Here is a 144179-nt window from a genome sequence, read left to right as displayed (position 1 = left end):
CCAAAATATTTTTATTGTTAAAAACTTGTTATTAAAATAAGCTGATTACCACTCAACTGAAAAAAATATATGATTTAATATAATATCATAATTAACATAATAATCATAAGTATCACTGAACGACGTCGGTTAATGATATTAATGATGATCTGTCGCGGGGTGATTGCGTAATCGGTGGATTAGAAACTGCAAATTCGTCGAAAAAATGACACCTACGTATTATGTACCAGCCAAAGCACTTCCTTCAAACACCAGGGTAATGTTTAAAATTTGTCCCGATTTAATTTGCAAAAATCTGTTCGTCCATAGGATGAATGGTAATTGCCGAGACAAACTATCATTAACTAACGTAGCATTGGGAGAATAGGACGTGTCATACTTATAGTTATTATGTATTAATATAAAATTGCAATTATAATTATAAACTAAAATTATGTTATGTTTTTTTAAGGCTAATATAATTCTCAATAATAATATGGTAAATAACTATACTATACGTTCTAAAGTATTACTCGTTATGTTAAAATGTAGCTTTTTTCGCTCGACTTTTTCATAATTTAGGTTGCCATTTAAAACAAGTTGGCAAGCCAAAATATACCTCTCCTCGGAAGAATTGTCCCTAGTGGTATTAATTTCTCGAGATAGCCCTTAAAGATATATCTCCGCAATTTAGAGTTATTTGTTAAAAATATTAACCCATTTCTATCCCGCCCGGTATAAAATTTTAATTATAATTAAAATAATTGAGACGAAACGACCAATTTTAATTTATTCAGAATATCATAAGTTAAGTAGTTACAACAGTAAGTTAGACGTACTATAACAATGCACAATTGAATTAAACCCTTTTACAGAACAAGTTTATCAGTTAAATATAATACGAAGCAAATTTTAATGAAAGAAATATCTACAGAGGCTTTTTGGAATTACTCGCTTACGAAATACTTGCCGCATCTTTAACGCTCATTTTATTTCAACACTCGCCCTTGATGAAGATACCGTAGATATCTGGTAGTGGACGACTCGTTCACTTCCTGTTGACGTTGTGACGCATACCACATGAAAAAGACCAATGCCGTCCAATTTCCAATATCATATAATGACTCGCACACCCAAGAAATCATTGACTGCGTTAGAAATCGTAGATATCCAAATATCCACACCAAATGTATTTACAAGAAGCAAAAACCTTACCATCAACAAAGCACAGAGAGCCACTTGACTAACCGCCAGCTCTTAAAGCAATTAACGTTAAATTATCTTTGAATTAACAGAACTATTTATAGGTCGTTAAGAAAGTGGACCACCCACAGGGTCTACCCTTTAACCCTCTAATCTCGGCTGACTGCGCTAAAACAAGATTTAACCTTTAAAAAAAACCAGATTAGGCCTTCATAAATTCATTAATAAAAAAAGACTTTATTACCTATTATGCTTACGATGCCTGTCTTAATTTCAGTGAATCTAAGCAGCTATCGGTGGTTCTGTGGTAGAGCGCTCGACTGCCAAGCCGAATGGTCTGGGTTCGAAACCTGGGTGGCGCATTTGTTTTTAATCAATAGAGAAACGCTAAATTAGAATTTCTTCGATGCAATAATTTAAATTTCAATTCTATTTCAGTTAAACCAAAATTTCGTACTCTATTAAATACGCTTCCGATAAAGCTGAAGGTCTAATTTTCAATAAGGCGTAACAAGTGTCGGTGGTTCTGTGGTAGAACGTCCGCCTGTCAATCAGGAGGTCTCGGGTTCAAATCCCGCCCGATGCGATCGCAAATTGATACTAAGACGAATACTGTGTACAACTGGTGGAAACCCTGCCATTGGACGTTGAGAGGTAGCATTACACTCAGCACTCGGTCCGTCCCAAAGTCATTAAGAAGAAGTTGGAGAGAAAACGCCCATATAAACACAACAGACTCAACATGCACAACCATCAGAACACAAACACAACAAATTCAACACTCACAACCTACGCATAAACATTACAAAAACGTAATACACCAAACCGTCACGACGGTGAGCGAAAAAACACCATCCAAACCAAACCGCAAATGCATCCGTTAACGCTCACCGTCACACGGTGGTTTTGCCAACCCTTTGAGAAACTGCGTACGCAGTGATTACACTTTGCACCGAAAATGCGAACGCGTTCGCAGTCCTGACAGACCCACAGACCCACAGACAGACCCACCCACAGACCCACCCACAGACCCACAGACAGACACGGTCGTTGTATAACCCCTCCTAGGGGACTTTGTCCCCTCGGAGAGGTAAAAAGATGGCCGAACGTCGTTGAGAAAATACGAGCATTCAGGCAAAACGGGTTTAGTTTCTAGTCAAAATTAAAGATAATTCATAAATAATACAAAATCTAGTTGCAAATTGAGTTTGTGCAATAAAATAATTAGCGATTTGACCTGTATGTAATTGTAATTCGGTTATTTCTGGCTATTTCGTTGTCAATTTATCGCTAAGACTTCGATGCTTTTACATTTATACATATTTTTCTTTTTGGCCATTGCATTCAGCGAAGAGGCCGGTGTAATTGTTAAAGACGCGCTCTGTCAATCTACCGGGCGTCAGTTCAAATCTCGCTTCCGCATATATTTTAGATAAATATTTTTCTGTTAATTTTATTTTCAGTTTGAACATTTTATCTGCTTTTTATATCAAATAATTTATATTACTGAAATTCCTCGAATTAATTATCTTGTCATTTTAATTCATTTTGGGCTCCCAACGCCATCTCGTTACAAATAAAAATAACCAAGAATTTTGCTGTATTTTTCAATTATAATTATTTATAATAGTATTTAATTTCAGTAGTATTTCCAAAAATATTACAAATATTAAATTACACTCTTTAAACTAAAATAAAAACTAACAATAAACAATCTGAGAAAACACACGGGTACACGATTCATATTACAAAAATATATTTTTGTTTCCTTGTTTATAACTTTGGTCGTCATTTTCCAAAGTGGCGAATTTTTTCCTCTTCTTTAAACGTGTGATTGAAGAGCGCTTCGTACTATTAGTAATAGATTTATTCACTTTAAGCACTTAAACAAAGTTACATAGAATGTTTATGGTGAACCGAAATAAAATAAAATAAATTAGCACAAGGTTGCCAGGTAATCGGCAAGCGCAGCACCAGGGGGAACGAGTTAAGAACTGATGCTGCCCAGTAAAAATCTCTAGTAACCTTGATGCTGCGTTCCCTCTTTGAACCGCAATAGCAATTCTTTGCGTGAGAAATTCCACCGATCGCGGCTCTCCGGTAACCTCACGAATTCGACGCCCGATTTAAACATCGCAATTTTACAAAATCTTTAATTGTAATATGTGGAAACAATATCGATTTACCCGGTTTCAATGCATGTTTGACAGCTTCCGGTTTGCTGTATTACGCAAAGACGCAAAGGGGCGGACTTAGAGTTCCTGGGTCCCACGTCAATACGCTAGTTCAAAAAAACATTAAGCTTATTTAATTTGAATAACAGTTTTACCCCATGATTTTTCAAAATGAAAACAATCAATAACTTTGAAACTATATTGATTCTATTTTTAATATTTATAGTATAAACGAAATATGAAATACTCTTTCGAAAAACACTAAAAAACGAATTCGAGTAAGTCGAAATACGGTACCGCGTAGCCTCTATTTCGTTTTACGGTGATCTAGAGGTAAAACCGTACCAAAACGACTACCTTGTAACCTTACATAACCAATCTCTTATCCACTCTGTGACTACGTGTCAGGCCGCTCAGCAGAGAGGTAGTAGCCCCACCCTTTTCCCATCATTAAACAAATTTGAATAGTCGAACTATAATTTGGATAATCATGGTCCAGTTGTTTCTTCCTTTAAGTGGGTGCTATGGCATTTTTTGTTTTGTTTTAGTTACGTTGTGACTTGTCACGTATGGAAGTCAGGAACGTATGTAATTAAGTGCTTCGTCTTAGACGAGGGGTAAGACACTCTGCGAACTCGGTGTACACTGCCGTACCTTTGACAGTGCTAAATGGAACTCGCGAACTCTTGAAAATATGTACCTTTAACAGTGCTAAATGCACGAACTCGGTGTACAGATTATATGAGACTGTCTTACCCCTCGGTCTTAGAGGGGTAGGGTGAAAAGTTAGGTTTTTGCCTAGTCAAATAGAAAAAGGTTGGTTTTTGGGCTCAAACAGAGTTCAAATAGAGAGGAGCATGCAGTGGTATAGCCAGATGGGTGGGCCAAGGGGCAAGTCCACCTCCCCCGAAACGTATGGCTTTTTTTTAAAGTACCCTTTTTTCGAATAAGAAAGAATTTTCCCAAATATGCTTCGCAATACCATTTGTCAAATCACAGTTCTTTATACAAATTTTATGTTCTTTAATTCTATCGGTAATTGAACGTTTGGTTTCTCCAATGTATACATTAGAACACGAGTAGGGAATTTCATAAATTACACCTCGTAAATTTTCTTCGGAAATTTTTGGTTTTAATTTTGAAAGTTGTTTTCCTAATGTGATAGTGGTTTTCAAAACTAGGTTTATACCAAATGGTTTTAAAATACGTTTTAATTTTTCCGTCGTGTTCTTCATGTATGGGAGAACCAATGTTTTTAATTTTTCTGAATCAACTGGTTTTAAATTTTGAACTATATTTTGGTTCAGAATAGAAGTCACCAAATTTTTAGGATAGTCCGAGCTTGTTCATTGATTAGTTATAATTTGTTTATCTAAAATGGGATTATCAGATATTTTCTCAATGTGGCTTTTTAGACCCTTTATCACTGATGTTTTCACCTGGTGAGGATGATTGGAATTGAAATTTAGAAACGTTTTTGAATGAGTTGGTTTTTGGTACATCGTGAAACATAAGCCATTTTGTTTTTTTCTCAATATTAATATCTAAAAACGATAATCAACCAGAGTTTTCTAATTCTAAAGTAAATTTAATTTTCGAATTAATATTATTAATAGATTGGTGAAAAGCGTCTAAATTTTGTCAATTGCCTGACCACACAAAGAAAATATCGTCCATAAAACGTCTTCCAAATTCTCAACAAATAAATTGGCAATGATCGGGGATGATTATCGGGGTGATTATTAGATTGAGATATTAAATAAGTTGATATGGGACACAGGGCCGTGCAGACGGGGGGAAAGTGGGAGGGGGGGAATCCGCATTGTCCCGTTGAAAAGGGCCCATGAGGGACTGTTAGGGGGCCCGCAAGCTGAAGGTGCCCACGGGAAAAGTTCAAGGGGGTGGGGGTGCAAATCGAAGCCCCACGAAAGCTCGGCACGGCCCTGATGTGACAAGATTTAATCTTAAATTACAAATAATCATTAATAATAATTTTCAAGTATAGGTAATTTATCAATTGAACTCGGGTGATGTTATTTCACCAGTACATATTTACATAAGTTTATAATATTTTACATAAGGCTGTCACTTCCTATGTTTTACATGCAAAACTTTTACTGAGAGCTAGATACGAGAGACTTTATAATGGACTTCGGTGACGTTTTGCGTCTGCTCGTTATCGTGTCTAGCGGGGCGATTTTCGTACCATGATGACGTCACTCTGAGATTAGCTCTTACGAGACGTTAGTGAAATATTTTCCAAAGTGATATACTTATTGAAAAATATTATAGACGTATGATATTTATAATACCTGAGTTTCAAATATATAACTAGATATAGCCATAGGTGCCATAACTACAATGAGTAGGACACTTTCTATTGCTTTAATTCTAATACCCTTACAGAACCTTTTTGCGACAAAGATACTCTCTTGAAGTTACCGTCCTTGGTGAATAATTTTCTTTAAGAATATAATAAAAAAAAACGGAGAGCCCGTTCTGGAGTCGTGAGGAACTTTGCCTTTGTTTTGAAGCCCGCGTGCCAAAAAACATATTTCATTTGGGCTCGTGCCGCCGAATTTTATTTTTTATTTTATCAATTAAGTGTAATATTCCGCCGATCTATCGGAAACCAGATAGTTTGGCTTAGGCGGAAGTCTCGCGTGTTTTAGACACTAGGGGGCTCTGTGCTGATAAAACATCTGGATTGCGCAATAGCTATGAAGATCAGTTCCGTTGTAAATCTCGTTAATTGTCATACTCACTGTTATTATGTTACTTATGATATGGCCTATTGAATCTTTCCATTATTTCCGTTAATTATAGTCCTTTTTTCATCATTTATTTGAAATCAACACGCTTTCTCCTATTCACTTCCGCAAGAGAGCTTTACAACGAAAACAAACTTCACCATTGAGTTGAGAATAATAATTAGCATTTCCGTACCCAAAAAACTACTATTCGAAGTTATGGGATTTCGAAGTTATGGGAATTCGATGTTATGGGAATTCGATGTTATGGGAATTCAAAGTTATGGGAATTCGAAGTTATGGGAATTCGAAGTTATGGGAATTCAAAGTTAAGGGAATTCGAAGTTATGGGAATTCGAAGTTATGGGAATTCAAAGTTATGGGAATTCGAAGTTATGGGAATGCGAAGTTATGGGAATTTTGTATTCGGGGTTTTGGTTCGAAGATATGAGAATTCTACGTAATGGGAATTCGGAGTTATGGGTATTCGGAGAAATGGGAATTCGGCGATATGGGAATTTTTGGGAATTTTGTATTCGGGGTTGTGATTTTCGTAATTATGAGTCGTTCCCTCAATAGACGACAGTAATTCTTCGAAAAAGTGTTGGCACCGCTTTCTTTACATTTTGTGGGTAGTAAGAGGTTTTATACTGGTATATGACGTTTTTGGTTCAACTATATATTTTTCTCTATTTTGGGACCGGTATAAGCAACAAATAACTTAAAAATTTGGATATGAATTAAATTGTCACCGCTATATTAAATTATTTGGTCCGGAATTTTTGGTGACTGTTAATATATACAAACAAGAATGTAACTATATTATAAGGGAGAGATTTTCCTTCGTTCGTAGTCTTCATTGGACGAACGTTTTTCGTCATTTTCGATTCGTCGCCTTGGACATTGCGCAACCCTCACGCGCATCCTACCTTATGTTATTGGTCTGAATGTCCGTATTCAATGCTCTTTAGTAAGTTACAACTTATTTGTTTGGTCATCTACTGCATACTGTTTTTAAAATTTTAACAGGATATTTTTCATGTGTAAAGCTTAGGTAGCTTAGGGCAAATTAAATTGCTGATTTAACTTTTAATTATAATGGTTATTATATATATTCATAGTTTGCATTTATCATATTTCATTTTAGGTTTAGGGAATGTTAAAAAGGAAACGTTTTTCATATAAGGTTCTTTGTAAAACCTACTGATATTTTTAAAACCCGTGTAACAACATTTTGTGTAGTTTACCATTGTAGATAATTATTCATAAGCTAAACTTAAAACTATTTAAAAAATGTAAATAAATTACGCCTCTGCGCCTTGTGAAGCTCAACACAAACACGGAAAAAACTCTTTTTCACGGTCTTTTCGCCCCCCCCCCCCCTTTTGGCCGCCCGCTAGTCGGCCACTATCTGAAACAACCGGTGGAGAATGGGGGTTAAGGGGGGTAAACTCCACATGAACGCGCCCAGCAAAATTCCCCAAAAAAGACGGTAATATTTACAGCTGACTAAACTCCGCCTCGTGACGTGTTGCGCGTCGAATAATGCGCATTAAAGACGAGTGCCCTAACCAAAAGGGGGTTGAAATGAGGGACGACAACAACATTTTCGGTACAGGCCTGGACCAATAAATATTGTTTTTTTTTAACGATTTTTTTAATTAAATAACTAAAAGGGTCATTTCAAATTTGAGACGGCTAAGTTGGAGAACGGGTATCGTAAATTTGATATACCAAAATCAAATCTACTATATCAAGTCTCCAATGTCCAAGGCGACGAATCGAAAATGACGAAAAACGTTCGTCCAATGAAGACTACGAACGAAGGAAAATCTCTCCCTTATAATATAGTTACATTCTTGTTTGTATATATTAACAGTCACCAAAAATTCCGGACCAAATAATTTAATATAGCGGTGACAATTTAATTCATATCCAAATTTTGAAGTTATTTGTTGCTTATACCGGTCCCAAAATAGAGAAAAATATATAGTTGAACCAAAAACGTCATATACCAGTATAAAACTCTTACTACCCACAAAATGTAAAGAAAGCGGTGCCAACACTTTTTCGAAGAATTACTGTCGTCTATTGACGGTGAAAATTGACCGGAGTGGAGCTAATACCCCCCCCCCCCCCCCTACCACGCTATCCTCCGCCACGGGCCAAACAATAAAGTTCGTCCGATTCAGTCTGGCAACGGGTCACCTTGAAGCGATATTCTAGGTAACGTTCGATACGTCGTACAATCTTCTTCCTTACACCTTTTCACGCCTTACCAGGTGAGCAGCAACAAGACCTCGCTCCATAGAATTTTTTTAGGGGGAAAACGGTTCCCACAACCATTCTATTTCGTTATATAAAATGCTACTAAACGTTTAAAAATATTGCAATAATAAAACGAAATAATTATTTTATTATTAAGTTAATATATTTTATAAATACGGATCTCACGAAGAATTCATGAATTCTGTAATTTTTTTCTACATTTTGCTAGCTTCAATATAATTATTTTGTAGATGGCGCTGTAAGATTGGAAGTACCTGCGAAAAGTGCAACGGTCAGCGCCATCTGCTGATTTATTTTGCTACTAATAGTTCAAAATGCTTCCCCTTAAATTAAGGAACTGTATGTAGATTTTTAGGCGAAATTATAAAAACATGAAAATTGAGGTCCCATAAATTACCCTGAAAACTATACTTAAATTTAATATTTACTGATATAACCGAAGTTGTAGGTCCGCTGAATCCTAACCTATCCAATAAATGTTTTTTTTTTAACGTTATCGGACTTAATTTTAATGAAAATATCTACCACATAAAGCGAAATCACCGAAAATAGTAAATTGGGCAAATGCCCAACTTCTTGGGCTCCAATTTGAAAACTTTATGAAAGGCTATCAATGGCAATGTATGTACATTCGAACGAGATATCATTGACTCTTCTAGTTATAACCGTTGAAGAGGTATGCGCGACACGGCGCCATCGGCATCGGCGGCAACGGCTACACTGTACGTGAGACTAATACAAGAAATCCTTAGGATTGTGTGTAAAAATTACTTCCATATTACTCCCCACGCCCGTGTCCCTAAGCCAGGGAACAGTTAAGTGTTCCCTGGCTTCTTTGGTGTTCTAATTAGAAAGCTCTCCAAAATGTCGGGCTACAACTGCTATAAGACCTTTGCTAGAAAATTATTTTGATATTAATATTCAAACGTTTAACTATTGACATTGTGATATCACAATTTTTTTATTCAGAAATAAAATTTGTTCTTCATATACTACATTTTCAAAAAGTATAAAGGTATAAACTGTTGAAAAACAATTATTTACAGGGTGTTAACTAAAAAACGATACAGAGCCAATTACTCGAAATGTGTTTTATGTAAGAATTTTAAATTTGCAGGTTACATAGAGGGTGCATACCGTTGAATTTCTGGCTATTTTATTTAATTTAATTTAGTTTTTCACTCGAAGATCTATTTGGTCCGATATTCGCGTCTTTTTGTTTGTTCGAAGACCTATCGGTACGAGCAGGAGACATGACTAGGAATTCCCAACGCGCGCTGTCAACGAAACACGCGTCTTTCCCTTCTCTAACTTTTACCCCCAAACCATGGTATCTCCAGTCTCGGAGACGGACCCGAGATGAAATATTTTAGTGACGCTCTCTAGCGAGGATTGTGGGAACTACCGCTGAAGAAAAAACCAGTTCTGACGGGGTTGTAGAGCCACCTCAGCGTGAGCAATGTTGATAGTATAGTATCTCACGCGACGGCCGAGAATAAAAGAAAACGCGAGAGAAAATTCGAGGGGTGGGTAGAAAGCGGGAATTATTGCGAAAAACGGGATTTGTGTTCACGACGCCGGCGCCCATTCACCGCGGCAGCCGCTGTCAACTCCTAGTCATGTCTCCTGGTACGAGCTATTAGCATAGACAGTATATATCCCTAAGGGGACGAGAAATCGCCTACCTTCCACTGCATTAACGTCGCTGTTTCTCTCACTGACGCTCTGTTATTGAAAGAGGGGGGGAAACACGTAAGCTTCTAAGCGCTTCAAATGACCTTGAAAGTTCCCGTTTTTAAAGTACGGCCGTCTTTATTCGGTTGGGGCCCTAGCATCGACACGAACTCTTGCAGCTGGCCGCAAAGCGACTGTGGTGGGGTCTAAAAATCAGAGCGTATTCTCGTCCCCTTAGGGATATATACTGTCTATGCTATTAGTAAGTTTTTAAATTTCTTCAAATTTGTGTAGGGTTTAGCTTTATTATCCCTTTTCATAATGAACTTATCTACTTACTCGCTAATTCTATCATCCTTTACAATGCAGTCTATAGGTGGTTCCTTTTAACGTAATTTGGAACAGACAGATTCAATTGTGACAATAGGTTAGGACAAGGAATAATATTATATTATTATTAACTAATTTGTTGCAAGTTCCACTAACTATGAAACCTCAAGTTACCTTATTGTACTTTATGCTTTATATCTTTTAATCGTAATAAACAGTTATCCATTTTAAATACGCCTAGTAATTTACTCAAGGTGATACAGGAACTTAATGATTTAAAAAGAAATGGGAACACAAACGGTTCTCGCCACGCGGACGAAGATTGAGCATTTTTACGAAAGCGGGCAACGAATATACCATCATCAACGCTTTACCTAACGGAACCTAAACACGAGTCAACTGGTCCAATTGTAAGATTATACCCTTTGGTCAAAGGGTATAATCTTAAGCTTGACCGAGATATCCCTAAAACCCTGATACCTTGCAGCAGAGAGTTGGCGCCTACAAGACACGACTCTTGTTGGCACAGAGGTTTTCACATCTAAATGGCGGCCGTAAAAGGCTTCGCGGGCCATACACGATGCGATTTTTCGAACGACCACGACTCGCGGTCGTTTGTCCTTGAAAAAATCGTACCGTGTGTACCGTTGTTGGGAGACCAAAGACAGCGATTGCGACCGTCGCTGGTCTTCCGACCAGGGCGGGAAATTTCAGCGATTTTCCCAAGTCGCAAACAAAAATCTTCTCGTGTATGGGCTAGTCGGCAGACCAGCTAACGAAAATTTCTAATTTTCTTTAAATATCTATTATTTATTTATTTTATTTATTTTATGTATTTATTTATTAATTAATCTAAGTAATATAAAATTATGTTTATATAAATAATAAATAATTATTTATGTAAAATATAAATAATTATTTATGTAAAATATAAATAATTATTTATGTAAAATATAAATAATTATTTATGTAAAATATAAATAATTATTTATGTAAAATATAAATAATTATTTATGTAAAATATAAATAATTATTTATGTAAAATATAAATAATTATTTATGTAAAATATAAATAATTATTTATGTAAAATATAAATATATTTAAATAATATGTATTAAATATATGTATATATAATTTAATGTAGAAAATCTAATTAAGATTTGATTAATCTAATCAAGATTTGATTAATCTAATCAAGATTTGATTAATCTAATCAAGATTTGATTAATCTAATCAAGATTTGATTAATCTAATCAAGATTTGATTAATATAATCACGATTTAAACGAGATTTAATCATTCTAATCATGATCTAATCGTTCTAATCATGATCTAATAATTCTAATCATGATCTAATCTTTTTAATCAGGATTTAATCATTTTAAACAGATTTAATAATTTTAATCAGATTTAATCAATATAATCAGTCGAATCGAGATTTTATAATTAAAATCATCCGCTTGTTCTAATCACGCACAATTATAATCATTCCAATCACCAATATAATCATTGTGATTCTCGTTCTAATTTCTAATCGCGATTTAATCATACTAATCACGATTTAATCGTTTCAATCAGGATTTAATCATTTTAATCAGATTTAACCATTTAATAATGATTAAATCATATTTAAACATTCGAATCACGATTAAACGTCATTTAATCAACATAATCGTGATTAAATTGAATTTAATCAAAATAATCATGATTAAATCAGATTTAATCTTTCGAGGGGTGCGTCGTTAATCAAGGAAGTGACCTACCCCTCGGTTTGGTCAAATCTTTCCAGTTTCGAAACATCGGGGTTTTCGCGTGTGTGGCAAAAACCGACGAGCGATCGCGATCTCCCGGATCGTAGCGACAAGTCGCCCCCCAAAAAATCGCATGGTGTACGAGTAGTCGCCTAACACCATTTATATATGGGATTGTACCATTATGAACAAAAATTACCAGCACTTGAATTTTCAATAGAGTTTAACAAACAAATTTCTGGCCGTTGACGTACGCGTAAACGCCTAGAAATTAGAATGCTAAAACTGTCTGCATATTATCATAAGTAACATAACGGAAGTATGACAACGAATGTTTTTTATAATAGTCCGTTTTATCAATGGACAGTGGTCGATTGACCATATAAATCATTACGTGGCTAAGAATAAGCTGGAGTACCTAAATTCTTCTGAGGGACGCAAAATTAAGGTAAATATGGGCGCAAAATAATGAAAAGAGAGTGTAAAATCCATCGTAATAAAACTTTAAAATATGCTTGAATTTTTTTGTACAATAGCGACAAGGCACATGATGCCATTTTGAGGGAGAAAAACGTCACCGCCCACTGCAGGGCCTGGGGTGCGCTAAATAATCAGTTAACCCCACCTGACGAAAAAGTTAAATCGAGTACATTCATTTCGATTCTGACGGTGGTTATTTTAGAATTTAAGGTCGTAACGCGTTTTACTTGCATATATAGGGAGCTAGCACTCCGTAGCTTTGCCATGGCCGCCATATTGGTGGGTAAGACGTCACAAGCATGGCCGTATCTAGACAGGTACGAGTGGGGTATCCGCTCTGGGCGTCACTGGCCTGAGTAACCATTAGGAGCACCAAAATATCGGTTTCAAACATTTTTTGCTTTTTTTAGGGGGCGCCAAATTTTAACCCCCGGGCGCAATTTTTGCTGGCTACGACCCTGAGTAAAGCGTCATCCACGGCCCCTTTTTTCTTATGGGGCTGGCTATCAACCTTTCTATAAAATACCGTGGTCTTCTCGAGGGCCTTCTTAATTGAAACATTTGAAAGTATCTCTTACGTTACTTTTAACCTCTCTTACTTTTTACGACAGGGACCACAAGATGTTACAATTTTAAATATTAAGTAACTAAATAATTCCAAACGTAACAAAACGCTCCCAGACAATAGTTATCACTAAGAACTATTGTCTGGGAGCCTGTGAACTTCTCAGAAATATTTATTAATACTAGAATTAACATTCCAAATTATACGTCGAATTAAACAATTTATTCAACTTTTATAGGGTTAAACTATCGAAATATTCGATTAAAAGTTTAAGAGTCTTAGGCCGCGTTCACACTGGAGACTTTGGAAACGCTTTGAAACGGTTTCAAAAAGTCCAATTGTAAAATTTTGGTATCAGCTGGATTAACAAACCAACGATAAATTCTCTTGACATAAATTTTTTAAAAATTTAGCTTTCGAAACCTTTCCAAAACTTTTCCAAAGACTCTAGTGTGAACGCGGCTACAGTATAATTATCAAAACAATCTGACAACGCTTTAGAGCTCTGGTAGAGAGCCCAATATGAAATAACGCAAATGAAGAAAGGCTAAGCGGAGGGGAGAGTAGATTTGATGGACAAGCGTAGCTAATCGCGATCCGCCAAAGAAGGGGTCGTAGTTTTCAGGGGGAGGAAAGAAGTGTGTCCGTTTTTCTACTCTACTACCTTTACTACCAAAAACCCCCGTGAGGCTTCTATAGTAGTACCATTCTCTATTTAAAAAAACAAATCCCTCTTCGAAAACCTTCAAGCTGTCATCTACACATTTTTTTTTCTTTATTTCTCGTTAGTTTGGAAAACAACCTCTAGGTAGCCCCCGCGTGCAGATCCGAGTATAGGAAAACTTATCAAATTCTAATATTTTTAGATAATGTGTTTAGTTACCAAAATATAATAGTTTTTTTTTGAATTTTTTTTTCTATTCAATAAAGTAAGGTTAAATTTACGAAGCGTATGAAACTAAAAGATTTTCGTAGTACTGAAGTATATTAAAAATGATGACGAAATATGTTAAATATTGCTTAATTTTGTCATCATATAAAAAATTTACCAAGTCTTCGATTAAAATTCGCCTCGAACAAATTTAAAAACTAAACTTCCAGATGAACTTAAAACCTTTCCCAAAGCTCTAGTGTGAACGGTTTTCTAGAATACCAGGCGCGAAGTTGATATGTATCAGCATTATTGTTCAAGTTTAATGCTCATTATTTAAATATCTATTTAAGATAATTGAATAATTACTTTTACACATGAAAGAATACATGTTTCGTAAAATGTAAGTTATATTCAGCCATTTACGAGATAAACGGTGTTTTGTGAGAGCTTGTAAGCGCATTTCATCCAAATTTAAGTACAATTATTTAAATAACCATTAGCGATATCTAAATTCGGTTCGAAGGTTATTTAGAACCAGACCTCGTGATTACAAAACCGAAGAGTTCTTAATAATCCGAGCTATAGAACTCTAGATTAACAAGCGCAAACACGTCACGTTTTTTAAACTTTCACAATGCTTCCCCTTAAGTCCGATTTTCATGAAAGTTATATTTTTGAATAGCTGTGGTTTACATATAACCTAGAATTGCCAAAACGTTCCTTAAATTTAATTCTAAGTAAGGTTTTTTGGGCAGCGTATACGGACCCCCGCAATTTCCAACATTGTAAGTGTAACAAATAAGTGTGATCCGAAGTAACAAATAAATATGATCAGAAGTAACAAATAAGTGTGTTCAGAAGTAATAAATAAGTGTGATCAGAAGTAAAAAATAAGTATGAAACTGATCGAACTAGTCTTTGTCGTATAACGGCTGACTAGTAGTAACAAATTATTGTTATCAGAAGTAAAAAATAAGAGTTACACTGATCGAAGGAATCTTCGATGCTTTCAAAGTATGACTAGAAGTAACAAATAAGTGTAGATTTGTATATATGTGTGACCGTGGATATATTTTGGTTGTGATACCGGCGTTGCAGGCTGCTGTGAATAGCTCAAACAAACTTAACACATTAGAAGGATTGTGAGTATTCTGACCGTCGTACGTTTTGTTTTCTCTTTCGAGTGAAGCCCCCCCCCCCCCTAGTTTTTGGAAAGGAGGATATATTTTCTCGCCAAAAGTGAATTTGAACGGCCACGTTTAAGATTTTTTAAAATAATAACTAAAATGGTGATTTAAAATCTGAGACGGTCAAGTTGGTAGCTTCACAAATAATGCTATAGTTTCACATTTTTTAATATCTTTATCAGTTTTGTTATAAAGTTTTGGCCCCAAATAAAGTACATGTCTCTGTCCAAACCTTATACGCATTTTCTCTATTGCTACATTACAGTTTCCAATATTTATAATATTTTATCTTACGTTAGATGGAGGGATAGTATTACGTATTTTAATCATGATTAAGTTATTAAATCGTGATAAAAATATTAGATCACGATTAAGCCGATTAAATCGCGATTAAAAATATTAGATCATTATTAAGCCGATTAAATCAATATTAAAATATTTTCTTGATTAAATTAGGATTAAAAATTTCAATCGTGATTAAATCGCATCAAAAATTTAATCATGATTAACTCGATTTAATACATTTAATCGAATTTAATCCGATTAATTATGCTATTTCATAACATTATCTATAATTATTTACCACTTTCCCCATTTTATATCATGTTATTTACCATCTGACAAATAGGCTTTCACTTGGCGGTATTTGGTTGAATTATTTGGTCCATAGGAAAAAAATTATCGAAAACGTCACCTTTTTTTAATTTTTATTGAGTTGGTTGGGGTTTTAAATTGTTTAAATAATTAATATTTAAACTAATTAGAAAAATTATAATACGGTTAAATTAACTAAAAATAAAAAAATTTCTGTATAGATAATAAAAAAAATGGTTAACGGTCAGATAATGCCGACCTGTAGGTGGGACGAATAGTTTTTTACCTTAATTCTGCTATGTGAAATGATTAAAAATAAAGTAACTCGAAGCGCGAAACAGACTCGAAGCGCGTGAAACAGACTCGAAGCGCGTGAAACAGACTCGAAGCGCGTGAAACAGACTCGAAGCGCGCGAAATACACTCGAAGCGCGCGAAACAGACTCGAAGCGCGCGAAATACACTCGAAGCGCGCGAAACAGACTTGAAGCGCGCGAAATACACTCGAAGCGCGCGAAACAGACTCGAAGCGCCCGAAATACACTCGAAGCGCGCAAAACAGACTCAACACCCGCGAAATACACTCGAAGCGCGCGAAACAGACTCGAAGCGCGAAAGAGAAAATTGAAGCACGCAAATAAATCGACGCGCAAAAGAGAAAAACGAAGCACGCAAATAAATCGATGCGCAAAAGAGAAAATCGAAGCGCGCAAAACGAAATTCGATTTTGTCCGGTTTGGCGTTCCATACGACGCTGCTACCGTCAATGTACAATCCAATGCTTGATAAATCAAAATGTTGAAAGTTGTACGGTGATTTTTTCAAATCTCCTAGAAACGCTTTTTGTTCCACAAACCCGATAACAACTTTCTTAAGTGCTTGTCCGGTAAATAAATGATCTTGCACACTAGTCATAAGACCGGCAGGTATAGAAAATGAGGTGCACTCCGAACGAGTTACAGGATATTTAGCGGTTCCATATTGTAGTGCCTTGGCTTGAGCGAGCGATAGTTCCGGTATCACTTTTACTTTCCTCGGATAAAGGGAAGCTGATAAAATCTCCACTTTACATTTTACGTCGGAGTGAACGCAAAAAGCTGCTCTAATTTTATCGAATTTAAATTTCAATTCAACCATATTTAATAAAAAAACGTGGTTGTTGACATAAATCAGTATGGACTACGCCTAACAAGTCAATCGCCCCTTTTTGCGCTAAACTCGTTTAGAGAAACCGTCGTGATCGAAAAATGAATCGAACTTTCCAGGTGTATCCCGATAGAAAAGTGAACTTGTTAAATAACTTTTTTTCGCAGAATCTCCGAACGTTAATAGAGTTTGTATCATACTTTTATAAGCATAATTTTGACTGGAAGGTGTTACTGATCTTTCATTAAGAAATACGTGGACGTCGCTAAAAACTGCGAATGAAGAAACAAATTCTCGGGGGCGATATTGTCGGCTGGAGTTCCGGCTGCCCCACCCGCAACACCTGGAACCGCAGGTTGCGGTAGTTGACCATTACCTTTAGTTACCTTAACTCGAACGTGCAACAAAGTTCAGAGTTACCGTTGATAGAAAATGTAATTGATGCGTTATCAACTATATTTGATATTGGATTATACTCAACCCATTCACCACCAATAATCGAAGATTGTGTCATAGGCACTTGAAACAAATCTAGCTCGGAATTTATACATTCAACCAAGTGCGGGTGTAAAAGAGACATTATGAGAATATATCGGAACGTTTAGGGAACCGTCCTTTCGCTATCCTGCCTGCTGTTGAAATGCCGCTTTTCGACTGAGTTCGTTTCCTTTTATTTCCGGAACCTGTGATTCTTTTAATATGATCCGTAGCTGAAGATGTTAGTCTCGTGGCTTCATCAGCTGCTGAAGCTAAAGTTTCCCTTCCAGCGTTAATAGAATGCGATTTAAGCGCTGTTTTAATTGGGACTCCGCTTACAACATCGGTCGCTACTTTCGCTCCGGTACTTAAAAGTTTTTTTCCCAAGTAAGAAGCGCCTTTCTTCAGTAAAGGTACCGCGAATCTAAACGCTGAAGATAATATATTTCCTAGACCATGTCCTCTTTGCACAGATAAACCCCTATATACAGGTATTCCACCGAAACCAACCTGGTTTAAATAGTAACTTTCATAATCAGTTCTTGAAGGTGAATATTCAGACCTCATGTTCGCTCTCTTAAGCTAGAATGAGGGTGTGTCCTGAATGATTAAAGGTTTATAGTGAAGTCCACATTTTACGAGGAACTGTATTGGCTCACCTAAATCATCTGTAATATTAATCTCTAGAGTCTTAATATTATTACACACGACTGGGGAAAATATTTTTGTAGCTGTTTTCCCATTAGACTCAGCTTTCTCTTCGACGATTATGATTCTTAATAGAGGTGCTAAACTATCTCCGACAACGCTATTTTCAACCAGATCAGAATAAACGAATAAGGAATGTAACCCAGCGTTCATATCAACTGGGTAGGGGGTTATCATTGAATTTAAAATGGCGAAATCATTATCTCTTCTATCCTTAAAACCTAATAAAATCGATAGATCGGGGCCAATTATAACTCGGATTTTCGGTTGCAATTTAACTTTAATTCGATTAGAATAATTTAAATAAGCGAATGTAACTTGATCGTCTTGGTTGTGGACGTTCATAATATGTAATAGTTCTTCCGGAGTTTTATAAAAACCCGCGGGAACTTCAATTGTTTTATCATATTCGAGAGGGTCTTTAACTGGAGGGTTATCGGTCATTTTATCATATTCGAGAGGGTCTTTAATGACCAATAGATTAGGTTTTCGAACGTTATGCCATGTCCGAGGGTAGATTATTTCCGCTAACCCAACTTCGTACGGTTCCTCAAATCTTAACGGTTCAGCTAAATACGTTCGAAATTTACCAACGCTATTATCTTTGTAATATAATGATGAGGAATCTGAAGGTAGCGGTACGTAAAAACTCATTTTAAATCCACTTCTTGTATCCAAGAATTAAATGTGGGGTCGTAATCTTGCCACTTCACATACAGTTCTACGCTGCCGTCCGATTTTTTCCTCTTTTTTATTACTTTTTCGATTATGGAGTAACAGTCTTTTAAATCTCGACCTACAATCTGAACCTCCTCGCGATAGAATACTCCTAAAATGGGGTTATAATTTAAATCCATCAGCTTATATACCCCTTCGCTGTAATTCACTCTGCACTTCTTGACAGACAAATTCGTTTCCATGATCACTTAGAATTCTTTTCGGTTGACGACCTTTTTCAAAAACGTTACGTAACGCTTCTAAAATTGTTGCACCTTTCTTATTTTTAGCTGCTACAGCCATAGCGTATTTGCTAAATAAGTCGATAATACATAATACATAGCGAGATTCTGAATTATATTTAGACAGCTTCTGAAAATCTGCCAAGTCCGCTTGTCACTGTTCATCAATTCCATAAACAATAGTTCGATTTCATTTGAATCGTCTTCTACCAGGTTTATGCAGCGTATATGCATCCTGCTTTATTAGAAATTGTTTTACTTTTTCCAATGAAACCTTTAAACCTTTATGTCGAGCTGAATTATAGAGCGTTCGAACTCCAGCGAATGACCCTGGGTCTGCAGGATTAGTATAGATTTTCTCAAGTTCTTTCTCCATATCGGGTAATATTTTGATGTAATGGCATGTAACGCCAAAAAAGGAAATTAAATAATTCGAATATTATAATAACTATGATAATTAACACAGCTGTGATAATTTTCGGTGATTTTGAAAATGATTGTGATAAATAGGCTAAAAGTCCTAAAGAGACCGTTTCTGTACAACCTACCATTGTAGGCTTATACTATTAAATGAGAACAAAATTATCAGGTTAATATATTTTATTTAGTATGTATCCAAGGTCTTAGAGGACTAGGTGAAGATGATGATAACGTTGAACTACTTGGTGGTGTATGAAATACAGCGAATGTTTTTAACAGTGTCAATCTTACAGGATTTTTAATTAAACGTTTTGAAATATTTAACTTATGAATACCCTCGTAAAACTCTGTAACTCCTATAGGATCAATCGCTGTTCCAGTCGTTTTTCTCACAGCATCATACAAGAGATCGATTATATTAGATCCTCCAATCACTTGTCCTCGAATAGAAAGCTCTCCTGAGTTAGACCATATAATATATCTCGGATCGCTCGGTATAGTGCAATTGCATCGCTAACATAAGTTGCAGGTAGAGAATAAGATATTTGCGCAAACCACGTTTTAGGCCGTCCAGAGTTTTCAATAACGGGAGCGATTTGTTCTTTACGTATGTAAGTTAACCGTCGTTGGAGAGTTTGATTGTATAATGCTAATTTCTCTGATTCGTTTAAATCTGGATTATCAAGAATAGATTTCATTTCATCATCGAGTGTCTTCTCTTTTTGAAGTACAGGTGTTTCTTCTGTTTTGGAAGGTGTAGTGTTTTTTAATCTCTCCATTACATCTTCAGGTACTAGAAGCATTTTTCGAGCCCTCATCGGTTTATAGCTCGGTTTATTGCACTTCCGGCGACTGAGCTAACGATAGATAGCAGTGGCGCTAATAAAAAGGGAAGAAAACCACCCTTTTGTACCAGAATCTTTCGTCGTTTTGATATAGGGTTCTTCTTCGACACGTTTCGTATAACCGCGCTATGTTTCTTTAACCGTTTACGATGATGTTCTGACAGTTCAATTGTTGAAGAAAATTGGAAGCGATAAAGATATGCGATGTGTAAACAAAAAAATCTTTTTATTGTGTAAATATATTTTTTAAAGCATATTCTATTTGTCGCACCGATAAAGTTTTATTCTTCCATGTTTTTTAATGGTTACATTTTCAGTATAAAAACCGCCATGCAAAATGTAACCTTGCTTCAGTTCGTATTATGTTTCATCTTAAATAAACTTGATTTATCGTTTTAAAATGTTGACTCCGTCTTAATTCATTTTCATCTTGTGTGGAAGCTGCTATTATCATTGAAGCGTAAAAACTTCAATACGTGCAATACATTTATACAATATTCAACGAGAGCCAATATAGCTTACTTGCTAGCGTATTTGATTTAGATTACAGGATGTCAGAAACGTAGAAAGTCTATGTTTTCCTTTACTCGTTTTGAGACATCCATTTAGAGATTTTCTTAGCCTTTCTTAAAGCGCAATGAACAGTTTCGGAATGAAACGGACAGTTTAATTCGACGTCTTCTAATTCTGATAATTTAGGACAACGGTATCTTCAATGTTAGTTACTGAAACACCGAGGAGTGTCGATAATACTGCAGCTTTTTCTAAAACTTTGGTGAAAAACGAAGTTGCGTTTTCCGCTATCTGATCGCGAATGTCACGTCTCGTTCTGTAAGGACGTTCGCCGTCATCCCATCGAAGATGACAAATGTTATGTGGTATCCATCTACATTGTCTTTTATCTTCATTTGAAAGCTCTTTGAAAGGGTATGGAGATTTGAAAGTAAACACTTCCGATTCTTCAGTTTCTACGTAAGCTAATTCTTTAACCATCCACTCTCGATTAACCCTAAAGAAATTCTCTTCTATAATACACTTCATTTTGGAATAAAGACCGCCGATTCTTCACCCGGTATTAAACCTGTTCATAGTAAATACTGATCTGGAGTGTGAGGTTTCAAGTCAACTAATAAATACCCAAATTTGTTGAACCGCATCAATTACGTATTTGCTATTGGTTGGAGATATCTGCCTCGCGAGATGATAAATTGTTGATTTATCTCGTGGTGATTTAAAAATAAATAGATAATGAGCATTTAAATTTAAAGTTCTTATTTCTTTTCCGGGATAATAAAGGTTTTGCATTAAAATTAGTACAGAGGTGTTTCTGTGATGAGATCCACGAATAAATAAATTAGTTACATCTCGCATAATAAATCGTCTAAAATAACTTAATTCCTAACTTGCGGGTTTAATATATTAACATCGAGTAACCCTTCGTGAAACTCGACTGAAGGTGTGTGTTCTAATATTGATTGAAATATTTTCGGCTGACACTCGGTATAACACCATATTATCCTCTCCGGAGGAGGGGATATGCAGGTCTTCTTATGTTGAATCAACCGTCCCACTAGGAATGACTTTCCGCATTGGGTGGATGTTGTAAGCTTAAATCCATAATGGTTAATGAGAATCGGAACATTAGTGTAATCAATTTTATTAGTTTTTTAACAAGTTTTTAGCATTGCATATTATTAGTGACATTATATTATTTAAAATTTCTTTTGACAATCCACAGCGAATAGTAAACATTTCAATTATATTTTCACAATCTACCGACATAATTATTTCATAAAAATGTAAATCTACACGCTTAGAAAAATCCATCGTGATACAATCATGCTGGAGTTGAGATGGATGATCAATTTGACAGCCATTGCACGCTTTCTTAAGAGCTTCATGTAATTGTTTAATTACAACGTTGGTCATCACCTCCTTTATTTCCTTGATTTGCTTTAAACACTTCCGAATAGACTCGTACTGGTCGAGGAAATTCAACCAAGAAGATTGAGCGAAAGCTACCCCCTCTTTAGTCGGTAACAGTTTTCCATAGTTTACCCCATAACCATGATACATTTGTCTAACATCTAAAACCTTTTGTTCGGCAAATCTATGAACCGAAAACCATTTGGTTTCAGAACCTGTGAAAACCCATGAAGTTTCAGCTTCGTTATTGAAATAAGCTTCAATAGCATCTTTCTTTGCCCATAGCTCTCGCAGTTCCGCTTCTGTTAGTTTTATGCCCTTTGTTAAATCCAATAGACCGCAGTAGATGGTTTCATCTGCATAAACGATTAACCCTTTGTCGGATGGGGTGCATTTGGCCGACTCCTCATTTGACCGACTTTTCATTTGGCCGACTGCTCGTTTGGCCGACTGCTCAATTGGCCGACTACTCGTTTGGCCGACTACTCAATTGACCGACTGCTCGTTTGACCGACTACTCGTTTGGCCGACTACTCGTTTGGCCAACTACTCATTTGACCGACTGCTCATTTAACCGACTGCTCATTTGGCCGACTGCTCATTTGACCGACTGCTCATTATCTATGTCTTTAGTGTTAGGCTGACTTATAGAACGGGCAATGTATTCTAAGTATTGGCGCCTAACGGCGCCACGCACTCACTTCGCTCGAGCGCTGGGGGGCCGGACCGGTGCCCCCCCCCGCCCCATTCTTTATAACCAAGCTGGGCCTTCTAAAACGTGACCTAGAGGACAGTACCTAGCCAAACGCACCTAGTATCGTCCAAATGCCAAATGAGCAGTCGGCCAAACGAGCAGTTGGCCAAATGAGCAGTCGGTCAAATGAGTAGTCGGAAAAATGAGCAGTCGGTCTAATGCACTGTCCATTTGGCCGACTGCCCATTTGGCCGACTTCTCGCAAAAAAATGTTGCGGATAAATCAACAACTAGAACTGTGGTACCGAAATTCCAATTTAAACAACACTGTTTAATTTTGGGCAAAGCCATGCAAATTAGTGAAAAAATGGTCTAAAAACCCTCACATGTGTACGACTTGTCGGAACCATTGAAATAAAAGATTCGATATGAAAGTGTCACGAGCGAGAGGACGGTACGGGAGGCGATATTCTTCGATGAATCGGGTCATGCATCGATTTGGTTGCTGAAGAAGCACGATATCATACGACTTGTCATGCCGCGTTTACAAAAACACCGAAATCAATGGAAACGTCAGGACGGCCTAAAATTGGAGCTTTAGAAGATTCCTTTGAAAAACTTTGCCAATTTCTAGTGGATAACAATGAACAGTGTCAGTATTCTATACCCGAGTTGGGAGAACAAATGGAGATTTATCTCCCGGAAGGTTATTTTAAGTGATTTTTCTTAGTAAATAAATGCGTAACGAATTGGAATATTTAGGGGTCAAAGACTGGACGGAAAAACATTTTAAAAGACGTTTAATTGATCACTTTGGGGAAAAGGTTATAATTTCTGATATTCCTTCAAAGTCTAGCCTGCTTTGCTTTCATAACATTGCTCAAAAAGTACAAAACAACGAATGGTACAATAGTAGGAAAAAAGACCCTAATGAAGAAAAAAAGAGAATTCTCAAGACAAGCGCGGCTATCTTAGTTCGGGAAGTTAAATTGAAATATTTCGATTGCGACATTTACCCTTCCGCGAAAGATATAATTTCAGGGTGCGAAAAAGATATCCCATATTCTTTACAAATATTTTTAGAAGCTTTGCTAGGTGGTAAAAATGACACGTTAATTAATTACACTGGTGGTATGATAAATAGCCACGCTGGTGGTTATTTATCATTCCACCAGCGTGGTTATTTATCGTACCACCAGCGTGGCTATTTATCGTACCACCAGCGTGGCTATTTATCATACCACCAGTGTAATTAATTAACGTACCACCAGTGTGGTTATTTATCGTACCACAAGCGTGGTTATTTAACATACCACCAGTGTGGTTATTTATCATACCACCAGTGTGGTTATTTATCGTACCACCAGCGTGGCTATTTATCGTAACACCAGCGTGGCTATTTATCGTACCACCAGCGTGGCTATTTATTGTACCACCAAATGTTTTTTTATCTTACAGCGAGCGTAGTCAATTTCCATATCATAACCATGGTAAAGTTTTATGTCGTTATACCGTAACTACTACTAAATTAGGCAGATACTAAAAAACATTATATTTTCAATAGGGAATGTATCATATGTACATGTACAGGGATGTCATTCGGGTGGGGCAAGGGGGCATTGGTACCTTTGATTTTTACCAGTTAAAAAAGTTAATAAATATTTAACTGCATTAGAAACGTCTCGTTTCTAGTGCGAAAGGAAGATTAAATTAAACATTAACTTACATAGTAAGTGTTGGTAGTATTTCAAATACCTTTTCAGTGTTTTGTATTTTATTTCAAATACTTTAAAGAAATGTATTTATTATTATATTTTAAATACATTTTTTTATATTTTGAACAAAATTCTTATTTTTATTAGCAAAATACTTTATCCATCAAATAGTCGCCACACAAAACCATCAAGCGAAAGAAATACGCCTAATTCATACTCACGCACAAACTCGTGAAAAGTTCCGCTTATCGCACGTGATGGCGTTGGAGTAGCGAGGACTCGAGACTTAAGAGACAATCTGCCTTTTATAGATCGCGCAAAAAAGTGGAATATTTTCAATCTTTCGAACTGTCTTTAATTTTTTCCGCTTTTCAAGAAATCACAGTATTTTGAGTATTTTAGTATTATAAAATACTAAAATAAAGTATTTTATTTATTTTAAATACTTTATGCCGTGGGTATTTAGTAGAACTGTTTCTTGTGTTTCGTATTCCCAAGAAAATCCGTTTGGCTTTGTGAAACCGCAAGCCTATCCTGTACAACAACATCTACCACTGATTTGGTTCTTCTAATGTGTTCTTGCGCTTTTGTTGAGGGAACTGATTCGTCTTAACCATCAAATACGACAGTTACCTCGACACTGGTGGTATGATAAATATCCACGCTGGTGGTTTGATAAATAACCACGCTGTTGGTACGATAAATAACCACACTGGTGATATGATAAATAACCACACTGGTGGTACGATATATAACCACATTGGTGGTACGTTAATTAATTATACTGGTGGTATGATAAATAGCCACGCTGGTGGTACGATAAAGAAAACATACAAAAAAATTAACCTCCACCCCTTAAAAAAAGGAAACTGACTTTAGAAAATCAATTATCAATTGAGTGTGGTCAATGTCCTATAACTAAAGCTAATAAAAGTGTTACAGAAGCCCGGGATTTAGAGATGACTTTACATAATAAGAGAAATTCAGATGAATCTTTGGGTTTTTTAGATATTTCCTATAAAAGAAAAAAAATTGTCATTGAGAGTTCAGCAAACTTTGTTGGTAGAAAAAATGCTAAAACACGAATTTGAAGATGGATCAGGTAGATTTATTTCTAAATGTAACCCCAAATATATTGAATTAAAAATTATTTACCAATTATTGTTTAGGAAAGCTTTAAATTATAAAGCGATAATACAGAAAAGATTTGATACATTATGTAAAACACTACCTATTAAATGTAAGGAAGTTGTTGATCGTTTTCCTGCAACTGTAAGGGGCTGTTCACAAATTACGTAACGCAGAAAAACCACTTAACAAAGAGTAACAAATGGAAAGACCCCTCTTCTTAAATTACGTAACAAATATCGAACCCCCCCCTTAAATTATTATAGTACGTAACAACTAATATGCTGGTAATAAAGTACTATAAGATCAGGTACTAAATTTTGTTGTTTGTAATTTACATTTGAAATTACAACTGTATTTTTATGTAAACCAATGAAAATGCTTATGTTTTTAATAATTGCGACTGTTTCTGAAAGTGATGAAAATTTTATTCTACGATATTAAAAAAAAGATGTGTTACGTAACATTTTTGACTTGAAATATTTGGCACTATTGACTATTGACAAGTAAGTGTGCTGGTTCTAACCAAGTTAGAATGGGTCACCCACTCTACTGCCTTGATTCTAAGAAATGTACGAGTTAATTGAGAACTCTGAGGGAATTAGCTCCACATTTTAGTGCGCTTCGTATTCTTCTAAAAGATATTTACAAGGTTAAAGCTTGGTCTGACCCAGGGCTGGCGCTAGGATTTTCGGGCCCCAGGTAATTTTTACTCCAAAATTTGGTTTTTTTTTGGAAATAGTCAGATAGTTTTAGTTAGGCACCCGTTCCGGCGGGCCCCTTTCGGAGGCCCGGGCCCGGGGTACTTTTGCCCCACTTACCCCCCCCCTAACGCCGGCCCTGGACTCTGACCTTTATCAGAAACTGGGCCTGGCTATTAAAATAGGTAATTTTGATAAGCTACAAGCTGCTACAGTGTCTAATAAAGTACATTGCGGCGTTCAAGATAGTTTTACGGAAAGCGAATATTGAATCTGACTCTGACGTAGTGCAAACTTCATTAGACGAGTCTGATCTGCTATCTAAGTATGGCAAGCAGCTAGTAAGTGGCTATAAAGAGATGTTTCATGATTCGCCTTGCGATAGTTGTGAACAGCTTTTTAAGAAAAGCAAGCTCAAATCTGTGGGAAATTGTTTTGACACATATAGTTTAGATAGCAACGAAGGTTTAATGCTTTTAATTGCTGCCTCAAATTACAGTGGCAGATATTTTATAGGTTAATATTGCAGATGATGTCATGGCACAATCGGAAGGTAACGTTGGAGTTCGTTTTATGTTTGACCAGAAATACATGAACCGAAATTATCAACGACCTCCTTTTTATTGGGGGCAATTTCCCCGTGCGACAGGGGAGGGTTAAATAGCGAGGCCTTGTTAATTTTCCGCCTCCCGCGTCTACAGGGAAAATTTCGAATGCACCACGGGTAACTAGACCGCCATATAGTGAGGTTAAGATAAATTATTTCATCGAAGAAAATCGTGAGAAACGTGGTCTGCAAACCTAGGCTTAGTCGTGTTTTGTTTTTGATAGAGGTCAGTGGAACTGTGGAAGGCGGTAGCTGGAGCAGCTGGCCAAAATGGAAAAAAGTAGATGAATTAAAAACCTTTTTAGCTAATCTTACCATACCATTTATGTATGCAAGAACAGAGAAATACTTTACACTTTTATTTGAATAAGAAAATATACAAATTACTTAATGGAGCTACTTAAGATATATGAAACCCAGATAAAAATATTTAGGCTTGCAGTAGCAAAGAATATGGGAAGACCAAAGAAACAGAAGGCTACGGAAGAAGAAGAAACTGAAATAAACAACGAGAAAATAACTAATAGAAATAAGAAATAAAAATGATGATTTCGTTTACGAGTAAGGCTACCGTTACGTTGCTATTTAGTTTTATATTTCAAATAAAACAAGTACAATTATTTTAACAAAATAATACAAATATTTATTGTGTATAATTCTTAACGTAGTCAAGTTAGTCTAGTTTTTATTAGTCGTTAACTGGGCTTCTTTAATTAATAGCATTGAACATTTCTTCTAATAGTCACAGCTTTTCTTACATTGACACAGCCCCGGACTGACCATAGGGCAGATCGGGCAAATGCCCGATGGGCCGGTGTGGTCAAAGGGCCGTGAGGCCATCTAGCCAGCATAACAATGTAGTGTTTTTGTGGGAAGTAGGGGCCGACGTTTCTAAAATGCCCGGGCCGGTTTTAGGTCCCAGTCCGGACCTGCATTGACACATGACGCACTTCTAATTTTTCCCCAGCATCATATTTTATTTATTTATTTTTCGAGAAAGTTTCGCTCGGCCGTCGCCAGGTAGCGTATTCAAACCTTCGCCGCGGGAGTGAGGAGGTTCTCTTTTCGAGAAGGGGAAATAACATCCGGCCACTAAGGTGGGGGAAAACGGGGAACTTTTCCCGTGTTAGAGGAATATAACGCTGATAATTTCGGTTCATGTATTTCTGGTTTGACGAAAAGCGATTATGCATGTTATGTACGCAATATCTTAAATCTGGTAAAATACCGCCGCAATGTTTTCTTAATGGCCTTCAAAAAGATCCCGTGCCAAATTATATTTCTAAATTAAATTTTATTGAGAAAATGCTAATACAGAAAGTAAAAGTGTTTAACTATTATTCGCCTACATACACTATTGGGGAAAAATATTGTTAACCATTCTGGATTAACGAGAGCCGTTAGAAGTTGTGCAGTTCATTTGCCTCTTCCCTTAACTGAAAATGTGGAAATGATTCCTAAACATTTACCTATAGTGATCATCAATTATTTATTATAGTGAATGGGCTGCCTACCAAGAATAAAACTGTTTGGCCATCAGTGGTGGATATAAATTTAGTTAGGAATGCTTTACTAAAATTGAAGAAAGTGGCATGAGCATTTAGGAAAAAAATCTGAATTTAATGTGCTTTCCGGACTTATTTGTAACTGGTAATTATTGTACTCTGAAAGACCGTTTGCTAAGCTGTCTGAATCAGATTTTCGTCTTCAAAGAATTTTAAACAAGGATAGAAGGTTCTTTAAAATTGAGCAATACCTCTTTCATCTTCTTTATGACAGGGAAATCAAAGGTTGGTCGAATAGTATCGAGAATTTGTCACGTATGAGTGCAAACAAAATCTTTCAGTTAGTTCGGTAGTTAATCAAATGGAAAGCAATGATAAAGAGTTGGAAGCTAGTTTGACAGCTTACATGCAAAATGTGCGAGGCACTCAAGAATATTGGTATAAGTGATGCGTTGAAGTGAAAACAATGTGTTTTTATTATCGCCCACCTACGTGGTTTATAACTCTAAATCCGGCAGTATACGATTGGATTGAGCTACATGATCATTTGCGATCTTTTTACCCATCAAGTGAAAAAGGTTCTAAAATTCCAGTTGGTGAACTTTGCAGTAATGACCCAATTGCCGTAACACGACAATTTCATAACAGGTTTCAAGCTGTTTGGAAAAAACTCATTATGAGTAAAGAAAACCCAGTTTGGGGGAAGTTGAAAATTTTTTGGAGGGTAGAATATCGAAGTCGAGGTGCTCCTCATATTTATTTTATGGATAACGCACCGAAAATTGGCGAAACGCCTTATAAGGTCGTTATGGACTTTAAAACAAAACTAAAAGCCCAACGTTGTACGATTTAGTATCCAAGTATCAATGGCACAAATGCAATCGAACTTGTTTGCGGAGGAAAACAACTGGTGATAAGTTTATAACGCATTGTCGTTTCATTTTTCCCACAGAAGTTACTAGTATAGGCATAAGTAACATAATACCCCTAAGTATGACATTAGGAAAATGTTCTACTACATCCTTTCTTCACCGTGACGTCAAATATTTTTGGAAATAGCGCCACTTGGTAGCGGCGGCATGAACTAATCTAACACAACTTCCGGGAACGTGATTCCCGCGGTTTTGAAAAAAGTAATTTTTAGGCTTAAGGGGAAGCATTGTGAAAGTTTAAAAAACGTGACGTGTTTGCGCTTGTTAATCTAGAGTTCTATAGCTCGGATTATTAAGAACTCTTCGGTTTTGTAATCACGAGGTCTGGTTCTAAATAACCTTCGAACCGAATTTAGATATCGCTAATGGTTATTTAAATAATTGTACTTAAATTTGGATGAAATGCGCTTACAAGCTCTCACAAAACACCGTTTATCTCGTAAATGGCTGAATATAACTTCACGTGATCTTTTGTATCGTGATCAGCACAGTTCAAACTATTAATTGTTCGAAGGCAATTGGATTCCATCGTTTAGTTAATTATATATTTAACTTGAAAAAGTACCTAAAATTAAATATATTTGGCTGAATTGTTTAAATACTTTGAAAGTCGATATTACTCTCAAATTTATAGTACATTTTACGAAACATGTATTCTTTCATGTGTAAAAGTAATTATTCAATTATCTTAAATAGATATTTAAATAATGAGCATTAAACTTGAACAATAATGCTGATACATATCAACTTCGCGCCTGGTATTCTAGAAAACCGTTCACACTAGAGCTTTGGGAAAGGTTTTAAGTTCATCTGGAAGTTTAGTTTTTAAATTTGTTCGAGGCGAATTTTAATCGAAGACTTGGTAAATTTTTTATATGATGACAAAATTAAGCAATATTTAACATATTTCGTCATCATTTTTAATATACTTCAGTACTACGAAAATCTTTTAGTTTCATACGCTTCGTAAATTTAACCTTACTTTATTGAATAGAAAAAAAAATTCAAAAAAAAACTATTATATTTTGGTAACTAAACACATTATCTAAAAATATTAGAATTTGATAAGTTTTCCTATACTCGGATCTGCACGCGGGGGCTACCTAGAGGTTGTTTTCCAAACTAACGAGAAATAAAGAAAAAAAAATGTGTAGATGACAGCTTGAAGGTTTTCGAAGAGGGATTTGTTTTTTTAAATAGAGAATGGTACTACTATAGAAGCCTCACGGGGGTTTTTGGTAGTAAAGGTAGTAGAGTAGAAAAACGGACACACTTCTTTCCTCCCCCTGAAAACTACGACCCCTTCTTTGGCGGATCGCGATTAGCTACGCTTGTCCATCAAATCTACTCTCCCCTCCGCTTAGCCTTTCTTCATTTGCGTTATTTCATATTGGGCTCTCTACCAGAGCTCTAAAGCGTTGTCAGATTGTTTTGATAATTATACTGTAGCCGCGTTCACACTAGAGTCTTTGGAAAAGTTTTGGAAAGGTTTCGAAAGCTAAATTTTTAAAAAATTTATGTCAAGAGAATTTATCGTTGGTTTGTTAATCCAGCTGATACCAAAATTTTACAATTGGACTTTTTGAAACCGTTTCAAAGCGTTTCCAAAGTCTCCAGTGTGAACGCGGCCTAAGACTCTTAAACTTTTAATCGAATATTTCGATAGTTTAACCCTATAAAAGTTGAATAAATTGTTTAATTCGACGTATAATTTGGAATGTTAATTCTAGTATTAATAAATATTTCTGAGAAGTTCACAGGCTCCCAGACAATAGTTCTTAGTGAGAACTATTGTCTGGGAGCGTTTTGTTACGTTTGGAATTATTTAGTTACTTAATATTTAAAATTGTAACATCTTGTGGTCCCTGTCGTAAAAAGTAAGAGAGGTTAAAAGTAACGGAAGAGATACTTTCAAATGTTTCAATTAAGAAGGCCCTCGAGAAGACCACGGTATTTTATAGAAAGGTTGATAGCCAGCCCCATAAGAAAAAAGGGGCCGTGGATGACGCTTTACTCAGGGTCGTAGCCAGCAAAAATTGCGCCCGGGGGTTAAAATTTGGCGCCCCCTAAAAAAAGCAAAAAATGTTTGAAACCGATATTTTGGTGCTCCTAATGGTTACTCAGGCCAGTGACGCCCGGAGCGGATACCCCACTCGTACCTGTCTAGATACGGCCATGCTTGTGACGTCTTACCCACCAATATGGCGGCCATGGCAAAGCTACGGAGTGCTAGCTCCCTATATATGCAAGTAAAACGCGTTACGACCTTAAATTCTAAAATAACCACCGTCAGAATCGAAATGAATGTACTCGATTTAACTTTTTCGTCAGGTGGGGTTAACTGATTATTTAGCGCACCCCAGGCCCTGCAGTGGGCGGTGACGTTTTTCTCCCTCAAAATGGCATCATGTGCCTTGTCGCTATTGTACAAAAAAATTCAAGCATATTTTAAAGTTTTATTACGATGGATTTTACACTCTCTTTTCATTATTTTGCGCCCATATTTACCTTAATTTTGCGTCCCTCAGAAGAATTTAGGTACTCCAGCTTATTCTTAGCCACGTAATGATTTATATGGTCAATCGACCACTGTCCATTGATAAAACGGACTATTATAAAAAACATTCGTTGTCATACTTCCGTTATGTTACTTATGATAATATGCAGACAGTTTTAGCATTCTAATTTCTAGGCGTTTACGCGTACGTCAACGCCCAGAAATTTGTTTGTTAAACTCTATTGAAAATTCAAGTGCTGGTAATTTTTGTTCATAATGGTACAATCCCATATATAAATGGTGTTAGGCGACTACTCGTACACCATGCGATTTTTTGGGGGGCGACTTGTCGCTACGATCCGGGAGATCGCGATCGCTCGTCGGTTTTTGCCACACACGCGAAAACCCCGATGTTTCGAAACTGGAAAGATTTGACCAAACCGAGGGGTAGGTCACTTCCTTGATTAACGACGCACCCCTCGAAAGATTAAATCCGATTTAATCATGATTATTTTGATTAAATTCAATTTAATCACGATTATGTTGATTAAATGACGTTTAATCGTGATTCGAATGTTTAAATATGATTTAATCATTATTAAATGGTTAAATCTGATTAAAATGATTAAATCCTGATTGAAACGATTAAATCGTGATTAGTATGATTAAATCGCGATTAGAAATTAGAACGAGAATCACAATGATTATATTGGTGATTGGAATGATTATAATTGTGCGTGATTAGAACAAGCGGATGATTTTAATTATAAAATCTCGATTCGACTGATTATATTGATTAAATCTGATTAAAATTATTAAATCTGTTTAAAATGATTAAATCCGGATTAAAAAGATTAGATCATGATTAGAATTATTAGATCATGATTAGAATTATTAGATCATGATTAGAATGATTAGATCATGATTAGAACGATTAGATCATGATTAGAATGATTAAATCTCGTTTAAATCGTGATTAGATTAATCAAATCTTGATTAGATTAATCAAATCTTGATTAGATTAATCAAATCTTGATTAGATTAATCAAATCTTGATTAGATTAATCAAATCTTGATTAGATTAATCAAATCTTGATTAGATTAATCAAATCTTGATTAGATTAATCAAATCTTGATTAGATTAATCAAATCTTGATTAGATTAATCAAATCTTGATTAGATTAATCAAATCTTGATTAGATTAATCAAATCTTGATTAGATTAATCAAATCTTGATTAGATTAATCAAATCTTGATTAGATTAATCAAATCTTGATTAGATTAATCAAATCTTGATTAGATTAATCAAATCTTGATTAGATTAATCAAATCTTGATTAGATTAATCAAATCTTGATTAGATTAATCAAATCTTAATTAGATTTTCTACATTAAATTATATATACATATATTTAATACATATTATTTAAATATATTTACATTTTACATAAATAATTATTTATATTTTACATAAATAATTATTTATATTTTACATAAATAATTATTTATATTTTACATAAATATTTATTTATATTTTACATAAATAATTATTTATATTTTACATAAATAATTATTTATTATTTATATAAACATAATTTTATATTACTTAGATTAATTAATAAATAAATACATAAAATAAATAAAATAAATAAATAATAGATATTTAAAGAAAATTAGAAATTTTCGTTAGCTGGTCTGCCGACTAGCCCATACACGAGAAGATTTTTGTTTGCGACTTGGGAAAATCGCTGAAATTTCCCGCCCTGGTCGGAAGACCAGCGACGGTCGCAATCGCTGTCTTTGGTCTCCCAACAACGGTACACACGGTACGATTTTTTCAAGGACAAACGACCGCGAGTCGTGGTCGTTCGAAAAATCGCATCGTGTATGGCCCGCGAAGCCTTTTACGGCCTTTACGCCATTTAGATGTGAAAACCTCTGTGCCAACAAGAGTCGTGTCTTGTAGGCGCCAACTCTCTGTTGCAAGGTATCAGGGTTTTAGGGATATCTCGGTCAAGCTTAAGATTATACCCTTTGAAGCACTGGTTGCTAAAAAGCGCCCCCCACCCTCGTTTTGCTTCCCGAAATAAAGTGGCTGTAAAGTTTATCTCGCTCAGAATGGTTTTTTCATTTATTCAAGCCATTTTTTTCAAATTATTAAATTGCCAATTACTTTTTGCTGTATAAAGGGAAATGCAAATTTATTCGAAATCGAAAATGTAAACACTAAATACCTAATTCATTAAATTTAATTTTAGCTTAAGTTACCCATTTACTGATTTAATCAAATTATTACTGAAATATCTGGAAATATAAAGTAATTTCATGTTTTAAACTGCCAGGTTAGTTTGGTCAAGAATGTATTTATTTATTTTATACTGAGTATAAATAAATACATTCTTGGTTTGGTGGTTATAAATACGAGTGAAAATCGTGTTAGTCCTCAATAGGCGCGTGAGCATAATTGAGGGGGGGGCGTAAATTCACATTTTTAGCTGGCCTCCACCTGTATAATTTCAATGGCGGTCTCGTGGTTCAAAACGTCCAGATGATCCGTCCGAAGGTCTCACGAAACCTCTTTTCTCACGGGCTTCAGTGGCGTTAGCAAGAGGAGGGTTCAGTTTTCAATACTTCCGAATATTTATATCAAGAATGTATTTATTTATACCTAGGGAGAATGTCTAGTATTTCGAGACGTTATTTAGCGTTTCTTTCCGTTTACCCGTTGCCTCCCCCCCCCCCCCGGTACTTTCTTCCGCTTAAAATAAATAAAATCATCCGGGTATTTCATTGGCTCCCGACGCAATGAAATTAAACGTAGGTGAAATTATGTCTTGCCCCCCTCAGTGGCGTAGCTGATGGTCCGCAGGGCCCGCGGTGCGGGGGGGCCTCGAGCTTCAAGGGGGGCCTCGAGCTTCGGGAAGGCCCCGCTAACCATAAAAAAATTAAAAAGGGGGCCTCATAGAGATTTTTGCGGGGAGGCCTCTGAGTTCTCAGCTACGCCACTGTCCCCCCCCCCCCCGTGAAACGGGAAAAAAGGCGTTGATTGTCGCCACATAATCATTGTTTCATCATTGATCTTAATTATTATTATTGTTCATACTATATAAATACACTAACTGGCAAGCCCCAGCTAGTTGAATTGATCGTATACTGTATAATTCGTAAAATTATCGTAAGGCTGACGGCTCTGATCGCGGCAAAGTTACTTCACAGTATCGCGCAGTGCTGACAACGATCTGTGGGATCGAAATGGCACAATTTAATAAATGAATTTTATTCTGGCTGAGAAATAGGAAGATAACAGTCCCGGTGGGCAGTCCTAGCATTAGCCATGGCGGCCATCTTGGTGGAATTTTTTTTTTCAATAGGGAAAAGCATGGATGACGTCACAACATGTCGCACTGTTAGCTCCCTATAATCACTGGTATGTTAAAAATTAACTGTGTACCACTCTGAGAAACACTGTCAAAATATTTTCTCCATAATAGGGAGCTAACAGTGTGACGTAGGCCAACGTCACCTATGCTAAAACCTATAGATAAAAAATTTCCACCCAACATGGCGAGCGCGGGGCCAAATCGGTACCAAATTTCGGTTAGGGCATTTATTTACGATACCTAAAATGATTTATTTCTTCAAAAAATATAAGAGCACAATGTCATTCTAGAGTGACCAAAACGTCCCTTGGACTTTCAGCGGGAGGGTAACAGCATGGAAGAAGTAGAGAAGGAACGGCGGCCTCATGTTAAAAAACCTGTCGCAAAAAGCTTTAGAAATTCCCCTTTTTGTTCATTCCCCCCATACTTTTACCTGGCATCGAGTTTCGTTTGCGCAACCCTCACGCGCATCCTACCTTATGTTATTGGTCTGAATGTCCGTATTCAATGCTCTTTAGTAAGTTACAACTTATTTGTTTGGTCATCTACTGCATACTGTTTTTAAAATTTTAACAGGATATTTTTCATGTGTAAAGCTTAGGTAGCTTAGGGCAAATTAAATTGCTGATTTAACTTTTAATTATAATGGTTATTATATATATTCATAGTTTGCATTTATCATATTTCATTTTAGGTTTAGGGAATGTTAAAAAGGAAACGTTTTTCATATAAGGTTCTTTGTAAAACCTACTGATATTTTTAAAACCCGTGTAACAACATTTTGTGTAGTTTACCATTGTAGATAATTATTCATAAGCTAAACTTAAAACTATTTAAAAAATGTAAATAAATTACGCCTCTGCGCCTTGTGAAGCTCAACACAAACACGGAAAAAACTCTTTTTCACGGTCTTTTCGCCCCCCCCCCCTTTTGGCCGCCCGCTAGTCGGCCACTATCTGAAACAACCGGTGGAGAATGGGGGTTAAGGGGGGTAAACTCCACATGAACGCGCCCAGCAAAATTCCCCAAAAAAGACGGTAATATTTACAGCTGACTAAACTCCGCCTCGTGACGTGTTGCGCGTCGAATAATGCGCATTAAAGACGAGTGCCCTAACCAAAAGGGGGTTGAAATGAGGGACGACAACAACATTTTCGGTACAGGCCTGGACCAATAAATATTGTTTTTTTTTAACGATTTTTTTAATTAAATAACTAAAAGGGTCATTTCAAATTTGAGACGGCTAAGTTGGAGAACGGGTATCGTAAATTTGATATACCAAAATCAAATCTACTATATCAAGTCTCCAATGTCCAAGGCGACGAATCGAAAATGACGAAAAACGTTCGTCCAATGAAGACTACGAACGAAGGAAAATCTCTCCCTTATAATATAGTTACATTCTTGTTTGTATATATTAACAGTCACCAAAAATTCCGGACCAAATAATTTAATATAGCGGTGACAATTTAATTCATATCCAAATTTTGAAGTTATTTGTTGCTTATACCGGTCCCAAAATAGAGAAAAATATATAGTTGAACCAAAAACGTCATATACCAGTATAAAACCTCTTACTACCCACAAAATGTAAAGAAAGCGGTGCCAACACTTTTTCGAAGAATTACTGTCGTCTATTGACGGTGAAAATTGACCGGAGTGGAGCTAATACCCCCCCCCCCCCCTACCACGCTATAGTCCGCCACGGGCCAAACAATAAAGTTCGTCCGATTCAGTCTGGCAACGGGTCACCTTGAAGCGATATTCTAGGTAACGTTCGATACGTCGTACAATCTTCTTCCTTACACCTTTTCACGCCTTACCAGGTGAGCAGCAACAAGACCTCGCTCCATAGAATTTTTTTAGGGGGAAAACGGTTCCCACAACCATTCTATTTCGTTATATAAAATGCTACTAAACGTTTAAAAATATTGCAATAATAAAACGAAATAATTATTTTATTATTAAGTTAATATATTTTATAAATACGGATCTCACGAAGAATTCATGAATTCTGTAATTTTTTTCTACATTTTGCTAGCTTCAATATAATTATTTTGTAGATGGCGCTGTAAGATTGGAAGTACCTGCGAAAAGTGCAACGGTCAGCGCCATCTGCTGATTTATTTTGCTACTAATAGTTCAAAATGCTTCCCCTTAAATTAAGGAACTGTATGTAGATTTTTAGGCGAAATTATAAAAACATGAAAATTGAGGTCCCATAAATTACCCTGAAAACTATACTTAAATTTAATATTTACTGATATAACCGAAGTTGTAGGTCCGCTGAATCCTAACCTATCCAATAAATGTTTTTTTTTTTAACGTTATCGGACTTAATTTTAATGAAAATATCTACCACATAAAGCGAAATCACCGAAAATAGTAAATTGGGCAAATGCCCAACTTCTTGGGCTCCAATTTGAAAACTTTATGAAAGGCTATCAATGGCAATGTATGTACATTCGAACGAGATATCATTGACTCTTCTAGTTATAACCGTTGAAGAGGTATGCGCGACACGGCGCCATCGGCATCGGCGGCAACGGCTACACTGTACGTGAGACTAATACAAGAAATCCTTAGGATTGTGTGTAAAAATTACTTCCATATTACTCCCCACGCCCGTGTCCCTAAGCCAGGGAACAGTTAAGTGTTCCCTGGCTTCTTTGGTGTTCTAATTAGAAAGCTCTCCAAAATGTCGGGCTACAACTGCTATAAGACCTTTGCTAGAAAATTATTTTGATATTAATATTCAAACGTTTAACTATTGACATTGTGATATCACAATTTTTTTATTCAGAAATAAAATTTGTTCTTCATATACTACATTTTCAAAAAGTATAAAGGTATAAACTGTTGAAAAACAATTATTTACAGGGTGTTAACTAAAAAACGATACAGAGCCAATTACTCGAAATGTGTTTTATGTAAGAATTTTAAATTTGCAGGTTACATAGAGGGTGCATACCGTTGAATTTCTGGCTATTTTATTTAATTTAATTTAGTTTTTCACTCGAAGATCTATTTGGTCCGATATTCGCGTCTTTTTGTTTGTTCGAAGACCTATCGGTACGAGCAGGAGACATGACTAGGAATTCCCAACGCGCGCTGTCAACGAAACACGCGTCTTTCCCTTCTCTAACTTTTACCCCCAAACCATGGTATCTCCAGTCTCGGAGACGGACCCGAGATGAAATATTTTAGTGACGCTCTCTAGCGAGGATTGTGGGAACTACCGCTGAAGAAAAAACCAGTTCTGACGGGGTTGTAGAGCCACCTCAGCGTGAGCAATGTTGATAGTATAGTATCTCACGCGACGGCCGAGAATAAAAGAAAACGCGAGAGAAAATTCGAGGGGTGGGTAGAAAGCGGGAATTATTGCGAAAAACGGGATTTGTGTTCACGACGCCGGCGCCCATTCACCGCGGCAGCCGCTGTCAACTCCTAGTCATGTCTCCTGGTACGAGCTATTAGCATAGACAGTATATATCCCTAAGGGGACGAGAAATCGCCTACCTTCCACTGCATTAACGTCGCTGTTTCTCTCACTGACGCTCTGTTATTGAAAGAGGGGGGGAAACACGTAAGCTTCTAAGCGCTTCAAATGACCTTGAAAGTTCCCGTTTTTAAAGTACGGCCGTCTTTATTCGGTTGGGGCCCTAGCATCGACACGAACTCTTGCAGCTGGCCGCAAAGCGACTGTGGTGGGGTCTAAAAATCAGAGCGTATTCTCGTCCCCTTAGGGATATATACTGTCTATGCTATTAGTAAGTTTTTAAATTTCTTCAAATTTGTGTAGGGTTTAGCTTTATTATCCCTTTTCATAATGAACTTATCTACTTACTCGCTAATTCTATCATCCTTTACAATGCAGTCTATAGGTGGTTCCTTTTAACGTAATTTGGAACAGACAGATTCAATTGTGACAATAGGTTAGGACAAGGAATAATATTATATTATTATTAACTAATTTGTTGCAAGTTCCACTAACTATGAAACCTCAAGTTACCTTATTGTACTTTATGCTTTATATCTTTTAATCGTAATAAACAGTTATCCATTTTAAATACGCCTAGTAATTTACTCAAGGTGATACAGGAACTTAATGATTTAAAAAGAAATGGGAACACAAACGGTTCTCGCCACGCGGACGAAGATTGAGCATTTTTACGAAAGCGGGCAACGAATATACCATCATCAACGCTTTACCTAACGGAACCTAAACACGAGTCAACTGGTCCAATTGTGAAGAGGAATTCCATGAACATTTCCATGAACAACGGCGAACTTTGACGCAGTCAGCGAATTCAACAAAAGAAGGACGATACTTCGACGACATTCATTTCGACTACGCGGGCAAAACTACGTCAGACCGCGAATTAACTTACGACCGAGAATTGACGAACACGATTTACGTAGACAGGGTCCGATAAACGTTAACGACACGCGAAATGGCGGACGACTTTATTAGCGAAGAAGGGGAAGTTGATTTGCAATGGGATATCACACCAGGGGGGCGATTCTGTAAAAAATCGAATGGGAATTCGATCTCGATACCCTATACCATGTCGAAATCGACTTCGACAATTTGCATTGATTTATGCTTATTCGAAATCTTTACCGAATACCATTCGTCGAGATCTCGAAGTTCAAAATCTAGTTTTCGATCGAAAATTGGATTTCGAATATTTACAGAATAGGCCCCCAGGTGTGACTAGACTGGAGTCATTAGATTTTAGCGAGTTTTTAAAATATTTATTGACTCATCATTTCATTGTTGAAATTTAAAAAAATAATCAGATCTATTTTTTCTTTTTGATTTTAAATATGGTCTAGCTGCTGAAATTATTTAAAATTCAAAATCCTCCCTTTCACTAATTGGTAATCGACGTTCCATAGCAGCGTGTATTCTCCAAATTTTGAACAATCATCCAGATTGCCATCAATTTGTTGTTGCTTTTTCGATACTTTGGTTGTGGTTGAACTCATTGTTTTTTGTTTCGAACAGCGTACATTAGTACCAACATTACCACATACATACTACATACCCATTGGCTAACTGAAGTCACATGGGCCGACGTCACGCGCGAAATTTTCGCTTGGGCTTAAAACTACCTAGTTGGATTTGATCGTCGCTATAGAAGCGTGTTCCAATCTATTTTCACAAGCGCAACTTGAAAACGGCGTGAACTTTAAACTAAGCTAAATTTTTCAAGCTACAATTAAGCGTCCGTGAAAGCCCGGCTAGTCATCGAGCGACTTTTAAAGCCTTTAATTCAGGTAGCCGGGTGACAATGCGTTACAAACCAGTGGGGAGAGAACTTGCAAACTGTACACCGAAGGAATTGTCCCGAGTTTCCACACAGTGCCACAAGCTGGGATCGAACCCGGCTCCTCTTGCTACGAGGCGAAAGTGCTAACTACTCCGTCACCCCACCTCTTCGTAATTTCAATAAATTTCGTCTAAATCTACAACTGTATATTTTGTTAGATGCATTTATCGGAACAGTTGCCCAAGGTGGTTCAAAATGCAAAATACTATCTCCATAAGTCAAAATGCTTAAAAATTAAAATTACATTGCTTTGATTCTGATTTAGTTGCCTTTATAATATAATACCATGGGGCTGTAAAACTTTCTTACGTGGCATTTTTGATCGAAAGAGAAGCCTTCCGTGCAACCTCTTTTCATTATTTCCGCCTCCTTTATGAAACAAAACATGAATACGTCGAATATCACGTCAATTCTTTGGCTACGTTGAACAGTTTGTAGAATATGGCGAAAAATATACTATTTCAAGCGAGCGATTTCAAGCCAGATAGTGAAAGATTTCAAGGCGGATCTCATAAATGCTTCGTAAGTCAACTTGTGAAACCCAACGGCTCTATCGTAGTGTTTGCGTTCTAACACTTTGTTTATGGAGTTTTCATGCAGCTATAACTGAAAACCCGCGTCGGCGAACATTTTCCCAATTACCGATACGAAGTTACAAATGGTGTGAAAGTTGCCCATCAATAACGCTACGTTTTTAAATGTACGTCCATTCGCCCACGTTAATTCGGTAGCTTTTGCATAAAGCGCTTGATCGAACACCTCCGCAATGCTTTGTAGACCCGAATAATTTTTAATTTGTAGGCACTTGCGAAGAATATCTTGAACAGTGGATATCTCTGTCGCCGGTGCATTAATTGAAGGCAAATACCCAATATTGTCCGCTAAAACTAAAATTTCTTTTCGAATCATTATATCGTAACCTGTCCACAGTCCACACAGTGAAAAATAATGGTACTCGTTTCAACCACTAAGGGTTTGGTCAGATTTGTCCGAAAATAACTCCATCAGTGGTTTTGTTTAAGACCATTAAGGGTTTTTTGCAGGTTTAAATTTATGCTGTGTATACACCATTAATGGTTTCATATTCGTCCTAATTTCCACCATTTTGAGAACTAAATTCATCTTGTTTTAAACCATTTATGGTTTAAATGCGGAACCTAGAGCATACTTTCTGGTCGAAAGAACAGTTAAGTCGAGCTATTATCCAAACAAGATATTGATAGGGCGCCTTAAGAGGTTAAGCTTCAGTGAAGCCTGAGAAATCGCTTTCTGCAATTTGACGTGGACCTTTCCTTGTCTTGATTATGTACAAATTCAGTGGTTAGTCATAAAACTTTATGGTTCTTTTCTTGTCTTTTAAACCGAGACTCGGAAGTTATTCTCGGTGGCTGACAACATGGAGGAATAGTAGACAAGAAGCCTTCTGACCTGCTATACCATTTACTCTGTCTGAAGTTCCGCCACCGATGAGAACTTCTTCCTGCCGATCAATGTTAACAAGGGCAAGAACGGTGAGAACGTTCGGATGTATTCAGCCCGGAAGTGAATGAATCGAGTCCTAAGGAGGGGGGGGGGGGGGGGTTGAACCCCCTACACCCCCGCCCCCTTATATACGTCCTTGCACTCGACGAAACGAAAATGCTAATATAATACCACACCTTCCTTTTAATGCGATGTGAAAATAACAATATAAAGCTTACCCAGGTCAAAATGACTCAGACTCACCAGGCAAATAAGATATTTACTATATTTAAAATTTAGTTCATATTAAAAGAACACATTTGTTACTTAATTTTATTTGTGTATTTTAAAAACTATACGCTAACGTTTTAAAAAAGCAAGGTGGTGCCACTGAACGAATTTGTAGAAATTTGGAGATTATGGAGATATGCATGCAACTTGAAAATCCCTAAAGTGAAACGTTTTGTTATTTTTAAACTATTATTTATATGAAATAAGGTCCTCTAATTCAACCAAAAACCAAAACAAATTTAAATGAAAAAAATCGCACACAAAGGAAAAGATCCCAAGACGCAACGAAGGCATTAAAATTAACGGGAAAAGAAGTGGGAATAACTAAAAAACCAAAGCAGCAGTTGACCAATGGTCAAGAAAACTTAGAATAAGTCAAAATAGAAAAAAAGTGCATTCAACGACCCAAATCTAACAACAATCTTTAATATGAGTGTAACGTTTGTTAAATCAACCAAAAAAACGAATGGGAAACTAATTAGTAAAACACTATTAGAAAACCAGTGGGTAATGGTCTATTGGAATTTGGAATGTTTACCCAATAGAGAAACCAGTCGAAGACCAATACACAAAACTAATAACTTACCCATTGAAAATTTTCAGTTGAGCAAACCGATAAATTTCCAATTGAGCAAACCGATAATTTTCCAATTGAGCAAACCGATAAATTTCCAATTGAGCAAACCGATAAATTTCCAATTGCGCAAACCGACAAAGCACATCGCACTTCTTCTATGGGATTTGGCTTTCGACAGATTTTTTTCAAATTGAAACAAGCTTGATCAAAGGAGCAAAATTGTCCATTGCCATTTTTCCCTAGGTCCTATAGTTTGTCCTGTATCAGCGGTCAAAAGTGGACAAAACTTAGTATGGTCTATTTGTTAAAAGAAGTTCCGGGCCATCGGTTAGCGCTCTACGTTCGCGCGTCGCTAGTCCGGGCTCACTATCAATAGAGTTTTCTTGCCAAGATTTTTACACCTCTACTTCATTATAATTTCTTTTCTCGCAACTTATTATTATATGAATTTTCCTACGGGGAATTATTTGATATTCAATATTTTATGAGCAAAAATAAAATAAAACATAACATAAAAGAAATACTTAAGAAATCAGAATATATATGATTAACCGTTTCGTTGAATCCTACATTCAACACTCGCTGATAGGTAAGAAACAGTCACTCCACAACAGATCAAACACTTAATTTTCGATTTTAGTCACGGTCACACGACAGTTAAAACTCAATATTTAACTATTTATTTACTGAGTTCGTTCATCGTGCGATCAGATCGAAACCAAATCCGACGCTCTGTTTTGGGAAGCCCCACGAATCTTGGCAAGAAAACTCTTTTGTTAGTGAGCCCGGACTAGCGACGGGCGAACGTAGAGGGCTAACCTATGGGCCGTGACTTCTTTTAACAAATAGACTATGCTAAGTTTTGTCCACTTTTGACCGCTGATACAGGACAAACTATAGGACCTAGGGAAAAATGGCAATGGACAATTTTGCTCCTTTGATCAAGCTTAACAACATGTTTCAATTTGAAAAAAATCTGTCGAAAGCCAAATCCCATAGAAGAAGTGCGATGTCCTTTCCAATAGAGAAATCCAATGAGTTTCAATTGAGAAAACCTATACATGACCAATTGGTTAAACTATACTTATCCAATTAAGACCACCAATATGGGCTGCGTTCAACAACTCTTAAAAAGCTCAGCGCTGAGCTCAACGGTCAGCGGTTTTTTCTTGAACGGGTTTTTTGACATATGGTTTTGACGTCACGTTGATTATCGGAGACTCAGCGGAAACATCGGCTGAGCGAGATTGTTTTTCCGTTGCTCATCGGTGTCGTGACGTCATTCGACAAAGTTAAAGGAGGGGTAGCAGACGATATTTTGTTCGTTAAGTCAGCGAACTATAAATCGTACAACAACTTTAAATTTTTGTGACGTAGCGTTGATTAAAAGAACTCAACGATAACTCAACGGTTTTTCTCCGTTGATAGTTGTTGAACGCAGCCCTGTTTCCAATTTATATATCAGAAAAATCTGCTCATCGAACAGGTTAATTTGATACCCTTCAGATACCTATCGTAATGTCGCCACCGGAAGAAGTAAAAATCTTTCAACAATGGTTACTTTCTGAAATATAATCATTCTTGCTACATATTCCTATGCGGTGTCATTTTAACATTTTAAATGTTTATGAAAATTAATACGCGCGGTTAAGTTTGTACAATCCGCATAAATAGTTCTTTTTATAAAGTAACATGGCCTTATTGTTTTAATGTAGCTCTTACGACACTATATTTACCTTTTCCAACACTACGAGTGCCCTCTCGAATCACGAGGAGCTTCCTATTTTCTAACGCTCGTGCAAATCGCGCGTGCTATGATAATTCTACCAAAGCTCAGTTTTGTGACGTAAGAGCAACACGTGATACTTCTACTTTTAACAAGTTGGATAATCGTAAAAAAATTATAGAAAGAACTATTCGCGCCCATCGGAATCTGTGAAGGTACTCGTTTAATTTTTATGACTTAGACGGATACTTATCTTGTAAGATATATATTATAAACTTATGATTTCTTATGAGATAATTACCCATTTAAGGCATGAAAATTAAATATACCTTCGCAGGCTCTCGTAATATATCTCGTATATTCAAAAGGTTTAAAAAATATCAAGCTTAGGCACATACATCTTTATTACTTATTACGGTAACACGATACGAGTGTTATTTCATTGTGTATTATTTAAAAAGTGTTTTAAACAACTCTAAACATTTAAATCTATTGTCAAATTTATGTTATTTGAATTATTACACGAGTGGATTCTTCAAAAAGCTCACAGATATAAACGTAGTTTCGGAACATATATAGATCCAAACTTTCCGGTAATAGAAAATAACGTAATATAAACCGTGTACGAAAAATATTACCGAAAAAGTCGTGTTTGATACATCAACAATTAACGTGTTTTTCTTTTTTATGTAAAAGGATGAGAACTTTTAAGTGGTAGGACTATACTGAAATATTCTACGCGTAGAAACATGGAAGCCCATTTCAGTTTCAGTTGATATTTGATTAGGTATTATTAAATCTATAATAAATCACGGGGTATCTGATAACATCGATAACCGATACAGGTTGAAAGGATATGAGACGTTGACCCAACTTTTATACGTAGGTCAGGAAGACTGGGATATCCGAGACGCGTCAGAATATGATACATTTTTAGATTAACGACAAGAAACTCAAAAAAGTATCCTTGTAAATGGATAATTTACCGAGTTTCAAAATTATAGATATCGGTTAATTCGCTGGAAAAATCATTACATCAAAATATTCGAAATAAACCAAAATCGTAACGTTCTTACGCTCTCGATAAGTACACTTGTTTAAAATAATGAGAATGAACGTTAATGATAATAGTAAATAATTTTATCGACTCTTTTTTTTCCACGTGAAATCCCTAAAGAACGAGTCGCGATGGCGCAAACGTTTTGAGGCAAGCAAATGGGTTATAAGAATTTTAAACCGTGGGAAGTAATCCGATCTCCCAAGGGTTGGGTTGTCCAACAACCTATGGTGGTTTGCGTTATTCAAAACCTGAAATTACGCCCGCAAGAAACCTTTATGGGTTCGCGTAAAACATAAACCCTTCCGCATAGCCTCGCCTAATATTCTAAATTTATTGCATGGTGTTATAATCTACCCGTTTGGTCATTATGGATTTATACAAGGCATATCCGACGACCGTGAAGATAGCCATTACGGCTAGAATGCTGCCAACGGCCATGGGGACCGTCTCGTCTTGGTCGTACGGTTCTGGTATGCCACCTATCCGGATCGAACTACAGCGTTGAACTAAAATTAGGTGGTGTTAATTTCAAAAGACAAAATAGTTTCTGAAACCCAAAAATGAAAAGTTTACAAACCGGCAGAAAATTTTCCTCTCCTAATCCCAAACGGCTGTAATTGCACGTCTTGCAGTTTAGCAGAAACAACTTTCTCCTTTTTGGAGTTGAACATATCAATCAACGGTGGCGATGGGCAGAAAAATGACTTGTTCACGGAAGTCTCAAAGCAATTAGTGGCAGTTCTCGCAGTTTTGAGGTCCCCTGTATTAATTAATTACTTAATTATATAATTTTGGAATTGGTCTGACGGCTTGTCGATAGTTAGCACTTCGTTTGTTGGTCGTACTCGTAACCGCTTTTTGTCGATCAGGCTGGGTTTGTGGTCTATTCGCAATTGAAAGGTCACAGAATCGTTTGAACTTTGAACTACACAATCACGCATTTAGAGAAATGGGAAATTGACCGATTTCCAAATAACGTTTTTGAGCGTGACAGTAACTTTACAATGTGAGGTATAGTACGGTAGCAGGCATATTTACCTGCTTTTATACTCTAACATGGCGGCGTATTTTCACGTGCAAAATTAATTTTAAGATCCACTAACTCAGTTTTCAGACGATTTTGTAGACCTTTAATAGGTCGATTGTATTCTAGTATACGAATGGGATAGTCTAAACTGCGGTCATACTGAACAGCATTACCTTGTTTAAAACGGATAGGGGAAGTGAGTAATTATCCCGAATTTGGTACATTAAGGGGGAAGAATACCGTAAAAGCCTCTTTTTCGTTCAAGCTGAACGTTTCTCTTTTTTACAATTACATAATTGAATTATATTTTTCTTATTAGGCTGAACCTTCCTCTAGTGCTTAAAATAATTTTAATAATTCTAATATTAATAGTTAACGAGATATAAGGTCCTAACTAAATGGTAGTTTGTGCGCTTGCCCAACTTGTTTAGATCCGGGGGTCCGAATTAAAACGTAATAACTTAATTACTTTTAAATTTAAAATTGTAAAAATTATTTTAGGCACTAAACAAGAGGTTGTTCTACACTGAAATATTAACTTTATTATTCAAAATACAAAATTAAAAGAGTTCAGCTTGAAATAGCGCGAAAGTAGACAACGGCCACTGTAGTCTTCCCCCTTAAAGCTGTAAAAAATAAAAACGAATTCGACCTTACCACTCGTTACTCCGGTGAACATAGAGGCTTGGGTGTTGTACATAAGTTCCATGGAATTCACCGCCCAAGTGTCTTCTTCTTGCTAGATCACGCGAATAAAAACCACGTAACTCGAATATTATCAAATTCACGGTAGTTTGCTATCTTACTTTAGAAAAGGTCATAGTGAACCGAAATGCTGTCCAAGAAAGTTCCAAAACGGGATCCTGGTGCTGAAAGTAACATCTACCTTTTGTGGTTGCTTCTTCTGGTAGACGAACGATTACTGTCTGCAACCGAAGATCAATATCATCGGTCATTTAAGCCATCTGTCACGGTCTCCTCTTCCACTATACGTTACCTGATCGCCGTTTTGAGCAGCATACGTGATTGTAAAAGTAGCTTGGAAGACACCCAAGAGACAAATCTTGTTATTGGTGTCCCAAACAGCTCGTGAGAATGGCGGCGCGGGTTCTTTGATGACTGCAATATTATCCGTCGGTACTTCCGGAGAAGGAATGATCGCGTCATCCGCTTTCATACTTAAAGAATTGACACCCTGAAATTATTTTTTTTTAATAAACGTTAATAATTTTCGCGCATTTTTAAAACAGATAAGAGTTTACATCAGTGCTATACGATAAGGTTGTAGCCATGTCCGAAGGTGACCCAACTTGCTCTTCCATCAAAGTATCTTCGCCATAACTCGAAACTAAAAGAGCTTTGAGGGGAAAAATGTAATCGAATAATATCGAGAAATAAACTGAAGATATCATTTTACGCGACTCTTTGGCTGCTTATATGTCACAGCGAAGGGTGGTTAGTGGAAGGATCATTTGGCCTTTTTTTGACCTACATTTATGCCACGAAATGCATTTAAGCGAGTGTGATTATGCTACAATTCAGCAAATATCATGTTTATATTTATAAAACAAATCGTAAGAAATCACAATTCTACATCATAAAAAAAATGGTTCCTACCTCCAAATAAAAGGAGACCTCTAAATATCTCCATTATAATTATCAACGCAGAAAAGTAATGAAAGGATCAAATTTTACATTGAAATTCAATTGATCACCGCAAAAAACGAGTCACAAATTCAGGAAATAGATATAAACGGAATTGTTAATTTTATAGCGGTGATTAAAGTGCGAAGAAGCTACACCTAGCGAAGGGCGTCTAAAGAGAAATGGAGGGCTCTTCTACCATGACCACGGAATAGGCAAGCTAGGTTGGGATGCAGGAGCATCTATCTAGTTCAATCAATAAACGATACTGTGGCTGGGGCCAACTAGCGGCTATTTTTAACAATAGCACCTTTTTTTTGGGTTTTTATTTTTATTTTGGTTAATCAGTTGTCAGGGTTACCAAAATATCAAAATTGTTTTGCGGAAATAATTATTTAAAAAGGTATGATTTAAATAAAAATTTATAATAGCCGGGTTTGTATGCTGAAGAGCATATAGTCGGTCCAGTCAGCTCTTCCGAAAGGCGTTGTAGGTTCGCTTTGCAGTGTCAAAGGTGTTTTAGGTTCACACTGCACTGCCAAATGGTATAGTATGCGAGTTAAAGAATTTTGACGATTTTTTTTGGAATTACTATACACTCTTTTTCGCGTTATTTTCCTGGGCGCGTCCATGTTTGGTTTTCCCACTTTCAGCCCCATCCTCCATTACGGGAACCCAAAGAGTGGATGCTAGACCAGGAATATTCTTATAGAATGTTCCTGGGCAGAGGCAAGTAAGAGGGGTTAAATAAAGGCGCGAAAAAGAGTGTATATGCTACTAGATACGATTTTAATTATTACTACGTTACTAGATACTATTTCAGATGGCCCATCAGTGATTATAGAGAACAAATAACACACATTCTTTCACTCTCAATTTGGCCAAAACGTCCCACCCCTGAAAAAAAACGTATTCTTTCACTCCGAGTTTGGTTTTAAGTTTTACTTTCGGTCTGTCACCTGTTTCATTTCGGCTCTAGTCGCCTGTTTCTGCTGTGTTATTTCTATTTGCGAGATCATGTCGGTTCGATTACTGCTACTTCCATCGATAACTATTGTTATGGTTATGTTATAGACGCAGAATTTATCACATCGTTCGAAATACACGATATGTGCAAATCTACAAGAGTCAAACGAATGGAAGGCAAGTGGATTTTGGGAGGAATTGAGAGAGAAAACAACTTATTTTTCATGGTTCCTGTTGGCAAGAGACGCGGCGACTCTCGTTCCTATCCTAAAATCATGGAACTTGCCTGGGACCACGACTTTGATGGACTTCTGGGAAGCATATGATCACCAGAAGCCTAAACGCAATGGGCGTCTTACAGATCTCCTCCGTTTACATTACTTTACCTTTCCTTCACTTAAAGACGAACTTTCAAGTCACTACCCAAATGGCGGACTTTATACAAAATTGATTCATAGGTTGGATAACTTCCTTCCATTTGCTGCTCTGAAATCACCCCCATCAGCATTTCATTTCATGTGCCATTTTATTACAAAGATCTCTTCCAGGCAACTTCCTTCAGTTCCATTGCCCAAATTGAATGCTCTGAGAGCACTCAAGATAGCGTTTGTAGCTCAAGCTATTAGCATATTCTATTTAAATATTCGAAATTCGCTCCAAATCCGAATTCATTGATCTCACACCAATCGCGAGAGAAATGGGACATGTTCCAACGATTCAAGAGCTTTATTTTCTGACAACGAATCCAAAATGGGCAAAACGGTTTCAAGCGCTAGAGAGCAGTAAATGGAACACGCGAAAATTGCACTTACATTGAACAAGAAATGCTGATGGGTTGATCCAGGTGCGTTCCAACATTTTAACGAGAGCGGGGGCAAAAACCCTAATATAAGCACAACCTAGTTAAATAGGATGCATCCGAAAAAATGCCGAGGTATAAAAAGCAAAACACAAAGGTGTCGCACGTTTAGCCAACTTGTCAGGTTGACTAAAATTGCGATACCTCAATAGTCCGTCAGTGGCAAATAAGTATTTGAGTGAAATACGACTCTGCGGCAAGTCTGACCTGAGAAAAAGTAGCGGGGGACGCGCCCCCGCGGTGAAATAGAAGCAGGGGCCAAGGGGTGATTATTCCTCGTTTCGGTTTGTCTCTCCGTCAGAAAATCGAGAGCTCCTCTAGTCGCAGTCGCGTGTGACGTAGTTGGATCCCTTCTTCGAAGCGCCTACGATCTAGACACAATAATGAGGCGTCTTACAATCTCAAAACCATGTATAAACTATGTCTGTCATTTTAAAAACTTCAATCGTTTTTATAAGAATTTAGGACGCCGGGAGTAGTGGCTCACTCCTGTAATCCCAGGCGTCCGGGAGGCAGAGTTTGTGGATGGCCGTGTGAGGACGACCACTAATCCCCCAACGGGTGGTTGTCATACTTCCGCCACGGGTGTCCCAACCCTATCCCCAAGTATCCCCCCGTTGGCGTGGCCGTAACACATATCTCGCACCTGATTAATCAAATGGACGAGCGGACTGAATTGTCCCACCCGTTACAATCGCTCATAACGAGCTTCTGAAAAAAAAAAAAATTTAGGACTATAAGGGAACTTATGGCACACCGTTCAGGACTAAATTCGACCAAAAATATTTATATATTTTTTGTAAATATAAAGGTGTTTTTAAAATATAAAGGCGTTTTTGAAATATAAATTACTTTTCAAAATATAAGTCGAATTCGTCTAAGACATTCGAAGCCAGTTTAAGAAATGTACTACCTACCTGGAAGGTACCTCACAGGCAGTGGCGTAGACAAGGGGGATTTCCGTGTCACCGCCCCCATTAGGCCTACGTTTGACTGTACTAAATTGTCACCCCTCCTCGACCCCCTTTGACGAATTTCTGACTACGCCACTGCTTACAGCCTACAAGGATAGTTTTTTATGTTTATTTCCTGCAACTATGTATTAGGAGACAGCAAATAAACCAAAACTTTCTCCTACAATGCAGGAAAAATGGAGTACACCCTAAATCATTTCTCCTAAGCATACCAATGGAAAAAGGACAAAACCAGAGACCCTATATTTTAAAAACACCTTTATATTTTAAAAACGACTTTATATTTTAAAAATGACTTTATATTTTAAAAATGACTTTATATTTTAAAAACAGCTTTATATTTAAAAAAATACCCCCATATTTACAAAAAAATCTCTATTTTTTTATTGAGTTTTGTCCTGAACAGCGTGCCATAGGAACTCTTATTTATTTACATCTAAATAATCCAAAGTTTATATTTTCATAAAAACACTTTAATATAGACTAAATCCAAAAATAGTTCTCAAGTACAGAAATATTTATCACACAGGCATGTAAAATGATAAAACACCTTTCAATTAAATTATTAATACTAGTTAAGTGACACCTTTCAATATATTAACGCTTTTAATATTTTATACATTCAGTAACTATATAACGTAATGTGATACCTTTATTATATAAAATTATAGATTTTTACTTTTAAGTATTTTAAAGTATATTAATTATACATATTCAAAATTTACATTAACAATCAACTAGAACTTTAATTACCAATTTTATAATATAACACCTTAAATTTAAAATTTTAACATTAACAGAAATCTATACATTCCTGTTACTTTAGTTAATTTTAAATTTGTACATATTTAAAACTTTAAATAACACGCTACTAATACTTTATCACTTTCTTTATACTATATTTCTTGTTCTTTTTTGAAGGAATGGCAGTGGGTATTCAGAGCCTCTTTGTATTGGGTTCATCAATTCTACTCTCAGATCTCTTGGATAATCTTCTTCATAGAAATGTTCTGAGCAAATCCTTGCATATTTCACATTTATTTTGTTTTGGGAACGTCCGCAAGCGGTTATCCATTTTTGCCTTATAGTTATTTGAGATGGGAATAGATGATATGACAAATTCTTCTTTCGGGTGACAATTAAGGAATTATTGCACCCGAGAACCGAGCATTTTAATCCGTGCATTACTGTATTATGTTGAGTTCATGACAACTTGACAAGCCTTTATTAACAAAATTCAAAATAACCGCCTTTAAAATATTAAAAGTTAAGCGTCGGCTATAAAATTCATGGTTTAAAATAGTCAAAAATACTATTATTATATAACTATACCATTTAACACTAGTAAAAATGTAATACTATAATGGATCTAATTTATGGGTAAACGATTAATGCTTACCTGAATTTTAATCCACAAAGGAATTTTATAAAAAGGCGGACGCGGGCGCCGGCCGAAGAGGAATGTTTACAGTCAGCTCTCCCGCTCGGCTGTCTTCCCACCGCGGAGTTTCGTTACGCGACGCCTGTTTATTTTCGTTGTAGATCGTTCGCTGGGATCCAGCTACGTCACACACCGAGAAAAAACCGTGTTTTCCCTCCGTTTTTTTCTCAGCAGATATCTCTATTCCCGACCCCGCGTTATACGCTAACCTTATAATACACAGTATTTTTACCAAACTTGAGCAGGGGCAACTCGCCCCCGCTGCCCCCGTGGTTGGCACGTGCCTGGGGTGATCTCGGAGCGCTCTAGAGCAGAAAAAGGAAAAGGCTTTTAAACTGGTTTTGTGTCTAGAATCTTGTTTGCCATTTGCTACTTTAGAGCGCTCTTATCAACATTTGATGTTCCATTGTGTGCTTCAATTATCTCCAACAATTTTTACATGTTCCATTTACTGCTCTTGAGAGAGTGGAGCTGATGGTAAGTGTATTTTTTGTGACAACAGCTCTGTGCAAATCTATATACTTGTTATATTTTTCAAACAGAAAATGCAAAAATTATTCGGAGTAGATATCTTCCAGAAAAGGGAACATGAAATGCTGAATTGGGGAGATGTGAATGCAGAAAAATGGAAACACTTAAAAGAAAAGAACAGTTTGAGACCTCTGTAGTGTGCAATGTACAAACGATTAGTTCAGATGGTCACTGATTATACGTTTTCCTAAATCTAGAACACAGAATTCTTATTATTCAAATTTTATTGACTGGAACCTGTGGAATGCCAAAATTACAGGCTGATGTATATTATAAATGATGTTAAATAAAATTCTGTGTAACTTTCTTGGATTTAAGAAATCTTAAAAACTACAATGTCTTTTGCAAGTTATACGGAGTAGCACAGAGTTAAGCTAGGTTTTTCTCAGCGTTGTAACACTTCATAAAGGAAAATATTCCATCAAGAGTTTTTCGTATATCTGAATATCAACAGGCAGGAACAAACAGAAGATAATTCTATCAACCTAATTGGTAAAAATTAATTAAGAACAATAGGATTTTCTAACGACCCATTTAGTGTTCGTACGGTGTCAAAATAAAGTCAGGTTTGGGGTTCGGCTATCCCTGGAAAAATGAAGTTGGGGTCGGGGATGGGAAACTATTTGTGTGTATTATGAAAATGCCCTAGTTTTAGATAACTGTGAACTTTAAATGAAGGCTATCGGCAAGAGATATAGAAGAAAAAGAGTCTGCCTCGAAGCTACCTCCATGTGCCATGAAAATTTCCAACTTCTCAGTCATGTTCCTTCCCCCTTGGGCATGATTACATTTGACAGGCGTAGCACTTTGAAAATGCGTTATTCGTGAGTTCGCCGGAATTCCTACTAGGGTCGCTAGTGTCGCGGGTACTACTTAAAAAAAAACAATTTGAATTTGAACAATATGATTGGCTCGCTGGTATAGGGGGTAAGAGGGAGGTTAGAAGTTTTCAGGAAACATATGGTAGAAGCTAGGGGAGGGCTCTGGAGGCAGACTATTTTTATTCTATGTCTCTTGCTATCAGTTTTTATTCAATATTCCAAGTAAGCAGAACTCCATCCCTCTACTTGGAATGCTTAGGCTGCCGTATCGCCTATGGTAAAATAACTCTGACGGCCTATGCCAGCGCTCCCCTCTTATGTAGTTGTTTGTTAAGTTAACATAGTGACATCAAAAACACCGTCAGACACATCAAGACGAAAATCTGCCAGGATAAGCATTCCAAGTAGAGGTATAGATTCCTGAAGCATTGCCCCCTGGATTAAGAGAAGGCCTAGAAATGGGCAGGTGTGGAATTTTTGAAACTGGCAAAATCAATTTTAGTTTTATGCCTCTGTTGGCCGAAAGATGGCCCTAGATCTTTCCATTTTGACGTTATCAAGTCAGACTGACCGTGAAAGATCGGCTGCTATTGCTTAAGGGCATTGGCTTATGCAAGAATATTTAAAATTCCCGCCTTCATGCCTGAAGCACGGCCAACTTTGATCACGCGCTGTTCGCGCTACTACGGCCAACACATTCGTCGAAATTCCGCGAGCAAGGATTTTCCCCCTATAAACTGTACTATAATGTGTAGGAGTTCAGCGCCACGCTCGGTGGTTATATTGTCCCCAATGTAAAAACTATACTAAAAATAATAATCCGCTAGGGGCACTGACGTCATACACATCTTTTGCTCATAGGTTAACACAGAAACGTCAACGAATGAGATGGCCGCTGTAGCGCGAGAGATGCGCGAGAAATCAAAGTTGGCCGTGCCTGAAGTAAGTAGTTACTTACATCATAAGTAAGATAATAAACATAAGTATTACACAGAACGAATTAGGTTAATGATAGTCTATCATAGAGTGATTGCGATTGCGAAATAGGAAACTCTTCCCTTCCTACTCTTTCCCTTGGCAAAATAGTTGGTTAGTTTGATGGCGAGAAATACGAGCGTACACGCGTTTAGGTTTGAAATTCGAAAAAAACTAACTTCTGAAATAAAGTCAGTGTTTATAATAGTTCTTTTTATCTTCAGATTCAATAATTAACCCTTATTTTCCAAAAGTAAGTGTTATTTACACTTTTGAAAGCATTTCAATTTTCAATAGGCCTTGGAGGTTCAAAGGGAGGTTAGAAACCTACCTCTTATTTTTAGTGGAATGCGACCGTTTAAATTTGTTAAAATAGGGGTCGGGGTTCCCGTACGAACACTAGACTGATTGATTATAATATTCACATTTTCCGCATTGTTGTCAGTTTCTAACCATGTCCTTGCAGTTTTTAGAGCTACATGAGCAGCTGGTTCATTGGGATACCCTAACACACAACAAATATAAAGAAGTATAAAGTTAAAATGCTTAATAAAACTGGACATTTTATGAAATACCATATATTCCCGTTGAAATACAAGGAAATGCCTGAAGAAGAAAAAAAGCTTGGTGAATATAAATTCAAAAATTATGAATTAGGGACAAACTACTAAATGAAAAATTGTTTAATTCAAATCTTAGAATAGGAAACTTTTGAACCTTAGACTCCTTCAGCCCGTAAAACGTTACCAATAAGTAGTAAAATCCCATTTTTTATAATTAATCAATTCCCCATTGGTCAATTAATACTTCACCAATAAATGATATACGGGAATGTTTGAACAATTCTGTCGTTATTTTAGTATTTTATTTGTAATGTTTTTATTTGTTGAAAGCTTCCTATTTAAGATTTTAATTAAATAATTTTCCTTTAAATAAATGACTTACAATGGTTTTTAGATTTTCTTCTTTAAGTATCCTCAAACAACTTTCATAGCAGCTTCTCAATTTAGCTTCATTTTCACCAACTGGACCAACTGTATGAATCACATCTAAAATGTTTATAACAAATAAAATTTAAAATAGATAAGACTACATATGTTATCCAAAATGAGTGAAAAAAAATCTCACATTTTGCAGGCAACAAATAACCTCCAGTGATTTTTGCATCACCAGTTGGACAGCCTCCTAATGTAGAACATTCCTCTTTCATTATTTGACCAGCAGCTCTGTGTATAGCACCATCAACTGTAACTAAATATGTTTAATATAAGATTTAAAAAAATGAATATAACTAAAAACTCAAATACTTAACCTCCTCCCCCTCCCATTAGTGTTCTATTGGCTGCATTAACAATTGCATCTGTTTCCAACGTCGTTATGTCGGTAACCACAGGAGAAACTTTTTTATTGAAGGAATCATTAACATCAAATCTTCTACTTGAAGTTGCTCTGAGGTTTTGACGTTGAGCGTACTCTTTCCACGTTGGAATACTACTTAATTCAACAAATTTAGAACCACAACTATAAATTTTCCTTTTCTCTGGTAGAGACATTTTCAAGTAGACATCTATGCAATTAATAAATATCCAAAATAAATCAATACAAACCAAAGTTTAAAGATCAAACTATACCATACCCTTTTGAGGTGGAATTTCTAAATATTTTTCAGACATTTTCCTGACCAGTAGTTTAGAAAATATTTCCCTGGCAGTTTTGAAATAATCCTTAATACGAATTCCTCTCTTTATCAACGTTCTCATTTAATTAGTTTCTTAGTAAATTCGTAACTTAGCTAAGCTTGAATGAGACCAAACCTCTATCACCTACCGAATTCCGAATACAAGTAGAGACGTTCAGCGGATCCAGATTTCGTATATAGGACCATAAGACGAAATAGCTCAATAACAAATATATTTATCTTAAATAGAACGGAACAAATATTTACAACCTTTCTAAATACGATATTATACACGATTTATAAATGACGACGACTTAAAAAGCGTCATGAAAACGATCGTCATAATCACGGCCAACTTAGACCCGATAATTCGTTTGCTTTGCTGCTATGGTTTGCCGTATCACAAGAAAGAATTTGCAAAAGTCGGGTGCGAAATAATGACGAAAGGCTTAAACCATGATAAACTTATTAAGCTTTTTCAATATTTTATCATAAGCTAGGCGCAAAAAAGGCTTTCATTAGGAACAAGGTACTAGAGAAAACTTTCAGGGCTGATAGTCTCTCCGGATCGCGTTGTCGGATCGGAGGGTTATATCAGAGGGGGTAAAGTCGCTTCGCTACTGAGAGGCGTCTCTTCCTATTCCCGCAATGTTAAAATTTCGTTACCAGTTTTTGACGCATGCGCGAATAGAAGAAATTACAAATGAAGTTCAGGATCCCACTACCAGGGTGCTACAGGGTGTCGTTAGTTAAATTTTTTTAGAAGATTTTTGTTACATCCGCAATATGGCACCGATTATTTTCTTATTTCTGATACTAAAAAATTTAAATAAAATGTGAAATGTTTGTTTCATGTGAATTTATGACGCAAGTAAGTACAACTAATTATTTTTAAATATTATATTTGAATATTGAAGTGTCAATTCTTTTTAACTGCCTAAAATAATGGGAAACATAAATAGCCAAGGCCTAACAACAATAACAATAGAAATTAATATATTGGAAATGAAATAAGATCAAATAACTTAATGAAAATAAATAAGAAATAAATATATAAGATAAAGCTTCGAAGTAGTTCAAAAAAGACGAATATGAGGTATGAGTTTAGTGCTGTATCTTCATCAATTTCCTGTCCAGTCTTTTCTGTGTCTTTTTGTAATCATGATCGAGATCTTGTTTTTTCAGGGCACTGTGCATGCAAAACTCAACGAAGAAACTTATCATGTTTTGAAATACAGTCGGACATGTTGAATCTATTGATGCTTGAAACCAAGTCTTGTCAATTCGACGTGTAATAAATTTTTCCATACGCTCTTTGACATTTGGCATGTGAGATAGTAGTTTAAAGCTATAGTATCAAATACCTCATTTGTTTCTGTAATAAACTTTAAAAAATTGTCAGTAGGTACTATAAGGCTACCAAAAGAAGAGTTCTTTGTTGTTTTGAAAAACTTGAAGAAGGAGAGCACATTTGTAGGATCAATAATTAGATTGTTCTTTTTGAGTTAGCTGAGGCAAGAGGAGCATTGGTGGTTAGAAAAACAGCGATGGATTAAATATCCTGATATATAGCTAAGGACATTTTGTTTAAGTAGATTTGGACTCTCAATTGAATTGCATATGCTCTGTTCGAATGTGTTTAGAAGATGATGACAATTGCGTGTTTAAATCTAAAGTTCTTTTACCATTGTGATTAACAACTAAAGTAATGTAATTTATTAAAATTATTTATTATTGAGATAGACAGTTTCAAATTTCAATTACCATTTTCTGAATTTTCGCATGAAATACTGTTGGACAAAGTGTAATTATGTTCATCTAGAACATTCAATGTGTTTTCCTCTGAAATTGGTTGTGTTGCGTTTGTGACCAACGCGCTTTCTTCCAACCCATGTTCATATGTCGCGTATGGATATGCTATACATTTTAGTATATTAATTGTCAGTAAATTTTTTAAAACACATTAAGAACCCTTAGATGTTTTTCTTTATACTTCACTAACTGTACTGGAAAATGAGTAGTGTTAATAAAATATTGTTGGCTCAGCTGATGGTATTAGACTATTTTTAGTTTTAATATTCATAAAACTCGTCAGTGAAATGATTAGAGCAAAACCTATGGTTAAAGTGTAGGTATTCCGTTGTTTTATTTGTCAGTTTCTCGTTTTTTACATTATCCAACTATGATAGGGAACTGAAATTTCAATAAGAAAGTTAAAGTAAAAATAAACCTATGTAAAAAACGCGTATTCACCGTTCTTTTTCCCTTGGAAACTTGAAAAATGATAATCGAGAATTCTTATTTTTCGTATTAGAACAATTTACGGCGGAACACAATGGTCCAGGCATATTTAAAACATTTAAAAACTACTTAAAATGTAAATTAAAAACGAATCAATTTTTGCGTCGTACTAAACTGAATATTGAATCGCGCGCTAGGACTTCCGGATACGCTTGCAGCGCCATCAAACGTTCGGATCCTATGGGCATTTTCGACGAAAAAAATAAATACGGATTTTTGAAAGAGAGACGCCTCTCAGTAGCGAAGCGACTTTACCCTCTCTGGTTATATTATAGTATCAGATGTGGATAATGGGGAAAGTATGAAACGCCCAGTAGAATCAATGGTAAAAATCGCGTACATGAAAGTTTCTCCATAAAGAACATAATTCACTCTTGGAGGATAAACGTGTTTCTGGAGGGGATAATTTAGGTTCCCCAGCTCGGTACGCTCAGTTTCATTTTGCTCGAACGTCGTTTAGTGCTGACCATAGACTAAATATTCTTATGGTGCTGACATTACCGAGACCAATTTAGAACTAGAGAACCTATTTTCTTGGTTTTTACACCAAAGTAACAGCAGAGCAAATGGGATAAATTTACATTCATTTTAAATTTGAATTTTGGTATTAATGTAATTTGTAATTAACAGGAATTTCAATTATTCCATAACATTTAATTAAACGTTGAGGTGGCGGAGTGGTTAGCACTTTCACCTCGCAGCAAGAGGAGCCAGGTTCGATCCCAGCTTCTGGCACTGGGTGAAAACCCAGAACAACTCCTTCTGCGTTGAGTTTGCAAGTTCTCTTTCCACTGGTTTAAGGGGTTTTTCCCCCGAGTTCTTCGGTTTCCCATTTCATAAAAACTTGTAGAGGAAAAACTTGTAGAGGTTAACTGTAATAGTTAGTGTAGGGAGCTGTTGACTCGCGTGGCATGAAGGGCTTTCCACCACCAGACTTGGAAATAACGGTGGTCAGGTGGTCAAAGACCAGTTAATTAATTGTTCAGACCAGTTTATTTATTCAAAATTTGGGGGGTCACTGGTCACCGTGTCCAGTTTATTAATTCGAAATAATAACAAAAAAAAACAGAAGGTGACCAGTTTAATAATTCCAAATAATAGGAGATGACCTATTAATTAAGGTTTTTATCAATTTGGATTTCCCTATTCACTGGATTTCTATGTACAGCGACTCCTTTTTTAACGCATATAAATGACATTAGCACATTTTATATAAGGACCAGTTTAATAATTCATAAGCTATAGGGGTCACTGGTCATAAGGACCAGTTTAATAATTCATAAGCTATAGGGGTCACTGGTCATAAGGACCAGTTTAATAATTCATATGCTAGGGGGTCACTGGTCATAAGGACCAGTTTAAAAAAAAACCCTTATTTCCAAGGCTGGCCACCACCCTCCTACGCATTGTAACCCGGCCACCTGAATTAAAGGCTTTAAAAGTCGCTCGATGACTTAGGCCTAAGGTGGTGCCTTGGGTATCAGCCTAGCTGATTATATCTAAATTTAAAATCTAAAAATCATTCTAAGCCTTAATAACCGATACGCGTACGCGACTAACTCTTACAACCGGCGTCAATTTAAAGAAATATAAAAGCAGACGATTGAGACGAATTCTCACCCAAAATCAAATTCCAAATAAATTTCTTCACAACTAGATGTCATTAAAAGTGTACGTTCGACCAAATACGCCACTCCCCTGTCCCGCGCGGGCTTATATTACCGCCTATGCTAGAGCTAGGTATCGTATTTTCCCCTCCAGAAACACTTTTATCTTCCAAGATTCACTCGAGAGCTGTGGTCTTTGTGTTGGACTAGCAGCGGCTGGTGACGTCAGCCGCGAAAGTAGTGGCGCCTGACCTTCAGCCGGGGTTTGAAAAAATGGAGACACGAACAGTAGTGGCGCTAAGGGTGGGCCAGTGTGTGAAGTGGGAAATGGTCCACCCATTGCTGCACCTTCTGCTGGGTTGAGTGGATTGCGTCAAAGGTGCGACCATCAGTAGTAGGGTACTACCATATGTAACATAATTACTCATAAGTATGCCACTGTACCTTTATTCCATTCAAAAATCTTCACTAACGGTTTGTTTCACCACGAACCAGTAAAAAGGTGGACTACGTTAGATTTTAACCTTTTTATTCATCCTAGTAATTTTGGGAGTCACTCTATTGGCTACTAACATATTTATTTAAGCCAATGGAAAACCTCTAAATTGAGAAGGAATTTTTAGCGTCGGAATTTTAGTCAGCCCAATGTAGCTTTATTGAAATTTATAAACTCGCTCGGTTTGTGCGGCTGAAGTTAAATAATGAGTAATTTAGAAAAATAAAAGGTTCGGGAAAATCTATAGTGCCGCTTGTAAGAACCTTGGGGGAAAATGATCAATAAGTGATCGCTTTCCGAAAATGGAAAAAGTCGTCGAAGTGGAATATTCCACTAGCGTTATTAAAACCCATATCAAGTCTAGAAGAATTAGGCCTAGGCTCAAAAGAATCTGCAAAGACTCCAACCTTGTAGATGCGCCAGAAAAGCTAAACCTGAATTTCAACTATTTTTTCCAATAAAACTGCTTCTTTTATTTGACAATGCAAATTTATTTTAGAACGTGAGTGTCCGAGAACTTCATTAATTTGCAAATTAATTACATTAACAGAACATGACACTATATTGTAGTTCATTTTAGCTCCTAAGCCTTTGTTGTTCAAACCGGTTTGTTTACTAAAATAATGGCCGTCGGTTTATCCAAAGATAATTTAAACTCGTACCCTAGATCAAAGATAATTTAAACTCGTACCCTAGATTCGAAATCACTCTCTCGCGCGTTGCTGATAGCGTTTACCCACTTCCCGCCGGAACTCAGAAAAAATTCGCTCCATGGTTTGCGCCTTACCGCAACCACGGCCAACTTCGATCATGCGCTGCCGCGCTATATAGCGTGGCAGCGCGTGATCGAAGTTGGCCGTGCCACAACCGATGGAGCCCGATTTTTCTGAGGTCACGTGCCGGAAAAGTTTAAACGCTTCGTAACAAAACCGTCAATGGGAAAGCTCTCAGTATTCGAATCTAGGGTACGAGTTTAAATTATCTTTGCCTAGATTCGAATACTGAGACACGGCCGTCTCGAGATCTGCTTCGCGCTCATAGCGGCCCAGGCGATCGTACGAAAATCGCGTATGGGAAATTAGTTCAAAAACGTCTCACATCATTTTTTGGCGTTAGTGTAGCCTAGAGGATAGCGCCGCCGATCAAACGCCGCCGCCGCCGATTATTTAGATAACGCCGAAACGCCACCGCCGATAAATTAAATTTCGGTGACGCCGCCGCTGCCGCCGCCGCCGCCGAAACATTTTCATTTCGCCGCCGAATTAATTTCCATTATTAAAGTATAATAATTACGTTTTGAGATCTAAACTACATAGATTTTTCTTTTGGTATTGCTACGATTCCTAGGCTGTTGGGTGCATAGAAATCTCATAGGTAACTAGAATGCTGCCGTGTAACTGGCAAATGGGCCAAACGCCGTGGCAGACGATAGCCAGATCTCAGCCAATCAGAGCTCAAAGAGTGGTTCTGCCAAGAATTTAATGTCACCAGAGAGAATGACGTCACCTATCTCCCGCTATAGTAGCGGATCCAAGGAGGATTATTATCCTCCTTGGCGGAACCACTCTACCGCCTCTCATTGGCTGAAGGTTCAAGGCGAACTGGCGTCAAGCTCGGCCGTAGGCGGCAGCATTCTAGTTACCTATGAGATTTCTATGGTTGGGTGCACCGTACTAGCGTTATAAAATGAAAAATAATTAATAATTTCCAAAAGATCTGGCACCACTGCACCGCGCGCACCAAGATTTTCTGCAGCAGATAGCTGGGATAGGAGAGAGAGAAACGAAAACGGCTTTGGAGTTGCCTCGCCTCGTATTTTGTAATAAGTACAGACACGTATCAGCTGCATTGGCTGCATTCAGCAATAACTATTCTATTACATTTTAAAAATTCCTTTGATACAAGGATAAAATAATTTGTGATAATAGACTTAAATGCGCGGGGGAAAACCGGATTTGGGGGGATGAAACTTATGCGGTAGAGGGCTGGCTCGTTGGTTGTCTGTACGATAATGGCGGCGCCCAGCAAAAGTTTATAAAAAGAGTGTATAGATAATAATACTAGTGAAATGGTAGTAAATTAGTACAGTATTGTTATTACTAGCGTAAAAGTTTTAGTTTAATAGTATCATATGTGACATAGTTACTCATAAGTGTGCCTCTGTTTAACATATCTGTATTAAAAATTTAAATGAGACCTTGTTTCACAGCCACCAAAGACTATATGAAGCTACGCGTAACTTTATAGTCTTTGACAGCCACCAAAGAAAATACAGCACTAACGTCGCGTAATACTGGTTTTAACTTCCTTCCCCCCCCCTACGCGAGAACTATTTTTGATGACGATAAAACCGTCATCGACTGGGAAGTGACGTCAATAACGTCATATCCTTGCAACAAGGTATCATTATGAAAAAGTTCTTTCAGGCACACTTATGATTAAATAAGTTACATCTGATAGTATGTAACCAAAGTTACCTCTTCTTTGTTTTGGAAACAAGTGGTTCCTATTTTAATAAAATACATTCTATTAAACATGTATTTTTTTAAATGTGTTTAACAATTTAAGTTCTAGCGGTCTATTAAAAGGCTGGCGCTATTTCTGAGGGGGGGGGCAGTTTTTCCCCTTAAGCGCCGCCGCCGCCGATTTTTTTCAACGCCGCCGATTATTTTCTGAAAATCGGCGCGCCACGCCGCCGCCGAACTAATTATCGTTCCCGCCGCCGCCGTTGAAAATTGGTTAGGCGCTATGCTCTAGTGTAGCCCCCCCCCTTCAGAAAATTCGTAGCCATGTTATCGAATGGGAGGAACTGCGCGGAACTTTGGAATTTCAATTATTATCGCGTAATGTGTAATTTTTTGTAAAATATTTTTTTAGTAATATATAAGTTAATTAATAATAAAAAAGTTAAACACCTCTTGAGATTTTTTAACGCAAAGTAAAGTTTTGAAAAACGTTATTAAAATTTGGTGATTCTGGAGACAGAAGTCGCCGTCGACGTTTTCTGTATAAAAATGTAAACATAAACACTTGGTTCTCCTTACAGCTGTATTTTTGTTATGTAGTAACTTCCAGAGGCCTTTGTTTTGTATTAATGTTTAAAAATTTAATTTAATTAAATTAGTAAAATAAATTAATTTTAAAAGAAAACAAATGTGACTTATCTTGAAGAATATTCCCCCGAGTTGGCTATTTTTAACAATAGGTACTTTTGTTTTTTTGGGTTTTGTTTATTTTTATAGATGTATTATTTGTCAAGGATTACAATAATGCAAAAAGTTTTAACCGCAATTTATTATTTAGAAAGTTATGATAAATTTAAAATTGTGACTTGCCAGCAATTTTTACCTAGGAAAATACGACATATTTCGAGATTTTTGTACTTGTTGGATGAGGTAGGACTGATGACGAATTAGATTTAACGACAAGATATTACTAAATTTTTAAAACGTGTGCAAACCGAAAATGTGTTTACGGCTTTTTTGGTTTTGTTATTGTTTTTTGTTTATTATTTGTCAAGGATTACAGTAATGCGAAAAGTTTTAACCGCAATTTATTATTTAGAAAGAGTGTAGAATAGCTGCCCCCCACCCGATTTTTTATATATTTTTTTTAGATAGAGGGCAAGATGGGGATTACTTTAATTTTCATTTTATTTTGGCGAAAATGAATATTAACAAAGATATGCATTTTTAAACATTGGCCTTTTGCAGTGAATTTTCCCTAGGACGATTCTTTAAATTCCTAGATTTTAGTGCGTTGTGGATAACGTGGCGCTGATGACGAAAAAGAAAATGTGGAAATGCAAAACGTACTAACTTTCTTTTTTATTTCAGGTATTTTCGCCGTATTTCAATGCATTTTAGGGGTTTTGGCGGGGATAATGGGTTAGGTTATTTATATTATTAGGTTGGATTAATATCGGGTTGACGATACTTGATGCGTCAGGCTTGGTGCTGTCCTCTAGGTTGCGTTATAGATGGCCCATGGCTTTTTTTAGTATGGGGTTGGGGAGGCGCCGCGCGCCCCCAGCGCTTGAACGAAGTGAGTGCGCGGCGCCGTCAGGCGCCAATACTTAAAATACATTCGACATTGTATAAGTCAACATCATACAGACGACATATAATATGACATAGTATGGTTAAAAAAAGGCTAAAATGCGTTGAAATACCGGAAAAATCCCCAACCCTTAAAAGTTAGTACTGTTTTGTATTTCAGCCTTTTTCTTTTTCGTCATCCGTCCTACTTTATCCAAAAAGTATTAAAATCTAGTAATTTAAAGAATCGCCCTCGTCAACAATTTTCCGTTGTAAAAATTGCTAGCAAGTAGCAATTTTACATTGATCATATCTTTTTAAATAATAACTTGCGGTTACAACTTTTTGCATTACTGTAATCCTTGACAAATAGCAAACCAAAAAAACAAAAAAAAAACAAAAGTACCTATTGTTAAAAAATCCCATTCAAATAGTGACTAGTTAAAATATGGGTTAACGTGTAATAATTTATACAGGTACGTCCATGTACATGTGTTGACTAGGTGGAATATGAGTTAACATATAATGATAATTAGTGATGGAAACTTGGAAGGTATTTAAATCTGATAAATATAAGGGGGTCCTTCCGTATCACGGCTCAGCGTCGACAGCGCCACTTCACGGAAATTACGAGCACTATTATTTTATTATTATTTTTTTTAAAAATATCTACGTTTAAATTTTTTTCCGGAAAGCGTTCATTCATCGTTGCGGTTTTTTATATTTGTAAATATTCAAATAAAAACAATTTGGGGGAGGGGGGGGGGAGGGGATGGAAGTGAGGAAAGTTATTCTGATTTTGTTTTTGGGGCTTTTTTTTTCGCGCTTTACCGATGTTGATATATTAAAAAAAAGTATAAACATTAAGCCCCAAAGGACGAAGTAAAGTTGGTAGGAACGGAAATTAACGTACCAGCCAACTAACCAGCGCGGGGGAGGGGGGAAAGGAGGAATTAATTCGATAGACACACGTTACGCGTATAGGAGGTACGCGTAAGAGGTCTGCGTAGGAGGTAATTGGCGTGGGAGTTGCGCCCGTAGGATGTTTTACGTGTTGGAGAAACGCGTAGGACGCTCCCAGGTCCTGGACAATCCGATATTTTTGTAAAGGCGATTTAAAACCCTCCAATTGAACCACCCCCCCCCCCCACCTCTCTGCCTCGCGATGACAAGAACCCTTTCCAAAAACGACAACTCTCGATCCCCCACCTCCTCCCCTCTCTAGAGAGATAGAGATATAGAGAGAGAAGGATTTTTTTAATCTATAAGAATTGTGATATTCACGTAAAATATGAAAAGGGGTTGTATATATATATATAAATATATATTACAGTGACGCGTATAATTGGTCGAATGGGATTTTTTTTTCAAGTACTTCCTCGACGTTGTATCAACCGACGTAATCGTTAAGAATAAACTGTACGTTTCTGGGATATACTCTCGTGAAAATAACGTTTTTCTGTCATTCTTATAGGGTTCGATAGTTTCGCGTTTCGAGGCATATTAACGGAAATCGTCCGTGCCAATTATAACCATATCTCGAATACGAAACTAAACCTTATACTCTGTTAAGTATCGTGCTTCTCGGCCTTATGACTAATATGAAATTGTGTTCTCGGTTTTCCGGGCGTTACTTCTCGGCCATTTTAATTTTTGCACGCGAATGGGGGGGTGAGATGAAAATGTCGCGATTTTTTATTTGGTTGAAATGAGAAGCTGATATAACTCCCAAGTTTAATTGTGATATTGCTTGGTACACATATGATCTTGAATAAAGGCGTGCGTTTTATTACTTAAATTATAAGTTAGCTCTGAATTATCTCTTCTATTCGGGGAAGGGGGGGGGGGAATTACATGCGTAATTAGTGCCTATTCTTACTTACCTACACGCGCTCTTGCACCCGTATCGACCCCCTCCCCCCCCCCCCGCCAACTACACTTATATATCTCGGGTTAATACGTAGAGAGAGAGAGAGAGAGACGTACCGGGGGGGGGGGAGAATAATCTTACCCCCCCCCTCCCCCTCCAATTTCGATATTTGAAAGGAAAAAATATTGAATTAGGATATATATGTATGCGAATCTATTTTAATAACACTCCGCTTAACTTAGTGTACTTACGCACAGAGCCTATTACCACACATAGAGCATAGAGAGCGCAGAGACGAATGAAAAGAAGAAGAAGAAAAAAAGCCAACAAATTAAGGAACGCGCGCGCGCTTTTTTTATATATATATATATAGATGGATCAGCGGCATTTTAATTTTAGAATGCTAATGAAAGTTCTTTCTCAAGGAAAAGAACGAGTAATACAATGGTTGCAAGAACGAGGAATTATCTTATCGGAACTCAATTGCGATATTTGTTCTCAACCAACGACTCTGTCCGTCGATTCGACGAAGGCGACGACCGATGCTGCTGGTGATAATGATCGTGGTCACGGTTGTGGTGGTGATGATGGTGATGATAATAATGACGTTCATGATGGAGGAGGAGGAAAGAGAGACGCGTTCTTCAGGTGTCAACGAAGTTCCAATAAGCAACGCCATTTTTTTAAACGCAGTCTGTTTTCCAATTCTTGGTTTTCCAATCACAAATTTGGAATTGACAAAACCCTAATAATCACCTACATGTTCGCGAACGGGCATACCAAATACGAAGACCTAATTTTGGAAACCTCCGACGAGAATACCCGGACATCGACGGAAACCGTCGCCGATTGGCTAAGCTATTGCCGAGAAGCGTGCGTGACGTGGCTAATCGAACATTTCGAACAACGCGGTAAAATAGGCGGCCCGGGTAAAATCGTGGAAATCGACGAAACGAAAATTGGCAAAATGAAATATCATCGAGGACGCAAAGTCGACGGTCATTGGATTTTAGGCATGATCGAACGCAATGAACCCGACGGCGTCGGCGGCGGCGGCGGCGTCGGCGTCAAAGGGCGATTGAAGCTTGAAATCCTCCCGGAGAATAAACGCGACGCCGCGACTTTAACGACTCTTATCGAAGAACACGTGGAAAAGGGAACCACCATCGTAACGGACCTTTGGAAGGGTTATTTGGGTCTTTCCCGAATCGGATATATCCACCAAACGGTGAACCATTCCGAAAATTTCGTCGATCCGACCACCGGCGCTAACACGCAAACGATCGAGTCCAACTGGCGAGCCTTGAAAAGAGGATTGACTCGAGGTGGAATTCCGGACCAAAAACTCGACCTCCATCTCGGTGAATTTCTTTGGCGACGCGAGACGCGTCGACGAAAAAAAAATCCTTTTCTCGGTTTTATCGAAACGATAGTAAAAGTTTACGATCCGAATTCTATAGAGAAGCGTAGTAATAATAATAATAATAATAATAATAATAATAATAATAATAATAATAATCATAATCATAATATTGAGTGGGAAGAGCGAGAGGATAATTGGGGCTCCGGGAAAGAAATTGAGCCAAGTACTAGTGCTGGTGGTAGTAGTAGTAGTAGTAGTAGTAGTAGTAGTAGTACGTCGTGGAGCGTAAACGTCATCAACAATAACAACGACGCGGAACTAGAAACTGAATTTGAAACGAATGTTCTTTACGAAAGCTTCAGAAACTATTCGAAAAGGCGTAGACGTAACTAATGCGAAAAATGTTTAAAATTTCCTCCCGGTTTAACCACCATCACCACCACCTATTTTTGTTAAAAGGTATATATTGGATAGGATTCAATTTTAATCTCAGCAGAGAGGGGTGGGGTGGGGCGGGGCGGGGGTGGTAGCGGTAGTTAGTCGTAGAAGAATGTTTCATTTTTTATTTGTTTGCGTGTGTGTATGTGTGTGTTTGGGTGTCGGTTCCAATTTTTTGTTTAGTTTTTTTTTTGGTAATTTTTTTATTTTCATTAATGTAAGTTTCCATTTTTCTCCAATATGCGGCGCTTATATCGATATAGTTTCCGTTTTTGCCCGATGCGTGGTGCTGTATACTCGGAGCCGCTTACCGGAAGAAATCCCAGAAAGTTCGGGTTTATGAATTCTTCTTTGGGAATAAAAAATATTTGACAATTATACTTAAGAGACAAATTGGCAAGCCCAAATATACCTCTCCTCGTAAGATATATCCTGTGCCGGCTTGGAAATGAGCGGTGGTCACTGGGTCAAAGACCAGTTTATTAATTGCTTGGACCATTTTTTTTCACTGGTCCAGTTTCCAGTTTTTTTTATAATTCAAAATTATCTACCGTATTATTAACCAAATGGTCTACGTGCCCACTTAAATAATTCAAGAGTTGGAAGTCACTGTACAAATAGACCAGTTTAGAAATAAACCTTTATTTCCAAGCCTGATCCTGCGATATTTTATATTTGCGCTATAGGCTTTATTATTAGTCAACTAATTACATGGGAAGAAATAGGAGACGACTTTTCAATTTCTACGATTTAAGGTAGCAAATTTTAGCCGTTGCGCAGGGATAATTTTGAACGAGTAGACAGCTTTCATATATTCCATTTTTAAAAACTCGGACGACGGTAGGCGACTGATATATAATCTTCGAGCTTAGAAAAGATAGTTGCCAGGTATTAAAGTAGATGGCGCTAACTATGTGTAGAAATAGCAGGCACCTTTTGGATATGAATGTTGTTTATCTGAAACGTTCAGCTTTTATATCGCCTGAGTTTTGAATGAGCAGACAGCTTTCGCACATTAAATTTAAAACTCAGTCGGTAGGCGGCGATACTTCTGACCAAAGTTTCAACTACACGGGAAGCCTGTGGGCCCATAAAAGTCAGTGGCTCAGTGGTTAGCAATCCGATTGTTAAAATTATGTAGCCCGGGTTTGATTACTGGCTACGACCGAGTTTTATATTAAAGTAATTAATAAATTAATTAATTTTAATTTAAGTTATAAATATTAAAAATATTATAAAATAAATTGACGTTGATACGTTTATGAAAGCGTAAAGGAAAACGGATTTTCGGCCAAAGTGTGTTTTTCTAAATATCTTAGTAGCGGAATATGTGTGTGTCGGTGGTTTAGTGGTAGAACACTCGCCTTGCCAAGCAAGAACGCTTCGAGCTTAGGAAATCTAGCGCCATCTGCTTTATTATTAGTCAATTAGTTACATGGGAAGAAATAGGAGACGACTTTTCAATTTCTACGATTTTAGGTAGTAAATTTTAGCTGTCGCGCAGGAATAATTTTAAAAACTCAGACGGTAGGCGACAGATATATAATCTTCGAGCTCAGAAAATATAGTTTCCAGGTATTAAAGTAGATGGCGCTAACTATGTGAAGAAATAGCCGGTGCCTTTAGGATATGAATATTGTTTATCTGAAACCACGATTTATCTTCACAGGTTAGAACTCGGTGTACTTTCGCCTATACTAAAGAAGGGGGACCGTTACGTACTGCAACTTTTATCCCCATTGGAATTATAGGTTTCCAAGCGCCACCTTCATTGCGAAAAAAATACTAATTATTATTAATGTTATTTTCAATGTAAGCATAATTTAATAATAGCTAAAATAAAAATTTATGTTTTAAAATAAAATTTTATTACTCATTAAAATTATATTTTAATTATCAATAATTAAAGTTAGGATGCAGGTGGCGCTACTAACGGGCCCCTATTCCTAAGGCGCAAATAGCTCGAATTTTAAAGAAATAATTGAATTATACAAAATATTAAGACCTAAACATTTCATGTGTTTTATATTATTACAAATAATTAATAATATTTACAGAAAACTGAAATGAAAATGTAAATTAAAAGAAACCAAGATAAAATAATAGTTTCAACAATTCGTAGATAGATGGCGCGTCGAGCGACATAATTTCCCTGGGCCGCGGGATTGCAGTTCATAACGCCCCCCTCCCCCCCCCCCCTTATATCGCTTTTGAGTTCTAACCTGTGTAGATAAATCGTGCTGAAACGTTCAGCTTTTATATCGACTGAATTTTGAATGAGCAGACAGCTTTCGCACATTCAATTTAAAACTCAGTCGGTAGGCGGCGATACTTCTGACCAAAGTTTCAACTACATATTTGATCCTTCGGAGAGTTAAAAAAAATTGTAACTTTGTTATTAATTATTAGTAAATAATAATATCTTTTGACTTTTATTTTTTATTTTTTTTTTGTATTATTATACGTTTAATGGTGTAAATAAAAGAGCATTCAATTTGCAACTTAATACGCCACGTGATATTATAAAATGTAACTTTTTAAATGCGTTTACGGTATAGTTAATTTGGCTTTGCGTTATGTATTTCCACTTTGAAATGTGAGGTTTTGGGTTTTTGGAAAATCAAATCATTTATATTCGACAATAATCGCAATCGGGCCGTTCTTTTTGGTCCGATTTATACTTGTACGCGGAAAATTGATATAAATCACATGTCACGGCATCATCGACTTCGATATTTTCCAGTTCTTCTTGACGTAAAGAATGCAACATATCTTTAGGGTGTAATAAACGACCATAATATTTAAAAGTGTTGATGATTAAAGCTATGAATTCAGCTATAAGTTTGTAGTCCCAGTTGCCGGCTTCAATTTGATACGTACCCATTTTCAAATATTCTCCATTTGAGATGATTATTCTGTTTGAGATTTTATCCAAGTTTTTAATAATGCGATTCAAACTATGATTCGGTACTCCAAAATCCACGTAAATAAAACTGTAAAACGTGTCAGGCGATCGATCCGCAACATTGTCTTCCATAGATATAGGAGTATCGTAATAGATATCATTAGCCTGAAGCCTATTGCATTTGCGCGCGGCCGTACACCAAGGAGATCCTTCTTTAAACAGCATAGATGATACTAATTTTGGTATTTTAGACACATTCGAGTCGATAGTAATAATCATGTTGGAAAATTACGATTTTAACTAAATTATATAACGAGCCACTATATTATACGCCTCGAAATTGGTCTATTTCAGAACACACAAAAAAAAATAGAAAAACAAAGGCATGGCTACCGCGTCATTTGCTATTGCCTTGCGAGATTTGGGAGTCGCTTCATCATTTGATCCTAGCAAGTTATCATCATCTACGTTGAAAAGCGTAGCGTCTCACGTTAAAACGTTACAACGGAATAATATACCACTGAATAAAGAAACGTTAACCACAAATACAGTTCAAGTGTTGAATGGTTTAAGAGATCGTCGTGGGAAAAAATTACAAAATCAATATAAACGGCAAATTGGTATGACCGTAAAACGTATGTATCCCGATGTAGATATAAATTTAAAACCTTTCGGAAGAGCCAAAGATAAAAAATCGACGCGGATGGCTTCGGATGAATTTATGTTAACGATAAAACGTATGATAGAACGCGCATCCGTGATTATAAAACTGGCATACGAAACTACTAGCATCGACGATTTAGGTATGTACGACGCGTGTTTGGTAATTCTTTTATCTATTTCCACTAGTCTGCGTGTCTCCGAGATTGAGCAGTTAAAAATGAAACATATGATTACGATTGAATCTAACGAACCAGTCGGAATCCGAAGTAAAGGAAATAGAAACGTAAGAGTGATCGCTCCGAACGATTTATTATTGAGCCTATTTACCGCCATAAGACTGCAACGTCCAAAAGTTAAAGAGTATATCGACCAAAGAAAGTACGATAGTAAAACGAAATACCAAAAAAATAAACTTGATCAAGAGTATATTATAATATCTTCCGAAGCGTACATGCGAAAAAAATTACACGAGCTGGCTGCGTCTTTGCTTATACCGAATATGATCTTGGGTTTTACAGTGTTCAGAAAATATATTACAAGCGTGTTGATAGAAGGTGGTGGTCATTTAATAGCTCAATCTTTAAACAATCATAGTTCGGTGAATACAACATTGGACCATTATACTGTGGTAGGGTCGGCCTCTGCCGAAAAAACGTACGCTAAACTGGATAACTTGATGCGCGATTTGATACCTACACTATCAGAGGACGCTATTATTGATCCGAACTCGATCGTAGAAAATAATGACGACGTAGAAATGGAAAATGATTACGCTGAGGGGTCTTCACCATTCAGAGCGGATGGGTTTCCGTATCCAGACACCCCGGCATATACGCCAACGTATAATTTCAATTATGAAACTAATTGAGAAAAAATAAATAAATAAATAAATATATATATATATATATATATATATATATATATATATATATATATATATATATATATATATATATATATATATATATATATATATATATATATATATATTCCATATATACGATTTATGGTGGTTAATTATTTTTCATTATATCGGTCAACGGCTTCAGTTATAATTATGGCCAATCTTCTGCAACCCGCTTCATTCAACTTGAGAATTTGGGCGGGACCCATGTTGTTTCCTAAAGTAATAGCGATCCCAATTTTAACAGTTTGCTTATTCATATGTTTATTAGTCCCATCTAAAACGGCCTTAATAGCTCCGTTGTCAATGTTTAAGTGATTAATTACGCACATAGCCGCGCTCGTATTATCCCAAATACTCGAAGATGGATTCATTAAGTTAAGAATTTTTACGAAATCTGTATATTTGGTACTCAACAACTTAGTCACTTCATCGATTGGGATTTTTAATGGATCAGGACCTAGTATAGTCGCCAATTTAATATCATCTGATACATCGCCAATATCCGGCGATGATGGATGATTATTAGAGTTTATTGCGTCAATAAACAGTGATGGTGATGCGGTAGTTTTTGTCGATCGACGCGTAGAAAACACATCTTTATCTGCGGTCATAGTTTTATTATTGGTCGTTGTACAAGAGTCTGCATCGTTCTCCGGAGAAATTGGAATGAAACGAAAATCTGGCCAATCAGAGGGGATAAACGGAATATAATCAAATATCGTGTTTTTCGGTAGCCGAGACATAGTGGCTGGCAGATTAACGATAGAATAATCATTTGGCTCGACTTTAGTCAATAGCGGTCCTTCATGGTATTTATAGACATCCTTAGTCGCTTTTTGAAAGTTAGTGATTTGCGCAGGTTTCTTCTTTATAACTAGTTGAGCAAAGACACTCTGCTCCGCGAGGAAACTGTTTTTTAAATTCATATTATAGTTTCCGTATAACGACAATATGCAAAACAATGCCGAATAACTATATCCGAGTACACTATATATAAATTTATATATATATATAATTTGCAATTAAAATTTATAGAGACAGTATCTCGTCGGTTATTACTCGAGACGTAACCATAATGTTTTCTGATCAAGAAACGATAAGTTTACTCGATTACGAGTTTAGTGATCCGGAAGATGAATCAAGTGACGATCAAAAACCACAACCGGTACTAGCCGCCAAAAACCTCCATACTGACGTACAGGCAACTTCAGAATGTAATGAATTTGACAGTGACGATGACGAAGATGACGGCATTAACGTGATAATCAACGCCAATTCTGATACGGAGGAAAGTATGAGGTTGCAGCGCGTGTTGAACAGACCGGATACGATGTTTTCTCCGATTCACCAAGTCTATCGAGTGAATGACGGCGATTTGGAAATAAAATCAGAAATCCAGCGATTAGTTCGGATATCAATTAATCCGGCAACAAATAAAACTATAACGGTGCTAGTGCAAAATCAACTAATATTGGTACCAATATATACGCAAATATCAAATCGTCTAGCATCTCATATATGGCCGATGCATAAGCCGTACCTTAAATACGTCATACCGTTTTTGGACGATTTCAACAAGCATCTTATGCAAACACATAGGACCGAGACTTTTGCCTTTTTTGGAGCTCGTTATAAAAAACCGTGCACTATTCAGCAAATGATCTGCGACCCAGAGAAGAATTCGGACGCTACAAAAATTAAAAGATGCAATACGGCATTGTATAGATATTGCGACTTTGCCGTCGTCATTGTATCGAATGGAAAAGTAGTCGAATGCGCTATTCACGGGGCTAAAAGTAATATTAACGAGTTAATAAGAGTTTATCAACCGAGACGTTTGTATTATAACGCCACTCCGGGCGACGCTTTAGATGTATTTATGAATTATCAATATCAACCGTTTTACGAAGCTGCGAAAGACATTTTATTACCGATTAATATCTATAAAGGTCAGGGCTCGTTTAATACTTTGGCATTTTGCGAACGACAAGATCCGTTTTGTTCCTTATGTATCGCGTTGCGAGATGTCAGAGGGTTTTTAAACTACGCTCATATCCCAAGAGCTATAAAAATTCCGCAAACAATAAAAGGCGTACGACCTATTCAAAATATCGCGAAGAATTATCGAATTTCAAAAACGAAACAGCCTACGCGTAACGCTACAAAGTTACGACTTACTTTGGCTAAAAAACCCATCGACCGTCGATGGAGATCGCTTCGAGTTGCAAAAAGACCATACGACCAATCTACGCAAAGATATGTATAATTTTATGAACCACGTTATGATAATAAAAATATATACAAAATTTCACATTTTTTTTATTTTTAAAACAGAATATCGTTTCATTCGTTCTAAACTTTCGTAAATGAGAAATTTCGTCTTTAACATCGTCAGAATAATATTCGTTATTATCACCATACTCGTCGACGACGTTATCATTTACATCGGATGTTCCGAGGTGTAGTTGCATTTGAATTTTCACATTAACGATTGCATTTAGGGCGTCAGCCGCTATATCGAATTGACAAATATCAGAAATTGTATCGGGTTCGTTAGAAAGAAAAACAAAACTACGTTATATTTATTTTTTTTATGCGAGGGAGGGATTTTGGATTGTCTTTATTGCGACGTGATTGTAGACGGAAGCGACATATTTGGTGGTGGTAAGGGTGATGTATTTTCAATATCAGACTGTTCGTTTACTATGTTTGGTTGTAAGGCTGGATATTCGATTTGCATATTATTGTCCATAACTGATGAGTCAACATTGCAACTTAAATTGGGCTCGATTATTGATTTTTCCTTAGACCGTTTATTACCGTTACTACTACTACTACTACTAATACTACTACTACTACTATCAGTGTTATCGATACCACTCAATTGAATAGGATTCCGTTTCTCATTTTGACTTGGAGTTGGGTTTGGGCTTTTATCTCGACTTCTTTTTGTAGTCCGTTTAAATGGTCGCTTTTCTAGCCTGGCATCATTATCCTCGGCTAAATCGATCATTGGTTGGTCGTCATTCAGATATTCAGCTACGTCACTGAAATCATCATCACCCCCCTTTATTCTAGCCAATATATCTAAAAGTGTTGGATCGCGATATTGTTTTCGCATTCCTTCTTCATTTGCGGCGTCAGTATATACTTCAATTGCTTTGTTTAAAGCGTTTTCCGTTTTGTTTTGAATCGCAACTATAATATTTAACTTGTCTAACTTGTTCATTAACTTTTTATTAGTTGATTGTATTTTCGGGTATTCATTAATTATCTTGTTTCGCTCGTTTTCGAATCGTTCCCTTTCATTTTCAAATGTTTTAACTACTTCGGCGAAACGTTTTTCAGAATCTACAGCGTCGCTTTCTAGCTTATTTATTATTTCTTTAAGATTTAGAATTGCAGCCTCTAAATCATTTTTCTCTGCGTTTAGATAAGAATAACCTTGCAGTTGCGCGTTTGCACGAGCGAGTTCTTCTCTCGCTCCGTGTAATTGAGATTCAAAATCATACTTCGTACGATCATATTCCTTTACAAGCGCCTCTTTCTCCGTCGAAACAGCATTATATGCGTCATTAAGTTGAGACAATTGTAAATTTAATTCCGTTATTTGATTCGCCGCTTTTTTATCATTTTGTAAACCAGACAGGTAAGTAATTTGCTTTATTTGGCTGTCAATCTCTCGGGCTTGTTTGTCCATTAATTTTTTCAAATCCCGTTTACTTTCTAAAATATGCTTGTAGTTTACCAAATAATCGTTTATTTTCGTAAACGCGGCATCTACATCCACAATTTCGGGATTTAGTGCCCTTACAAGGCTTATTAAGCGAGCATTGCTTTGACCAATCGAATTTTCAGCGTTTTTAACTAAATCGTCTATTTGTTTTTGAAATTGAATCTTCTCTAAACCGGCGTCTGTTTGGATTTTGATTTTATTTTGTTCCAATTCTCGAATCTGGCGTATTAAATCACCGTTATCTTTTACAGTTTGCGTATGCTGTCGTGTCCGATCTTTCAATTCGGCAATGGTACCATGTAGTTTTTGCTGCTCGGTTATTAATCGTTGCTTTTCAACTAGCGAATCGCTCAATTTGGTTTGAAACTCGCTCTTAGTAAGATTATTTGTTTGCTGTTCAGTTGTACATCGCCGCAAATCATTTTCTAACGTTCTAATGGTATTTTTAGTCTCTTCCAACTGTCTATTTAAGTTGCTAATTTCGGTTTCTAGCGATGCAAGTTTATCGCTTTCGGTCCGTTTGGATTGTTGATATTGCGCGTAGATTTGTTTTACGAAAGCCAGTTCCGCGTTTACGGCTTTAACCTTTTGCCGGCACTCGTCATTTTGGGATCCCGGTGAAAGTATAGAAGCGAATATTTCTTTTACTCGATTCTGTATATACGCGATTGCTTCGGCATTCGATATTTTATTTTCCAAAGATACCCTCGATACTAATTTAGGCAAATTACCGTAAGTCGCTTGTAATATTTGTTGTATATACGTATTTATTCTCTCCATAGCATCCCGCTCTCACCCTCACCCCTAAGTGATTATAAAAAAAACAACTATAAGAAAGTTTACTATTTTACATGTATTTTATTAAAAAAAATTAATTCGAAAATAACGTAATATATTGCGTGTGTGTATGTGTGTTTTTTTTAATCGACACATAACGCTAGAAAACTAGCCATTTGATTTTCATCTAACGTAACGTTATCCGTCGCCGCGAGCTCGTTTAGTTGCTCGTTGGCAAATTCATATAGATCGAGGCATTTATATGGCGAACACGCATTGACACCCGACGACACGTCGGTGGGTTGGACTAATGTTTCTGTAAACGCGTCTAAACGATTTTGAATGGTCGAATTTTCGAAAGCTCGTTCGGATATGGGATATTTCGACAAACTAATAACGTAGTCGTTAAATTTCGGGTTTAATTTATTTCTGAGATTATAATACATCGCCATATTGTATTCCTGCAGCAATAAAGTAAAGAATACGTATTTTTCAGCATCGGTAGTTAATTTATCATAAACTCCTCGCAAATCTATTTCCGGTACGCGATACGCCGAACATAACATTGCCGCTCCAATTCCGGTAACGCACGATTGAGCAATGTCTTTAACTAGCGATACATACGTGGGGACAGTTTTGCTGTTATAGTAGGGTGGCAATATCGCCACTTTAGCGTCGCATGACATTTTTGTCCAAGCTAATATATCATTCGCGTTTGGAAGTGGAACCTTGTACGCGCCCATCGATAAAACAGGGCCTACCATTTGACGCAAGATTAATAAGGCTACGCCTTGTTCAATTAAAGTCGGAGCGTGCAACGCAAACGAAATGGCATCATCCAATTCCACCATACGCGCTGTGCTTTCTATAGCGGCTTCAAAATCTGATACGTGGCATAGTTCTGAAATTGCAATTCGGGAGCTCTTTTTACCACGATAATATATATTTGGAAATACGATCATCCCGTCCGGTTGAATATAATGTCCCGATTTAAAAGGGAACGTGAGAAAAATTCCAATAAATTCGATCGGTACTTTCTTTTGTCGGTGTACGTCTAAATTGTAATAGTAGTCGATAAATTGCTGATCAGTTGGCGCTTGGAATGTGTTGCGTATAGGTTTTAAAGATTTTACGTCATATTTAGGCACAAATGAAGTGTCGTAAACCAGATCACCGTATTCTACGCGATCCTCGTAAAAAGCGGTCGTCGCTACATAATCGCTAAAATCGGATCGAAACAGCAACGTCGCTAGTCTAGCTTGCCATAAAACATTTCCTTCCAAGTTTTTCAAACACGTCGCGTTTAACGAAAAGAGTATATTTTGATACAAGTACGAAGCGAAATCGGTGTTTTCGTAATAGTTGTACACCGTTTTATTATCAAAACATAATCTTTCAAATTGAGCGATATTTGCCGTGGAGATCGGAGCAACATCTAAAATATAATTATAAATCGGTGGTGCTTCCGGGATGCGCGCTAGTATCGGACTCTTAATAGGCAATAATATATTGTCCCCTTTTACAATATTTATCGTTTCGAGTAGAGACCTTATTTTATTTTTAGTGAGAGCGTCGTGGAGATCGCTTTCAACGTTAAATAACTTGAGCACTTCGTCTAACGCTTTATAAATTTTACCCTGAATGATGAAATTAATATACGGATGCCTGACGACTGCGGCAGCTTTTTTCTCCAGAAAAGTAGTAGGCTTACCACCAAATACTATTCTTTTTATTATTCGCTGTCTCCTAAGTTCGGCGTTATCCGCGAACTCGCGCCTGGTTACAAACATGGTTTCGACAAACGAGGACGCACTATATACCCAAGAATTCGAATCGTTTATAATTGAATTTTGTCGCGCCACTACCGACGAGACAACCGTGCAAGCAATTTCACCGATATTGGAATCTCTTAAGCAATCGGGCGTATTAAGAATACTAATGAACGATCCATTCCATATCGAAGCGCTGTCGTGTCTACGCGCGTATATCCAATCAAAATCCCATTTATCTCAAAATTTCGTGGCTAGATTCTTGGCACTGGTCGGTTTGAAAATTCGAGTAACACCTAATCACGTAGGGTACTCTAACGATTCGTACGTTGCTAAAGTTATCGCGAATAACACAAAACCAATCGATACGGTAACAAATTTAACTATGAAATCAATGCGCGACGAATTGCGAGAGAGCATTAACGCGGCGGAAATATATACGAAATCGTGCATAAATGTACCGTCGCTATTCAAAATTAAATTTACTCCGGAATTGATACCGAAACTTATAAACGCTCAAAGCAACTTATGCAGGACTATAGAAGAAGGTAATCGTCAGAATGGTAGAAAAATAGATCCATATATTAAATCACGAGTCCGATATTAAAAAAGTCTACATAATTTTTAGATATTTATTACATTAATAAACGAAGCCATATAAATAAAGTCTTGAAAAATAAAATATCGACTACTTTCTCGGGCAGAGATGCTAAACGTCAAATATAACGATCATATAGCGGCATTAAACGTGGTTTATTTTGGAGGGTTAAGTGTCGTTGAAAAAAAAACAATGTAAAATACTCGCCACAAATTTCCATTACATTTGTGATGCGGGTTTCTAATTTAATTTATTCTACCTACATATTTTTTCAATGGAATAAAAAAAATGCATTAATTTTTATCGGGAACCAGATCTCGATCTCGAACGACGCCGCGTAGAGGTTCGATTGGGACTTTTAGTGCCTTTCTTCGGCGGACTTGCTGATCGCCCGCGTTTACTCGTCAATGATTTACGTCGCTTCTTAGTCCCGGTGTTGGTTTTAGTTCGGCGACCAGCGGGACTCCTACTCCGACTCCGGCTACGACTACGTGATCGACTACGACTAAGTGATCGGCTACGAGAACGAGCCATTATTAATTTTTCGTTTTCAGTTATATTGTAATTCGTATAGACTATATTACTTATATAATAATAAGTAAGACTCGAAAATGGTGTAGACGAATATAAGAAGCAGGCAGCGTATGAAGGTTCAAATAGCGAGTACACTATAGGCTTAGTAAATGTGATCGACACGCTATTGCACGTCGCGGAGGGTAGCCACGAATGCAACGTTGATATGACGCGGTGTTTCGCCTCGAAGAAAATCGAACTCTCTAAATATTTCAACGCTATAATGTCTGGTTCGCTACAACAAACTAAAACGTCCTCGCTATCGTGACTGTGGAGTTCTTTATTAAATTTTGTACACTCGTAACTTGCAATTCCGTTTTCACAAGAGTACGCCAATGATGTGAGACCAATATCGACGCTTATTTCAAAATCTCGCGGTAGTATTTCATATTGCTCTATAATATAGTCGTGTATCGAGTTTAGAAACTCTTTCTTATCTATAATTTTCAATTTCATCGCGTAAGTACTCTTTCATCGCTAAATATATGGGCGTGATAAGTAATCGATAAATTCATCATCGATAACGCAGTCTCAGGGGGGGGGGGGGGTTGTTTAAAAACTTGAAACAAAATGAGCTTCGATAATAAAAACGAAAATGAAAGTAATAACGTTAAAATTAAAACTTTTCTCAATCACGAAAAATCCGATTTAATTGTCGGCAGCGAATTATTAATTAATTCTAAAGGACCTGAGCAATCGAATCAACTTACCAACGATATAAGCAACGATTCAACACCAAATCCAACCACCTCGGGTAAATTTCGAAGCCAAAACCTAACTAGACGATTGCGCAACGATCTAAAGTTTAAAAGGCAATTACGAAGGATCCATTTATTGGTCGATACGCCAATTAACTCAAAATTAAAGCAATTACAGCACGACCAGTTTTTATCGCGAAAGAAAAGGGCGAAGCCGTTAAAAATGAAAGCGGTGACGAATTCTGGCACGAACACCGAATTATTGATATTCGCCAATTTAAATCATACGGATAAAGATACCCTTATTGGCGAAAACGGCGGAATCGAGGCGTTCATCGAGCCGAACGTCAACCTGAAAGATATTGATATCGATATTAACGAGTATAATATCACCCAGCCGATCATCGAAACGAACCAAATTATCGAACCTATAACGGATTTCGACAATCAGCGCGATGAACATGACGGTTTCTCCAAAGTAGCGCTTGTAAATATTGCGAGCAAAATGAACGCCTTGTCAGCTACGTGTGATAAATTTGAACGGAGCATTGCCGGCACTTTAAATGCGTCGCGTGATAAAAATTCCGGGAAATATAAAATTTTAAAATGTTTAAAAAAGATCGCAAGATATAGCAAATATCCGTTGTTTTGGGGAGCTACGGGGATAGGAGTTTACCTAACTATAATAAACTGTCTACAATTTATGGGGAATCTCACGTGGATAGTTGCAGCTTTCGCTCATTTCTAAAGTATCAACTTTTCAAATTTTATGTAAACGCTCATAATAAAACTTTATAGCTCGATTTTATAAGTAAACAAAAAAATTACGTTTTATTCTAAAACATATACGCCGAATAAAAAGTAAAACGATTATATAAATCAAAATTGAATTATGTATGAAATCACACATATATTATTACTGTTATATAATATTGTTGAGACATTTATCGCTTATTTTTATTTTGGTTACAACTTCGATATAGTTCGATCGCGCGCCGATATCGGAACCTTTATTAGTAGTTTGCATCGCTCTACTTCCTTCGTTCACGTACGATTTTTGTTGATCGAATTTTGCCAGGGCAGTTTTTGGTCTCTCTCCGGTATACGCCGATAGCGGTGAGTGAGTATACGAGGACATATTTGTTAAGTTTTTAGTGGTTATAAATTGTAATCCGTAAGTTAAGTATATCGCCATAACTCGAATCTCGTCGGCGGTTTTCGGATCAAAACTATCTTTACTTAACACGTAACACCAAGTAAATTTTACATAGTTACTTAAAAACAACAAAACGTTGTACATAAAATAAGGAAGCTCGGAACAAAATATAACGCAACCGTTATACTCGGATTCTATACGATTAATTAATGTCGAGGTATCTTTAATCGAGTTTTTGGTTTTCGAAATATACGCCTCATAAATGCTGTCGCGTACGCAAACTATTGACGCGGTCGGAATGTTGATATCGAAATGATGGCTATGAAATCGAATCCAAATAAAATCGGAATTAGTATACAGTAAATCAATTTTAATTATAGGCGATATTCTGTTGATAATATCGACTCCAATTTCTTTTTGGAGATGTTTAACGTCCAACGATTGTTGAATTTTATCAGCTGAAATATACGCGACAATATCCACGCCAAACGCTCTCGGAGTGGGACCCATAAAATCACTTTCGCAAGCTAATAATTTGTCGATGATCGTCTTAGCCCCCGGCTTCGATATCAGCTTTAGCGCGTGACGCAAATTTAAATCGCGACACAATAGCATAAATTGGGCGATACCTTTCGCTTGCGGTTCGATAGTTTCATCGCTCGCGACTTCGATAATACGCGATGCGAGGTAGTTTATATCCTCGGCCAGACAGCGCTCGGTATTGGATCGACGTGAAAGCTCCATTATGGATGTATATATCCAAAGACTCTATTTCCACGAATTTAGGGTCGTCGGAAGTATTCAATATTTCACTATACTTGTCGTGAATGTCTATGCTAATGACGTATAGAATATACAGTTCTTTGCTTTCTGAATTAATTATAAATGGAGATACGACGATATTATTAGTCGCGTATGATTGATTCGACATCTTCACGTCTAATGCGTTCAAACGAAAGGGTGACAGGGGTTTTATATTACCAAATTATGGCAAAATATACATAACTAAAGAAAAAAAATAAAAAAATATAACCGTAACGCTCGCGCCAAAATCAAACATTAACAATACAACGAACCGATCAATCATCTGTAAACAAATACTCTTCGATATCGTTATCGCCCGCAATTTCCAGCGGTACATTAAGCATTTTATTATTACTAGAGTGTTTCCTTACGTTAAGTTTAAACGCGCTATTGCTACTATGATCGTATTCTCTCGGATATTCCGCCGACACCAAATCTATAAATTCTTCCGTACACGCGTTTAACTGAGTGTGTTTCAATTGATCAAAGGTCGTCGTTGATAGCGTTAGCTCTTTGTCCTGTAATCGCTCACGATTTTCGTCCTCGAAACGTTCACTCGCAATATCATCGTCGAGGAGGTGCAGATTATTAGTCGAAACTACATCATTTTCTTCAAACTCGACATTGATATTTGATGTTTTATCTTGGGCTTCAGTTTCAATATCAAGAGTTAAATCTGGGTTCCCTAAATGAGTTGGTCTATCCGCATCGTCGCGTTCGTGGACGCGCGTTGATTTATCGTCCTCAATTTCGTAGACGGGGATATCATAAAATTCCACGTCAGAATCCTGATCCTCCTCTTTTTCCTCTTCTATTTCTTCTTCTTCTTCTTCTTCAAAATCGATAGAGCCTCCGTTGATTCGACGATGCTGTTGTATAATAGCATCTCGATTTTGAGTTCGAATGGCTCGTTGCTCTTCGGAACGTGCCGCTCTCGACGACTGTAAATTTATTTTTGGTGATAACAACGTTTTAACCGATACTTTATTATTAGGTGGGGATGATGACGATGGAAATAGTCCATTTCCGTCAGCCACCAGTATGGACGTCGGCAATGGTGGTTTTTGCCCATTAGATTTTCCAAAGTCTGTATATTTCTTAGGTGGATTCGGTACCATTAACGGCTCGCTCACCGAAGCAACGTTAATTTTACTATACTCTCGGATAACGTTGTTATTAACGCCACCAACAAGTCGCTGTTTGAACGCCGCGATCGACGTGCCTAAAACGCTAACTGCTAAATTTTTCATAACAATAACGTATAAATTGGGTTTAAATTTAGATTCGGTGTTTTGCAAGTAGGCTAACTCGTCTTCTTCCAATCTCACGGATATATTATTCGGATCGATATAATTTTTCATTTTGGGCATTTTTTCCGTCAAGAATTCTAAGGCCGCTTTAGTCGCTAGCTTCGACATGATCACCGGCAACTCTCTAATAGATAACGAATTATACCTATTTACTAAATCTCGCAAAGTTTGTAAGTCCGCATTTTCGATATCGATATTGTTTAATATTTTAGACTGTTTGCAACTTTGATATAGAGCCGCTCGAGTAAACGCGTCGTCCGAATTCATTATGTACGATAAATTCAGATGGCGATATATCCTTTGTACCGTAGTATTCTTTATAAGTATAGTGTTTTTACTATATACACTATTTTATTATAAGTTCGACAAAAACATTGGAAAACGAAACGACGAATTAGCCGAAAAATTAAGAGTCGGGCCTTTAGCTACGCTATTAAATGGCTCTGGAATTAATAACATACCGGGTTTAAATATCATATCTACAAATCCAGAAGTCGCTAAAGCGAATAATTGCGGCAAAGGTCCCGTTTACATTGGTCAAGATGGATCCAACAACGATTGCGTTCAAATTTGCGCGAATGATTCGGCGTCGGTTTTAAAAGTCAAGGAGGACGAAACTTACGTATACCGTACGACATTATTGAAACCTGGCGCTCATTGTATTACGGGTCCACGACCAGAATGCGATATGCAAACTACATACGCTATGATGACTATAAATTCGATAATCTGTCGCTCTAAATTTCCAAACATTATTGGTGGTAAATTAGGAACGACCGTAGTAGCGTGCAATAATAAATTAATAAACGATCCTCAAAATTATCTATGGGACTACAAACTAAATCGGAAATTTGACCCGTGGACTTCGATAATTACCGATGAAAATGAAATTTTGAACGATGGATCGTACCGGTTCCGATGTAAATTCAACGGACAAGATATACGGGGCAATCGATACGTCGAACATCCATTTAATCGCTTTCATCCATTATCAAATTATTGCGCAGACCTAGTGTACGGAGCTCACCCTGACGTCAAAACAGTATTTAAAGATGGCGACTCTTTCGAGTGCCATTGCGGAAATCCGGAAGATACTAGAGTTTGGAATATCTATCCTAATGATAAAACAAGTCAGTGTTCCAACGTTGTCCAATCTGTTAAAACTGACGTACGAAATAGAAAAATAATAACTGTACCGTATAAATGTTTTACTTTGTATTCCACGTTGGAAGACGTAGGCAATCATTTGCCGTGCCCCAACGATCAGTTTACTCGAGAAGGTAGTCAAATGTCATCGGTGTCTATAAAATTTACTAGTAACGAAAACGCTTTAATAGAACACCCAATGTACAAAGATTTCGATTCCGACGACAAAGGCGCGTACGTACATTTAGGTAGATTGATAGCTTAATATAGAACATTCGACCGTATTTTTTTTTCTTAGCTAATATTTATCAAATTCGATATTTGAATCGCTAGGTACGTTTATACATAAATTATCACCCGATACGGCTTGAAATTGAATTCTAGAATCTTGTATAGTTTTACATTTTTTTACCGAATATAATTTAGAATCTTCTTCGTCGCTACTGCTAAAGCTCAATACTCGACAAACTCGCTTCTTTACGGGTGTCGATCTCGGCGCAACTTCTCCATCACCATCATCCTGCGATGGGGAGGGGGGGGAGGAGGGGGGAAAAGTAGTGATAATTTTGTTAATTTATATACACACTCGATTGTTAAATTTGGTTTTATTTTGTATACGTACCAATGTTTCTTTTAACGTCGCGATTCGACTCTCAGCAAGTGCCGGACACTGAGGTACAATGTAATTTTTCTGACGATTCTTTTTTAATTTTAAGTTTATACTAGGTATATACGTCCCGATGTACTGTTTGAAATTGTCGATAGCTTCGTTCAACGTAATTGATTTCGCCCACGCAGTTATTACGCCCTTCGTGAAGGTATCATCTTGTCTTCGCATCGCGTATAAATAATGACGAGTCGCTAAGGCGGTATCCGGCCGCGGTATAGTGTCTTCGGTCATTTCGCCCGTAGTAACGTACTCTACGTACAGCTGAATCATCTTCTCTATGGACGCTAAATCGAAAGAGCCGGATGAATCCGCGGACGCGCGTTTAATAGTTCCACCCGAGCGAATTCCCAGTGTTAAAAAACACGCGGCAATTTCATTAACATCGGTCAACGCATTTATAAATTTTATATCATTCGGTACGGCGTTAAACATTCCATTAATTAAAGTTTCAGTAAACATTGAAACTGTGAAATCCGTTCCGCATAATGCTACTAAGGTTCTGAAACTTAATGGGTTGTACATTAGTCGTTGCGCGGACCCATCGAATCCTATAGCGGTGATGGTCTTACCGATACTTAACCACATACACGAATCTGTCAATTCAACATCTAAGGGATATACGAAATTGTAATCGTGCACGATGGTAGATTTGGCGGCATTTAAGTCCTTGGAACTTTGGTCCAAAAAGTCGCTTACAAAATCGAACTGCTCCTGGTTTTTAATATTTGGTAAGTGGCCATAGCAAATCGATAGCATGTCGGTATCGCCGGTAATAAAAACGTTCAATTCGCGTGAAGTATTTCGGTTTTTATACATTTGTAACTCCGCTTCCCCGTAATCCAACTCCACCATCGTGCAATTATTTTCGGTACAAAACATTTTAAACGTACTCCGTATCAATCCAGCGTCAAATTTAAATTCCGGTCGATCGGTAACTTTGTTCGCGACTCTGGTTCCATCCATATAAACTAAGACTTTTTCGGCACGTCGACCCAAATACAATTCGATCGTGGAAATCATATTTCGCATGTAGTCGTACGATGTACTGGCGATAGCTTCTTCGGCGTTATGCTTGGTCAGATTTTCGTCAATCATTCCTTTATATCTCATCAACTCGCCATCAACATAAACGTTATAATTCTTAGGCTTGTTTTTGTAGAGTCCTCGTTTGAAATATGCCAAAACGGTCGATCCATTTTTTATCCCCATCATATATCGGCGGTCGCAGCGAACTTTTTTTTTGTAATTTCTATCTAAAATATAGTATAGTTAGTTTATACTATTATACCAAATAACTGCAAACTATTCAACAAGGCGACAATGTCACTGTTTAGTTGCACGAACCAAGTGAAAAATCCACCAAAAGAGATAAAATGTATTTTTAAACAAGTAAGCGCGTGTCGAGACCCCGTATTCGATTTACTATGTAATGGGCACGCTCGATTGTTTGGGCTTATATATAAGCCAGCCAATTTTATAGACGGAGATAATAATGCCTGGAATAAAATCGTAACTTACGTCTTGTCCGATTCGAATCTAAATATTCCGTTGTTCTTGGATTCAAGCGGGAAAGTTTTAATGAGCGAGGTTCATTCTTTCGCTGTTAATGTCGCTAGCTCAAATCCAGGCATCAATTTTGGAGAACTTAAAAACGCAATCGCATGTGGCGTTGGTTTAGAAGTATACGATAGCCACTGTAGGGTCGGTAGTTGGTTAGACGAGCCCACGACGTACGTTATAGTGGAAGACGAAAACAAAAAGATTAAGTATTATAACTCGTTACCTAAACTTCATAAAATATTGTTTTATTACGCTACGCCGGGTTTGATTGATAACGATATCGATGAAATTCATACGGTCAACATTGCTAACGTTTCATTGTCATCTCATTCATCCAATCGTTCGTACCACTTTACTATGACTAAAAAATCAACGATGCTTAAATTGGATATAACTAAACCGAATAGCGTCGCTACAGCCATAGTGTTAAACGCAATTATAGAACCATCAAGCGAACAACAAGATCGCGTCTATAGACCAATTTATAACAACCAAATGTGTTTTTAATTATTCGGTAAATGGATGGTTACGAGATGTCATCACGAGTGCTGAAATCTGCGTATTTTTTTATAAGTTATTAAGTCAGAAAATATTGGTCTAATAAAGTTTTTTTTTGGTCCTATATAGGAAAACGGATATTCGAGAAAATCCTCCCGTAAAATTGAATCGTGAAGGAAACAGCAAAGTTTTATAGTAAGCTTCAAACGCGTCGTAACACCGTAACCAACAGCTCGATGTGTTATTTTTATTTAACTAGCATTTATTCGTATAATATTAACCAGAATTTTTTAAACTAATCGTGATTACTTTGTAAATATTAAAAAAAAAACCATCAAATCGAAAATACCATGGCGAGAATATATTGTCAAACTTTTAAACCGCCTCTAGGCGAATTACGATTGCATACGTATGCCGATCATAAATCTAACACGATACTGTACGAAGCCCGACCATTCGCTCAAATATTACAATATCGCGACTCAACTTCAGCGATAATCCAAACCATTCCGAGACATTGGATTAGAACAGCGGCAAACTTGAACGTATCAGAACGAGTCAAAAACCGAACAATTAATCCAGCAACAATATTTACTCACGAAAGTGGTATACAGCTATTAATAGATTCGTCGGAAATAAAATATAAGCGATCATTTTCAATTTACGTTCACGATTACATCTTTACTCCAATACGAGAAAAGACAAACTCGGTAAATAATGAAATTCTATTCCAACGCCAAAAGACAGTATGCGACTATTCAAAAGCATTTATGGTGTTTCAAAATAAACAGCGAAAAACGAAACAGCTACTTCTCGAGTTGGAACGGAAAATGCAAAGTTTAACAATTAGATTGCAAAACCTAAACGATTTAAACTTGAAACTAATCAGCTCCAACGACCGATTAAACGACGCTATCGATCATTATACTGTAATATAGCGGGTGTAGTTATATAAAATATATATATATATATATATATATATATATATTTATGTACACGATAAATAAAATAAAATAAAATAAAATACATTTTTGAAATATTTTTCTTTAATATATCGATACAAAATAAGCATTACACTGCAATATTGTTTTGGGGAGAGGGGGGGGGGGGTGCGATACGAGTTTATTCTTATTATTTTTTGTATCTTCGCTTTGTTTTTTTTTGTAGGGGCGAGGGCTATTTTGTTAACCACTTGTTCGCGTACGTTATTACACTATCGAGATGCATTTTATCTCGATCGTGTTTTATAAGTAAGTTGAAATTTAACAAACAGATCGTTTCAACCATACTAATATGCCATCTTGTCTCTTTGAGGTACGCTTTAAAGATGGCGCTTTCGAAGAATTTGTGCTTCGAAACGTCGACGCCATTGTTAATACTGTATAAAAGTATCAGCAGTTCGTAATTTTTAAATTTTCGATCATATTTAATCCGTTTCGAGCATTCGACGTCGCTAAATCCACATTTATTCACAACTTTCCGAAAATTAATCCAAGCGTTAAAATCCAGCTTTTCGAATTTCGTATGAAATAGTATCGGGGTTCTGAAAAGCCATTTCTGCATTTCGTCGAAAGCCGATGAAAAGTTATCGCATATTCTCGTCGCGGATACCAACAAATCTACTAAACATTCGATAGAAGCGCCGTACGTCATATATTTAGCCCAATGTTCGGGATGGTGATCATTGAGCTCGTAGTGCGTTTCGACCGCCGCGGTCCAAGCTCGATCCATCGAATTATACGGACTCAATATAGTCGGAGTGGAAATTATCGGTAAAAACATATCTAAACATTGCGACCCGATGGGATAAGAAGTCATTTCTAACACGCGGTGATGGTTCACGAACGATATACGGAATCATTTATGTTTCTACACTCGCGAAGGTCGGATCTTTTATACTCCTAAATATCACCCAATACGAACTCCCACTACCGCAAAAAATGGATATACAGTACCGCTTAGAACAAAGTTCACTCTAGGAGCAACAAACACAAGGAGAACGCAGCCAGCCTTTAAACACGCTAACGAAGGGTTGTGTACGAATTTCATTGGACGAGCGTCACGAGCCTTTACGCTGAACGTTTTACGGGCGGGGGGGGGGAAGACAATTTCCGAATTTTCCCCATCCGACGGCAGCAGGCGCTTAAGCGTTTAGCCAATGAAAAATGTAAGCAAGAAAATCCACGACTTTTGACGGGTTGCGTTCTCCTTGTGTGGGGTGTTGTGTTTGTTGCTCCTAGGTTCACTAAGCGAGCGCTCGCTTAAAGCCAAGCGGGGGCCTGGCAGCAGCCCTAGCTCATGTCTCCCCCCCCCCCCCATAAGCGCCGCTTTAAGCGAGCGCTCGTTTAGTGAACTTTGTTCTAGGCGGTACTGTAACTAAACCGAATAGCGTCGCTACAGCCACTATATAGTGTTAAACGCCATTATAGAACCATCGAGTGAACAACAAGATCGCGTCTACAGACCAATTTATAACAACCAAATGTGTTTTTAATTACTCCTCTTATTAATTATTCGGTAAATATAAAAAATACGCAGATTTCAGCACTCGTGATGACATCTCGAAACCATCAAAGTTATTAAGTATGAACATTTTAGTCTAATAAGGTTTTTTTTGTCCTATATAGGAAAACGGATATTCGAGAAAATCCTTTCGTAAAATTGAATCGTGAAAGAAACAGCAAAGTTTTATAGTAAGCTTCAAACGCGTCGTAACACCGTAACCAACATCTCGATGTGTTATTTTTTATTATATTTATTTTTATTCAACTATCATTTATTCGTATAATATTAACCAGAATCTTGGAAACTACTCGTGTATACTTTGTAAATTGTAAAAAAAAAAACATCAAATCGAAAATACCATGGCGAAAATATATTGTCAAACTTTTAAACCGCCTCTAGGCGAATTACGATTGCATACGTATGCCGATCATAAATCTAACACGATACTGTACGAAGCCCTACCATTCGCTCAAATATTACAATATCGCGACTCAACTTCAGCGATAATCCAAACCATTCCGAGACATTGGATTAGAACAGCGGCAAACTTGAACGTATCAGAACGAGTCAAAAACCGAACAATTAATCCAGCAACAATATTTACTCACGAAAGTGGTATACAGCTATTAATAGATTCGTCGGAAATAAAATATAAGCGATCATTTTCAATTTACGTTCACGATTACATCTTTACTCCAATACGAGAAAAGATAAACTCGGTAAATAATGAAATTCTATTCCAACGCCAAAAGACAGTATGCGACTATTCAAAAGCATTTATGGTGTTTCAAAATAAACAGCGAAAAACGAAACAGCTACTTCTCGAGTTGGAACGGAAAATGCAAAGTTTAACAATTAGATTGCAAAACCTAAACGATTTAAACTTGAAACTAATCAGCTCCAACGACCGATTAAACGACGCTATCGATCATTATACTGTAATATAGCGGGTGTAGTTATATAATATATATATACATATATATATATATATATATATATTTATGTACACGATAAATAAAATAAAATAAAATAAAATACATTTTTGAAATATTTTTCTTTAATATATCGAAACAAAATAAGTAATACACTGCAAAAATTTTTTTTGGGGGGGGGGGTACAATACGAGCTCATTCTTATTATTTTTGTATCTTTGCTTTGTTTTTTTTGTAGGATCGAGGGCTATTTCGTTAACCACTTGTTCGCATACGTTATTAATCTATCGAGATGCATTTTATCTCGATCGTGTTTTATTAGCATGTTGAAATTTAACAAACAAATCGTTTCAACCATACTAATATGCCATCTTGTTTCTTTGAGGTACGCTTTAAAGATGTCGCTTTCGAAGAATTTGTGCTTCGAAACGTCGACGCCATCATTCATACTGTATAAAAGCATCAGCAGTTCGTAATTTTTAAATTATCGATCATATTTAATCCGGTTCGGGCATTCGGAGTCGCTAAATCCACATTTATTCACAACTTTCCGAAAATTAATGGAAGCGTTAAAATCCAGCCTTTCGAATTTCGAATGAAACAGTATCAAGGTTCTGAAAAGCCATTTCTGCATTTCGTCGGTATTAGAAGCGCCACATTTTAGATCTAACCGATTAAATCATTGTAATAGCCACACTGTGGGGAAAAACATATCGGAGCTTCATTTCGAGAGTTAGATTTTTTCTCGCCCTCGGGGGGGGGGGGGATGTAGTCTCTCTCTCGGTCTACGCGCGCGGGAAAATACGAAATTCCCAAAAACGCACTAGGTTATTTTAAAACTTAATTAAATTCAAGATCTGTTTTGATAATACCAAAAAAATAAATTTTGTTTATTTAAAACATTAATTTTTACGTGTTTCCAGTGGAAGATATGTTTCTGCCGGAAGTCTTATTGGTGAATTCATAAATTATTCTCAATAAGGTTTTTATTACAAGATTACTTATGAATTAATTAGATAATTATTTAATTAATTAATAGTAAAATATAACTGAACTTGGACAAAGGAAGTTTAAATTTTGTCATAATTTTAAATTCTTTTTATACATTTTCTGGTCGTAATTTTGACTTCATACAGTGTCTATTATTTATTTATTTTTAAAGTTTCTATTGAGTCATTGATGAGAAAATCGTTCAAAATTGATTTATTTTCATCCGCGTTCAATTTCTCCATTTTAATGGCGTGCTTGTTCCTCTGCGTATCATAAAGTCTCTCTCGGATTTCCACGAGGATGTCCCTCATAAAGAGTGGCTCTACGTTCTTGCTCAACAGATACAGCAAGAACCAGTCTCCAGCTTGCAAGTACTTGCTGACTGCTTGCAAACAATCGTCGTCCGCCAGCGAGCACTGGGCTTTGAGGCAGTAGGTGCGCATGGCGGGACTGACCAACGTGGCGAGGCGGTACGCCAATGCTAGCGCGCTTATTGTCGCTAAAATGATGAACCAAAAGCAGGCGAAGATGAAAACCTTTTCGTTGATAATGTTCAGGGGCAAAATGCAAAACGAATCCACAGGCTCGATGTCCCCACTGGGACCAGAGATGTAGAACTGGCATTTGGTCATTCTAGGGAACACTTTAATCATCGGGTCCGTTCTGTGGGGCGAATCTCCTGCCAACGCGAATTTGATTACTTTGGTACCGAATTCCCTAAATTCTCCACCCAAGAAGGCATCCACCAAGTAAATCTGCACTATGACGTTTACGAAATTGGCAATTTCGCAAATGATGTATTTGGCAATGAAAAATCGATGTAGCTCGCCATGATGCGTCAAATAGTCGACAATAATCTTCTTCTTTGGGGTTGTGTCGTCTCCTCCGAGGCCACTGAAGGACAGTCCCTCGGACAGAAATTTAATTCTCCCGCCTTCCCAAACCTTCCACAAATACCTGAAATCAAATCATATCGTTTTTTTTATTTTGCTGTAGCCAAGCCCGATTCATTCCCCTTCAATTTTATTTAGTTCAATTAAATTTAGATAATTAAACTACTAATTTACCTCCTTCATTATATTGGCTCGATCTAGTTCAATTCGTCGTAAGTCTATTCGTTTTAGCTCAAGTTATCTCGGATCAAATTAAACCTAATTCGGTTTAATTTAATACCTACCTTTCGCGCATTTTCATCAATCAAAGAAATCATACACGATTTTACCAAAAACACGGTAAGAGTCTACACGTAAGAGATTAGATATAGATTTCTGATTCTACTTAATTCTAACAATTCACCTTGGCAAGTAGAACATCCCTGATTGGATGAACAGTATGACCCACACCCATTGGTAGTACGAATGGTGTTTCAAAGGGTCTTTCTTCGACGCTTTGTCAATTCCGGGGTAGACTACGCCATCCACTCCGACCTCCTTATCGAAAGCGCGCACCAGACTGTAGGTGGAATGTGTCCAACAGAAAGCGTCGATGACTTTTTCGGCATTTTTCTTATGGACCACGCAGTCGATGGGATCACCAAAGTATTGGGTCGCCGTCACCAACAACGCCGAAACGAGCAGAAAGAAAGCCGTCACTCGATAATGTAGCCGAAAGATGGAGTTGTCGATGACATACGTTGGTATTTTCAAGGCGGACTTTAACGTGCCCTGAAAGGCCGGAATCATCATCATCTTGATACTTCAAATTCTTTACTCAACAAGTATATTGGTTGTTGACTGAAGGTTATAGTTCCAAAGGTGGATACCAAGCGTATAAATGCGGCTTGTGTGTGTGTGTGTGTTTTGTTTTTGGAGACGGGGGAGGGTGGTTTAGCTTTTCGGGAAATATTACTGCGTGATGGAAATTCGTTACGACGGTGGCGTAAATAGAGGTTTTCCGTAAGTGACAAATTAAATGGCTCGCTTTCAAACCTAAATTGAAAAATAGAGAGGATTGCGTTTAAGGAGCGGAGTTTCAGTTTATGCGTAAAATAAAAATCTTACCAGCTATACTTGATAGAGTTTTGTCGCAATCACCGACCCTTCTTCCACAGTACCACCGAAACGAGCTATGTACTGAAAACCTTGCCGCCGAAAACCCGCCCCAACGAAACAACCAAAGCGCCGAAAAACCCACCAGCGCTATTTTTCCGGGAATTACGAGTTTCAAAGAATTTTTGCTAGCTTCTTTTCGAGAGAGAAACAATTTCCTAGCTCCCGGGATACTCGGTGGTCTACTCTCCGTGGGGGAAAACAATTTAAAAAAAAACGAATTAGGCTTAATTTTCAATAAATTATATGTTTGAAACGATTTTAATATACGTTCGTTCAGTTTTTTAAAAGGTTCGTTACGAGAGAGCGAGAGAGAGAGATCTTCGCTTTCGGGGGGGGGGGGTACTTAGCGTATACCGTAGTTTGAAGTAAATTTAAGTTAAGCCACGCTTTGGAATATTTGCCAAGCAGTTCAATTTAGAATTTGACTATATTGACACAGATATAAAATCAATAAATATTTTTATGTATTATGTATAATGTATTATTCAGTTTATGATGTAAAATATATTATATCATATATTACAGATTGTTTTCATTTCATTAAATGGATGGCGGAGGGGAGGGCTTGGGGAGACTTTAGAAAAAGAAATGAAAATCTTATTATTTGAATCTGAAGACTTTTAAAGTATGTAGAGTGGAGTGGACGACAACCATATTGTTTAACATACGCCACTGGTATTTTTTTAAATGTTATTAACTCGTTGTTAATAACGACGACGACGGTTGTTCTTTTCAAACGAAATTGAATTATGTGTCACAAGCTTAATCGTTAAAGGGATTGGGGGAGGGATGAGGCCGGTTTCTGGCGCAAATCTTGGTTCGGCTGTGTAATTTCTATAGATGGTTGTAATAATGTAGAATTTGCTTTCATATTTTTATGAATTTCACTTAAAACGGATAACACTTTCCTTTCATCCGGCTTTGATTCGTCTTTACCGTTTTCGACATTGTTCGCGTTATTCAATAACGCCTTGACGACTTCTGGAAAACGAGAATAGAATTTGAAAATTGAGACATTAAAGAGGTTTAAATTCTCTTTAACTGCCGTAGCGTTACCGCCCAAATTCAGCAATACGGCGTGCGCTATTTGCTCTAGCACTTCGTCTTTGGTCATTCGTTCAAATTTCAATTCTTCTTCGGTATATATTGGTGGAGATTTTGCGCTTTCATCGTCATATAACACTCGTTTTATTAGAGACGAAGCGCGTACGTATGTGTTTTGAGTCGAAACGGCCAATAGCGTAGTTAAAATCGAGTGCGTATCCGACTGCCAATCTAAAACGTTTCGTACGTAGGTATCGGACTTTTTCAACGACGCGTCTATCATTTCGATGCAATTATACGTTTGAGCAAAATCAACAACGGTGAATGTTGGCCTGCTGGGTCGATTCGCGTACTCCTGGGTTCTATCGACATTTCCAGTAACTATATTATGAAACGCTTGCAATCCCGACATGACAAATCCGAAAGAAATATTTCTTACGCACTCTTTTATTTCGACGTTGCGTTTTATCGCGGCATAATGCGATACGCATAAAGAGCATGGCAATATGGAATCGATATTATAAACCAATGATGGGAAATCTAAAAGATCGTCAGTCTTACGGTTTACAAACGCGTGTGTTAATAAAATCGAAGACGAATGCATGAATGACCAGTACAATGGACCCCAAGTCCCCGGATCGTAAGCGTTTAGTCTCACGTACATCGGGTTTACTTTTAAATCGTATACGTCACAAAGAAATTTAACAAATCGTTTAAATAGCGTGTTATATTTTGGTTTGCCATCACGTATCGATTCGGTTAAAGCGCAAAATTCGTCGAGTATAGGCTGAAACCGCTCAACAACCATTTTTATATCGATGAGCTTAAACTGCGCCATAGAAACATTGACCACGTCGATTAACGGCGAAACATCGAATAATGACGGTTTTGACGCGCTCTCGCGATCTGTAAGTTTCGGTGAAGCCATATGTTAATTATATATACGTATTACCGTTTAAACTTTCCGTTTCCTACAACGGAGGCTTTTTTTTTCAACGCGTTATAATATTCAGAATTACTATATAAATACCGTACAGTGGAATATCATTTATTCGTAACGACGGAACGTTTTGAACCAAGAGCAACCGATCCAATCACGTCTTAAAATTGCCGTTTTCGTTTTTAATATAATATTTACGTCGCGCCAATTTTTTATTTTAGTTTTTTTTTAAATCCAATCATCGCGATGGATCAGAGTTTACCGCAGAATCAAACCCAAATGATACAAGCGGCGACGCCAATGCCCATAATGCCGAATATTCAACAATTCCAGCAACAACCCTCGAACGCGACGCATCAACCAGATCAAACGATGCAGCAACAACCTAATCAGAAAATGCAGCCGCAACAAGTCATGTCGCAAGCTAACTTGATAAACAGCGCTTTTCTAACAAATTTCATGCAGAATAGCGGTATGAGCTTTGGAAACTCGCCGAGTAACAGGAGGCAATGCGTAAACCTGGTCGATATAAAATCGAAAGACGAGTGTATTGGCGATTTGATAAGTCAATCTATGAGAGACGATTTTGATGTTCTCGCTTCTATGAATTTGATTGATGACGAAGATTACCTATATACGTTATATATGAAGAGTCCGTGCTTCATGAATCCGGCGTATACGCTCAACTTGCTGTGCTCGATGTATCGTCAAAAATACGCGGAATTGTACGCCAAATACCCAAGTCTCGAGGTGTATACGGTATTCTGTTTGGCCGTCCAGGTGTTTTATTCCGAAGGCGAGTTGAAACGTATTTTCAATTCGTCAACTTTGAATTTACCTAAAGCTGGCAATAAGATTAATTTCAACGTACTGAGACGTCAACGTAAGGAACGATTGGCGGCGAGTGATCCGTCCGAAAAAGCCAAACAAGGGAAAATTACAACCGTTCATCCGTTATTGAAGCTGACATTTTATCGAGAACACGAAGGTTTATTCAAAGTGGGAAAACTTACCAAATATTGCGTACCTTCCGAGTTTGCGTTGATGTTTTGTAACGTTTCTGCCGGTACCGTGAGTAAATATGTAAAGCAAAATGAAAAAATGGACTATACCGGCGTAAAAGGCGTATTTACTCGGCCAGTTACCGTAATTCTAAGATCAAGAATAAATAAGGATTTCGTGTTTACAAATATAGAGCATTTGGATGATGTTGGAAAACTGCTCTCGTTAATGACGGGATATCGTACCGAGATCGATACTTTTGGATTGGGTATCAAGCTACAAATGACTTTGGAAAATCTATCTTCTAAAGTTATATCAAAAATTGATCAAAAAACCAAATTTGACTCGGGATTCAACATGGCCGTCATAAGTAGTTTTGGTTGCGTCGGGACCGATTCCAACACTTTAAATATTCGCAGCTATATCGATAAAGTTTATTGTTTGGATGCCGAAATTGCCGATATACCTGACGATTCGATTATCAAAATGGACGTTATTAACCAGGATCAAAGCGGCGCGTTGAACCAACAACTCGACGATTACGAAAAATTAATTGAAGAAGAAAAAGCTGCGGTTTTTACAATAACGGGATCTCCAATCGAAATTTCTAATTCCTCGGAAGCCCCAAACACCGATTGAAAGACACGCTATATACCAGTCATTAAGTAACAATTTGCTATACGACAGCTATCTAGAATATCCAAAAATAATCCAGATTCAACGCCATTTATTGCACAACCAATAATTAGTTATACTTTAGAATTGTGCTTTTTTTTGTTCCCTTCTTTTTATTATAATTTTTTGCGTATCTCGAAGGTTGTCTTTCTTTTATTATAATAAAAATATCCAATATAGTACGCTGATATCTTTTGTGTTTTTCTTTACTTTACTATTTATTTTATTGTGGAAATGAAATATTTCCGAGGCTAAAACAAATAAAAAAAACGGCGGTATCGATGCTACTCGCTTTATTCTTTGTTTTGGTAACGCTTATTTTAATTTTAACCAAATTAAAAGATGCTACGAGCGAAAAAGTCGATTCCGGCAGTAAAAAAAACGACAAATTACGCCGCGGCGCCAGGGTTTAAAACTTTCCTACGAGAATTAAAAGGCTTGTCGGGTTTAAATAAAGCTACGGTAACGGAAGCTAGAAACCTTTTGAAGGGCGTAAATATTGGAATTAAGTCCGTCGAAGACGCGATTAAAAGTTTGCCAGTTACGAAATCTAAACATGGCTTTCTGCGTGTGGGAGACGAGACTGTTGGCCGAATTAATAAAGTATTACGCGAAGGTGATTTGCGGGCTATTGTCAAAATATCGAAACAAAAAATTCCAGTCACTTCGGCCGATGATATGGCGTTTAAACGAATAGTGGCCGATACGCCAGAAAAGGCGTTTAAAGACGTGACTGATCTGGCCGCGGCGTATAAAAGGGCCAGACCGTATTTAGATACGACGGTTGAAAATATGGATAGATTATCCAAAACGGGGAAAGCGGATGTGAAGAAAATCGAAAACACCTTATTGAACCATTTTAAAACCGGAACGACTATCGGTCTAACTTTGGGTGTCGTATACGTGGCTGTGGATTGGTTAAGTAAAGCTACCGAAGAAAGAAAAGGGTGCTTTATGCTAACAACGATTAACAATAAAACAACGTCGTGTAAGGTTCAAACCTATTCGTGTATTGGTAGCGGCGGTACAATGTGTCCGACCGGGTTACCGTATTATAACGTCACTCTTACGCTAATGAAAGTCGCGACTCTTCCCGATTCGGATCAGCGTAAAATTGTCGTTGCTAAAGCAGCCGGAGTTATTGTAAGCGAATTAAATTCAAAATTAGCTGCCGTCATCGACAATAAATACGAAGACGTCGCTAAAGTTATAAACGCGATGACTGACCAGCCAGCGTTGGATGTTTGCGGTTTAACGCACCCGGATATTGAAAACGGCGTGGTACCTCCGTGCCGTTTGTGCTCGCCTGGTAACAATCCCACGTCAACAACATTTATAGACGCCTCGCTATACGCCGATAATATCACGTTTCAATGTTCAATTAATCCGTCAATTTTAGATACAGTAGCTGATGTCGCGAAACAATCAGGCATAGATTTATTTCACGGCGTAAATAATTTTATATCGGGAGCTTTAAAACCAATATTTATAACTGTATTCGTGATTTTAGTTTTGATTTTACTGATTAGCGTTATTTCAAAAATCGCGCCTGGCAAAAACAAATCTAGCGACGTTCGGTTTTAATAGTTATTGAGAGTCCGCGCCATATTTAGAAGAAAAAAAATCCTTTAATAGTCGTAAGCAAGGAAGCGCTCCGCTTAATCATTCAACTTATAGGTCTCTTGATATATAGGATCTCATAGTATATATAGCTATTTTCCTTGACGCTTCTGTTGGTTGATGCATCAATCAAACGTGTGTGTGTTTTTTTTAAAGATCATCTGCCGTGTACCTCGGGCGGATCTTAAACCGGACAAAAGTAATCTTCTGGTTTAAGAGCTTGATCAGTATAAGCAAGGGAAAACGATGTCAAAGCGTTCTTACGCAGTCCTACCACGATCGTTAATGCTAAACACTTACAGATAAGGTTTTTCACTTCGCGTTCGTTCTCATATCCACATATATAGATATCAATAATCACTTTAAGGTAGTTTAAACATAGTTAACAAAAGCTAGTCTAAGCCAATTACAGCAAGTATAATATCTATCAAATGTCTGGAGTCTATCTTCGGGTAGTTATAATTATAAATATTACATTACAATATTTATTGTTTAACCAATTTTTTTTCTTTTCTTTTTTTTTTTTGGTTTGTATAAAGGATTTTAGTTTTCCACAGTTTTCGCCTTTAATTTCGAACGCTTTGGAAACTGGAATACTCGACGTCAAGCACGATTATTGGAGTGCTTTTATTCGTGAATGTGCAGCTCATTATGTAAAAAATTCAAATGTTTGTAGCCAAAGTAGATACGCAGAAATTGGTATGAAAATGACCGATAAATATCCGTGCATTAAAGCTCCTGGAAATAAGGCTTGGGTAAATCTTTTTTTTATATATAAATTATTAATGGTTATCATGTTTTTTTTAAATCTTTGACTCGCATATTTCATTAATTTTTTTAATTATTATTATCAGTCGACATTTACAACTGCAGTGAGTGTTAGAATCCGAAAGGAAAGAAGCAAACGAAAAAACCACACTAATAGTAAAGACCCAAAAGATTTTTTAAAATTAGCAAGTGTTGTCTCTGGAATGAGCGTAACAACAGACAATGTCGAATTACTTTCTAAAAAGAGAGCCGTTAAAAACAGGTGTATAAAAGAATTTGAGCTTGAGAATGGACTTGATTCTGCACTAAAATACGAGCTTAAATTTTTAAAAAAATGTATGTTTTTTTTAAATAGGAACAATAGAAACAAGTTTAAAGGAGATATTATATCGGATGAAAAATATGTAGATGCTCTTGCTCAACTTAAAAAAGAATATCAGAAACCAAAAGTGGATTGGAGTTCAATTAGAGCAAAACTACGACAAACTTTTCCCAATCGTTCCGTTTTCTTAAAATCTATGAAAAATCTGGACATGATTGAATTTTTAAAACACTACCCATGTTTTAACCATTCGAAAGCGGTAAGTATACTATGTAACTCGGTTTCCAATCAATTGGCATTTAAAAAAAAGTCCCAAAGTAATTTTATTTTTTCATTTTTCTGTAGTTTCTGGTGGAACTCCGACTCACCATAGGAATTACGCGTTATGACAGTTTGATCGAAAAGCTGGAATTATTTATGGACGTTGTAGTTGAAATCACAAAGTTTGACATCACTTCAAAGGTATGATTATGCATTAAAAGTTAATTTGTAGATATTAAGCGTGGCATTTTTTTTTATCCCTTCCGCGCAAATAAGTTGGAAAGAAAACCTTTTGAGGCGTGGGCTCTATTTGAGAAAAAGGTCGCAGTTACAAACACAAAAGGACTTAAATCCACACCAATAGTAAAAGAAGTCTTGGTGAGTTTTTTTTTTTAATTTTAACATAATTTGAACAAAAATATTTTGAACCTTGTTTCTCAGATCTTGTATTTCCAAATATATGAAATTTATACCGTTTAAAAAAATATATAAATATTTAAACTTTAATTTAGCCTGAAAATTTTGAAGAGGAACGTAATTCCCTGATGCAAGGGCATGTGATGGCCATTGTTTGTTTTCACGCAAACATTCCCAAAAAAGCGGCCATTGTTGGACTGGGAAACAGCGTGGCAATAACAGAACAATATATAGAGAGAACCAATATACTGCTAATGTTAGTAGCGTATTACTACACTTTCGAAATTGATTATCCAAAAGAATTTATACAAGCCATGGGTCTTATGAATTTTTTTTTGTTCGAACGCAGTCGTTACAAACTAGGTACGAATGCGGTTAAGACCGAAACTGAAATCCAAAACCTTTGGAAAAATAAAATAAAATGAAAATGAGTAAGGTATAATGTTTGATAATTCATTATATATATATATATATATATATATATATATATATATATATATATATATATCTTCTTTGTATTTAAATGTATAACGCAACTTAACTGGTAGATAATCGCCATTTACCATAATTGGTCTTTACCATTCACTTTATATTTTATTACAATGCCTTTAAAAGTGGTAGTAAAAAAAAATAATGCATTTATAAAAAATAGGGTTATTATATTACTACATATGAGAGATAAATCTTCTAAGTAGCTTTAAAATTACTTTCACATTAGCTCGAGTTATCTGTTTAATCCACCCCCAAGCTCTCCATAGGTTACTAAGGGGGAGGGGGGGGGGGGCACATTGAGACATCCTCCGAAATTCCTGTCGTTTAATATTATAAAAAGTCAACCTCCTATTTGAACCCCGTTTTTAGCTCATGTATCTGTTTGGATTTCAATCCCCCCGCTCTCCATAGGTTTCCTATGGGGGAAGGCACGAAACTCCCTTCTCACTAAAAAGTGAGGACGCTATCAGATCACTCGCGAACGCATTTAGGTTGAATATTTCCACGTGGGATTTTCTCGACGAGATCTTTCGTCTTCTCACTATCCACGGACATATACATGTATAACATAATATATATAAATATAATATATATATAAATATAATATATATATATATATAAATATATATATATATAATATTTTGTTCCTTTTGTTTAATATTAGAAAAGTCGAACTTTAATTTAGACCCCGTTTTTAGCTCGAGTGCGTGTTTGTATTTCATCCCCCCGCTCTCCATAGGTTTCCTATGGGGGGAAGGCACAAAACTCCCTTCTCACTAAAAAGTGAGAACGCTATCAGATCACTCGCGAACGCATTTAGGCTTAATATTTCCGCGCGGGATTTTCTCGACGAGACCGTTCGTCTTCTCACTATCCACGGACATATACATGTATATCATAATATATATAAATATAAATATAAATATAATATATATATATATATATACATATATATATAAATATATATATAATATATTGTTCCTTTTGTTTAATATTAGAAAAGTCCAACTTTAATTTAGACCCCGTTTTAAGCTCGAGTGCGTGTTTGGATTTCATCCCCCCCCCCCGCTCTCCATAGGTTTCCTATGGGGGAAGGCACGCAACTCCCTTCTCACTAAAAAGTGAGAACGCTTTCAGATCACTCGCGAACGCATTTTGGTTTAATATTTTCGCGCGGGCATTTCTCAACCAGAACGTTAATCTTATCCCTAAACCACGCAATTATGTTAATGTTTTGGCCAGCGCTACATTCATACAATTATCCTGAAGTTTTTAATAATATCGAACTCCCAACTTTACAATTGGGTCTCTATTTTTTAGCTCGACTTATCTATTATATATATATTATATTTTATATATACTTGTATATCATAATATGAAATATAAAAAAATATACGTATATTTATCTCGTTCCTTTTGTTTAATATTAGAAAAGTCAAACTCGCAATTGGACCCCGTTTTTAGCTCGTGTACGTGTTTGGATTTCATCCCCCCGCTCTCCATAGGTTATATGATATACAAGTATATATATATATATATATATATATATATATATATATATATATAAATATATGATATACAAGTGTATATATATATATATATATATATATATATATATAAATATATGATATACAAGTATATATATATGATATACAAGTATATATATATGATATACAAGTATATATATATATATTATATTTTATATTCTATATAGTATTATACAATTTAAGATACATGTATATGTAATAGAAGAACGTTCTCGTCGAGAAATATGTGCGCGGAGATATTCAATCGAATGCGTTCGCGAGTGATCTGATAGCGTTCTCACTTTTTAGTGAGAAACGAGATTAGTGCCTTCCCCCGTAGAAACCTATGGAGAACGGGGGGGGGTCAAAATCCAAATAGCAACTCGCGCTAAAAACGGGGTCTAAATGCGAGTTGGACTTCTTTTCTCATTTATTAATAAGAAGCGAGGTTCGTCCCCCCCCCCCCCGTAAGAACCATTGGATAGCGGGGGGGGGGGGGGTAAATTCAAACATATACTCGCGCTAAAAACGGTGTCTAAATGAGAGTTCGAATTTCCTATTGTTTGATATCAGAACAGTTAAACTCGCAATTCGACCCAGTTTTTAGCCCGAGTATGTGTTTGGATTTCATTACCCCCGCTCTCCATAAGTTTCCTATGGGGGAAGGAACGAACCTCGCTTCGAAGGGAAAAGTGAGAACGCTTTCAGATCACTCGCGAACGCATTCGATTGAATATCTCCGCGCGCACATTTCTTTACGATAACGTTCCACTTATATATATACATGGTAATTATATATATGTCATTTACATGTATATATATAAAAGAAGAACGTTATATATATTTAATAAAATGTACATGTGGAACGTTCTCGTCAAGAAATGTGCGCGCGGAGATATATATATTATATTTTATATTATATATAGTATTATACAATTTAATATACATGTATATGTAATAGAAGAACGTTCTCGTCGAGAAATATGTGCGCGGAGATATTCAATCGAATGCGTTCGCGAGTGATCCGATAGCGTTCCCACTTTTTAGGAAGAAGAGAATTACGTTCCATCCCTCATAGGAACCTATGGAGAGGGGGGGGGTCAAAATCCAAATATCAACTCGAATTAAAAACGGGGTCTAAATGCGAGTTGGACTTTCCTCATTTATAAGTAAGAAGCGATTTTCATTCCGTCCCTCCGTAGGAACCTATGGAGAGTGGGGGAGGGGGTAAAATTGAAAGTTCGTTGTAGAAATAATTATCTATTTGGAGATCAACACTTTTACAGTAAAATAAATGATCATCCATTTTGCGTTCGCGGACAAATTCGACGAATCCTTCGTCAAATGCCTACACGATAACGGAAGCAGTAGCAGGCGACGCGTTATTTACTTGGTTTTGCTTTGAAAGTGTGGAAGATATTCAAGTTACGTAATGACTGAAACATTAATATCTTCGAAAATAATTAAGTAAAAAGATGTTACAGATTTTTCTTTTTACTTAGGGGTAAATTAGGTAAGTCGTAAATATTATAGTGATATGTTTTAGGAAAATGAAAATTTCACAAGCAAATATTCCTAAAGTTGCGTTGGGTACAGATAACGTGTGATACAGGGTCGGTTGTTCTTACGTTAATATTTCAGTAATTAGCTGTTTGAATTGTTTGTTATATTTGGGTATAAATAATTCCAGTTGTTAAAAGCAGTTCAGTTAAACAACTCTCTAGTATTCGTCGGGATAAAATAAATCTATTTTTGTTTTTTTTTTCATTACAGTGGAATCCACGACGAGAAAATAGTAAGCGGGTTTGATGGGATTTTTAAATTGCTGTAGCATCGTTCCATCTCTTTCATTATTCTTCGTGTATCTCGCTTTACGTATATTAAAAGAGTATGTACTTAAATGATTCAATCACTATAACTAGACGCCGAGCCGTTTTCGCCATTGAATTGGAGAATAGTACCGTTAGAATGACATAGGCGCGTTTTTGGAAGTCGTGGTTTCACGAAACAAATTCTGAAATTTCGAGTCGGCGCACTCAGCCGTCAACTCTATCATTATACGGGTGGCGCCATCGATAACTTTCAAGGTACATTAGTACTATTAATGCGATTGTATAGTAAATAATTCCCGCCGCTAGCAACGGATGGCGCCACCGGTTATAACTTTAATGAAACATTTAAATTGAAATCTATCGTAATAATCCAAACTTAGACGACTTGACAAACACTTTTTTCTTTTGGTTTTTTTTTAATTTGTAAAATCCACTTAATCCCCCCCCACAACGTACTCATTTCGCTACGCCACTGCCTCCCCCCCCCCCCCTCCCGTATGGAGAGCTGGGGGCATGAAATCCAAACATACACAAAAAACGGGGTCTAAATGCGAGTTCGGACTTTCCTTATTTATTAGGAAGAAACGATATTAGTTCCCCCCCGCTATCCATAGGTGCCTACGGGGGGGGGGCGTAGGAACCTATGGATATCGGGGGGGGGGAATCCAAACATATACTCGCGCTAAAAACAAGGTCTAAATGAGAGTTCGAATTTCCTTTCGTTTAATATCAGAAAAGTTAAACTCGCAATTCGTCCCAGTTTTCAGCCCGAGTATGTGGTTGGATTTCATCCCCCCACTCTCCATAGGTTTCCTACGGGGGAAGGAACGAACCTCGCTTCGAAGGACGAAGTGAGAACGCTTTCAGATCACTCGCGAACGCATTTAGGTTGAATATCTCCGTGCGCTCATTTCTCTACGAGGACGTTCTCCTTCTCATGTATATGTACATGTATATATATATATATATATATATATATATATATATATATATATATATATGAACCTGGCACTTAGCCAAAAACCACAACAGTGAGAAGACCAACGTTCTTCTCGAGAAAAGCTCGGACGGAAATATTCAATGGGATGCGTTCGCGACTGATCTGATAGCGTTCTCAGTTATTGGTGAGAAACGAGATTCGTTCCTTCCCCCGTAGGAACCTATGGAGAGCGGGGGGGGTGAAAAATCCAAACACATACTCCGGCTAAAAACGGGGTCTAAATGAAAGTTTGATTTTTCTAATATTAAACAAAAGGATCGAGATAAATATACATTATATATATATATATATATATATATATATATATATATATATATATATATATATATATCTCTCTCTCTCTCTCTCTCTCTCTCTCTCTCTCTCTCTCTTTCTCTCTTTCTCTCTTGAATGAACCTGGCACTTAGCCAAAAACAACAACAGTGAGAACGTATTTAGGTTGAATATCTCCGTGCGCTCATTTCTCTACGAGGACGTTCTCCTTCTCATGTATATGAACATATATATATATATATATATATATATATATATATATATATATATATATATATATATATATATACATATATATATATAAAATAATATATATGTACATATATATAAGAAGGAGAACGTCCTCGTAGAGAAATGTGCGCGCGGAGATAATCAATCGAATGCGTTCGCGAGTGATCTGATAGCGTTCTCACTTTTGAGTCAGAATCGAGATTCGTTCCTTCCCCCGTAGAAACCTATGGAGAAAAGGGGGTCGAAATCCAAATACCAACTCGCGCTAAAAACGGGGTCTAAATGCGAGTTGCACTTCTTTTCTCATTTATTAGTAAAAAACGAGATTCGTCCCCCCCCCCCGATATCCATAGGTTCTTACGGGGCGTAGGAACCTATGGATATCGGGGGGGGGGGGGAGAATCCAAACATATACTCGTGCTAAAAACAAGGTCTAAATGAGAGTTCGAATTTCCTTTCGTTTAATATCAGAAAAGTTAAACTCGCAATTCGACCCAGTTTTCAGCCCGAGTATGTGGTTGGATTTCATCCCCCCACTCTCCATAGGTTTCCTACGGGGGAAGGAACGAACCTTGCTTCGAAGGAAGAAGTGAGAACGCTTTCAGATCACTCGCGAACGCATTTAGGTTGAATATCTCGGCGCGCTCATTTCTCTACGAGGACGTTCTACTTCTTATGTATATGTACATGTATATTATTTTATATATATATATATATATATATATATATATATATATATATATATATATATATATATATATATATATATATATATATTTATACATGTAAATATACATGAGAAGGAGAACGTCCTCGTAGAGAAATGTGCGCGAGGAAATATTCAATCGAATGCGTTCGCGAGTGATCTGATAGCGTTCTGACTTTTTAGTGAGAAACGAGATTAGTGCCTTCCCCCGTAGAAACCTATGGAGAACGGGGGGGGGGGGGCAAAATCCAAATACCAACTTGCGCTAAAAACGGGGTCTAAATGCGAATTGGACTTCTTTTCTCATTTATTAATAAGAAGCGAGGTTCGTCGTCTTCCCCCCCCCCGTAGGAATCATTGGATAGGGGGGGGGGTGAAAAATCCAAACACATACTCCGGCTAAAAACGGGGTCTAAATGAAAGTTTGATTTTTCTAATATTAAACAAAAGGATCGAGATAAATATACATTATATATATATATATATATATATATATATATATATATATATCTCTCTCTCTCTCTCTCTCTCTTTCTCTCTTTCTCTCTTGAATGAACCTGGCACTTAGCCAAAAACAACAACAGTGAGAACGTATTTAGGTTGAATATCTCCGTGCGCTCATTTCTCTACGAGGACGTTCTCCTTCTCATGTATATGAACATATATATATATATATATATATATATATATATATATATATATATATATATATATACATATATATATATAAAATAATATATATGTACATATATATAAGAAGGAGAACGTCCTCGTAGAGAAATGTGCGCGCGGAGATAATCAATCGAATGCGTTCGCGAGTGATCTGATAGCGTTCTCACTTTTGAGTCAGAATCGAGATTCGTTCCTTCCCCCGTAGAAACCTATGGAGAAAAGGGGGTCGAAATCCAAATACCAACTCGCGCTAAAAACGGGGTCTAAATGCGAGTTGCACTTCTTTTCTCATTTATTAGTAAAAAACGAGATTCGTTCCCCCCCCCCCCCCGATATCCATAGGTTCTTACGGGGCGTAGGAACCTATGGATATCGGGGGGGGGAAGAATCCAAACATATACTCGTGCTAAAAACAAGGTCTAAATGAGAGTTCGAATTTCCTTTCGTTTAATATCAGAAAAGTTAAACTCGCAATTCGACCCAGTTTTCAGCCCGAGTATGTGGTTGGATTTCATCCCCCCACTCTCCATAGGTTTCCTACGGGGGAAGGAACGAACCTTGCTTCGAAGGAAGAAGTGAGAACGCTTTCAGATCACTCGCGAACGCATTTAGGTTGAATATCTCGGCGCGCTCATTTCTCTACGAGGACGTTCTACTTCTTATGTATATGTACATGTATATTATTTTATATATATATATATATATATATATATATATATATATATATATATATATATATATATATATATATTTATACATGTAAATATACATGAGAAGGAGAACGTCCTCGTAGAGAAATGTGCGCGAGGAAATATTCAATCGAATGCGTTCGCGAGTGATCTGATAGCGTTCTGACTTTTTAGTGAGAAACGAGATTAGTGCCTTCCCCCGTAGAAACCTATGGAGAACGGGGGGGGGGCAAAATCCAAATACCAACTTGCGCTAAAAACGGGGTCTAAATGCGAATTGGACTTCTTTTCTCATTTATTAATAAGAAGCGAGGTTCGTCGTCTTCCCCCCCCCCCCGTAGGAATCATTGGATAGGGGGGGGGGTGAAAAATCCAAACACATACTCCGGCTAAAAACGGGGTCTCAATGAAAGTTTTATTTGTCTAATATTAAACAAAAGGATCGCGATAAATATATATATATATATATGTATATATATATATCTCTCTCTCTCTCTTGAATGAACCTGGCACTTAGCCAAAAACAACAACAGTGAGAAGACGAACGTTCTCATCGAGAAATGCGCGTGACGAGATATTCAAACGAATGCGTTCGCGAGTGATCTGATAGCGTTCTCAGTTATTGGTGAGAAACGAGATTCGTTCATCATAGGTAGGCCACATACATATATTACCGTTGTTAGACTCAACAACGGGAGTATACCTATAAGGATTGGCGCTAGATTCGGTTTATCGGAAAATTGTCTGGTTGAAATATCCTTTATTGCTTTTTTTAAATTGTTTCTACTCCTCTTTGTCAGAGTCACAAACTAAACCCCCCCCCCCCCCCTCCGGGATGGGTATGGGGCCGTTTTAACCTTTACGTAGGCCTTGGGCAAAAATCTCTCATTTACCGACTTTTCGGACTTTCGTTGGCCCTATTATTATATGGAATCGTAAGCCCTAATGTCTACTCGACTTTTCGGACTTTCGTTGGCCCTATCATTATATGGAATCGTAAGCCCTAATGTCTACTAAAATTTTCGTAGGCTCTAAGCATTTTGCCTAATCTGCCTTGCTGATGGGCGCCAATTTACCCGTCCCTGGTTTTTTTATATAGATACGGGACAAGAGACCCTGCTTTTGTGGCTCTCCCCCCCCCACTAATTGGGATTTTCTTTTTCCTTTACAACTATGGCATATTAAATGTTAAAGAGTCGGTAATCGATACTTTAATATTTCCATACCTAAAAAATGCCGACGTACCGTCATTTTTTATAATTATTGGTACGTAGCCAGCGGATTGAAACTCATTTTCAAATTGAACACCTTCACGCGTCAAGGACAAGGTATTTGTAAGTTTAATTTCGTCACCCTTTTCAATATTATTCCACAGTACGAAGGTTATGGAATCTTCGTCCGTTTTTAATATTTTTGGACAATCATAAACGCGCAATTCGAATGTAGAGTTACTGGAATACTCTATCGGTTGAAATTGGCCGGAACATATAACGTACCACATATAATCATTGGAAAACGTGTACGGCATTTCTCGGTATCCGAATAGTTCTAAGGGGCCCGAGTTTGTTCTCGCGTTGAAACCCAAAGGCGGAGTATTGTCTATTAAAGTTATTAACAACATTTTACGTTCGCTATATAGATATTCGTATTTTTGATTTGAATACGTTTTCGTAGCTTCGTCGTACGCGGGCCACATATTCGCGTTATCGATGGAAGAATCGACGGGGGTGCCTATTACGATTGGCGCTAAATTTGGATTATCGGGGAATTTTCTTATTCGAAAATGACTCCATTTTAATTCGTCGACAGTATACCCTTTTGTTTGGCAAGGCGCTCCCGAGTCGATAAACAAGTCGAGATTCTCCGGGACAGTGACGCCTTTGATATAGTCCCAGCGGTATTTGGTAAAAGCGTCGCATACGTACTGTCGGGTTTTTAGATTAAACGGATACGCGTCAGACATTGCGTCAGACCACTTTAATTGGATTATTGGGTTTTTAATGATATCGTCCGTGGGGGGAACGCAATTATTATTAACCATAATTTCTTTCGGCCAGTCGCTTATAGTGTAGTGGAATTCTTCAGCCCATTTATATTTATACGTCTTTGGGGTGTTTGATCGCGAATTATTATCGCACACTTTTCGCCGTGGTTGATCATCGACGCACGTTATAACGCCGTATTGATACTTAAGCGTCCCATTATCGAAAGACAATGTCCTAGGTTTGCACGTTGTAATTTTACACGATAATACGCCATCTTTTTCCACGATACCTTCGTCGCAATGAATTCGCGTACCAACATCGTTGGCGCACTGAATATAATTATGACTATCAACGGTTAACTGCGCGGAGCGTTTGTTAAAACAGGGCGATTTGGTTATACATCCGCTACTTGCTTGACTGAAAACCGTATTATTAGCGCAAGTAGATTTTTCGCTTTTGTTGTTATCGCATATGTAAAATTCGTTTTCTCGTAATACCGTATCGTCAATTTGGTAATTATGTTTGTATCCGCTCAATTTATCTTCGCAAATATCGTACGGTTGGCAAGTTAGATTCTTATCTAACAGCTTGTGGTCCGGACATGTTTGTAGTTCGTATTCGCCTCTCGTTAAGCAACGTACGCGTATACGCGGATGGGTAGGTTCCTCTAACGCCCCGGCGTAAGAAGTCGATCCCGTGGAATTCGAGGGAGTATTTCTGAATAGGTTGAGCGCGTTAAATTGGGTATGCGTTAACGCCTTTAATTTATGATCGTCATTTTTACCGCATAAAGGTATTAATCCGCACGTTGGACCTTCGAAACCGGCTGGGCAGTTAAATGTCACTAAATCTAGGCCCGTTATTTTAAAACCATCACTTAGGTCAATAATTGTTCCGTGTTCTTCTTGAGTTTTATAATTTCCATCGATCCCGATTGGAAACGTTTCCGACTTGATATACGCCTTACCTTCCTCGTTTAGATATACGTTTCTAAATTTATTGGAATTTTTATTATCGCGTCCGAGGCAAAACGCTTTAGTATTCGGATTTGTTTTTAGTAAATCCGAGAATATAGAATCTAAATCGCTCGTACGTTTAATTCTATTTATGGTCCAAATTATCAATAATAGTAATATTAAAATAACGGACAAAGTTATAAAACCTAAATCCATCGTAATTGCGGTTCACTATATACTATACTATACTATACTATATAACGGGCACGTCAACGGCATATCGCGCCAATAACTACGCCGAGTAACTACGGAACCAATATCGCCCTACTCTATACGATCTACTCGTTTTATTAAATCAGCTGCTTTTCCAAAACCCTAGCTGCCCCCCCCCCCCCCCCCTCCCTCCGATTTATAATTCGAAACAAGTACTATGGAACCAGTTGGTAAAATATACACGTTGGAGTATATGAGAGGTTTTCAAGCTACTATCAGCGCCCCAGAACCCGCACGGTCAAATGGTACGAGACCGGCGAAATCTATGGGCGAAAACGTTGAAATATGGGCGGAAAAATCTATACATCAGCGACCCAACGTGTACGTCAAAGCTAGCAAACGCGATGAATGCTTTATCGTGCCGACGGTGGATTCTCTATTTGAAACGGCGCCTCACATGAAAGTTTTCGGAAATATGAACGAAGTCGAATATTCTGGCAACGCCATGTTTAAGGAACCGATTATCGCCAAGCAGTCTACCATCCGCCACGCCAATCGGATCATAAATGGCGTGTACGTGAATCGAAGACAATATTGGAGTTCGGAAATTGACGTTTTCTTTAACGAAGATAAATTTTCTACAAAATATTTTGAAGGAGCGCGTCACGAATCGGTCAACGTTATAACCAGAGTAGACTTTTTGGGTCGGCCAAATCAGAGAATAACGTCAAAATTGCGAATTTTTAGATCAAAATTTAATTGTCGCGGCGCGGAATTCGCATTAACTGGGTCTATCGAAGTGCCCTTGGATAAAATGATACCGCTGTCGGATATTAAAAGCGGAAATACCAAAAAAATTATTTATTGGAGCGTACTTTTGAGGATTGACGGTCTGAATTACGAATTTAGAGTCGCGTTTAGAAAGAAAATTGACTCAAATAGCAATTACGTCGAATGTAATATCGAGTGCGAAGACCCAACCATCGACGGGCAATCGTTCACCGAAGGCTTTTACGTTTTGTATAACTACTACAAGCATCAGTACGAGTCGCGAAATCGACACATTAATCCTATTTACAACGATTGCGACTTTGAAAAGTTATCGGCGCTAAATAATAAACAAAAACAAATCGCCGCTACGATCGTCCACGTCCCTCGGGTTCGCGATGGAAGCTTGGCCGCCACCACCACGGTTGAATTAAAAATGCGCCAATTTGTTAAGTTTATCGGTCTCGCGTCGTATATAAATTTCATAGATGATAAATCTGTTTATTGTTCCGAATCTTTTGATCGATTAACTATAACCGAATATTGTCATAACGCCACCGATGCATTGGAAACGGAAGCTAATCACGATATGCTTTTTTAATACTCGGATGTATATGGCCCCGCTATTCCGAGGAGTAGTAGAAGTAGTAGTAGTAGTAGTAGTAGTAGTAATAGTAGTAGCAATAGTACTAGTAGTTTCGAAACAGTAGCGTCTCCCCCCCCCCCTCCCCCCAAAAAAAACACAATTATTTTTTTAGTTTTTGTTAGTATTTGGTTTCGAAATTGTGAGTGTGACTTATTTTTCTAATTCTCATTTAATAACCGACATTTAAAAAAAAAATTTATTTACAATTTATATATTATACAACATTTTGTCAATGTAGTATTTAATGGTGGTATAGTTTTGAACATAAATAAAATGTAACTTTAAGTGTATTCGTCTTTTGGATTTCATTATTATTATTATAAAATAACTTTAAGTATGAACTTCCACGGTTCCGTTGAATTGCCAGACTTAATTGTCCATCCCAAATATTACAAAATCGTAACGCAATTTAGCGTACGATTGTATTATAACGTGATTGAGTTGGAGAAATTAACATTAGATCCTGATTTTCAAGTCGATGTGGTTCTTGAAAATCGACACGAGTCCATGCGCGCCGTATTGGAGCCATTTTATTGCAAAAATTTGGCTATCGGAAGCGGAATGAAGCCTCACCTAACGAGTTATTGGTTCGAAGCAACTACGCCAATATATACTATCGAGCAGAACGGACCTCGGTACGTTATATGGACTAAAGACGATCCATTAACCGTTTGTTCCACGTATCTCGATCGCGTTGATGAATACGATTTGTATAACGCCGTTCGTAGGGCTATCAGCTGGGCATCGTCTATAGATAAATATCGCTCTATCATCGTTTTCGATTTAGATCGGACACTTATAGACGACGATGGTCGCAAATTGAAAAATGCCGACGTGATGTTACGTTGCGCTCGACGCGCCTACGATTTGGTAGTATTATGGTCTCACGGTTCTTCGCTTCACGTAGACGAACACGTATTTAAGTTTATCGAAGATTACGAGTCCCACGAAAAGAAAAGTTTATTCGATTTGGTGTTAAGTAATAATAGTACAGACCCGAAAGCGAATAAAAATTTATTATACTTATATAACTATTTTACAAACTGCAAGTTTACCAAATCGGTATTAGTTGACGATTCGCTTTGTAACTGGACGCCCGAATATACGCGATTTATAGTACCTACGACTAACGATGTATACGGAGCATTGTCTTTACTGTAAATTTTTATTTTATTTATAAGTACCCTAATTTCCGACGTATAAGGCGCTCTTTTTTATTCCGTACTGCTAATCAGAAAAAATAGGGGGTGAAACCAATGCCCCCCCCCACAAACAACAACGGGCGCTATATATCTCAGAACAATATTTCAATTTATTTTATTACCATGGTGAATTAGTAAATACAATATTTCATTTTATTATTCAGCGAGATTGATCCGGATAATTACTAGATTTCTTTTATGATGTTAATATATCACTAAATCCACTAAATCAACCAATATATGGGCATTATAAAACTGATGGCGTAATACTTGTATGGGTATTGCCGAATATATTTAGTATACCCGCGTAGCTATGTAAGGGGGAGTGGGGGTGGAGGGATCGGGCTCAACGCGGAGATATATTTTAATACGGCTATATTACGAATGAAAAACCGATTATAAAGAGTTTTATTCTATTTTAATTTACTACGCAATCAACTTAAACAAGGAAGTTATCGAATGTTTTACAAAAAAAATGTTTTTCGATCTAGTTACGTGTGGTTGGTCACCGTTGAACGCGCAATTTAAATTGGAGTTTAATATAAATTTAACGGTATCGGCCCATCGACCTACCAGCGTCGGAGTTTCGAAAATTATAGGATACACGGTGTTGTTGTATATAAATCCGACGATAATACCGTCCATATTTCTAAATGACTCCATCAGTTTGTCGCAATCTCGACTCACGTACGTCGAATACGTCCATCTGAAGAGAGCCCACCCACCCCCAAAAAAAGGCGGAGATTAGTATTATACGACGAATATATATATATATATATATATATATATATATATATATATATATATATATATATATATATATATATATATATATGTATACATACTTGTTTTGATGAAACGCGAACCAAGTTGATTTTGGTGGGACTATAAACCAATAATCCCCAGTATAAGTTGCAGCTTTAATGGGTTTGTTAAATTTGTAATTTAATTTTCTGTCGCCAAGTTCCCGGCATTCTAATATAACTTTGCAGTCTTTAGTTATGCTGGTCAAAATATAAAATGACTCGATAATGCTTATGTGGTATCGCGATATAAGCTCTATAAACTGTTCCGGCGTGATAGTTGGTAATTTCATAATCGCAGTGACGAGTTTAAACGACTCTACCGTTAGGTGTCCACGGTTTTGAAATAAATGTTTATTCTTTTTAATACTGTATTTTTCGTGAGTCGCCAAGTTGATTGGGAGTTTAACCCTCGATTTGTTGTATTCGTTTATAAATTGCTCGATTAATTCCAATTCTTTAATGGTTCGAAAGTTGTTTACGAATAAATGATATTGCCCTCGCGCGTAATATTTGGCAAACATCATCATTATAATTGTTATACCAAAATCAGAAACGTTCATAGGAATGTCGATTTTGCTCCAACGATACAATCGTGTACCAACGCTATATCCGTTCAAACTCGATTGGGTATTCAAAATTGGATCTAGTTCGTCGATGGCGTCTTCGCTTTCGTCCAATTCGCAATGGGCTCCGGCTTTTACGTTATATAGAAACGAGTAAATCGACGAAATATCGTTAGTACGGAAAGACAGCAAAAACGAAATTAAATCTATAGCGAAAATAAAAAAAAATACAAAAATACAAAGAATTAGATTCGGGATATGTAACGAGTTTATTGCGTTTCGTTTTCTTATACACAACGTGACAATCATTTTAAACTGTGATTATAAATCAATACATCATCGGCAATATCTTCTAATGCTCTACTAAACGCGTTAGCCTCAAAAATGGGTGGTTTGTAAACGATTGGTTCCATTTTCTTAGGTTGATCGATTTTATATTTAATTTCGCGTTGGATGTCTCCTAGATTGTAGTTCCGCTCAAATAGATCGCGCAAATCAATCAACGGGTTATCTAATATTTCAGCAAAATAAGTATACGCGTGAAGTTGGGCCATTTGATAGTTGTACTCTTTCGAGTTGTAAAGATCATTTAATCCGCCGCGATCGTTTAACGCCAGCGCTATAAAATTCAAGTCACTACATACGAGAAATAAAGTTGGTATCGTTTTTATAGATTTCAGGAACGCGATTGTTTTTTCCAAGTTCGTAGCTAAGGCTAAATTGTTTAGCATCGGTAGAACCAATTGAATATCTTTCGGTATTGGCGCGCTTTGGTATTCAAACATTAAATAGTGAACGTAGTAGAAAATTAAATTCGAATAAGAACATCGATCCCAACAAACATTTTCGGCCCGAGTATATTGTTGGAGCATCATGTACTCTAATGATTTAATCGGGCAGCAATTGTATTCCGAGCCGCGAGTGATTCGCGGACATAAATCGTTAATTTTAATACACTGACGATTCATACTGTTGGCCAATGTACTTTTTCCAGTACCGCTCATACCGTCGATACATATTTCCGTACACTTTGACCACCCATCGAGTTTGGAAAAGATTTCCGAAGCTGTCGGTGTCGGTTTTTTATCAATAGTTCGTCTGGAATTTTCGTTATAAGTGCATATTGGCCATTCCGGTTCGTAGTGTATAATCGAATGTCGAACTTCGTCGCTATAAATTGGCTTTTGGAGGTCAAGGTCTTTTTTCTCTTCTTCACCAACGATAGTTCGAACGTCTAATTGGTGGTCCATTATTAATTTTATTATATATTATTTACTGTTTAGAAAATAGTGATATATTTATAAAGTTGGGGGTGGGGGTTGGTGGGACTGGAAATAAATATATTTATCATTACCAGACTCGGCGTTCATAATGTCGTTGACTGATGGGCGGGATGTCGAATTATATACTAATTTTACAAATAAATATCCATACGCGCACTCTAGACCGTATAAAACCGACGTACGCGGCGATATTAAGAAATTGACGCTCGATGGGAATCAATTTATAACTATAGCGGTCACTGGTATTCCGGATGGTGTCTCGCCAGATGCTAACGAAGCGATAGTGTCTAAAGGAGTGCCGCGGCGTCTTTATATATTTTCCGATCGTCCTTTAACGACTGATTATATTAAAACTATAGATGAGTTTTACGGCAAAGACCCTTATCCAATTCTGACCGTCTCTAATACGATATACGGAAACGTTAAAGACCCCCCGAAAAATAATTTCTACTGGTTTAGAGGGCAACCGAATACCGATTCGTCGTTTGTTGAATATCGATACGCTCAAAAACGACATCAGATCTCGAATATAGCGTACGACGAACTAACCGGAAACGTACATCGTCTAATATTGCCCGCCAGCGTATCTATGTTGGTTTTGATCATGCCTCGAAATTTTATACGGACGAATTTGAAAAAGGGATATTTTCTATTTGATAATAATCTAATTGTGAGAGTTTACAGTCGCTACTTGCTATCAGCGTCGCGAGAGCAGCCGGATAATGATTTAGTGTCCGTCATTTCTACGGAAGATACGCGACTAATGAACGTCGTTAAAACATTTTTTAGCCGAATGGGAATGCATACGATCTTCTCTCCCAATTTAAACCAAATAATGGCTTACGATAAGTACATGACTATGATTGTTGGTAGTATCGCCAATATCCAAGTCCCTTAGAATGTATAGGATGGGGGGGGGGGCGGTGGAGGAGGGTGATGTTTACTGATATCAGTGGTTTATATATATATATATATTTTTCGGATATAGATAGATGATTGATTCGATTTCAACGCTTCAAACGCGTTTTTTTTAAATAAATAAATAAATAAATAAATAATTGACGCACGCAGGCACACACGCACGCACGAAGATAGGAATGGATGACATTTTAGATTCGGAGCCGGTTAAACCCAGCGACGTTGGTAATTACGGAGTTTTGATTAGCGTCCCCACAATTTATATCAATTGCGACGATGATAAAGAGGATAAATGTTTAAATAATTTACGAGTTATACCTTACGATAAATTAAAAGAATTGATGACTGTATCGTTTCAAATATCGTCCGGAAGTCACGAAGAACAAGTAAATTTGTGCGAACGATTAACGAATATAATGATAGAATCTACAGCTGCAGCTGACAATCACCTAGAAGATGTATTAATGTTCGTTAAATTGGCCGCTAAAATGGGCAAAGATTTAGACGTAAAAGACGATTACGTGGATTCAACCACGCAATCTATTAGTTTCGATATCATTCGGAATTATATAAACGATCCGGAGACGGGACTATTGTCTTCTACCGAACCAACGCGATGGAATGGCGCGTGTTTGTACTCCCAATTGCCTGACGAACAAGGTACGTTGGCTCGATCGCAAACGAACGACACTGATCTAAATAGAATTTACTATTGTTTATCGCGTTACGAATCTACTTTGCTATTTAAACCGGGATACGTATACGATAAAACGATTAAAGTCGCTAATTTAGGCGTATTTTACACGTGTCTTTTGCATTATTCGAGACCTATAGAAAATATGTGCTCTAACGATATCAAAGCGAATATGCTAAGTTTCGTTATGGATTTAGTAGTTAGAAGTCGGGTAATTCAAGCTTGGAGAAAAGAACGCGCCAGCAAACTATTACTTTCTGATCTAATAAAAAATTACGATGGCAATAATCATATAATCGCCATGTGCAGACTAGATACTCCAAAAGCTAGAGCTAAATATTTAATCGGTCAGCTAGCGAAAGCCCCCGAAGTTTCCAAATTCATTAAACACATATCCTACGAGTCGTACGAAGCTTTACTAGAAGGGTCCAGACAAAGGATCGCGGACTCGGATTATTACGTTTTGGGTAATAAATTCCTAACATCCGCGGCTACGGAGCAAGGATTCGCGTCGTTAAGGAAACTTTACGAGGAATCACGACAAAATGATACAAAAAGCGACATAAATAATTTACTAAGCCAGATATGAGTTACAAAAAAAAACACACACACCCATTTAGTTGGTCGTTTTTTTTTATTTTTTATTGCGAATATTGATATGTAAGTAACGCGTGTATTGGAGGTGAAGGGAAAGATAATTTATCAAGTCTATAGTATTTAAGTTTAGAAGAGAATAAAAAAAATAATTAATATTTAATCGTCATAGTCTCCGGTATTTACAGTTATTTCTTGATTCAAGCTATTTAATTTTTCTTGAATATCTTTGAATGCTGTAGATTGCGCTAACAAGGCAACGATTTGATCTATGTTATTGGGATTATTGAATAGTTGCTTCATCGATTGAAACGTGGCGTTCTCCTTCGACGTGGTTGGCGGCTTGTACTCGCTTATATGAGCTACTTCATGACGACTGATATTTCCCAACTTGTACCCGTCTTTAAGCTCCACGGGAATGACGCGTTCAAATAAATTGATGTTGTTGGCATCAACACCGGTAACTGCAACTTCCGCGTTATTTAGTGTGATAGTTAATGAACCATCGGTACGGTTAACGGCGTTAGTTGATTTGTTTGACTTGTACATTGTTGTTCCAATAAGAGCCGACGTTGGACCAGATATATTTGATTTTAACTTGCATACTAAACCGTCGTCCGATCTGAATGCCAACCACGCGTGCTTTTCAAATGTACCAATTACCGCGACTGTCAAATTTGGCTTGTAGTAGATATACGAAGGTCCAAACCCGTCTTTCTTCTTCTGGATGTAACTCGTTTCGATACGTTCCGCCGTAGCTGTTACCGTTTTTACGTTATTGAATAGTTTATTAATCAACGTTATACGTTCAAAGTAGTTTGAAGATAAAACGCAATCTTTTATATTGGTTTGGATAATATCTAATACTTTATTTTTTGTAGACATTAAGACATCCAACAAAAGGTATTCTTCTTTTCCTAACGACGCTTTCAGTATCATGTTTTTTTGTAAGTCCTTTTCGGTGCTCAAAGGTGGCAGAATAAATTGGTATCCGTCGAAGATCATAGTTAGACAGTTGGTTATTAACACCGTCGAACGTTTGAAATTGGAAATTTGAATTCTTACGTAATCTTCTCGTTTCGTGTCGATTTCGTCTTCTTCGTATTCGGCGTCTTTAAATTTTAATTCACCAATTAGCTTGTACATTTTGGGCGATAGCTCGATACCGTTTTCCACGATAAACCGTAAAGCCTTAACATCGTCTTTATCGCTACGACTCAAATTGCTCGCGAACAAATCCAAAGTTTTGATATATTCGACTAGGATTCCACCATTACTTAATTGTCCGACGCTTTTGGGTTTTTTTTCATGCTTTACCAATTTATTCGTATCGATAAAATCATTCGGCGTGACAAATCTCGAATGCGTAGCCAAGAAATATTTTAAATGTTCCTTTTGAAATTGTAAATTGACATTTGCTTTTTCAAAATCGGCAAATAGTCGCGCCACGATTGTCATAAATATCGAACGTTTACATTGCAATTTATAGTTCTCGTTAGCCGCGATGGTCGCTGCATCTTCAGCGCCAATTTCGTCTCCGTTGGGTTCGGTATCGAAATCCCGGGGTTTTGCAATTTTAGTTGGTAGTTGTTGCGTTGTCGCTTCATCCAAATAAGATACGAACGAGTTGGGAATTATTAGCTGCTTCGCCGTACTGATAACTTTTATATCATTATAAGCGCGCCATAATATCTTGATAAATTGATATAAATTTACAGTCGCGGACACGGCTTTACGCTTTTTCGACTCGGTAGCGGATAAATAACTTGGCGACGGTACGATGGCTGGCACTGATGATACGGTAGAAACGTTGGATACAATAATTGGAGAGCTCGGAGGTGGTCCTTCACTAACAATTACACTTTCACTCGTCGACGATTCCATTTTAAGTTAATTTGAAAGAAAAGCAGTTACAATGTACGTCTACGTGTTAACAAACGATACTATTTTGGAAATAACCGGACGTGTCGCTAATGTTGGCGCTATATATGTGTGTGTGGATAAAGCTAACGCTCGAATAGTTTGATATCAATGTCATCCAAATCAAATCGTATACGGCTCAGACACGGATGTCGAAGCGATTTTTTGCGCGTTAATTTATCGGCAATAATCGTTACTATAGTTGGTTTTAAAAAGAAACCATCGTTAGGATTTACAAGCATCTTTATCTGATTTCTTTTTTCCGAATCGATACCGCTAGCAACTTTACAGACGAGTTGGAATTCGTTGTTCTCGTAATATCCGCATTCTAAAATATTAGGTATATTGTTTTTATCCGGCAAAATACGCCGAGCGTACAACTCGAACTCTTCTTTTCGTTCGTTAATGTGTAAAGACTTTAGTTTGATCCAACATCTTTTGTTTGGTATATAAGGTTCATTTTGTTCTTTCAAGATAAGACCTTCGCCACCAGCGTTCGTAACTTTATCAAATGCCCGTAAAGTTTGGCTTTGAGATACGCATTTGGTATACGCTGATATTTGGACACGTTCCGTTTCGACTAAACATTTAACGAGAAGGTTTTTACGTTCCAGTAAGGGTTTAAAATGCACGGGGATCCCGTTCACGTACTGAACGTCGAACACTTTGTACGCGGAGTTCAGTCCCTTTCGGAAACCAGTATCGCATATAGGTACGATTTGATTTCGTTCGTCGGTATATATCAATTCGCCGTCAAACACGCAATTAGTAAATCCATCAGCTAGGATTATTGGGTACGCGAATGACGCGCGGTTTAACGTTCGCGTATAAAACGCGCGTTGTTCCGCGTTGGAGACGGCACTCAGTAGTCGTTCGCCGTCGTATTTTTCTTCGTACACATAGTCGGCGTAGTTTATTTTATTCGGATCGACGGGTTTCGCGAGCATCGGTAATAACGGATCCAAAGTTACGACGGTATTATAAGTCGTCGAAGAGGCGTGAACAAATTGCGAAGCTCGGGTTCGAATATCGTTTAACATCTCCGTCGCCGTAGGCATTCGATTCGTTAAGTAGTTACTAGTCGTCGCGATCGCTAAATTTAAAGAAATTTGGTCGAGTGGTTCTTTTTGAATTTTCCGTTTTATTCTTCTTAAAGGTTTTCTTTTAATTCGAAGCATTGTTTTTTTTTTTGAACCGGGAGCTAAATAGTATATACACCGTATCGTGTTAAACCATCTCGCGCCACCCCCACTATAATCACGTCGGACAAAGATAGTTGGAAGCGTATATAGGTGCGTGGATTCCATTTTCCTACAAATAATAAAAAAAACTCATGGATTACGACGAAACAAGTAGCTCAGCATTTTTACAGTCGTCGCCAGTTCGATACGAACCAATCAGTCCGCCTCATTCGCCATCGTATTACCAGCGAAGCAGTCCCATTCATTCGCCATCATCGGACGTACCACCAACAAGTCCAACATCCGCGCCGACTTGCTCGAAAAATGTGGATAATTTTTATTTTGAGGAAGGAAGCGTCCGGCCACGCGATAACCCATGCAAATTTTATACCGAAAAAGTCGTTACGCGTAAACGCATATATGGCGAGGAGTATCGTATACCCGACGTGTTAAAAAACCAACCGAAATGTAAAATTTTGAAATTGGATCAGCCTGAATTTGTAAATATAAGTTCGTCTTTAAATGATACTACGCGATTGGAACAAAAAATTGTATATAATAAAATATTCCCAACACCTACTAAACGGCAATATTGCACCGTTATAATAAATCAAAATGATATAGGTCAACTATGCGATAATTGTTACGCTCGCAATTGCATTTGTTTGATATGAAAGAATAAAGACGATAGAATTAATATTAAATGGTTTTGAATATTATTTATGGTCCGGGGAGGTGTATTTGTCCCCCCCCCCCCCCGTTTCAATTAAGTGTTTATATTTTTTTTAGATTTGGGAGATGGCGTTGGATTTCCATTTATATTAACGTTGTTATCTGAAAATTCGTTATCGATTTCGCAGTCTGTATTAAAATCTACTTCATCATTAGCGAGAGAAATCCACTCATCACCCGAAACATCGGTTAAGACTTCTTCGCTTTCGTTATCGCTTAAATGGTGTTTTGCCGATTGATCATCGTCATAGTCGCTATAACCATCACCGCTGGAATCGTATCCGTCATTGTCGAACACCTCGTCATCGAGACGTTCTTTTATTTCTTCCTTTAACAATCCTCCATCGTTATTATTGTAGTTTGGAACGGATTCAACTTTGACATTGTCATTGACTTGTGGAACTAATTGTTTGTAGCTCATATTTATTACGTAAAATTTTGGTTCTCTAATATTATTTTATTCAACGGTTCAATCTTAAAAGGAACGGATACAATTTCTGTATAACTATATTACGCCCCTTCTTAATGATAAATAAAATTAAGTAATATCCCCCCCCCCCCTTCCTCACAGACACACACACACACAAACACGCGCGCGCTTTCTAGCGCGTTTAGGCAATGAGAAAAAAAATAGTTTATATCCTTAGATCTGAATCATATTTACGCGATCCGATAAATCGAGCAGTTGCTTTTGTATGTCTGTTTCGATAAATAAATTACCGTTCATTCTTGGAAGATAAATATTTATTTCGTCGTTATTAACGTACAAAGGCCAGACATTTCGAATCGCGGTAACTATATCTCGAATAGAAATTTGCGAAGTTTTTTGCGTCGGAGCCCTGTCTACGATCACGATACCATCGTCGAAAGTAAGAAACGAGCCTAATAGCTGTCTCGAAATATTCAACGGCCCTTCCCACGAAGAATTAAATACGTCGCCGTTTGAATTTCCGAATTTAATAAACATTTTTTTTTAAATCCCATTCTATAATAAACGCCGCGCTATAATATAAAATCTATATGTACGGTTAAAATTGGAAGAAGTGAGAAAAAATTGAATCTTAAAGGGTAGGTAATAATTGTAGAGCGAAACTTTCAGTTTCATTGTAAATGCTTATTAGTTGTTCTTTATATACGCTATCCGACTGGTCCAAATTCCTTATCAATTGTTTCAAACGTTCAAGGCGTAAAAACACCCCGTCCTCGATTCTGACCTCGGCTCTAAGCGCTCGAATGACGTTGGCTGGGGTATTTGTCCGGATTTTTTGAATCAAAGCGTTGATTTGTTCTTTCGGAGCGCCCTCTTCGATTCCAATATCATTTACGATCTTTATGAAATCTTCAATTCTATCTTTAGTGTTCGGGGTGTATATCGTATTTTCTTCAATCAGTCGTAAGTTTTCCAAAACACTAGCCGCGCTTATCGGCGGATTTGTTCGTAAGCTAGTGCTAAAATTGCGATTATTTATTGTCACCGTTGGAGGATCGACCGTCGCTAAATTAAACGCGATATTCGACGAGGTTATTATATTGGCTAGGTTCTTTTGTACGCGAGTTAAGGGCGAATCATTTTCAGAAAGCTCGTCTATCAAGAGCCCCAACTCTTTAAGATCTAAAGTTTTTTTCTTCACTTTTATAAGTCCCCGATAAAATAATTCACTTTGCGATTGTATCGCGCCCAATTGGGTTTTAATTTTGGTTTCGGCGTGCATAGCTAGAGTTAATTGCTTTTGAATAGACTTGGATTTAGTAATACGCTGTTTAGCTAATGCCACCGGGCTTTCGGGCAAACCGCCCAACGTCGTATCGCCGCTAAGACTGCGTATATTCGTCGACGCTTCCGAATAGCGACCCAAATTATCTAATAGATCGGATGATTGTTCTTGCAAATTTATAAACCAAGAGTTTAAAGTCGCTTTGCCTTGCTTGATTTTAGCCAAAACGGCGTTTACTTTATTGAAGGTCGCGACATTCGATTTCACCTCGTGAAGCGTAAATTTAATTTCAAATTCGCTTTCTTTCGCTTTCAGCCAATCTTTGTATTCGCTAATACTTTCGCCTATAGCTCTTGTTACTTCGTAAATATTATTTCTAATGCTATCTACGTCTAAAAACCGAGCGGATATGGATATATGACCGCTCGATTCGTTTGAAAACGGATTTGTACCATTATTGGCGCACGAACCCAACGAACACGTAAATGTTCTATCATTTGAAGTGACAGTTTGATCCATTGGTTCGCCCATTCCGTCGTTCATATAAAAAAAACCGAAACAATACAAACAAAAAAAAAACAATAAGTTTTAAATAATAGTTCTTTTATACATCAGAATATACTATTTACAATCAGTAAACATAAAACGCGAATACTAATAACATTTCATTCAAACAGGTCAATATCGCTACAATCTTCCATTTCGAACGTTGGTGCGGACGCATTTTGAACTACTTCTTCTTCTTTTTCTTCGTTCGGATTTTCGAGTAACTTAGATATATCAGACGCCAAAATATAATCCTTTTTAGAATCCGGTCGCGTTATATTATGGATATTTAAATAGGAAGGCGCGTACGGATTCAAATTAAAGTTCTCCGCCGAATCGACTATATCGCGACATCCAGCGCGACCGATAGATCGATACATATGCGTAGTTATATTTGCCAAGGTATAATCGCGTTTGACAGTCGGCAGTCTAGTTTTAACTAGTAGCGGCCTAACAATTCCTCCGTTGCTGATTTTAGATAATAAATTTGACAAGAATGTCGAAACCCCTAACACCACTACGTCAGAATCAGTATCGGATTTAAACCACGCCATGTCGATAATGGCTCCTGGATATAACGTTTCGTACATTAAATTTTGAAGCGGAGTGTAATACAACCATTTCGATCGTTCTTCGTCGGTGCCTCGTTTTCGCGCGCTTCTTAACTCGTCGCATCTGTTGATATCACTATCGATAAATGCCAAACCATTAATTAGGATACGAAGGTTTTTGTAATAATACGTATTTTTCAGCCAAAGGAAGGTATTTTTAAAATTATCTAAAAATTCAATTACGGACGAATCCGCGTTTTGGGGTCTTACATTTCCAAACTTCAACAAATAGGCGTTAAACTGCTTCCACAACACGTTCCATTCTAAAACGTTTAACGGCGAACGATCATTAAAATGCGGACCAATACAATTTTGATCCACAAAACCGGACGACATATATCCAAGCATCGACGGAAAATACGTGTCCGTATTTTTAACATTATTATTGCGTGTTACTTTGGTCACTTCATATCCGGAAGCTGCGAGTATGGAAGATTTTTTGGTGCAAGATGTACCGTCTACCGACAACGCGAACGTTGGAGCGGTAAATAGTGTCGTATCTATTCTGTCGTCGCAAATATTAATAATTTCTTGTATCGACGACATGTCTACTTATACGGAAGACGATATCGGGGCGGCCGGAAAATTTGCGGAAAGCAATAACAAAATTCGCTTAATTCGAAAGATAAATCAGAAGGCCCCGCACTTAGCCTCTTGGTTAAACGTGACTGTTCGCGATGCCACTAACGACGATTATTATATACCCTCCACCGTCAAACACGCGGCGAAAGTCGTAGATGTCGAAATAACGGAAGATTTATGCAGACGTTTATCGTGTAATCCCATCAAAGAAAAAGACGTCTGCACTCCGAATAATAAAGCCAGTTACTATTACGTCGGCGACGATAGCTACGATATACAATGCCAGCCGGCGTGTTTTAATACAGCAGCAAAAATATCGTACGACGAAGATGGATCTAGAGCGCCCGATACGCCAATGTTAAATTGGCATAATAATACGTGTCGGCTTGTCAATTCAAACATGGTTTCGTATTTAGAAAAGACCTTTTACCGATCGGATACGAAATACGAAACCCGACTGAACGACATGCCTACGGGGTTTAGTAGATCGAAAAGTCAAAACCCGTACGGTTGTGGGTTTACGTATAAATCAAACGAAGCCTATTGTAACTACTACGATCGTCATTTGGAAAAAGACGGATCGTGCGCGATGACGGTATGGGAATTGGTTTTAGATTCCGTAATTGGAATGTCTTTAATTAATACCGCGAAGTCGAGTATAAGACTACTTTCAAATGGAAACAAACCATTCGATCTACCGAGCAATTTACCAATTTTACCCGAAATACCAGCAATATATACGTTAGATGGTTGGCGAAAAAATATAAATCCGACATTCGTCGTTCCCGAGCTAATTGATACCAAGCCTAGACCACCAACGAATAAAGCGGCTTACTATAAAAATATCGGTGGTGCCAGCGGCGGCGGCGAACGCCATAAATCTAGCGACAAACCAACTTTAATTGATTTCGTAAATTACAGGCGGCGAGCTGAGATACTCTCGGAAGACGCGTCTGGTTTTACGCTCGCGCAAATGGGTCGACCTGAAAACTCTACAAATAAAACGTTAGACGCGAAACGAGACGGTTACTCGAGCTTTGAAGAGGAACGTTTTGGCGGCGATGAGGAGGGGGAACAAGATACGTCGTGGACTAAAAAAGCGAAAGAAGTGTTTTTACAGTTGCTCGAAATGATAACTACAGATCCAACGTTTTGGGCGCAAGTCGGATTTGATTTTGCTACTAGTCTCGCTTTAGACCAACTTAAGGTTTTGTGTAAGAAAATTATAGAAAAACTAACGTCGTATCTCGGAAAAGAACTTCTACATATTGGTGGATCGATAGGTACTAAAGTTTTAGCGAGCAGCGTAAAGAGTTTAGGTATTAAAATGGTGACGTCTATGGCTTTGCGAGTCGGTGCTAAAGCGGCAGTTATGTTGACAAAAATATTGAGTGCCGCGGCATCCGTTATTGGATGGATTTTAGTCGGAACGATGTTGTTGGGTCTTTTGTTTACCTTCTGGGATCCATACGGCTATAATAACTTATTTCCACCAGAAATGCCCGATATTGTAATGCAAAACGGAGAGCTGGCTTTTAGACGAGCCTTAGAAACAGCTACCGCCGATTTCCGATTTGACAATTTCGTAGCTTTGATTTTGAGCGAAGAGGAAATGATGGAGGTACAAATTGAATCGTTAATCGATCGTATTATATATTTGGACTCGTTGGTAATTAATTCCGAAGGATCTCGTATCGATAAAGGCGATGAAATAAATCTGAACGGTAACCAATCGGAAATGGATGCCGCGGAAAAACAGGCTATGGCCGAGCGAGTCAAGTTCGACCCCGAATCGTACGAACAATACAACAAACGCTTTATGCTAAGAGTCGATGTGAATAAATATTTAAACTACGTCGCAGGCGCTAGTTTGTTATTTTCTGGTGTATTGTTTATAATCGGATTGCCTATATTATGCGTTTTATTTCTACTGTTGGCTGTAATTGTACTCGCGATAGCGCGCTGCGAACTACAAAATGACTTGTTAGTGGATTTGTTTGACAAGTATAATATAAGAGGAGCCCTTCTACCAAACTATTAAGTATACCGTTTCTTTATATCAACGAGCATCGTAGCTGGGGGGAAAAAAAGGTTACTATACGCGAACAATTTTGTATTTATTGTTGTTTTGTATTTTTTTTTTTGCCAATCAAATATAAACGTACGTTATAGTATAAAGTTGAACCACTCGGTAAATATGGATACGCCGAACGTGCCGCCTTTAAGATCTATCCCTTTGAGGCCGATTAACAAGGGCCAATCGAGAACCAATATAGATAAAAAAGAATTCAGCGAAGAAGAATACGCGATAGAGTGTCAAATATATAACCCGAATAACTTGAATCTTGGACAACGAGTCATTTACGATTACATGTTTAAGAATCCAACCGACATGATTCTAATACAAGCTGGCCCCGGGACCGGAAAAACTTTTACATTGATGAGTATCGCTCACGCGTGGCAAAATCCCGTCAACGTTATAATCTATAAACACGATTTGCTGTACACGTTTCGCTACAACGCCGTAAGATATACCGTGGCCAAGTTTATAATGCAATTGCTGAATCTACAATTCTTCGAATATAAATCTATGGAACAGCAACTAAGTGGCAAACTGAGCGCGGTGGAGTTTATAACGTGCATTGTCGGTTTGCTTCGTCGCGCAAAAATGTTAAACTTTCGTCAATCGCTCGTCGTATTGGACGAACATACCGTAGTACCAAAACCCTTGCTATTTTTAACTCTAATGTTGATGAAGCATTATAAAATTGGAACTATAATTTGCGGAGACAAGAACCAGCTGCAAAACATTCACAATTCCTCGCATATTAAATGTTCGTCTTTCGATATTGCCAAACACTTTACGGATCGTATATTTGCGTTGGACGTTAACGAGCGCTGCGCTGATATCGAATACAATCGAACGGTCGAATACATTTCGCGGTTCTCATCTGAAAAGAAAATGGACGATTTTGGATACGCTCTAGTGACGGCGTTATTTACTAAGCAATTAATGCGGCAAAGTAAATTTTCAGATATACATTTAGCAGCTACGCATCAAGAACTCGCCGATACCGCCCACATGCTGGTTATTAACGGTAATCATCCCACGTCGTTTTATTATATCGATGGTTCCAAAACGAGAGACGCGAGCCGCGTAAGTGGAGCGCTTATGCCTGACGGATTGTTTATGCCTAACGCTGTATTGGAATACGTGAAAAATAAAAAACCCAATAAATTTCTACCTTACATCCCGTTGGTTGTCGGATCATTGTATTTTGTATACAAATATTCGGAATATTCGCAAGCTCTATTGGCTAAAATTAACGAGGACGGATCGCTTGTGATGGCTAACGCTTCTGGAGGAGAATTTAAAGTGAATAAAACCAGCAATCACGCGGTGATGTTTGATCAACACCGAGACTTTCTACTCAACAACGGGTTGGGTAACGTCTACAACTATCCGATATATCCGGCAAATTTGATGTCGATTCATAAATGCCAAGGGTGTACCGTTACAGACAATTTGGATTTGATATTAAACCGGACTACGTATCAGGGACTGTACGTTTCGGTATCGAGAGTTAAAACGCCCAACCAAATAACCAGAGTTTTAGTTCCAAATATGATTTCGCATTTAATCTCCTGCATCATTAACTTTCCCGAAATGGTTAATAATATACCAATAACTGCGAATATATTAGAATCGCGATTGATAAATTACGTGTTTTATAAAATTGAAGATTATCGCGCGTTAGCGAGTAAGGCTGTTAATTTTATGACGAGCGAAGACGCGACGAGCAAGCAAATTATTCGAGACGACATTATACGCGAAGCTATAAAATGCAGACAGGTCATTTTAAACCCGCCCGACGTTTCGGAAATGGACCCAAATATCATTACTATAAATAAAATAATTAAATATAAAAACGTGATTTTGGCTTTGTCGTGTATCGATGAAATAGACAGCAATGTATGGGTCCACGAATTCATTTTATGCTCGCCAGAAATGATGGTGTTAGATTTAAACAGTCCGGCGCAAGAACGAGAAGTTACGGTACTCGTTGGGTTGGTGGGACTGAGAAATAGCTATTCCATGTCGACACCAAGCTCGACGTATATCGAGAGTAAAGCGAAAGTAAACGCGAAACTTCAGGAAAACAAGCGACAATACTTTATCAAAGAAGTGGCGCCTGGACTTGTTATGGAGACGAGTCGTTTTTGTTCGCGAGTCTATAATATGTACGCTACTAACGAAAAAATTACTTTTTCTTGGTTAGTTGGCGAACTAAACGCTATGTTGGATGATGTTAATTACGAGAAAACGCCAGAACCTGAAAACACACCTACGGTTGATTCAAATTTGTTACTACAAAACAAACGCAAAATATATACAAATATTAACGATATAACCAGCTCTAGCAATATCAAAAATAAAACGTCTAAATCTCAATTTACTATTATGAAGAGAGTAAAAAAAAATCAGTAATAAAACCAAACGATATTTAAATGAACATTGCGCATTTTTATTATTACAGTTTTAGTAAGAAGTAATTTTTTGTATGGTTAATCATTTTTACCCGTTGTATTTTAATTTTGGTCTCGTATTCGTTATAATAAAGAAATTAATCAAAAAAAAAACGTTTCTGTACGCACGCAGAGGGAGGAATGAGGCGAGAGAGAGAGAGAGAGAGAGAGAGAGAGAGAGAGAGAGAGAGAGAGAGAGAGAGAGAGAGAGAGAGAGAGAGAGAGAGAGAGAGAGAGAGAGAGAGAGAGAGAGAGAGAGAGAGAGAGAGAGAGAGAGAGAGAGAGAGAGAGAGAGAGAGAGAGGGGCTTTATTTGGCAAGACACAAATTATAATTTAACAAATGTGGATTAATAAAAAAAATATACGATATATCGAATTTTGCAATTACACATAAATACGGTTTAAGTGAGAGATAGGGGGGGAGATATATTACAAAAAGACAAGTATCGAATCAGATTTAAAATTAAAAGAATTAGAGACATTTTATAGGTATTGTCAAATCGTTATTAAGTAATAAATAAGTATTATGCCTAAAATTAAACCCAAAAGCAGAACTGACGATGAAAATGAGACCAAAACTTGAAATAAAACTGAAAATAAGACTAAAAAAATGATACCAAAACTGAAACCTAAACTCAAAATATAAATAAAATTAAAACGAAATCTAAAATTGAAACCAAAACTTGAAATGAAACTAAAATTGAAACTAAAAATAAGACTAAAAAAAATGAAACCAAACTGAAACTTAAACTCAAAATATAAATAAAATTAAAACGAAATCTAAAATTGAAACCAAAACTTGAAATAAAACTAAAACTGAAACTAAAAATAAGACTAAAAAAAATGAAACCAAAACTGAAACCTAAACTCAAAATATAAATAAAATTAAAACGAAATCTAAAAATTAACGCAGTCCAGATTTAAGATCTATTTATAAGTTTATTTTTGTACGGCAAATCATATTTACCCGTTGTAGTTTTGGTTTCGTAACCTATGACATTGTTATATTCGTTATAATAAATTCTCAGGTATAATACTCCTTTTGGTATTATTTTGTTATTTAGGACTAGTATTTTTTCAGACTTATACGTTGGTTCTTTAACATCGACGACTATTCGCTCCAGCGTACCCGCGTGTTCAAATTGTTGCAACGCGCGATTATAGTCGCATAAGAAATATTGTTTATCGTCATGACCGTAAGCGACGCAAACCGTTCTATAATCGGCCATTTCTAAACTAAAGTGTAATCGATTAAAGGCGGTGAGCGTTGTCGATGTATCTTTTAATCTCACTATAGAATTAGTTATAAAATCGTAACAGCACGTTAGATTAAATCTATACTCCATGGGTACATCGTTTAATCGCGAATCTCTTTTTCTTACAATCACTCCGACTATCGGATTATATATATCTTGGCTTTTGTTATATTCGGATTCAATTGTACTCCAGTACGCGTCGTTCGAAGTCGGTCTAACGTGATCGTTTCGAACATATTTTAAATACTTTATACGCTCGGAAAATGGAGTGTCAATCAGAACCGTCTGTTTAAATCGCAACATATCTACGGGATAAATGACAAAATCTTGTTTATATGGCCAATAACGCCACGATCGCTCGTTGCTTAGATAATCTACGGGCAAAATTATCGCTTCAAACGTACAATTTATGTCGAAGTGTAGATTATACAATAATCTTTGCTGTAATTCTCCGAATCTATTGTAACACCTCGTCCCTTTTTCGTTGATATTCATAATCACGTGAAATCCCTGGTACAACGGTTGCGTAATATATTCATTGTTTACGTTGTGGGGCTTAGCGTATATACGCCGACACGACGGCAATGTTATAAATCTAAAACTTTTCGGGTCTTTATTGCAATCTTGAAATTTCACGGACTTAAAAAATTGCAAATATTTGCGCGTGATTGACTCTTGATCTACTTTTATATCGGTTCTATCAGATTGCAAATTATCGGGTAACAATAAATTCGCCATGTGCGATAAAAACTGACCATAGCGCTTCGTTCCGATATTGTGACGCATTACTTTTTCGTACGTACTCATACCGACCAATGGATCAGTATGTACTTTGCTACGCGATTTAGATCTTACGTTTCGCATTAGGTCTATAACGGTTATATTTTCTCGAGTATTTTTGCTACTATCGTCTAAATCTTGATCCGACGAAAATAGTTGCCTGTCGACCATCACACGGTCAACACTTAATGTTGGAGTCTTATTTATAAGTAAACTAATATTGTTTCTAACCGATACGGCGCTAATATTACAAAAGCTATACAACGTGTCGGTGTCGAACGTAACTGGTTCTTTTTTGCCGGATTTGGAGACGTTTTCTAACAAGAATAGCAACGCGGCCAGGTGTATAGGGTCGTACGTTCTCGCAATTTCCCACATCTTTAATCGTGACGGCTCGTAATCGCGAAAGATCATTAACAAATCAGACAAGCGGATAGCTGACATCGTTCCGTTATGTTTTTCGAAATGTACTTTTTGAGTTCGTATAATCATCAACTACGTAACATGTTATTGATTGATTGCGAATGTTACGAAATTTATAAAGACGAAGCTACATTTATCGAGGAAATTGTATATCAGCGAAAATCGTATATGGCCTGTATTTGCTACGAATCTAAGACGAGAAAGCGGGTCAACCACAAGAGTGTACCGATAGTGTTAGGGTCGTATTTGGATTACCGCATACGAGGCAAATCAGCGATAATCGCGAGCCGCGCGCAATGGGGAGCGGTAATATTGAGAGGCGTTTTGAAGGTCTACTCGTCTTTTTCGACATTTGACGCTTTATCGATGCACGTGCGAGAAAACAAAAACACGAAGACTATCGATTGGTACACGTACGTTGATGGTGAGGGTTTGGCGTTAAGCTATAAAGACAAAGTCGTTCAATGGACGTATAACTACGAAGTTTCCGACAATTTAAAATCAAACAATTGGATCCGCTTGTTGAACGAGTCGAACCCGTTTACTCAACGCGCCATACTGGCTTCAGAATATTTGCAAATGTTTAATACGATATTGGATTATCCGTACAATATGAATGACTTAAAGAATCGTCAATTTTTAAACGGAGCGACTATTATCAAAAAATACATCGATTACGATTTAAATAAGCGCCAGAAGAAGAAGGGTGTGGGGTGCGTTAAAATGTCAGTGGCGTTTGAATTGGGCACGTTATTTCAAGCTTTAAGCAAAAAGAATACTTTCGAAACCGAAGAATGGTGCAAAAACTACACGCAAAATTACGACAACACTCTGCACGAAGGTCGCAGCAATAAAACCGCTCATTTCCTACCGAACGTAACTCGCGCGTCCAATGACGCCGTACGTAATTCTAAAGCGTTGGCCTTTCCAGAGGACGCTGTTAATTTCTTTTGCATGTTAAACACGAAAGATTTAAAATCGGCCGGAGAACAAAACGTATTGGCTGATTTTGTCATTATGACTGAAAAAAGTAATTGTGGAAAATTGCATACGTATCTAAAATCAATATCTACTGGCGACGGCGATCGTTTAGTGATCGACGGGTATATTACCGATTGCGCGAAATTGTGGACCCTGGAAGATTTACTAGCCATGAAACGCGTCCTGCCGCACGTAACTACCAAATATTATCATCCGTTCGTAATTTTTTCAACGCGAGCGTCAATACCGATCAAATATTCCGATTCGCACGACGCCTTCTTTTCACCGGCCGAAACGATACGTTACGAAATTAAATATCCAGAAGCGGATATGCTCTCAATTACGGCTAAAGAATTGAACGTGATATTTTTACGCAAAACGCCAGCGGCAAAATCTACGGTTACGATAAATAACATCAAAGGAAGCGTAGCGATGATAACGTCCGACCTTCATAAAAAATTAATACGCAACTCTTTAGGTATAACCTGCTGTATGGACGCGACGGAGGATCAAATTAAACGACTCATTGATTTCGCCGTTATATCTCGCGGGCACGATACGACAGCGTTTGAACGAGTGTACGCTAAACTACGAGAAAAATTAAATCTCAACGAGCCACCAGTGCCAGTTACCGAAACTAACAAGAAAAAAGGTATCGACTCGTTAAAAAGAATGTACGATTCGTCCGAATTATTAAACGAATGCAAACGATCAACGAATACGCCGTACGTAAAAGAAAGAACGCCGAGCAGCGCGGTACATGTGGGTGACTATTTGTCCACCATTTTAAACGCGAAATACTACAAGCCACCGAGCATTTGGAATTTAAAATTACGAGCGGTTTTTGGAAATCCGTACGGGTCGTGCATCGAAGACGGCGTAGTTATTCAAAGCGGCATTTTGGAACATATACCTCCGATATTTTACAACGCCTGTATAACCATAGAGTTTACGTTTAAAACGGCAAAACAGCCCAAAGACGCTAGATTCGTAAGTATTGACGAAACAAACGGCGACATTAAAGACGAATCGCTTATAGGATGTTTAATTTCCGAACACGAAGCTTACGTTAAAAACAGCAAACATAGCCAAATAAAAGTATCCAAAATCGGAAGCCACTTTTACTACTTGATTCATTTTTTGCCAAAGAAGACTCAAATGTACGAAAATTTAAAAATTAGACCCGTACAAAGCGGAAATTCAATTACAGTCATCATAACTGGGCATCACGAAGCTCGCGTAAATGTCGGATCGAAAGTGGCTAATTCGTTTGGCCAGAAAAATGTCATATCGCTAAAAACTGACGATTTAAAAGATTGTTGGGGCATCACTCGAGATGGAAGAAAAGTCCACGCCCAACTCGTATACAGCGACGTCTCTTTAATTAGTAGAATCCCTTCGGGACAACTGTACGATATGTTGATGTCTGACGAGTTGGCTATAGGTCCCAACGAAGAACTTATAGCGCCGGTCGATTTGGTTATTCATACTTTGCATCCGTATACGAATATAAAATTATTCGACGTGAAAGTTGATACCCTTACGAACATTAACGGATTTGATTCGCAAAATCTACCAACGGTCAGTTTGGCTTTACGATCCGAACCGGTATGCGATAAAGTCCTACAAGTGTTGGGTCTCCACGGATTCAATATTAAATTCGACACAACGGAGGACGAGACGAAACCGACGACGACGAGAGAAGAGTCAAAGTCGTCGACACCTCAAAAACGTCAATACGGCGACTCTAGTCCGAGAGAAGTCAAACAGGCTAGGATACGCGATCGCGCGGAATCGTCGGTGATATAAAAGTCCAATAAAACGAAAATTATTTCACAAGCTTCCTTAAAATTATTCACGTATCGATTATAATCCGCTAAACGTGAGTTCTTAAGTAGTATAATAGACGTAAGCTATCAAATAGACTCAATGGTTCGGGAGAGGTTGTTTTGTGTATATAAGTTTTATACATTATCATATAACTGCTATAACAAACCCATGTTAATATCAATAATATAATTATAGATGCGATAGCTAACAGGACGGTGAACGTAATGGAACATATCCATGCGGCATTGGCGGAGCTCTCCATGCTAGGAGTCATTACTCGGCAAACTTCCAATTGCGCGTATATTGATAGAACTCGACTATCTAAACTGGGATATATTTTAATATTTAACGGAATAGAACCAATTTTTACGAGAATAAGCGATTTCAATTACATGTATAATCAAATTTTATATTTTGGAGATATCGTACCGCTGTCTAGTTTAAGTTCTTATATTTTGTTAAAAATTAAAAGTGAACGTGTGAGCCCATAAACGCGTTATTTTAACTTTTGTGTGTAATAAACCACTAAATAAAATACTAAAAAAAAAGATTTAATTTAATTAGCGTGTTTTTGTTTTGGCGTTATTTCATTTTTTATTTTTAAACAGAAATACCGTATAGAAGATAAATCCAATGAGAAATATGATGAGAAGAATTTTAATACCCTTAGATATTGACTTGTTTTGAAAGAGTATTAGCGCGACAACGAGAGTTAGAACTAAAATAGCAATGCCAGGATACACGTATTCCGAGTTATTAAATTGTTTCAACATATCAATAAGATTTTTTTTCGCTTCATCTACTCCGGATTCAGCATTTCTTCCTTCGTCCGCTGCCTCAGAGAAATTTAAAGCGTCTCTTAATGTATGTTGCGGTGTCTTGTAATTTAAAGATGGCTGATTGAATCTCGGAAGGCTATCGCTATCTCGCATTTTTCCAAAATTATTTTCTTTCTTTCTTTTTAGTATAAACGGTTTCGGCTGCCGCCGGGCTGGTATAAGAGATGTCGTCAATATCAAAATCGGACGTCACTTTACAGCAAGTTTGTACGCACAAACTATATATAGATCTAATTATTCTGGCAATTAAAGATGCACTACGTAATCGTGTCATGAATACTCTTAGGTATTAAACCTTTTATTTTTTTCCCCGACTCGTTGATTCCTCGGTTGGTAAAATAAAAGTGGGTATAGTGAGTTGTTCTATTTAAACCGCGCAATTAGAACCTGGCGGAGTAATAATTTATAATTTATTAATAATTTATAGCGCCTCGTTATTTATAAATTTTATATATTTATAAGTTTAAGAAACGAAAATGAAAAGTGACACGAATAATTTGTGGTTTTCGCTTTTGGTAGTACTCGCTTTACTAATATTACTGATTGCTACTGTGATATCCGCTAAAAATAATACCAAAACGCTCGAATTTTTAGATAGAAGCATACCTAGATTCAGCGTCGACGTATATTTTGATCCATACCCGCAAACGGTAAATTTGGGTAACGAATACGACTGTAACGCTAAAAGTTTACGCGTGTGTGATATAAATGATTCGACTACCTTATTTGGATGCAAAGAGTTGACGGTTAGATGTCAACATTTTAATAAAGATACCGAGTATATTGCCCAAGGTGAGACCCACGAAATACCACGAAATAAATCTGAAAACGAAGGATACGCTCTTGCTATTAGCGATATAGCCGAGGCGTGCAATCCATATCACGGCGATTTTACTTTAGTCGCTATTAATGCCGATTCGAGCGAATACATGTTCATTTGTACTTGCAAAAATCCCGGATATATCGGAAACGACGACGTACTAGGGTCGTGCACCACGGTCAATATTTGCGAAGGAAAGATTGACGACATCGATCAACCGCTTAACAAAATAAACTGCGTTTGCGATTTGAGAGAGAAAAACGTTAGATACAGCGACGGTTTGCCCGTTTGCAAACCTTTGTTGGTGAAAGAAGCTAATGAAAAATTCACCGATTGGTCAAACATCGTACCGTGGAATTCCGATCGCGTCATATATACCGGAGTGTTTAATAGGACCATCGCTGATAATCTTAAGACTAGCCGACTCTTGGATCCGTGTCGTAATTCCATACACGATACGTCTATTGAAATCCCAAATTCTAATTATAACGACTATATCCGCACGTGCAGTTTTAAAGATTTTGGTTTGCCACTGGTGGTTGGTCTATTAGAGCCTGTGAAACAAACGTCGGACGACCCTGATAGACAATTAATAACGATCGATGGTGGACTAATAACCGAGCAGTATAACAGCATTCGCTTAACGGATAACGTTGCTGGCGTAAGAAAAATAGCTAGTTTAAACGCGCGTTTACCCTTTTCGAAGGATTATAAAAACCAAAACCTCGTTAGCGAGCTTCCACGAGGCATTGGGTTTTCCGAAACTTCGCAAATATATTTATCGATGGATAATCAAATGGTTGGTGGGCAATGCAACGGCATTTGGCCGGGATATTATTGCAGACTTGAAGAATATTTCAGTTATAATTTGAACGGTGTGCCTAAATCCGGATACCGATCAGTTCCTTCTAGCTTCTTATGGAAGAAAGAGCCGTGGACTGATTCGGAAAGTATCGTCGCGAATGGCGTTCAAGTACCGCCGGAAGGCGTATATCTCGTGCAAAGAGATATGACTAAAGTAGACAAAGTATGGAATTACGGTGTGGAATACGCTTGGAAGGGTAGTTCCAAATTAAACGGAGTTCTTTCATTCGCTCTCGAAGCAGATTATAACATTCATAAGCGAGTTTTAACTTAACTTTATTTATATATATATATATATATATATATATATATATATATATATATATATATATATATATATATATATATATATATATATATATATTCTAATTAAGCGGCATACTCGATTCCATTATTATATTTTTATTTTTATTTTTGCTACATCAGGGCTCATGAAGAGGAAATTAGGATTAAGAGGAACTATAAGGATGGGTCGCGCGTTTTTTAGCAAGCAGAAAGGAGAGGGGAGGGGAAAAAAACAAATTTCCTTAAACGCGGATGCTAAAACGTAATCGCGTGACTCTCGGCGGACCAATGATGGCGCCGCGTCGCGCACCCCATTGACCGTCACCAAGACTCATTTCGGTCGCGAATATACTATCGTCATTTATAAAACTAAGTTCGGTGCGCCATGCAGGTTGTAAATTAATTATGAATTCTAAACGTGAACGTGTTGAAAGTAAAAATTCATCAACAAATCGCGGCAAAGATATTGCTAGCGCGAGTACGGACAAGCAGGAATGCGAATCCCGCCAAGAGGAAGCGGAATTTGAAATCGTTATATCCGATTCGCGATCTGGCGATTTGAGCGGAGAAAGCGACGAAAAAACTGTACTATTAAAATACGATTATACCTACGACAAGTTATTTGAAACCGTAAAACCCGGAACTAACCTATACAAAAAAATTCACGGAAGCGCGCCGATACTCGCGTCTTCGTTGTTAACTAAAAATTTAAACATCGAACATGTCCAGTGCTCATACCTCGCGCCATCCGGCGACCAACGACCATTTTGTACTAAAAAGGCAACTGCTGCAAGAAGCAAAGCGAAAGCTAAACAATCTAACTGAAGCGCAAAAAGATGAAACGTCGCCTTTCTCCGGTTTGATTTTCGTGACGCAGTGGATGGATAACGATAACGATATAATTGGATACGGATGCGATGCTTACGGAAAAGCCACAAAATTGACAATGAACATCGAGCCTGGGCTATTCGCCGTGACTGCGGACGTTCAACTTTTAGTCACAGTATGCGCGTTGATGAAATATCGAGTCCAAGTATCCGAGATATGGTATACGTGTAACAATTTCACTCTTCACGACTTGCTGGTCGATTATAACGCCGCCAAACCTTGCTGCTTGATCAAAATTATTACATCGACCGTAGCCGAGGCCAATGAGATATATTACCAATTTAAAAAAGACGCAAGAGCGTATAGATATATATCGGTTACACAGTATTGGGATGTTACTAAACAGATCATGTTTGAAATGATTTTAAAACGACAACGAGAGAAAAAACTCAACGGCGAGCCGGTAGACTTTATCGTGCCAAAGATTTGTTCTCGATGGTTTGATTCCGATTTAAAAGTGTATAAATTGCCTCAACCTAAAATACCAATAATAACTTTCGATATAGAGACCGTGTCTACCGACCCCTACCGAGTACCTACGGGCGAGGACGTAGATGATGTATTGTTTACCGTTTCAATACATCACACCCATACGAACGTTTTGTATACATTGGCGTATTTACCAATAGATAATAAATCTGTCGACGAACTCCGCGAGTACGTTATGGACGACGGCTATCCGCGATATAATGAATGCATCAACGCGCTAGAAACATTTAAATCCGAAAAGGCGCTGTTAGATCGAACAATGCAACTACTCACGCTAAATGGGACTCTACATTATTTGGTGGGCTATAATTCGTTGTCCTACGATATAAAATATCTGTTAGTACGTTGCGCGTTCTACGGTATCCACGTTGACAAATTCGTTTGGAATGAAGGATATAGTTTTGGCTACGACCAACTTCATTTGGATTTATTTCGAATTATAAGCATGCAGTATAAATTTACAAAGTATACGTTGAGTAACGTTAGTCGTCAACTGCTAAAAGACGACAAAACGGGTGTAGATGCCGTCGCATTACGATATACGTTTCATCGTATGAAAAAACACCAAACCTACTTCAAGCACGAAGAGTCGGATAAATGGCCTTCGGTTCGAGACACTCTCCACTACAATAATTACGACACGCTTTTAGTTAGTAAATTGTTAGATAAAACAAGCGCCATCAACTATATCATTGAGAGAGCTCACGCGTGCCGAGTTCCGTTATTCAGCATGAATACAAACTATAATAAAATGCAATACAAGTTATGGAACGAGTGTTTGGTAGTCGGATTGAATCAAGGAATATTTTTATCGACGTTTAAATCGTCACAGGCGTCGATCAAATATCCTTTGCCTAACAACGACTGTATCGATATACGTTTAAATTTGGAAGAACAATTAGTTATCAACCGTCCACCAATAACCCAAATGATAAGGAACCATACGGAAGAAAGCCACACCGCGGCCGCTGCGACAACAACGTATCAGCATAATTGTTCGTCCTACGATACTAACGAAAACAAAAAGAAGTTCCCCGGGGGTGCTAATTTTTGCTTGGGTGAATATTCGGAAACTGACGTACAAATGTATGACTATCGCATAGCGTATCCGCTCTTGATTGACCGAAAAAATATATCCGACGAAACGTCCATTATCATGCCCGCCAACGTATTGTTTGGTTTATATTTAAAAATATACAACAAGCACGAATTTAAATCTTACGATTATCTAACGCATACCGGAGCTACGAAAAGCGAGACGAAAATCTTATATCATCAGTGTATTTATAATCGCGGACATTGCGGCGGAGAATTCCCATTTACCCAAGCCGAACTGTTCAAACGCAATACCGCGTCGGTAATTTTAATATGGGAGGGACGTCGCGGAGTATTATCCACAATCATCGCGACGTTCAACGAAACCAGAGAAAATACCAAAATTAAACGTAAAATGTTGGACGGAGTCCTATCATTAATCGATGACACGATTAATAATATGACTTCGGAGCAAATGGAATTGGAGGCGTACGGCTTAAGCATTATCGGCAATGATCATGCCAATAATACCGCGAATCAAGAACTGGAGGATTGCGATTCGAACGAAGCTTTTGGATGTTCGGATAATGAAGACGCGGACGATTCGCGTAGTCAGTTTGATCCGCCAAAATCTCACGAACCTAGTAATAACGACGACAACGATGACGACAATTTTGGCGCGGAAGAAACGATCGGTGGAGATGACGGATTCTTTGGATGTAGCGACGAAAACCCGATCGCTACAACCGCCGGCGATTCGGATTTTAATCAAAAACCGGTAGAAGCCGCGTCGAATGTTTTCAATTTCGAATTTGTAAACGAATGCATTTCCGTATACGAAAACGGAACTTGCGACATAAACGAAGAAAAATTAAAACGACTGAACGATCCCATTGGCGAGCTTAAAAATATCAGAACAAACGTATCCCTCGAACGAGATAGATACGATAACTCCTATAATTTGCAAAAATCAGTCGTGGCGAGTATTTACGGGTGCGTGGGAAAGTTAATACCCGTCGTGGCTGCTCTTATTACGTGTTTGATTCGAAGCACGTTATTATCGACAGCGCAATATGTGGTTGGTAAAGGTTATCTCGTTTATTTCGCCGATACCGATTCTATTTTTATTAAAAAGGAGCATTGCGATGATATCGATTTATCTCCGGAATTAAATCGACTATACCCGTACACCGAAATTGAAATGAAACGTTATAAAAAGTGCGTGTTTGTGCAAACCAAAACGTATTATAAATGGGAAGGCGGAGCGATCAAATACGGTCAAAACGCGAACGGGCCGCCAGCTTGGAGGCTATTCGTCGAATTCTTTATGAATCGATCCGAAATCGAAACAAATGATCAGATTTATATCGCGTTTAAAGATTTCTTTACCGAAACATATACGGAACTTTTAATTTGCGAAGAAATTACGGAAAATGTACTCTCCAAAGTCACGCAAGACATAAAGATAAAATCCATCTATAAAACTAAGACGGTATCCGCCAAATTGAAAGATTATTTAATCGAAAATCACCCGGAATTATCGGGATCATTTAGGCAAAAA

The 144179-nt window shown here is 37.3% G+C and overlaps 6 protein-coding genes and 1 long non-coding RNA gene across 7 annotated transcripts; 4 read left to right on the top strand and 3 right to left on the bottom strand.

Moving 5' to 3' along the window:
* Positions 1-45322: 45322 nt before the first annotated feature.
* Positions 45323-48672, bottom strand: LOC149935835 (lysosome-associated membrane glycoprotein 5). Its single transcript, XM_090181680.1, has 7 exons — positions 48584-48672; positions 48229-48323; positions 47964-48161; positions 47773-47892; positions 47624-47705; positions 46517-46699; positions 45323-46445 (listed from the first exon to the last, which is right to left on the bottom strand). Exons 1-7 carry the CDS (start codon positions 48615-48617, stop codon positions 46270-46272), a joined length of 888 nt encoding a protein of 295 aa, XP_090037806.1. The 5' UTR covers positions 48618-48672; the 3' UTR covers positions 45323-46269.
* A 4920-nt stretch (positions 48673-53592) lies between these two features.
* LOC149935834 (uncharacterized) lies at positions 53593-57085 on the bottom strand. Its single transcript, XM_090154078.1, has 8 exons — positions 57005-57085; positions 56814-56901; positions 56490-56744; positions 56306-56428; positions 56123-56226; positions 55753-55783; positions 55603-55682; positions 53593-53866 (listed from the first exon to the last, which is right to left on the bottom strand). The coding sequence occupies exons 2-8, from the start codon at positions 56848-56850 to the stop codon at positions 53783-53785; spliced, it is 714 nt and encodes a 237-aa protein (XP_090010204.1). The 5' UTR covers positions 56851-56901; positions 57005-57085; the 3' UTR covers positions 53593-53782.
* A 685-nt stretch (positions 57086-57770) lies between these two features.
* On the top strand, positions 57771-58821 carry LOC149935833 (uncharacterized). Its single transcript, XR_016472250.1, has 3 exons — positions 57771-57951; positions 58041-58146; positions 58258-58821. It is a non-coding gene; the product is annotated as an uncharacterized LOC149935833 (long non-coding RNA).
* Positions 58822-84969: 26148 nt separating this feature from the next.
* LOC149935832 (uncharacterized) lies at positions 84970-86274 on the top strand. The gene is made up of 2 exons (XM_090153596.1): positions 84970-85029; positions 85225-86274. The coding sequence occupies exons 1-2, from the start codon at positions 84970-84972 to the stop codon at positions 86272-86274; spliced, it is 1110 nt and encodes a 369-aa protein (XP_090009722.1).
* A 7042-nt stretch (positions 86275-93316) lies between these two features.
* Positions 93317-94852, bottom strand: LOC149935831 (innexin inx2-like). The gene is made up of 2 exons (XM_090153595.1): positions 94461-94852; positions 93317-94121 (listed from the first exon to the last, which is right to left on the bottom strand). Exons 1-2 carry the CDS (start codon positions 94850-94852, stop codon positions 93317-93319), a joined length of 1197 nt encoding a protein of 398 aa, XP_090009721.1.
* A 32710-nt stretch (positions 94853-127562) lies between these two features.
* On the top strand, positions 127563-129641 carry LOC149935830 (uncharacterized). Its single transcript, XM_090153594.1, has one exon. The coding sequence runs from the start codon at positions 127563-127565 to the stop codon at positions 129639-129641; it is 2079 nt and encodes a 692-aa protein (XP_090009720.1).
* Positions 129642-134668: 5027 nt separating this feature from the next.
* LOC149935829 (uncharacterized) lies at positions 134669-137377 on the top strand. The gene has a single exon (XM_090153593.1). It carries the CDS (start codon positions 134669-134671, stop codon positions 137375-137377), a length of 2709 nt encoding a protein of 902 aa, XP_090009719.1.
* The last annotated feature ends 6802 nt before the right edge of the window (positions 137378-144179 follow it).

This window comes from Leiobunum rupestre, chromosome 7 (assembly GCF_980474605.1).
Source record: "Leiobunum rupestre chromosome 7, qqLeiRupe1.1.hap1, whole genome shotgun sequence".
Taxonomy (NCBI): Eukaryota; Metazoa; Arthropoda; class Arachnida; order Opiliones; family Sclerosomatidae; genus Leiobunum; species Leiobunum rupestre.
Note: the sequence above shows the minus strand (reverse complement) of the source record. Positions and strands in the feature narration are given on the sequence as shown.

Bases quoted from the DNA above. Each gene is read 5' to 3' on its own strand.
- LOC149935831 (XM_090153595.1), bottom strand. From the start codon at position 94,852: ATGATGATGATTCCGGCCTTTCAGGGCACGTTAAAGTCCGCCTTGAAA. The intron at 94,122-94,460 runs GTGAATTGTTAG...ATTTGATTTCAG, and splicing joins GGGATGTTCTACTTGCCAAG to GTATTTGTGGAAGGTTTGGG.
- LOC149935830 (XM_090153594.1), top strand. From the start codon at position 127,563: ATGTCTACTTATACGGAAGACGATATCGGGGCGGCCGGAAAATTTGCG.
- LOC149935829 (XM_090153593.1), top strand. From the start codon at position 134,669: ATGTTATTGATTGATTGCGAATGTTACGAAATTTATAAAGACGAAGCT.
- LOC149935835 (XM_090181680.1), bottom strand. From the start codon at position 48,617: ATGGAGATATTTAGAGGTCTCCTTTTATTTGGAG. The intron at 47,893-47,963 runs GTAACGTATAGT...CTTCGGTTGCAG, and splicing joins CTGCTCAAAACGGCGATCAG to ACAGTAATCGTTCGTCTACC. The intron at 47,706-47,772 runs GTAAGATAGCAA...CGCGTGATCTAG, and splicing joins TCACTATGACCTTTTCTAAA to CAAGAAGAAGACACTTGGGC.
- LOC149935834 (XM_090154078.1), bottom strand. From the start codon at position 56,850: ATGTCTGAAAAATATTTAGAAATTCCACCTCAAAAGG. The intron at 56,227-56,305 runs GTGAGATTTTTT...TAAACATTTTAG, and splicing joins TTATTTGTTGCCTGCAAAAT to ATGTGATTCATACAGTTGGT. The intron at 55,683-55,752 runs GTATTTCATAAA...GTTGTGTGTTAG, and splicing joins TATTTCAACGGGAATATATG to GGTATCCCAATGAACCAGCT.
- LOC149935832 (XM_090153596.1), top strand. From the start codon at position 84,970: ATGATCACCGGCAACTCTCTAATAGATAACGAATTATACCTATTTACT. The intron at 85,030-85,224 runs GTTTGTAAGTCC...TTTTATTATAAG, and splicing joins TATTTACTAAATCTCGCAAA to TTCGACAAAAACATTGGAAA.